The 133,855-nt window shown below is 42.3% G+C and overlaps 2 protein-coding genes across 2 annotated transcripts; one reads left to right on the top strand and one right to left on the bottom strand.

Annotated features, from left to right (window-relative positions):
• Window positions 1–13,344: 13,344 nt before the first annotated feature.
• Window positions 13,345–47,003, top strand: TERF1 (telomeric repeat binding factor 1). The gene is made up of 12 exons (XM_063451327.1): window positions 13,345–13,565; window positions 24,683–24,778; window positions 32,563–32,693; window positions 33,723–33,809; window positions 34,911–35,060; window positions 35,347–35,432; window positions 36,726–36,806; window positions 38,225–38,479; window positions 40,020–40,082; window positions 40,211–40,305; window positions 41,251–41,321; window positions 46,278–47,003. The coding sequence occupies exons 1-12, from the start codon at window positions 13,424–13,426 to the stop codon at window positions 46,452–46,454; spliced, it is 1,434 nt and encodes a 477-aa protein (XP_063307397.1). The 5' UTR covers window positions 13,345–13,423; the 3' UTR covers window positions 46,455–47,003.
• A 4,557-nt stretch (window positions 47,004–51,560) lies between these two features.
• SBSPON (somatomedin B and thrombospondin type 1 domain containing) lies at window positions 51,561–88,463 on the bottom strand. The gene is made up of 5 exons (XM_063450382.1): window positions 87,842–88,463; window positions 64,673–64,867; window positions 64,073–64,163; window positions 56,421–56,597; window positions 51,561–52,073 (listed from the first exon to the last, which is right to left on the bottom strand). The coding sequence occupies exons 1-5, from the start codon at window positions 88,080–88,082 to the stop codon at window positions 51,956–51,958; spliced, it is 822 nt and encodes a 273-aa protein (XP_063306452.1). The 5' UTR covers window positions 88,083–88,463; the 3' UTR covers window positions 51,561–51,955.
• Between the last annotated feature and the right edge of the window lie 45,392 nt (window positions 88,464–133,855).

The following is a 133,855-nucleotide window of genomic DNA, read 5'->3' as shown; positions in this document are numbered from 1 at the left end:
TAGCATTCGGTTTAAGTTTTTCAGTTATGCCATTGCCTCCTTTTTTAGAAACCACAATGTTCCAAAAAAAACAAACTGTAACAGGAGTGGTTAGTCCGCCGGTTGGGATCCTGATATCTCCTATCTCGTCCATCTCCTGTCTTCTGCTATCAGGAACAGTCTGGAATCTCTGCTTCGAGTCATCATAGTCTACCCACAGGACTGACAGGTATGACCCCCTCTGCTGCCTTCTTCTTACTAGCAGGTAACATCCCCCACTGTATCTTACACTTCAGACACCCTCTGATACCTTGTGACCCACAAAATTGAATATAAAATATGTACTTATTTCTCACTTTTGAACATAATCAAAAATACTAAAAATGAAATAGGACATAACTTAACTCCACAAATATTAAATATACGCCTATATGGTTCAGTCCACACGTACCAGAGCCTTAAAAGCTCGGCTCTGGACTTGCACCTCCAAGGTAAGATTCTCCAAAAATGAGAAAGGGGAAAAAAATGAAGAAAATCAAGTAGCATTATAATGTTTTAACAACTTTATTTAAATATAGCTTATAAAACTCTTACTTCAAAGATAGGTCTTTAAAGGGCTTATATTTAAGAATTAATTTTGAATACCAATATTATTAATAGGAATCAACATGGTTTTATGAAAGACCGGTGGCGTCAGACTAATTTAATTGTGTTCTATGAAGAACTTAGCAGAAATATAGATCAGGGTGATCCAGTAGATGTGATCTACTTGGACTTGGCTAAGGCATTTGATACAATTTAAACAACTATTAAAAATGAAATCAGTTGGTTCAGATGATAAATCACATTCTTGGATTGAACACTGGCTGAAAGATAGAGTGCAATGAGTAGTTCTAAATGGAAAAGTTTCAAATTGCACAAAAGTGGTATGTGGAGTATCTCAGGGTTCTGTCCTGGGTCCACTTCCCTTTCATCTGTTTTTAAATGATCTTGAAATGGGCACTGAAAGTCATGTGTCGGTATTTGCAGATGATACAAAACTAGGTAGGATAATACAGTCTGAACATGATATAACTTCACTACAGAAGAATTTGGATAAATTGGGAGACTCGGCAGGCGAGTGGCAGATGTAATTCAATACAGATAAATGCAAAGTCATGCATTTTGGAATAAGGAACCCACATGCCACTTATACATTAAATGGGGTTGAGTTAGGGATGTCATCAAATGAACAGGATTTGGGAACAATTAAAGAAAACAAACTAGGCAACAGTATGCAATGCCAGTCTGCCATTGCAAAAGTTAATACGGTGCTGTAAAAAAGGGGTATTGATTCATGTGATCATAATATAACTTTGCCTATTTATAAATCAATGATAACACCCCACCTTGAATGTGTGGTGCAACTTTGAGCAACAGTTTTAAAGAAGGATAGTGCAGAACTACAAAAAGTGCAGAGGTGAGCTACAAAATTTATAAGGGTGATGGAAAATATTAGTTATGAATAAAGGCTAAAACAAATGCATTTGTATTCTTTAGAAAATAAGCATTTCAGGGGGGCAGGGCCTGGCAGCTGATCGACCATGGCTGAGCTCTTGAACTGAAGCTTATAATTAAGCTGATACACTGAGATTTCTGGGGACAAGCAGTGCAACCTTTCTGCCCTCTCATGTTAGAACATTCGGTTTCTCCAATGTTTGACTGGCTTGTCTTCCTGCATTCTACTAGCCTAAACGAGGCAGCGATAGTGGCCAATTTTACCTTATTGACCCCCAATTCTCTGGACCTGTTGGGGTTAGCCTGGGTTCCAATGGCGTAGTGAGCCATTATAAGTTTTGGCGGTTTCCCCGACAACGTATTGGCCTGTTCCTAAAATGGTGGCTGCTCCTGAACTGTGGCAATTATCCACAACACCAGCTTAGATGATGGCTACTTTTATGTAGGCTTTTAATGACTTGTGTGCCATTTCTGGGTGCACCTGGAACAGAGCTACCAGCATGAGGCCAAGAGGTTGTGAGCCTCTGAGGGAGATCCCCTTCCACACAGCCAACATCCCACGGAGGTTCTTCAATGCTATGTGTGTCTGGAGGGACTTTCCTTGGGAACTGATGGTGGCACCTGGGGTGACCAGATACGTGGGCAGCACGTGGTGGCTTGCATACAGGCCTGAGGCTGGTTGTGCGATTCCTCTGCGACTGCCTCTTGTTCAGCAAACAGCCTTGGGACTTTGAATTCCCTTAGGAGACCCATACCTATGCAAATCATTTTTAATCAGTTAAAACAGTTTAACAGATGAAACAGCTGAAAGACATAAACAATAGCAAGGATTTACAGGCTACTTTATGGAGTGCGCCAATGATGGAAAAACCGAAAGACCCATACTGTAATTGTAAAATATTTAGAAACTAGATAATTATTCAGATGATTATGTTCCCCTTAAAGGCACACTATGTCATTTTGAGACTATGTTTAAAGCGACATTATAAGCACCCAGATCACTTAACTTCATTTTAACCTCATTTTAAAGAAACTGCAATGTTTACGTTGCAGCACTAATACTGCCTTTAGTGGCTGTCTACCAGACAGCAATTAGAGGTGCTTCCTGGAGTTTCACAGAGTTCAACTCTGTTTGAGGACATCAAGCATCAGAGAAAACCCCATAGGAAAGCATTGAGGCAATGCTTTCCAATGCGGCTTGCTTAATGCGTGTTCGATGCTCACCGCGCATGTGCATTAGGTTCCCTTCATCAGCTGATGACTGAGGAGGTGGAGGCACCTTGCCGTTGGAATTATGCAAATTAATAAAGAGTTATTTACCCCTTTACAACACAGGGAGATTGCGGGAGCAGAGGTACACATTAGTGTTGGGAATATATTTTCGCATTCCCAACACTAAAGTGTTCCTTTAAGGCAGCGGAAGTGAGCATATTGTTTAGATAGTGGGGACAGTGATTATATAAGTCACTTGTAGATTTGAGAGTTAGTTTGTTGCTTCATCATATCACAATGATGAGTACTGTTGTTACTTTCTAGAACAAAGAGGCATAATGAATTATACAGAATGTTGTGTTTAGAAAGATGTCTTTGCAGACCAGATACATAAATGTAACTCTTCTCATTTCAGTAATTCCAGTGACATCAATGGGAAAAGTGCTCTTCAATAGCCAGACGTAAGCCTATATTTCATAATAAAATCTAACCCTAAGTAGAGAATATTAATGTACATCGAAAGCCTATGACCTGAAATGGAATCAGTTTAAACTGGCTTAGAAAGCCATTAGTCCCAGATTTGTGCTTTCTCGGAAGCTATAAACACATCCAATGCTGATAGAACTGGTATATGAATTTTCTGCTGGGAATTGAGCATTTTTCAGTTTTCTCATCCAGCGTGAATAAATGTGTACATTATCTTTTCTACATACATTGTGAATTTCTCTACTATTTGCTAATGAATAATTCACATCATTTTATTTGGTAAAACGTATGCTAACTTTAATAGTGTTCTGTATGTTGCAAGATTCAAAATTCTTACAATATTGACTTTGAAGAATTAAAGAACTTACACGTAACATAAAATTATCTATTTAAAAAAAATACTGTATATTTTATATAATAATTCATTTATATTTAAATAGAGGAGAGCAGTTCTCGTTATTTTAAGATCAGCATTCCTGCTGCTGTGTGACAGTCCGCAGCCACCCACACACAGTGTGCAATAAGTTAAAATGCACACAGTCAGATAAGGGTGGCTCAATTTCTATTTCCCAGTCTTCCCCATTTTCTTCACATCATTGGAGATTATCTGCTGCGGAGTAGAGGGAAAGCAGAGGATCTGAACAGGTACAAGGTGCAGCAGACAGGGCTGTGAAGATAGAACATGCACCCCTCAGCAGCAGAGGAACCTGATTTTTATATAAAGTAATACTTTTAAGCCAACATATATAGTTGAAGAACACTATGGGACAGGGAAGGGGGATGGTAAGGAACACTATGGGACAGGGGAGGGGGATGGCAAGGAACACAATGAGATAGGGGGTGGAAGAACACTATGGGGGGTGGTAATGAACACACTATGGGACAAGGGGGGGAGAACACTATGGGACAGGGGAGGGGGGTGAAGAAAACTATGGGACAGGGGAGGGAGGGAATAACACTATGGGACAGGGGAGGGGGGAAGAACACTATAGGACAGGGGAGGGGGAAGAACACTATGGGATAGGGGAGGGGGGGAAGAACACTATAGGACAGGGGAGGGGGAAGAACACTATGGGACAGAGGAGGGGGGCAGAACACTATGGGATGGGGAGGGGGAGAAGAACACTATGGGACGGTGAGGGGGTAGAACACTATCGGGGAGGGGGAAAAGAAAACTATAGGGGAGGGGGAAAGAACACTATAGAGAAGGGGGGAAGAACACTATGGGGGAGAACACAAAAAAAGAGGGAGGGGAGAGGAATATTACGGAGGGGCACTTAGGTACAGGGGAGGGAAGGGAAAAGGAACACTGGGGTAGGGGGGACCACTGAAAAGAGAAGTGAGAGGAACATTAAGGGGAATGGAGTGTATGGCTTAGAGGAAAGACGAGACAGGTGGGATATGATAGAAACATTTAAATAAAGGGAATCGACACAGTAAAGAAGAAGACTATATTTAAAAGAAGAACTACCACAACAAGAGGACATATTAGAGGGGCAAAGGTTTAAAAATAATATCAGTAAGTATTACTTTACTGAGAGGGTAGTGGATGCATGGAATAGCCTTCCAGCTGAAGTGGTAGAGGTTAACACAGTAAAGGAGTTTAAGCATGCGTGGGGTAGGCATAAGGCTATCCTAACTATAAGATAAGGCCAGGGACTAATGAAAGCATTTAGAAAACTGGGCAGACTAGATGGGCCGAATGGTTCTTATCTGCCGTCACATTCTATGTTTCTAACGGAGGGCACTAAGCAATAGGTAAGGGGGTGGAGAGGAACACTAATGGACATGGATGGGAAGAGAGAGGAACATTAAGGGACATGGAGAGGAGAGTGGCACACAGGGGGGCCTGAGTGGGGAGAAAGATACACAGAGGGACATGAGGAGGGAGAAAGACACACAGATTGGCCTGGGGGTGAGAAAGTTCACAGAGGGGAAGGGGATGAAAGTGACACACAGAAGGGCCCAGGGTTGGAAATACAAAGGGGTTGGGGGTGAAAGAGACAAAGAGGGGATCAAGAAGAGAAAAAAGACTCAGAGGGTCTGGGAGGGAGATAGACAGGCTGGTGGTAAAAGATAAACACACAAAGGAGCTGGTAAGAGTAAAATACACAAAATGCTTTTGGGTGGGGGGTGGATCTTGGGTGAGTTCCCACACTTCTTTCCCCAGGACGTGACCCCTGCACATTCATATGCCCACACACTCACATACACATTTGATTTTTACTTAGACCCCTATCCCCGGTGTCCAGTGACTTGCTGCTGGCATCGATTCGTGCCTCATGCAGCTCTGTGCTGATGTTGCTGTGGTGGTGTTACGTTTTGGCTCCCGGCATTAGTACTAGGTAGCAAGTGAGCTGTGCAGTTGAGCACAGTCTGATTATACCAGCTGCCTGATCACCTGCAATCTCTGCTTAGCCCTGCCGCCGTTAGGCAGATGCCTGCTCTGGTGAGAGGAGGGTGCTCTGTGCATCCCCCTATTGCCTGTCACCAAGGGCAGATCACAACCAAGACCCCTTTGTTTGAACAATATAAGGCACATGAGTTAGAAGCACTAACTCCAGTGCTTCTCTGTGAGAAGTATTAAGAACATTTGATGTCATCATGCAGTGTGTGATGATGCTGAACATCAAGACCTTTTAAAGAGGAAGTGTTTATAGTAGCTTCTGATCTGAAACAGCAATGTTTACATTTTATTTTCCATAAAATGTTCCTTAAATTGGTATATATAGGGCAATATTAACCATTGCCGTCTACACACAGAACTCTTTGTATGCACAGCACCCTCAAATTTACAGGCACCTACTATAACACCCGGAGTATTGGCACGTAACATATATCAAATGTAATGTTCACCACTCCTTTTTAGATCCGTGAATTCCCTTTTCCCGCTCTCCTGCTAGACTTTATTTAAGGGACTCAGGTATTCACTGGCTTCTTCAAAGCTCCCACTGAAATGCCACAGCAGGGAATCGCTGAACACTGGACACTTTCGGGTACGGATCACCTCCACTAAGTTGTCTCAGATACACCACAAAGCCAACACGTTTTGTCTAATCATTCAGACTTCTTCAGGTCAACTGTATTACATTTTCTGCATATTGTGTATTTTAAAGGATATTATCTAGTAGAGCTAATACGGGAGAAGATTACGTAGCATGTATTTTAATGAAACACTTATTAATTCTACTGTAGACTGGATGTAAGGTCAGTTATGACACATTTTATAAAATACTCAGTGTAGTCCACCATAATTCAACTTTCTCCTTTTGAAGTCAAGCATTTAGATAAGAGGAGGAAAAAAGTTAAATTATTTTTGCTATCTCTCATCAACATCTGAAATGTCTTCTCATATTTAATGGCGCTTTACTTGCTGTTACCATTGTTGATGCAGAAAGAGGTTATGTTACTGTAATAATGATAATTATCTCCGCACCAGTCATTCTATTAATACTTGCACAAATCTGTTGAACATTTATATCAAATGTCTATATAATGACAGCATCTCCTTCATTTCCGTCTGAATGCATATGCAGGGTAGCAAATAAATGTGTAAATGAATCATTTCTGTCTTATTTCAGTGCTCGGTCCTTTGCAGTAGCATTACATTAATCTCGTCATTGCCATGGGCATTTACGATGAATTATGAAGGAGATAACATGGTCATGGGTGCTCAACCTCATCTTTACTCTCTTAAAGAAAAAAAAAATGGAATATTTATGTCCAACCATTGTTATGATCATTAAAAAGGCTGTGCGTGAAGAGCATACGTTTACTAAGATAACGTCTATTTAAGGATATGATGTTAATTAAAAATAACAAATATAAGCTCATAGATCCATAATTTGTCTTCGTACTGGATCGTACATACTAAAAGATCTAAACCTCCCACCAACCTCCCACCACTGTGAAGTGGTGGAGGTCTTGATACAATATGGTGTGATCCTGTATTGCAAATAGCACGGTCCTCTAGGGTATAAACATGCGCAGTCTTTCGAATTAACATAAATTCAGGTACTTTTTTGTTGAAATCCGCTCAGGAGACAGCAGCAATACAAAAGAAACAATATAACAGAAATCCCTGCAAACAAAATCCTAGCTCGTCTGTGCTCTTACTAACATTAAATTCCCTATCAATCAAGGATTAAACTTAACCCTCTAAGGACGCAGCTTCAAAAACTGGACTTACCCTTAATGACACAAGCCATTTTTGCATTTTCTGCTGTTTGTGTTCAAATGCAATTTGCATCTCTGTCATTTATTGCACCAGTACATATTATATACCGTTCTTTAGAGGGCAAAAAGGGCATTCAGATGTCATATATACATAGATAAATTCTCATTAATTATAAAACAAATGCCAAAAAATGGGGTGGAAAACAACTTTTTTTTAACACTTTTGGCAATAATAGTGTTTGCATAATATGTCCAGCTTAGAAAAAGTAATTAAAAATAAATTCATTTATGTGTCTTGATTTATAGAGTACATAATATGCATAGGATTTCAGCTTATTTTGAAAGTTACAGGTCACAAAATAAAAAGACTAAAATAAAATTTCAATGTGAAACAATTTTAGAAGTTGGTATGTTTGTCTTGTAGGTTTAGTAGCCACCACAGAAAAAAAAAATTGCCACACACAAGTATATATTTATATAAAGTAGACATCACAGGCTATTTATCTAAGGTTATTTAGACACTTTTTACGTGGCCATTTCATCGCCAATTCCTGCTTAATATTGGAGTAAAGTTGTGTTTTTCCTCTATTTTGGCATATACACATATAACAAGATTTTTGTAATGTGTATTTCGTAAAGCTGGTGTGTGCTATTCCTGCACAGAACCCCATATTGTGTTCAACTACATCTGCTGATTATGACGATACCCCCATTGTATGTCTTCGGCACTATTCTGTGAAGCTACAATGCCATATAAGAGACAAGGCTATTTCAGTTTAAATAGTTAGAATGTTCATAGCTGGATATGATGGGCCTATGATCCACTTTGTGGTATTATAATTGTTTGACTGTTCAAATAACCCCACAAATGGCTTCCATTTGATAAAGCAGACACCCCAGGGTATCTTATTTGGTGTATATTGTGCCTTGACCTGTCTCATTTTTTCACCAATTTATGTGAAGGTTTGTGGTGAGGTGGGGGATTGGATTTTTACATGCATGATGCATTTTTGCAGAGTATTTCTTACACTTGGCATGTACCATTGTCATAAAATCCCCCTAATTACGCTCAGTTACATCGTCTGAGTAAAACAATATGCCCAATGTATAACCTAGACACTATTTTGTTAAGTTACAGTGCTGTAAAAGAGACGTGACAAGTTCAGGTTTTTAAGTGTGAATTTTCAGGGAGGGTTTTAATGCGTCCGTGTCACACTTTGGAGCACGTGAGCAGGCTACATATTCCAGCTACACCATAAAGGCATACCATTTATTAAAGAAGACATCCCAGGGTATTTAAAAAAAGGCATATTTTGAACCTTAGCGTGGGATCATTTTTCCGTTTGTTTCCAGCTTGTACCAAGTGTAGTGGTAATAAGTATTTTTGACACACAAAGTGAGTTTGCACAGTATATTTTGCAAATTTTATGTGTACTACGACTGTATATAATACTTCATATGTTGCTCAGCTGTTATCTGAGTACAGCAATACCCCCGTATGTACCTTTGCTAGGTATATGTGGACATTGAAGGGGCACATTTAAGACCCACCAATAATGGGGTACTTTGAAAGTAGTGGTGGGCTTAACAACATATGGCCATATGGTGGAACCAAAACCCCATATTTATACTTAGATAGGCATTTTAGTAGCCTTCTTTGTTTTTTGTAGTCTGAGTGCGCTGCAACTATTTATTCTCTCATTCATGACGTTTTGGTCACAGCGGCAGCACCTTTCATACAAAAGTAGGTCTCGGGAGTGCCCCCTATCCTCTCTCTGTTCATATTATATTTGGAATCCAGACCAGATTCCTTAGGGGTTAAGCACCCCGCCCAAGCCCCCCCAGCTTCAGAGTCGCCTTTAGAGGTGGCCACAGGTGTGTATATATAGGAGGAGTTTATCAATAGTCAGTTCACTTTTATTATTTTTTCCAGCTAGCACAGTCATTTGCAATAGTGAGTATACCCATTTTAGCACAAACACATTAACTATTTAGTTTTAACACTGTTTTTAATTGCTTTCCTCACTTATGTTTGTATACTCACTATGCTCTTACCAGTATTTAATTTAACACTTTTATTTTTAACACTATTCTATTTATTTGCCCCCCACATTTTAGTGTAGGACCCACCAATAATGGGGTACTTTGAAAGTAGTGGTGGGCTTAACAACATATGGCCATATGGTGGAACCAAATCCCCATATTTATACTTAGATAGGCATTTTAGTAGCCTTCTTTGTTCTTTTTGTAGTCTGAGTGCGCCGCAACTATTTATTCTCTCAACTATCCCATAAAGGCATACCATTTCTTAAAGAAGACATCATAGGATATTTTAAAAGGCATACTTTGAACCTTAGCATGGGGTCATTTTTCTGCTAGCTTGTACCAAGTGTAGTGGTAGAAAGCATTCTATTGATTCATCATCATCAATGACGGTAGGATATCCCTGACACGTGATCTAATGACGCGGAGGGACCTTACATCTGATTGGTGACAGGGGGTTTAAAAGTCCCGGCTTTTCTGCGAGACATTTCTTAGCCCGTGACGAAGGTGTTGTTATACACCGAAACACGCGTCGGGCGTTAGCTCGTCACTTTCTTTTCAGCACTTGTTTGTTCACTCCAGGGATACTTTCTCACTATGGGTATTTAGACCCTTGTAGGTTAATAATTTTTCACTTTATACAGTGCCGTTCCCACAGTGAATGCGAAGGCACACTAGGCAGTATTTGTCTTTTGTAGATTGAGTTACAGATTAGAAAACCCTCGAAGGTGTTTGGAGGATACTAGGGACTAGCGCATAGCTTTTCTTTTTTAAAGATATTAAAGGAGCTTTTTTGCAGTCCTCTAATCCATACCTCCCTCTGGACATAACTCACACTAAGGGGTTACTTTACTTGCGCAATTGATTGCAACATTGTAGCTATAACCCCCTCCCTTCTTTCATTTTTACTGCCTAAGTGTATTTATGGGAATTTCTTTGTCTGCCCATGACGGGAGACTCAATTGGTGATATCTTTTTATATTAATTAGGATCTAATAAAGACAGTTGTCAGTTGATTACTTTGCAGGAGCACCGGTATATAAGACATTAGGGAGCCTTCTTTTCTGCTACCCTTCTCTCTTCCCATATATATACACATCGCATTACTGAAGGGTTTTGTAGGTATAGACCTCCAAGTTGTCCAACATATCACTTTGCCAGCAAAAAATACTTCTAAGTCAAAAAAAATTTAAAAACCTATTGTTCCTGTAAGTCTTTTTGCAATTGTACTATTTGTAGTTAAATCCCCCCTCTCATAATATTGTAAAGCGCTACGGAATCTGTGGCGCCATATAAATGTCGATAATAATAATATTTAAATTAAGTGATCAAATAAATTTAGCCCCTGAGGGATAAAATAAAAGTTAACCCTCACGGGGTTAAAACAATTTTTTAACCCCTTAAGGACACATGACATGTCTAACATGTCATGATTCCCTTTTATTCCAGAAGTTTGGTCCTTAAGGGGTTAAATCAGATCACAATAAAATGTAGTCCCTGCCAATTGATCACTGAAGTCAGTGATCAACTGGCAGGGAAGGGGTTAATTTTTATTTTAACTGGGTAAAGGGGGGGGGGGGGGTTGAAATTTTAAACTAACTTTTTTTACACAGCAAGAAGATCACTGCTAATCCGTCTCCCTGCACTTCATACTGAACGCGGAAGCACAGGGAGGCGGATCAGAAGTCCCTGCAGCACATGTGCTAGCTCTGGCAGGCTGTCAGAGCAATCACAGCTGCAGGGACAGCGCGATCAGGTGCTCCCGGTCTTCCTCAAATACGGAGGTGCATTAACCCCGCGATCTGGGGTTAACTTTAGTAATTGACAGAAATTTTTCGTCATGCGTCCTTAACGGACAATTTCCGTCAAGCGTTGTTAAGGGGTTAAAGGAACACTATAGGGTCAGAAATATAAACATGTATTCCTGATCCTATACTGTTAAACCCACCATGTAGGTGGCTTGTCGTCCCCCCCCCCCCCCCAAAAGTTAATAAAACTCACCTTATTTCCAGCGCCGCACAAGTCCGCCAAATTGGCTCAAATCGGCAAAAGGAGAAGGGCAAATCACCGTTTTGGCCAATCAGCACTTCCTCATAGAGATGCATTGAATCAATGCATCTTGATGAGGAAAATTCAGCACGGCACAGCTGCCTACTGTGCAGCACTGAGCCAGGAATCACCTCCAGTGGCCATCTGAGGAATGGCCACTTGGAGGTGTCCCTAAGGGCAATGTAAACACTGCCTTTTCTCTGAAAATGCCTGCATATAATGATTATACTCAACAGAACAACTACATTAAGCTGTAGTTGTTCTGGTGACTATAGTGTCCCTTTAACCCCTTAAGGACCAAACTTCTGGAATAAAAGGGAATCATGACATGTTACACATGTCATGTGTCCTTAAGGGGTTAAACAAAATACAGGTTTCACCAACCGTGGTTATTTGCAAATGCATGTCTACTTTGAATAAATTTGCTCTTTTGATTATTTGAAGCCCTAGGAGCGCGAGGACGTCCAGTGTCAGTTAGGCGACTTTTTTAATACTGTACTTTTCAGAATAAACCTACATTTCTATTAAAATTGACTTTTTTATTTTTATTTTTTATTTGGCCCATGTTGTCCTATGAGTTTGACATGCTTGCTGTACATGGAGGGGTACTCTTGTATTCGTGAGACATTGCTGAGCACAGATATATGTGTATTTTATTGTAGTAAACTCTAACAGTATTATAACATTCACAATTAAAATGCCATGCAGAATTTAGAAAATATTTTTTTTTTTTTAGATTTCATATTAAAATTATTTTTCATATATAAATATGTGATTGAAATGAAAGCCCTGTTTCTCCTGACAATAATGATATATATAATAAGTGTGGGCGTACTTAATATAAATAAAGAGGTAAATTATGGTTGAACAGACATGTAGTGCAAATTCCAGGTTATGATCAGAACTTGCACAATTGCCTGTCATTAAGGTGTTAGTCTGTATATTGACTATATTTTAAGGATCAGTGCACACCGCAGGGTCCTAGTTTCCTGAATATAGCGTATGTGGAATATATGATGTATTTACACTATTCTTATTGGTGACAGTTCCCTGGTGTCCCCAAAAGCGGGACACTGGGTACTCAGTCAGGATGGCGGGACAGGACACCTGAAAATCCAAAATCTTACACCTTCAGTTTGCAATTAACTTTGATGTTCGTTAATAAACCAGTTTGTTTGTTTTTTAATTCAGAGGGCTGAAATGCAAAGGGGGTTGTTTACATACTGAATTCTAAATGGTACTGAATTGGGGAGAAAAATTGAAAACGGCAGCAGATTTGCAAAAAAATCTCTAACTCGACTATGGTCACAGCTGGATAATTGTAACCAGAACTCTGCCATTTGGTTTCAATTTACTCCAATTTAAATGATGGAACAGAACAACAGGAAGTAAAAGAATATACAGACAACACATATTTTAGGGAACTTATAAGCAGTGAACTTGTATAAAAGGTATACAAATTAATAAATGAAGTATGTGTGCGGCTTTTTCTTTTCCTTAATTTTAGGTTCAAAATGCACAAAAAACATATGTAACTGCACAAAGGTGCTATTACAAAACAAAACAGCCCAGGGAATGGTGATAAACAGCCCTAAGCCTGGACACTGCACTAAATATACAAAGACTGACACCTAGTGGTGGAACAGCTACATTACACTAGATGGGATGCGTCAATTAGTGCTAGAGACCAAGGAAGACAAACTGGCTCGCCATTGGCCAGTCCGGCTGCAGGGGCAAGAAAAGCTTGACGTTACTATTGGCTGTTGAAAACAGAGTAAGGTAACCGCTGTCGCGCCATTGGCTGGCTCCCACAGCCGCGAGCACGGGAAGCCACACCCTCTCCAAGTAAATTTGAAATGGAGTGCGCGAAGACCAGGCGGCCGGCAGTGCGCATGCGCCCAATACTGTTCTCCTGAACGGAAACCCTACGACGCGTTGAATTAAAACGGACCCCTCAGATACCGACGTCACGGACGACAAGATGGCGACCGGGGCCGTCGATTTCGATAAGGTGGTTAAAGTGGCCAACGACTGGGTGTTCGATTTCATGTTTGCCAGCCTGTGCCATTACTTCAAAGAGGAGCGGGCGCTGGACTTCCAGAAAACGTGCAGGGCCATGGAAGGTAATGACGTCACGAGGGGGAGGGGGGAGTCTCGCGCTGTGTGTTGCTAGGTGACGGCTAACCGTGAATGACAGGAGCAATTTAGACCGCTCGCGGGATGTGGTATAGGCAGCGTTTGTAGGCTTTGCGCATGCGCAGTATGGCTGCACGTTAAATTAAGGAAGCGGACCCCTTGCTGGTCAAATGTAAAACTACACATTGTAGTAACACTTCTGCCTTTTATTTTTTGCATATCAATATAAAGTTTGTTTTTATTTTATTAAAATATGGGCCGCCCCTTATCCGTCTGTACTTTAACATTGTATATACCCGGATGTTTCTTTCAAATATTTAATGGGACACTATAGTCACCAGAAAAACTACAGCGTAATGTCCTTGCTATAGACCGTCCGTGCAGAATTTGTGCTGTAAATGCAGTCTTTTCAGAGAAAAGGCAGCGTTTACTTCAAAACCTAGGGACACCTCCAGTGGCCACTCCTCAGACGGCCACTAGAGGTGCTTCCTGGGTCAGTGACACACAGTGTGCAGCACTGACGTTCAGAGTCTCCATCCTCTGCAGTGGAGACACTGAACTTTCCCCATAGAGATGCATTGATTCAATGCGTCTCTATAAGGAGATGCTGATTGGCAGAGATCTATATAGGTCCCCCAACTTTCAAGTTCAATCACACACTGTATCCAGGCTTTTTCATCAGGAGAAAAGCAAGACTGTAGTCATTGGTTAAATAGGAAAATATTCTCAGCCTGTGATATTGGTCCTGTTTTGCTCTAATCTAAAGTGACATCCAACTACTAGAGGAAACTGATACCGGAGAAACTGACGGAAGCCAAGCACAGAGAGATGGACACAGGTTTCTTCAGGAAGGAAGAGATTCTTTATTGGATCACCGATCGGGACTCAGAGGGACTAGCGTCACCAAAATACAGCAAAGTCTGAGTACTGAATACATAGAGTACATTCCTTATATAGCACTGTAGCTCCTCCCACAATTAACTACACCCACACATACCCTTAACCTATTTAATGAATAGAGTCTAAACTCATCCATCCGGTCTAACCACGTGGCTCATCTGATACAAAGGAGAGGGACGCGTAATTCCAGTTCTTACATTCCTGCACCTGGTCAGTACAGTGATGACAGTATCTTAGCTACGTGTAATTAACCAACTGATACTACAAACACATATACATACATATGCCTTGTGGCAATCTTAGCCTGCTAAACTTGTATTTTACTGGAATTACATCACATTCCCCCCTTTGATGCCTCTGATATTTCACAATTACTTGAGGCATCACTTAACCTTGGTTTGCTTACACCGCAAGTTACCTTGAACCAGACCAGACTTATCTTATGATGTGAATCTTTTAACACTCATCTTCCTGCATTGGTTCTCCCTGATCTAAAGCCTTATACTTATATATGGCCATTATCTGTGCAGCAGCCTTCCTCTCTGCTATACTTCCTATCAGGCTTTGCACAGACCTAACTACTAAGGGTATAAGACACGGTAGGAGTAGACACAACAGTAAAATCAGTAGGACTCCACCTACCACTGCCTTAAGCCCTCCAAACCACTCATACCAGCTACCAAACCAACTACTTGGATTGTACCCTTTCCATACCTGAGTAGGCACATGCGCTAGTTTAACCATATGGCTAGTAAGCTCAGCTATTGCTTGCCCTTCGTCATCTATTTGAAGACAGCAATTACTTAGGTTAAACTTCCCACATACACCTCCCTCTACTGCCAAAAGGTAATCCAAGGCTAATCTATTTTGGTACACTGCTGTCCTCATCCTGGTGTTATGCTTCGCTAGAAGATTGAGCGCTTGTGATGTCTCATTTGTGATAATCTCAACCACCGCCTGTAATCTTATAATACGGTTGAGCATATAAATAGGGGTTCTATAACCAAAGGTACCATCCTCTGCCCACGTGGCTGGCCCATAGTAATCTATAATACGCTGGGGAGGCCATTCATTATCTTCCCAGGCGCCTATCTCTATGGGTCCCCTTTTCTTCCTATGATTCACATCATACACTTTAACACCTAAAGTCTCACCTGTTTCAATCGGTAACAAGAAGAAGGATGGTTTGAGCATACCCAACACACATGCCCCTTCCCAGTCCTGTGGCAGCTCCGAATAGGCTTTCTTACCACAGATCCAGTACAAATTTGCTGGGGCTCTCCAAATAGATGTGATGGATAGATCAAACCACACATCCTTTAAATTGGCATATCTAGCAAACGGGTTAGATGGTTCTGAGACATTTGAAGCCGACCACCAAGTTGTATTCTTTGTATCATCATCATAAGCTTTTTGCCCTAGACAAGTTAATTCTCCTACAGAAGTATTATACATTATTCCTTTCCTTGCTATGCAAACATAACCTATGATGGAGGTCTTTAATCTCCACTCAGATTTACCTCTAACACTCATATGATAATCGGCTTGTGTAGATATTAATTGGTCAACTGCCTCAGAACCGGACATTACCTCCTTTGCTTCCCAAGGCCATTGGTCTCCCATGTTAGTACCTCCACACACATAGCAGTTGGTAACATTAAGACTACCGGCAATACTTTCAGCTAAATCGATGAACAGGTTTTTAGCATTATGGGGGATCTTATTATCTATACTCATCTCTTCGTAAAAGGAATGGTATACTTGATGAGTCTGGGAGGATACCGTATCAGTCTCTATTCCTATAAACAATAATGTCCCAGGATCTAAACCCGTCCCGTATATTTGAAACCCAAATAAATTTCCATACTTATCTAAGAACTTGTCGGGGTTATTAATGAGTATATGGACTGGGTTGCATTCCATAGACTTACAATAAGGGCTAGTCGGCAACTTAGTCACTATCATGTCTTTGTCTACTGTCTGTCCCCAAGTCGCCCACCCCACACAAGACCAATATGGGCAAAAGTTATAGTCTTTATTTGGGCATCTAGGACTTACATATTTATTTTTACTACTGGGACAAATATATTTATCGTTAGACCCATACGTCCTCTCCCATCTAAGATCCCCACATACATTCCACGGCTTTCTACCACTTGATATCGCCTTACATGCATCAAATAGCAGAACACCCGAAGAATGTACGGATTCTAACACCGTCTTATTAATTAGGGTCCCCTGAGGATCTCCATTCCTGAGAGTCAACCAAATTGTACGAGGCTGATACTCCGGACTGAAGCACTTAGGTTCTCCTACTCCTAAATGGCACACACTATAGTCTATATTTAAGTATCTACATCTCGATACATCTCCTTTACACTCGTATTGTGAATGCCAAATTAGGGTTTGGGATATATGGTTACCTGTTCTCGTAGTCTTAATGCATACCTCACAGCTAGGAGTGTCGGTACCTCTACCTTCCTGAATATAAAAACACATATAAATAAACACTATCAAAAGCACATCTTTCGCCGTCATCCTCAGTCTTCGTCCGTGCGATGGCGCCTCAGCTTCCAGGATGTGAGGGGCTGCAGGGAATGGAGTTCTGCTCATCTTCACAGGTGTCCCTTCGAGACTTTCCTGGCTTATACACTATGTGATGGTAAGCGGACAGGCTTTATTATGGCCTTCTCACTCACACCTGTAACAATAAAATTTGTAATCCACAATAATTCCTCGTTACTCCGACTGAGTAGTGCGTTTTAACCGGATCTTGCAGGGATTCTCTGGATCTGCTGTAACTTGCCAAGAATCGACTGCTGCTGGTTTAACCCTGGAGTGATGTATCCACGGAGTCACTTCTGCTACTTTTATTGCTGTAGGGGTAGACAAAAGAACAACATAAGGACCTCTCCACTTGGGCCCTAACGGTACATTATTCCACTCTTTAATCCACACTTGATCTCCTGGATGATAACTATGAACAGGGGGATAAATATTCACAGGTAATCTATCTTGTACCCATTTCTGTACCTCCTCCATAGTCTTACCCAACTCTACAACCTGCTGCCGGGTAATTCCTTCTCCCAACTGACTCAAGTCCCCCCTTAAGTTACCAAGTACGGGAGGTGGTCGCCCATACATGATTTCAAAAGGAGAGAGGCCCATCCTTCTGGTAGGGGTACTGCGGATTCGCAATAAGGCTATAGGTAAGAGAACGTTCCACTTAAGTTGGGTTTCCTGACACATTTTAGCCAACTGGTTCTTTATAGTTCTATTCATTCTCTCTACCTTACCAGAACTCTGGGGTCTATATGCAGTATGAAGCCTCCACTTTATACCAAGCATATGAGTCAGTTGTTGTAGGCACTGGTGAACAAAAGCTGGACCATTGTCCGATCCTATAGAACAGGGTAGTCCATATCGGGGTATTATTTCTCGTAGCAGGAATCTCACAACTTCTCCTGCTTTCTCTGTACGAGTAGGACATGCTTCTACCCAGCCTGAATAGGTGCACACAATTACCAACAGGTAATGATGTCCACCCGATTTAGGCATCACTGTAAAGTCTATTTGTAGATCGGACATGGGGAGTCCCCCCATAAACTGAACTCCTGGTGGCTTTGCTGGTCCTTGTCTTGCATTATTCTTAGCACACGTTACACATCTGCGTACAATGGCCTGAGTCAAGTTGGACAATCTTGGTATGTAGAAATGTTTCCTGAGAGATTCTTCAGTACTGTCTCTCCCAGAATGTGTCCCGTTGTGATAATTTTGGACAATTTCTACCGCTAGTGATGCTGGTATGACTATTCTTCCATCTTCTAGCTGATACCACTTGTTCTCCAAATACTTTCCCGGTTCAGTCTTTAACCACTCCTCTTCTTGAGCTGTATAAACTGGAGTCCATTGGGACAGTGGAGTTGGTATAAGAGCAGCTATATGCCCCACATACTCCTGTCTTCCTGATTCAGCAGCACGCTTAGCTGCACTATCTGCCATCCGATTTCCCTTGGTTACATCACCATCTCCTCTCAGATGCGCTCGACAATGTATGATACCGACTTCTTTCGGCTCCCACACTGCTTCCAATAGTTGTAGGATTTCAGCTGCGTACTTGATTTCTTTGCCTTCTGAATTCAGTAGTCCTCTTTCTTTATACAAAGCTCCGTGGGCATGAGTGGTTAAAAACGCATACTTAGAGTCCGTATAGATATTTACTCTTAAACCTTCAGCCAATTGTAACGCTCGTGTTAGTGCTATTAATTCTGCCTTTTGTGCTGATGTTCCTTTCGCCAGTGGCCGAGCTTCTATCACCTTGTCTATTGTTGTCACTGCATATCCTGCATAGCGGATCCCTTCTTTCACATAACTACTGCCGTCGGTGTAATATTGAACATCGGGGTTCTGGATGGGAAAATCACGAAGATCTGGTCTACTTGAGAATACTTCATCCATTACTTCCAAACAATCATGTTGACTTTCAGTAGGTTGTGGCAAAAGGGTAGCTGGATTTAAGGTGTTTACAGTCTCTAAATGCACTCTTGGGTTTTCACACAACATTGCTTGATACTTGGTCATACGGCTATTACTAAACCAATGATTTCCTTTGTAATCCAACAACGTCTGTACTGCATGTGGGACTCGTACATAAAGTTCTTGACCCAGAGTGAGTTTATCGGCTTCAGCTACTAGCAGGGCGGCTGCAGCTACGGCTCTTAGACAAGGTGGAAGTCCGCTGGCCACTGCATCCAGTTGCTTAGACATGTAGGCAACAGGTCTTTGCCATGATCCCAAGTACTGTGTCAATACTCCCACAGCCATTCTTCTTTGCTCGTGTACATATAAGTAGAATGGTCGTGTGTGATCAGGTAGACCTAATGCTGGGGCACTCATCAAAGCCTTCTTCACATCTTCAAATGCCGTTTGCTGTTCTTGGGTCCATAGGAAGGGGTCGTGCTCTGTACCTTTGATAGCTGCGTACAGAGGTTTTGCCAGTATCGCATAGCTGGGAATCCATATCCTACAGAAGCCTGCTGCCCCCAAGAATTCTCGCACTTGTCTTCTATTCTTGGGTATTGGTATTTGGCAGACAGCTTCTTTTCTCTCTGGCCCCATAATTCTTTGACCTTCAGAGATATGGAATCCTAGATACTTGACAGTTGGCAAACACAACTGAGCCTTCTTTCTAGACACCTTGTATCCTGCCTTCCAGAGAATGTGTAGTAGATCGTGCGTTGCTTGCTGACAGATTTCTTTTGTAACTGCTGCTATCAACAAGTCATCTACATATTGTAACAATACACACTCTCCTGGGATGGACTCGAAATCCAATAGATCTTGACTTAGGGCTGAACCAAATAGGGTAGGTGAATTTTTAAACCCTTGGGGCAGTCTTGTCCAAGTCATTTGGCGTTTTGAGCCCGTTACAGCGTTCTCCCATTGGAAAGCGAAAATACATTGACTTTCTGCGGCAATTCGGAGGCAAAAGAAGGCATCTTTGAGATCTAAGACTGTGAAGTAAGTAGCCCCGCCCGGAATTAAAGCAAGCAGGTTATATGGATTGGGTACAACTGGATGTATGCTAACAACCGCATCATTGACTGCTCTTAAGTCCTGCACAGGTCGATACTCATCTGTGCCGGGCTTTTGAACAGGCAGCAATGGGGTGTTCCAGGGGGAAGTACAGAATTTTAGGATACCATACCGTATGAACTTATCCAGATAGGATTGGATGTTCTTCTTAGCCTTCTGCGGAATGTGATATTGTCTTAGGCTCACTGGATAAACCCCATGTTTCAGTTCAATTTTTATTGGTGGAATATTGCGGGCCAGTCCTGGTGGGTTGTTCTCTGCCCAAACTCCTGGTATGTTAAACAATGTCTCATCACTCCTAGGGTTTTGGCTAGTCAACACTGTATAAAGTCGCCACTCTTCTTCCTTTGGTACGGATAAAGTCATAATACCTGAAGGTCCATTAAACTTTAAAGATGTTGTTCCATCTGGTAGGAACGTAATCTGCGCTTGTAATTTGGATAGCATATCACGTCCCAGCAATTGGACTGGACATTCAGGCATATAAAGGAATTGGTGTTTTACTACGTGGCCTCCCAATGTACAGAGTCGACTTTTAAGAACCGGTTTTTCAGCACTTCTTCCAGTTGCTCCTATCACAGTAATAGTCCTTCCGGATGGAGGAGCAACTAGATTAGTCACCACTGAATGTTCAGCACCAGTGTCGATCATGAACGCACTCCTTTTCCCCCCTATTGATACATCGACCATAGGCTCCGCTCGACCAAGGGGGATGGAGCCCGGTCGGTATCAATAGTCCTCCATGACCGTGTCAGCCAATCCTACAAAGTCCCTACCTTCTCTATCGCGAGACCTTTGCGCTGCTGGAATATACCTGTCTTCCCTAACACTTCCTCTGTTCCCATTACTCCCTCTATAACCATTACTCCCTCCGGGACCTCCTCTACCTCTCGCTCTGCCTCTAAAGTTTCCGTAGCCTGCCCTGGGTTGGTCTCTCTCGTACTGCTCTCTTTGCGGACATTCGTTCCTCCAATGCCCTTCTTCCTTGCAATACGCACACTGATCCCTACTCAAAGGCTCCCTACTCCATCTATTATTGCCTCTATCTGGGCCCCGTTTATCTACGCCTGCGATCGCTACCGCTAGCATATCAGCCTTTTTACGCATCTTGCGCTCCTCCTCTTTCTTGCTTTCTGTTTCCCTATTCATATAGACCTTATTAGCTACCTCCATTAGTTGGGAGATTGACATACCTGCAAACCCTTCTAACTTTTGTAGCTTGCGCTTAATATCTCCGTAAGCTTGGCTGACAAAGGCGGAGTTAACCATTCGGGAATTGTCTGCGTCTTCCGGATTAAAGGGGGTGTACAAGCGGTACGCCTCCAATAATCGGTCATAAAAGACACTGGGCGCTTCATCGCTTTTCTGGATCACCTCAACTGTCTTCGACATGTTAATGGCTTTCTTTCCTCCGGCTTTCATGCCAGCAATTATAGCGTCTCTATAGGCTCTGAGTTGAACCATATCAGCACCATTTACGTTCCAATCGGGATCAGTGTTGGGATAATGTGTTGCGGCCCATGCTGCTGGATTAGCTTGGTTCAAAGCACGGGCTCTATCCTCTAATGCTTTAATGGCTGCTTGATTTATTCTTGTCCTTTCCTCATTGTTAAATAAAGTCATTAATAACTGCTGGCAATCAGCCCATGTCGGATTATGTGTCTGTACTATTGAGGTGAACAGATCAGTCATGGCTTGTGGTTTCTCAGTATACGAGGAATTATGGGTCTTCCAGTTTAAAAGATCGGTTGTGGTAAATGGGACATATACGAAGACTGGGTCAGCGTGTGCCATTTGACCTGCGGCATCGATATAAGCTGACCCGGGATTTAAGCGAAGAGGCATCTGATAGTGCTTTAATTGTTGGGCACCAGTCAACTGTCGGGTTTGGATGGGGCTACGTAGAGAGGCGTCAGTCATGGGTTCCGGTCGGGGAGAGATAGGGTATGGGGATGTGGGAGGTTGGTTTTGGGAAAAGGTCGTAAATAAAACACTTCGAGCCGAGCTAGATGAAGCTTGACCGGAAGTCTGAAGTGGCGCCAAATCAGGATATTCGTTTCTAATGGGGGTGGATTCTGGTTCCGGAAGGGGAGATTTAGTACGAGGGGGGGTGGATCCTGTACTGGAGGAGGAAGCGGAAGTGGATGAGGGTAATGAGGGGAGGGGTGCAGGACTTCCTGCGTTTGCGTCACTTCTTCTTAACGGAAAGTAAGGGGGCGGCAAAGGGATCTCGGACTCAGGGGGCGTGTCCAAAATGGGCCTAACACCAGCCCTAGTGGACGAACAAGTCCTAGCTACCATGAGGCGACACTGTTCCTCGTGGCATGTCCGGAGCCATTTTGGCGAGTCATTTACGGCCTGTCTCCAACAATCAATATAAGGAAACTGGCCGTAAAGTTCAGGCCTACCTGATACAGCCACGTGTAAGCGCTGTACCAGAGTTGGATCCAAACTGCCACGTGGCGGCCATGCCGCAACCAAAGTAGGCCACTCCCTAGTGCACAAAGTGACCAAACGTACAGGGGACATCTTAACCCCAAAATCACAAACTTTGAATCCCTTTTTAAAATTCTTAACCATACATCCTAAGGGATCCGGAATCGTTGACTGCGACGCACCCATATTTAACAGTGGAACGTCGTCGACAACGATTACTATACACGCGTACTATTCAACAGTCACACCCGTTTCCTCTGGCAACAGCACCACGTGGTACGGTTACCAAGTGAAACGTACACAATAACAATAAACACTCAGGGAATTCCCATACACACACAGCTGCTACACCAGTCACTATATAATCAATATTATGCCCTTTGGCGTAACTACACAGTCACCCACGCTATAATTCTCTATATACGAATTACCCGTCTATAACACACCCCAGTAACATCGTCTTTTACAAATAGCGGTTACAGTACGGTTAGCATAGGTCAAAGCACAAGTTAAGGTCACAATACAATTATTAGTGGTTATGGTGTTAAACATGCAATGGACGACAATGATTAGTACTTATTATACAGTGTCAGTAAATATACAGGGTTATGGTACCGTGCACTATAATACAGCAACACACTATTAACACTCTCGCTAGACGGCTGAGCTCGCGCTATCTAACAAGATATACACTTTACTAAAACAATCGTTAACACATTTACAATTCCCAACTAAACTATTGGCCAGTACCTTGAATGGACTACCTAAAACTATATACACCCGTTTTGGTTAGCCACACTGCCCAATCACCACATATATAGCGAGCTAGAGAACCGAATTTACACAGGCGCCTCTTAGTCGCACTATACAACGAGCTAGAGATCCGAATTTACACAGGCGCCTCTTAGTCGTACTATCAAAAGTCTAGTGGGTTCCAAATTTACACGCCTTCCCACTTAGCCCAGATAGGATGAGAACTAGCGAACCGAATTTACACAGGCGCCGCTTAGTCTCCCGGTCCCTCCGACCTAGCGAACGTAATATACACCCTAGAACGCTAGTCTAGACAAGACACCGGTGTCCGGCTAGGGCTATTTACACCAGGACCCCGCCTGACTAACCAAATCAAACGGTCTGACTAAAGAGCGTTCGATCGAGCGGTGCGCCTTCGCTCCTTCCCTCCGACAGAGGGGGCAGATACAGATTCAAAAACCCCTTTGGGCCTACCGCACAATCGGTATACCCCTAGCGGGTCCTGCCGTCTAAAACAGCAGTTATCTTACCTCCTCGTTCCTGAACCTGAGTTCACACTCATCGACGGGGACACCCCAGCACTTCTCACGTAGAGGCCGATGATCTCCTGGACAACAGACCAGTGGCGCCGAGACGAAGGGAGGTCCACGCAGAAGTTCAGGGGTGCAGCCGTAGAGAACGTGGGCAAAGATAGACCGTCTCACGCCTCTGCCTCTCAGCTACCGTTGAACGATGAGCTTCCCGGCCAATGCACCAAATGATACCGGAGAAACTGACGGAAGCCAAGCACAGAGAGATGGACACAGGTTTCTTCAGGAAGGAAGAGATTCTTTATTGGATCACCGATCGGGACTCAGAGGGACTAGCGTCACCAAAATACAGCAAAGTCTGAGTACTGAATACATAGAGTACATTCCTTATATAGCACTGTAGCTCCTCCCACAATTAACTACACCCACACATACCCTTAACCTATTTAATGAATAGAGTCTAAACTCATCCATCCGGTCTAACCACGTGGCTCATCTGATACAAAGGAGAGGGACGCGTAATTCCAGTTCTTACATTCCTGCACCTGGTCAGTACAGTGATGACAGTATCTTAGCTACGTGTAATTAACCAACTGATACTACAAACACATATACATACATATGCCTTGTGGCAATCTTAGCCTGCTAAACTTGTATTTTACTGGAATTACATCACAAAACTGGATGTGGTTCATGCACCCTGGAGTACACAGGTAAGTTGTCCATTTGTTTTAGCAAGATTTGACATCTTGCCACAGTACAGCAGGCTGTAGTAGTTATTATGCTTGGAGTAACTCTTTAAATACTTGTCCTTGGGGAACAGCAATCTAAATGGCTGTCCCTTTGACATTAACAAAACAACATTTTCTATCTTGTTTTTCTTTTTTTAGTCCTTCTTGAAGGAATGACTGATTTGGACAATGACAGAAAAAAAGCTGTTTTGATTGCACAGTTCATAACACGTGTTGCAGAAGGAAAGCAACTTGGTAAGCCACCCCATGTCTCCATTATAAATTTTAAGTTAATTTGCACTTTACCTGGAAGCTGGAATCATACTAGTGCCCATCTTCAGAAATGTACTATAATGCGGCACTTTCACCGTCTGGGGACTTTGCCGAATTTGCAAAGACAGTGACATCGCTGCTGGGAGTCCAGTGAGTGGGGGCAGATAAAGTTGAGATTTACTTTTCTGAACCTGTCTTGAGTGGCCATGTGGGTCCTCTTCAGAGTCGACATCACTTCTCTACACTCGTGCATGTGCAAAAGTACAGCATTGAGGTCTATGGAGGATCCCGTAAGACCATGGCATCCTTTATAGACACTGCCAATTCCCTGCAGCTGTCACTGGTGACGGCTGCCGGGACTGACACTTAGACTCTGCCCTGAGTTTAAGAGAATCAGGCGGAGGAGAAGCACAGAGACAAAGTGGTCCCAAGTTTGTCTCTGTATATCTCTTGACCGTCAAATTGAGTATATCTTTATTAAATACTCATTATATCTTTATGAAATACTCATTGTAACAGTGCCGCTTTAATCTACACCCCATCACACCAGTGGGCTTGAACCCTCAAAAAGTAAAATCTTTATGGCACTTTGACTGTTAGAATTTCACTGATATACCAGCGCAGTCAAAAGCTATCATATGACAGAATAGGGATAACTTTGTTCTATGCATTTTCCTATGCTTGACAAAAGGCAGAGCTATTGACAGCAAGTTTTGCATATTTTCTCATCCGTCACTGGCTGATTGCAAGAGTAAAGCACTGATGTGTGCTCCTTGAAGTGAAGCACCAGTAGCTGAATAAAAAGATGGGGTTCTTCCTGGAGAAAGCATCAAGTATGTATATCTCACCTGCCCTGGACCTCTGCACACCAAGCGGCAATGTCACCTTTAGGGTATTTTCTAAATATGCATAGACCCCAGTGTCAGTTGCTTTACATAATGACCAGAAAGGAAGTGTAAAAAAGTGGCAAAAATAACTTTCCTGATCCTTTTTACAGCTTCTTGCTGCCTTTAAACATACAAATCCCCAAAGGGCAAAGAAAAAAGCAGATTAACCAAAAAGTTTAGTCCTAGCACTCAGCAATTCTGAAGTGTACTGACTAGAATCGAGAGTATAAGGCGGTCAGCTGAATAGTCAGTAATTGAGTGGTAAAATAATCTATGCCCACTTACTTAACAGTTTTGAAGAGCAACAAATACAAAATATTAGTTTCAATTTTAAAAGGAGAACTATAGAGTCAGGAACAAAAACATGTATTCCTGACCCTGTAGTGTTAAAACCACAATCTAGCCCCCTGGCCCTCTCTTGCCTCCGTAAGTATAGTAAAATCTTACGTATTCAAGTCTGCAGCTCCTGGCTCTGCTCCTGTCTGCCTTAGACCTGCCCCTGCCTGCTGACGCCATCAGAAGTGTTATTCTGAGCCAATCACAATGCCTCCCCATAGGATTGGCTGAGACTGTCAAGGAGGCAGATCAGGGGCAGAGCCAGTACAATTCAAACACAGCCCTGGCCAATCAACATCTCCTCCTAGAGATGAATTCAATCAATGCATCTCTATGATGAAAGTTCAGTGTCTGCATGCAGAGGGTGGAGACACTGAATGCTGTGATGCACACTAGGCAGGACTGCCCAAGGAAGCACCTCTAGCAGCCATACGAGGAGTGGCCAGTGAAGTTATCACTAGACTGTAATGTACACACTGCATTTTCTCTAAAAAGGCAGTGTTTACAGCAAAAAGCCTGCATGGAATGATTCTACTCACCAGAACAAATGCAATAAGCTGTAGTTGTTCTGGTGACTATAGTGTCCCTGTAACAGGTCTCAATTACAGTAGGGTAGTTCCCACAGAGTTCTCTTGTTTAGTCAGTATTTACTTGCATAAACTTTAGCAACTTAACTTCTGTAATGATGCTTTATTCGGGTTCGCTCGCCTAACTTTAGAGAAACTAAATGCTTCAATCACACACGTAATCTACCATACCTGTGAAGAGACTAAATACCTTAATTGCACAAGTGATCTACTATATCAATCTTGTAAAGAGACTGAAACTCAATTGTACAGATGATCTACCATAACTTTTAACTTAGGATCCTGGTAGTATCTCTGCAGTGTACCTCATTCACTGCAAGTGATTTACTTTACCACTATATTCCTGACTATCCAACACATTAAACAAAACATTCAATTGTGACAAAATATTTAAAAAAACAAAACACTGAATGCATGGTCTGATGCAAATTTTAAGGACTACCTCACACCCTTGTCAGATACCCATAGCTTCACCTTCAGGTGTTAAACCATAAATGAACAGTTTAACCCCAAAGCCTTCTGTCCAACGCCGGCCAGCTGTGCCCTCAAGCTTCCATTGCAGTCCGATGCTTCAAGCAGGAACCCTCAGACATGGGCGCTGCTGAAAGCACCAGCTGACGCTCTCAATCTACCGTAGCTTCCCATTTCCAAAATGGAGTGAGAAAAGTACGTGGTATTCTTTTTATTTATAGGTACATTTGCAAAAGAATCCTCCAAACATTGCCAATGCACTGTTTTAGAAGGGGAGAGATAAGTAACCTAAAGAAGTGTTGTGCACAGGGTGACTGGCTGTAGCCTGTGGTCATTTTGGACAATAATCTAATTTTAAATACTTGTGTTCTTTGCACTGATGCAAGCAGCCTGATACCCAATGTCACCCTCTTAGCACACATTGATAGTCATCACCATCTTGTCACTGTCCTCCTTCTCATCCTATCTGTCTCCCACCTTCGGCCATGTTTACTCCCCCCACTCTGTATTTACCAAGTTAAAGTGGTATCACGTGTAATGACTTTTTTTTTTTTTTTTTTTTTTTTTTTTTCATTTAGTGTCAGCTGTTCATTGGATGGAGCAGTGACCGGTAATCAAGTAGGTTGATTAAGTGAGGGACATGGGTAGGCAGAGTCTTGAGGGAGACTATTAAGGATTAGGGCTATGTACATACACACATCTTTGCAATTACTGATGTGCCCAGAACTGGAAGTGGCAAGATGTATAGAAGAAACTACAATAATCCTTGCCTAGACATTCCTTAGTTGTTTAGCTAGTACAATATAGAGTCAAAATAGATCATTTCAATGTAAATCTCTCTTGTTTTGTACATGAGAAAGCAAAAGTCTGCTTGGCTTTCAAAATGGAGCTATAGAGCAGTTAATATATGCATTAACCTATGGATGTATTGTATACTGAGATGTGGATTTAATAACCTATATTATCCTGTAGCAACAGATATCTGGACAAGCATCCCTTGATGGCTCCTTTGGTGAGAAATGGCGAGGAAATTGAGGTGAAGAGTTAAAGAACCACTATAGGCACCCAGACCACTTCAGCTCAATGAAGTGGTCTGGGTGCCAGGTCCATCTAGGATTAACCCTGCCTGCTGTAAACATAGCTGTTTCAGAGAAACTGCTATGTTTACCTATGAGTTAATTCAGCCTCTAGTGGCTGTCTCATTGTAGTTAAAGGATCACTAATAGTTAAAGGATCACTATAGGGTCAGGAACACAAACATGTATAATAGTTAAAGGATCACTATAGGGTCAGGAACACAAACATGTATTCCTGACCCTATAGTGTTAACCCCACCATCTAGCCCACCTTGGCCCCTCATGCCTCCATAAATATAGTAACAATCTTACTGTATTCAAGCCCAAAGCTGTAACTGTGCATGCTGTTTGCCTGGAAAAAAAAACAAGCAGTCTGACCTCATCAGAATTGGTATCCTGATCCAATCACAGTGCTTCCCTATAGGATTGTCTGAGACTGACAAGGAGGCAGATCAGGGGCAGAGCCAGCATGATTTAAACACAGCCCTGGCCAATCAGCATCTCCTCATAGAGATGAATTGAATCAATGAATCTCTATGAGGAAAGTCCAGTGTCTGCATGCAGAGGGAGGAGATACTGAATGTTTGGATGCATTTTAGGCAGCCATGACCCAGGAAGGATCTCTAACATCCATCTAAGGAATGACCAGTGAAGTTATCACTAGGCTGTAATGTAAACACTGCATTTTCTCTGAAAAGACAGTGTTTACAACAAAAAGCCTGAAGGTAATGATTCTACTCACCAGAACAAATTCAATAAGCTGTAGTTGTTCTGGTGACTATAGTGTCCATTTAAATTGCTTTGGAAGCTTTTTGCCCTTGTAGCACCTTTTGTAAGTATGTCTAACACCATGGCGCATCCTAGTTACCTGTGCTAACTTTGCAAGATCCAGAAATCCATCTGTTCTGGTACGTCTTCCTGAATGTGCGGCTGTCTGACTGTCCTAAACCTAAGAGCGCTGCTACCATGCATTCTAGATCTGCATTTCTTGCATGTAGATGTAAACATATAGGGAAACTTTCTCCAATCGGATAGTGATATGATGAAATAGAAGCGTTATATACTACTTCTATTTCATCTTACCACTTCCTGCTTGATTCTGCTATTCCCTTGAATGTGACCTACTTGGTTTTCTGGAATGCTTTTGTATTGTTCTCCATACACTATCTGCCTTGCCATCCATTTGTAGTTTTCTACTATATATGGCTCAGAATCTACTATGCCATGCCTTCTGCATGATCCTTATCTGTCCGCTGTAGCCTTTTAGTATGCATGTCCAGGACCATATACTTCACCTAGTCCCGCCATATTTAGTTATTTATAAAATATTTTACTAAGATGGATACATTGAGATTTCTCTCTTTTTGAAGTATGTCCTGGGTCCACCAAGCATTGCATTGTTACAATAGGATACAATATATATACATACACACATTTATAAAATGAACACAAAACAGGTAATAAATATATTCAACCATGACAGGTGCATTCTGTGCTGAGGTATATTGCCGTAGATCTCTTAAGATTTTAGATTTAATTAAGATTTGGCTGTGTTGCTTAACTGTACTTACTACACTCCTAACTGACCATCCGGTATTCCAGTTAGGTAATTTAAGCCTTGATTAGCCCATGTCAACACCTGTTTTATAGCTGTCTTCCAGTCATGCCATTTATTTGAACAAACAATGGATGGGTGGGTGGAGAAAGTGATAATCAACTCAGTGCAGGCAAACCACTGTCAGGAGGTCACTCCCAACCTCTATTAAAAATAAACAAATACTGAACCCAATGTCAGAAAAACAGGGCGCCACAGTCACTTGAAGGATCTTAAAATTAAATCTGGAGATTCCCATAAAAAAGAAACTGTCAGTGGAGATAAAAAAAAAAATCCACTTTATTGTAGATAAAATCACAAGCAAATAGTACAAAACTTGTGCCAATTTGCAAAACATACAGAAATATATAAAAAGCCAAAGTGGCCAAGAGCCCTTAGGAACAGCAGCTTTAAACCAACATGATACTCAAATGGTAATAATAGTGCATGTGCTAAAGTGCAAGAGTGCAAAGTGCTTACACCACTCTTCTACAAGCTGCAGACCCACAATACACAAAAAGTATTAAAGATGGTAAAAAAAAAAATAAACAGTATACATGTAAAAAAAGACTGCTATACAAAAGTGCAGAGTTCTTGCTGATGCTCAACGCGTTTCGTCAATCCGACTTCCTCAGGAGCTTATGCCATTTACTTGGACTTCATTTTCAGATCCTTTACTTCACCCATATTTCAAGTCGCTAGCTTTGATTGATCTAATTTTGCATGACGAGTATATGTCATGGTCACTGGCTAGAATTGAGTTAACCAGTTACAAACCACATCTCTCACATTGGTTTGGAGTGCCAACCTCTCTTGATGCTATTCTTATGGGTCCCATTGGAATAATTGTTTGATTCACAGAGGGTTGGAACATCTCCACGAATCTCCCGGCAAGACTTGTTTTCATTGCCTTCCAGGCATGTAGAACTTCTATAGTTCCATTCCTCAGTGAAGTTATTGCTTGAATATTCCCTAACTCATGACAATCTTCTCAGCATGGCATGTATCAGTGCTGCCTTGTGTTTCTCTTTTTAAAATATTTAATCATGATAAGGCTGTAGTTAATACTTCTTAAGAACCAGGGAATCACTTATTACCTCTTTTTGTGTTCTAAGTTAAGGTGAAAGATTGTAAGCAGTTGTCTCTGTGACCATTGCTGATGCTGTCAGTTAACACTCCCTGGATGATGACCTATCAGGTCTGCACTCAGCCTGCACTTGAACATAATAATCCAAAATAAAAATGCTGGAAAAAAAATTTAGCAGCTGGAGAATATTTCCAATTTACCGTATTTGTTATGGTCTAATATTTAATTTCTCATGACAATACTTCATAATTCAATGAATAAAGTCCAATATAACTTTTGTTTTAAAATATTTTTATTGTAGTCTCAGTTTAAACGCGGTTATCAAACATATTACTGTTAAAGCAATTAGTCGCCTACGCAGAGGCTTGTTGATCAGGACATGTAAATGAGAGCAGATAGTCGCCTGCGCAGAGGCGTGTATGTCGGATCATGTGTTAGTGCATTGTTGCCTTCGCAGAGGCATAATAGGTCAGATAACAAACATATAATGTGTGCGGTCGCCCGCGTAGAGGCATATATGGCTAATGATATAGGCATCTCTAAATCAGTTGTATTTAACCATTGTTGGTATTGCTTACTGCACAGATTTGATTCGGTCTGGTTTAATTGCCAACAATTTTCTAACACATAACTGTAACACTAACAATAACCTGTATGTCCTTAGGGCTATATTGTAGAGAGAAGTGGTTAGTGCACATCAAGCTGTATTGTGTGCTACACTGCGTCCGCCTATTATAGGTATCTGTCCGGGACTCATTTAGACTGAGCTGTACTCCGTCATTAAACGTTAGCTGTCAGCTTATGTCGTAGGCTGCCTCCTTATGGCTACATGGCAAGGCAATATGGTAGTATGCAAGTTAGTAGGGTCTGTAGTAACAATGTTTAACCAGGTTTTAAGTCAATACTGTAGAGTACTCGTGCCCGTCTCCTGCACCTCCCCAGTTCCAGTGGAGCCCCCCCCCAGAGCTCCAGCTCTGTCATGCCTCACCCGCTTCCGGTCTCACGCTTGGTGTCGGCGCGTCCCCCCGGCCGCCGGGAAGCCCGCGCATCTCAGCTCCACAGGGCTCGCAGAATCGGGGGCATCTTCTCCAGGACCACCACCAAATCCGGATGTCCAGGCTGGCTCCGTGCCGACCGGTCTGCTGCCTGGGGAAGTCCAGCCGCAGGATCCGCCACCCCGGGGGCCAAGGCGTCCCAGCATGGGTTCTCACCGTAGGGATGCAGTGTTCACTGTGGAGTAGTGTGGGCGTGAGGTGCCTGTCGGCCATCTTGGTCCCAAGTGCGCCGGTGCCCCCACCGGATGGGCCTCCTCCCCCAGCTTCCGAAGTCTGCACTCTTAGGCCGGGATCACCCCCGCCGGCCAGAAGGATGGGGGAGCGGGGCCGGGCCCCCGTCTCCCTCTCTGTTGTTGCATGTTGGAGGCCTCGCGTGCTCATCAGGCCGAGGGCCTCGTGGGGCCACCTTGCCCCTTTCCCGTGGTCAGCGGGTCAAAAGTCCCTGAACTCCGCTCCTGGGTGTGTCTCCCCCTCGGCGTCCGGCCCGGTCCCGGTTGCCGGCATATTTTCAGGCTGTTTAATCGGGGTTTTGAGCGGTGTATAGCCGGAGCTGGCTTGGTGTGCTGTCGTTCCGCTTGGCGGCCCGGCCCTGCCCCCCCCCCCCAATATAACCTTTGTCTAATTTGTCCACTTTCTTGTATTAAGTTGTGTTTTTTTTGTTTTTTTTAAATAGATTCGCAGTTTGAATCAGATGAAAGGATTACACCCTTGGAATCTGCTGTATTCATGCTGGAAAAAATTGAAGAAAAGGAAAAACATTTAATAAATCTTCAAACAGACATCAAACTTTCTGTGAAAGTTCAGGTGGGCAGCCAACTTCAATTTTTGTGTTCAATTAAGTTAATTCTATTATTTATAAAAAAAAAAATGGAATGTGTGTGTTTATTATCCATTTAATCATTGTGAATGATAAAAAAATAATTTTATTCAAATTTCTTTGAAATGCCTTTCCAAAGTTTTAAGGAAAAGTAGATTTAGTATCTTCTGTCCAGGCCTTATCCCATTGTATAACGGTGTGACTCGGTCTGGATAGAACTATAAGGTAATGGAAGTCAATTCTGGTGATCACCAAGGACAGGATAGGAGTTACATTTCTAACATTCATTTAAAAAAAAAAAAAAAAATCATTCTTTATATACTAGTAGTCTATATGTCTCACTGTACGTCATAGTAACTGTGTTTTAGTCACTTGAGGCCCCGTGCTCTGTTCTTCTTGTTGTAGTAGTTATTATGCAAGTAGTCTTTAAGTGCAGTTTCTTCGGTTTTTGTTAAATGGCTTTTGGGTGGTTTCACAGCACCCAAAGTGCAGCCCTTCTGGTACCCCTAAATATATATTATAACTATATATATATATATATATATATATATATATATATATATATATATATATATATATATTATAACATTGGGACTGCAGCACCGCATCAATTAAATGGTCTACATGTGAATCTTTGAATAGCTGTGTTTAACTCTGATATTGTGGCTGATGCACCTCTACTGGCTGTCAGGAAGACAGCCACTAGTAGCATGTTAAACCTGCAATTGCTGTATCTATCTAATGGCAGTGTTTTCTCGTGCAGGGTTAAAAAGACAGGCCATGATAACCAGGTCCCTTCATTGAGATGAAGTAGTCTAGGTGCCTATAGTGATTTTTTATTTTATTTTTATTTATTTTTTTAATCTTGGTGGACACACAGGAACATGGGTTTTGGTGTCAGGTGCCCTCTTCATTTATTTTCTTCATCCAAAGGCTCTTGCATCACAACATTGAATGTCTGTTTAATTGTATTGTTACTTGTCTTGATATACAAAATGTTTTTATTCTGTTCTTAGGCAGTGGCAGTTTGCATGGAAAAGGGAAGATTTAACACGTCCTCTGAGGTTCTTGACCGTCAGTTTTCAGAAACTGGATCATATAAGGTGACATTATACTAACCGTGTAACTATCCTGCAATAGATCTTTAGTACGTGACTGTATAAGAGTTTTTATTTCCTGGTAGAGCTTAAGGATGTGTAGTAAAATACAGTTCCACTTCTTCCCAGCCATAGCCTGTAGATAACTGTGCTTCTTGCAAACAATGCAGAGTAAATTGCTCTTGATTTATGTATGTTATGTATGAAGGACTTTAGTCATAAGAACTGTAGCTTTTTCAAGCTCCTTTTAGATGTACCCCCGACAACTATATGCAAAAATAAATGCATACATGCATTAATTGGTGGGGTGTGTGTATACATACTAAACTGTGATTTACTTATTATATTATTATATTTTAGGAAATTAATGACTCTGAACATTTATTAGCTGAACTTTTGCTTAATCCTCTCTGGGGTAAATGGAGGAATACCCAGCGCCCTTTCCCTGATGTAATGGTGGTAGAGGTGCCTCCTCTTTTCCTATGAATTGCAGAAATAATCTTCTCTAAGATTTTAGTCTAAACTCCACCCACGCCTACTTGGGAAAATTAGGGTCATACTGCCCCAGAGAGAGTGCTAAAATGGTGGTGGCATTACTGTTGCCACAGCTTGTTTGTGTCCCCTTGTTTGTTTCTGAAGTGCTCACATTTGTTAATATTATTATTTTTATTTACTTTTTTTTTTTTTAATATTACTTTGTGTTTTTTCCACTTTTTCTATTGTGCCTGGCTCTTGAGCAATTTATTACTTCATAATATAGGGAAGATATTAGATGTTTCACTAGACTAAAGTTAGCAATTGCTAGTAGCACCTTATAATTAACATAAAAAGTATTTTTCTTAAATAATGATTATGTTCAAGATGTTTTCTATACATAATACACACCTGAATGCTGCTGTTATTATTGTTGTTGTTATTATTATATCCTTACAGTATAGGTGTACCAGCTGGTCCATATTATCTAATCTTGCTCATTGAGTAGGACATTTTAAACTATATACAGAAATCCGATTTTTGTACATTTGTAAACCAAGATCTCCGTCTTAAATCCTCAACATACACTTTTTTTTTTTATTTTTTTGTAATCCCCCTTTTTATTTCTTTCAGTATTTGAAAATGAAGTTGGCTATGATTGTTCGTAAGAAAGATCCATATCATGGCTTGCTGCAGAATATGAGCTATAAAACCATGATGAAGAAAATAAACACTTACCTTGACCTTACATTGAAAGGAAGACAATCTCCTTTTTTATTAAAGGTGTGTAAATCTAAAACATCCAGGAAAGTAAAATCTTAATGTTGCATTGGGAAAACAAAACGGACAGCCAGTTTAGCCAAGGCTTGCATACGGTGTCTTAGAACATCAATAATTCCTACTTATGCAGCCTTTGTCATTAAAAATGAATGCACTTATTATTTAACTATCTATTTTAAACACTTTTACAGAACATTTTCTGTTAATTATTTATTCAGGACATCATAATATCAGTTTGTAAAGTGATGACCAAGATGAAAACTTTTAATGTTAATTAAATGTTTTCCAGGTGGCCTCAAAGGTTGTAGAAGCTAAAGACAAAATTACTACAGGAATGCAGTCTGGGAAAGATGGCAGTTTAAGTACTAATGAAAGGTTGGTGTTTGTTTTTAATCTTCTTTAAAGTGGCTCTATCACCACCGGTCATTATTTAAGAAGATAAAATCTTTATGAAATACTCTTGTTGACTGCATTGGAATTTCAGTAAAATTTCAGAGGTAATCAAGCATTATAATTAGACAAGGCAAAGACTAATTTTCTCTTAAGGACAATGTCCATGTTGACAAATGATAGAACTCCACCGTCAACGTTTGTTAATTCTCACAGCTGTAGCTAGCGATGGCTGTGGGAAAGTGGCATCTTCTGCACTTTCTGCAAGTTGATCAATGCTGGGATTATCGTTGGATGTCAGTGTTGTACTTTCAAAAGCTCCTGAGAGATGGAGTAAACTGAAAAATAAAAGGTGTTGGCAAGGAAGATCTTCAAGCTTGCTGTAGTGGTTGTGGTGCTAGGATTGCCTGAGCTCCCTACCAGAGTAAACTTGTCAAATAATTTTAAGACTCGTTGAGCAACTTACCTGGGTCCTACTGGGCACCTACTAATTCTCCAGTGAGCTTTGTAGGGCCATGCTCATTGGCTGGGGCCATCCAGGAGACTATGGTAAGTTTTCAAACCATTCTAAAAAAGATTTGACAGATAACTATGGAAGGGTACAATATCCTGTAGCAATTAGGGTGATTTTAGTGTTCCTTTAACTTTATTTTTCAGACCTCACAAGCACATTTGTTAAAGTTAAGGGATACATGTATTAATATAAATATGATGGTTCTCCTTGACAAAATCCCAATTTATTTTAAGAGTGACAGCCAATATATATATAAAATTACAAAAAGACGTTTCCAAAACTTTTGAAATATCATAATGTCAACATTGTAATGGTGCTGTGTTCATTAGGGATAAGAGGTATGACAGTGCAGTTCGATGAGTTTTTATGTACCTTGAGGTGAGATCCACTGCTTTGAACGTGGCTCTGTCACCATAATAAAATTTAAGATCTGATCTGTTTGAAGTACTCACAAGTATAACTCTCCTCAGCTTCACTCCCCAGCCATTACATACTTTGCCTATATTGACCCTTGATGGTAACATACTTGCAAAGACCCTTCAAGGTTAACGGTATGGTGCCCCTACCTCTAAGCCAACAATCTTATATCATCTTAAAAATGGTGCTGTAATTCTGTGCATATTAATCATGCTTTTAATCAATCTCTATTACAAATGTAATATTTCAAATGCAAAATATTAAGAAGGGCGTAATCAAAGTCAAAATTGTTGAGGTGTGTGTGGAAATATATTAATTTGTTTTTTGTTTTCTTGTGTTCTGTTTAGAATAGTGGAAGACGGGGTTTCATTTTTATCTGAAGACACTGTAGCATACCATACAAATAATCCTTGTACAGAAAGCTCACTGTAAGTGTAAAGTTGTTTAAACGATGAGAGTTGTTAGAATGTTGCAAATTAAATCAAATTAATCTAAATTCTACAACAGCATTAAATGTCCTATGAGTAATGTAATGAGGCAGTTTGTATTCCAATATTGTATGTTTTACTAACGCATTGGGGATGTGCTCAATAACTTTTTATTTCTATAAAAGTGTGTTCATGTTTAATTTAAAGGGACATGCCGAGCACAAAAACCATTTCATCTTAATGAAATGGTTTTGGTACAAAGACCCTCTCCCTTGTTTAAATAAGTAATTGTCACGGTAAGTAATTAGTCCAACGAGAGACAAGATAAAAAGATACGTCTTACCGGGCCTTAGAATGGCCGGACTCGATGTAGACAGGGAAAAGACAGTCAAGAACGAGCCGAGGTCAAGGGAACATTGAGACAGCGAAAACAAGAACTAGCCAAGGACTGGTACACAGGAGTCAGGAAACCGGCGATCAAGACAAAGCAGGGATAAAGAGAAAAACTGAGTCAGGTACAAAGCCAAGGTCAAGCACAAAAAAACCGCTGCTACACGAAGCAAGCACTAAAGGGAACTGAATCAGAAACCACGATAGGGCAGGGAGCTAAGGGAAAGGTGAGTATAAATACCTTAGAGTTTAATTTGATTGGCTCCTGTCATATCCACGCCCCCAAAACGTGAGTGTATGGGGAATGTGGAATGACATGGGCCAATGGGAGACCGTTTTGAATTTCGGCTCCCACTGTCCCTTTAAAAGCGCGCCCGATACGCGCGGCACGCTCCTAGTGTCAGGCGAGTCACGTGGCCGCGTCTCGCGGTCAGTGCACGCCTTCCGGATCTCCCCATCGACCAGCCGCATGCGGCTCGTGCAGTTGCAGGACCGCACGCGGTGGAGAAAGTGGACCTCGCCCGGCCCCTGGAGAGGGTAAGTACCGCTACAGTAATAGAGGGGTGGACAAATCACTATTTGATTAAATAAACTGGAGACATGCTTATATCCCCCACCTGTATCCCTAATAAATTGAATCATATGTAATGATTTGACTGTTTAAAGCCACTGTAACTTATGTAACCATCCAATCCCACAATTATAATGTTTAGATTGTAAGCTCATTTGGGCAGAGCCCTCTTCACCTACTATTCCAGTATGTCAATCACATTTACTGAGAATTTAGTGTTTGTCTTGTTTACCTATTGTACAGCGCTGCAGAATATGTTGGTGCTATGTAAATAATTGTAATTACAAACCATTTAGGAATGGATTGCTATAAACCTAGGCTTCAAATATAAATATTTGTATTTCTTCATTACAAAAAAGAACAGACTGTAAATCACAGGTGGTGGGGAAGATCAACATAGTATGGACTTAACACTACCATTACCATGTAAGTTTAAATGTACTTTGTTTTTGTGTAGTGAGGATATTGAAGTGGGCAGTCCTTTAATAGAGAATGAAAGCCAAATTGAGCAAGAGAATGAAAGCCAAATTGAGCAAGAGAATGAAAGCCAAATTGAGCAAGAGAATGAAAGCCAAATTGAGCAAGAGAATGAAAGCCAAATTGAGCAAGAGAATGAAAGCCAAACTGAGCAAGAGAATGAAAGCCAAACTGAGCAAGAGAATGAAAGCCAAACTGAGCAAGAGAATATCAATGACAATACTGACCAGAATCTGTAAGTATACATTTTGTTTCTACATATTTGTACATATTTAATTACATGAAGTATTTACAGTCATGTATTTTTTTTTTTTTTATTATTCATTGTGTGTTTATAGTTTTTATAATTAAAGAAGTACACTTTTAAATTATAATTTTATTGCAAGCATGGTTTAGTAAACATGAACAATTCAAACACATATGGCATCAGAGGAGTAGAAACCATTATTTCTGCCTCTCTGCCCTTTACTGAATATAGTGTAGAGTTCATATAGGGGATAAGTAAAATCCCCTATAGTTCATATCGAGGATACGTGAGCATAATTTTAGAAACCCAGAACATGTCTGTACCTCAATCCAACCCTATGTGTTTACATAGAAGTAGATGTGTTCATTTCTACCCTACATGTGTATTACTGCTCCCTTGTGACTGTGACTGCACCCAGCCACAGATGTAAATCTAGATGCCCGACTGGGCCATAAAGACCCAAAAGGACACTGGTTCCCATCCATAACTGTACTCCAGAGAGAAGCCAATAAGGAATATAACTCTGCAAAGAGTTAGGAAGAGGTAAGGCTGACACACAGGGTTATTTGCTAAACTTTTAGCCAAATAATTTTGAACCTCTATTTGAGGCTAAAACAGCCAGATTGACTATAACTAGAATGTAAACTTGTCCAAATAACCTATTGTAACCTCTGTTCTGTAATGCTGATTTAATTAGCAAAAAATCTTGTAGTTTAATAAGAGTTAAAGGAACACTATAGTCACCTAAATTACTTTAGCTAAATAAAGCAGTTTTAGTGTATAGATCATTCCCCTGCAATTTCACTGCTCAATTCACTGTCATTTAGGAGTTAAATCACTTTGTTTCTGTTTATGCAGCCCTAGGCACACCTCCCCTGACTATGATTGACAGAGCCTGCGTGAAAAAAAAAACTGGTTTCACTTTCAAACAGATGTAATGTACCTTAAATAATTGTTTCTCAATCTCTAAATTGAACTTTAATCACATACAGGAGGCTCTTGCAGGGTCTAGCAAGCTATTAACATAGCAGGGGATAAGAAAATCGTAATTAAACAGAACTTGCAATAAGGAAAGCCTAAATAGGGCTCTCTTTACAGGAAGTGTTTATAGAAGGCTGTGCAAGTCACATGCAGGGAGGTGTGACTAGGGTTCATAAACAAAGGGATTTAACTCCTAAATGGCAGACGATTGAGCAGTGAGGCTGCAGGGGCATGTTCTATAAACCAAAACTGCTTCATTAAGCTAAAGTTGTCAGGTGACTATAGTGTCCCTTTAAGTTTTGTTGGGAGTTTAGAATAAAGTTACAGCTGCTCTGTTGTACCTTACAGAATACACTGTACAGTTGTGTTATCACATTTGCCACCAAATGAGTACCATTGTAACCAATATCTTTTATTCAACTACCAGCGCAGTTAAAGTATGTGCGCATGAATAGCTAAATAAGCAGATGATTAAATGTTTAAACAGTTCAGCACTGCTTGTTAATTTTATTTATCTATTTATTGTATTTTGTTATTTCTGATCAAGAAATACAGTCATCCCAAGTATTGACAGAAAAGAAGTTACCGACACAGATAAACACACTAAAAGGTACAAAAAAAAAGATATACATATTTATATGTTTCAGATTTACATTCTTCAACACGAGTTGTTACTTTTACGTACTGGCTGAATATATCTTTTTTTTTTTTTTTTTTTTTTTTTTTTTTAATTTGCAGGCACCAGAAGCGGTTGTTTTCACTAGAACAACGTACCCCTTGGAATCCTTACAAACCCTCTGTCTCTAAAAAATTAATGAGCAACATAAAGCTAAGTATGTAAAGAGAGCCAATGCATTGTACATCCTTCTTATGTGCCAGTTGCTACATAGGGCCTTTTTAACATTTCAGTTAAAGGGATACTGTAGGCATCCAGACCGCTTCAGCTCATTGAAGTGGTCTGGGTGCTATGTCCCTTTTGCATTTATTGCTGCAATGTTAAACATTTCAGTTTCAAGGAAACTGCAATGTTTATATTGCAGCACTAAGTTTGCCCACAGTGGCTGTCTGCGTGGGAGGGGGGAGGCAGGGGAGCGTTGGTGCCAGGAATACAGCTTTGTATTCCTAGCACTATAGTATCCCTATAAGGACTGATACAATAACATGTGTATATAATATGGTCAGCTCCAATTTCTTAGTACAAAAACAAAGGGCAAAGCCCTCACCCGGTATATTTAACATGGGAGATTGTTTGTTTGTTTGTTTGTTTAGACCATTAACTTCATAAAGATTTTATTAAGCTTCTGCCATCCTGTGCAGTTTAAATTGTGGCCGGACGCTGTGGCTGCTCGAATGATGTCTTTTAGCTACTGTTATTTCTATTAAATTGTCTCATATGTTTGCTGGCAAATGTGTTTGTTAACCTGTATTTGTGCATACGTACCTAGATACATATATTAAGTCTGGAATATTTCACTTGTCCACTATCCTATGGCAAGTTTCAAAACTTCCAAGTGAACACATCTGCTTTCCCTTTACACATCATTAGGAAGAGCAGTAACTTTCCCAGCCTGAATAATCCCTCCATCTCCTGGAAACCTAGTGATAAATAGCCAAGTGTGTATGTGTGTTTGAAATACTGATTATCTACATATCATATGCAGCATCACGTCTGGCTGTCTTTAAAATGTATTCGTGAAAAATTGAGTTTCATGTTCAATCTAGTTTTAAAATGGACATGACTACATATTTGTGTAGGATTTATTTCTTTATTTATTTAGGAAAGCGAAGCCAAAAAGTTGCTACGTCTTCGCAAAACAAGTTACCTTCTAAGTCTGCTTCTAAAAGGAAGGTAAGCTTGACATGTTTAACATTAATGCAAATTTGTCATGCTATGTTTGCATTTTATTTGTATTTCACTGTTTATTTGATGGAAAATGATCTTGAAAAATATCATGTAATTGAATTTTATGGTATAACTCACTAATCAAATCACTATATACACAACTGGTTGATGTATTTTTCAAATTATCATTTCTGAATGGCATGTAAAGCTAAGATTTAGTTGTGCAGGCAATATGCAAGAGTTTCAGAGTTATTGAGATGCTTAACAGAGGTATGTCTAAAGTAAAGACAAAAAGTTGATGGGGCCTGAGGGGATACACCCAAAGTTATTAAAGGAACTTAGTGGTGTACTAGCAAAACTGTTAACTGATTTATTTAACCAATCATTGCTAACGTACCGTATATACTCGAGTATAAGCCGAGTTTTTCAGCACATTTTTTGTGCTGAAAAACCCCAACTCGGCTTATACTCGAGTCAGAGTCTGTATTATGGCAATTTGCATTGCCATAATACAGACTGGGGGAGAGAGGGGCTGGCAGAGCTGTACTTACCTGTCCTGCAGCTCCTGTCAGCTCTCTCCTCCTCCGCGCCATCCGGACAGGAGCTGCAGGAAAGGTAAGTACAGCTCTGCCAGCCCCCCTCTCCCCCCACTGAACTGCCAATGCCACTGGACCACCAGGGAAGGAGCCCCCCTCCTTGGCCAGCTAGCAAGCAGGGAGGGGGGACGAAAAAAAAAAGATAATAAAAAAAAATTAATAATAATTAAATAATTAATAATAATAATAATAATAAAAGAAAAAATATAAAAAAAAATAATAATTAATAATATATCAAATGCCCACCCTCACCAACACATACACAAACACACACTGCATCACACACTGCATCACACACTCACACTTCATTCATATACACACACACTGCACTCACACACTGCACTCACACACTGCACTCACACACTGCACTCACACACTGCACTCACACACTGCACTCACACACACTGCACTCACACACACACTGCACTCACACACACACTGCACTCATACACACACACACTGCATTCATTATATACACACACTGGAAATAAATATTCAATTAATATATACGCACACACACTGCACTCACACACACACACTGCACTCACACTGCACTCATACACACACACACACACTGCACTCATACACGCACTACACTCATACACACTGCACTCATACACACACACTGCATTCATTATATACACACACTGAAAATAAATATTCAATTAATATATACGCACACACACTGCACTCATACACACGCACTGCACTCATACACGCACTGCACTCATACACGCACTGCACTCATACACGCAATGCACTCATACACGCACTGCACACACACTGCACTCATACACACGCACTGCACTCATACACACGCACTGCACTCATACGCGCACTGCACTCATACGCGCAATGCACTCATACGCGCAATGCACTCATACGCGCAATGCACTCATACGCGCACACTGCATTCATAAGCACACACTGCATTCATAAGCACACACTGCATTCATACGCACACACTGCATTCATATGCACACACTGCATTCATTATATACACACACTGTAAATAAATATTCAATTAATATAATTTTTTTAGGATCTAATTTTATTTAGAAATTTACCAGTAGCTGCTGCATTTCCCACCCTAGTCTTATACTCTAGTCAATACGTTTTCCCAGTTTTTTGGGGTAAAATTAGGGGCCTCGGCTTATATTCGGGTCGGCTTATACTCGAGTATATACGGTAAGTAGTTCCAGAAGATTGGAAATTAGCAAATGTTGTGCCAATTCACAAGAAGGTAGTAGGGAGGAGTCGGGCAAGTGTAGGTCAGTGAGCCTTACTTCAGTAGTGGGGAAAGTAATGGAAACCATGTTAAAGGATAGGATTGCTGAACATCTAAAATCACATAGATTTCAAGATCAGAGACAACATGGGTTTACTTCAGGGAGATCATGCCAAACTCATCTTATTGAGTTTTTTTGCTTGGTTAACTAAAATAGTAGATCCGGGTGGTGCAGTAGACATTGCTTACCTAGATTTCAGTAAGGCTTTTGATACGGTCATTGAAAGCTCATCAATAAAGTACAATCTTTAAGTTTGGATTCCAGTATTGTTGAATGAGTTAGGAAGTGGCTGAGTGAAAGGCAACAGGTTGTAGTCAATGGAGTATATTACCAGTGGGGTACCTCAGGGATATGTACTTGGACCCATGCTCTTCAATATATTTATTAGTGATATTGCAGAAGGTCTTGATGGTACGGTGTGTGTTTTTGCTGATGATACCAAGATTTCCAACAGGGCTGATGTTCCAGGAGGGATAAGCCAAATAGCAAATGATTTAGGTGAACTAGAGAAATGGTCAGAGCTGTGGAAACTGACATCTGGCTAAGTGCAAGATAATGCATATTGGGCATAAAAAACTCAAGGATGGAGTATATAATATTTTATACAGTCCTAACCTGAACATCTGAGGAAAGGGATTTAAGGGTGATTATTTCTGATGACTTAAAGGTAGGCAGACAATGTAATAGAGCAGCAGGAAATGCTAGCAGAATGCTTGGTTGTATAGGGAGAGGTATTAGCAGTAGAAAGAGGGAAGTGCTCATACCATTGTACAGAACACTGGTGAGACCTCACTTGGAGTACTGTACACAGTACTGGAGACCCTATCTTCAGAAGGATATTGATACCTTAGAGAGAGTTCAAAGAAGGGCTACTAAACTGGTTCATGGATTGCAGGATAAAACTTACCAGGAAAGGTTAAAGGATCTTAACAAGTATAGCTTGGAGGAAAGATGAGACAGGGGGGATATAATAGAAACATTTAAATACAAAAAGTGAATCAACACAGCAGAGGAGAAGACTATATATTTAAAAGCAGCAAATCTACGAAAAGACAGTCTTAAATTAGAGGGGCAAAAGTTTAAAAATAATATCATGGCCCCCCACAGGCCTCCCGGTTCTGTGTTTTTGTCTTTTATGTGCTTATTACGTTCAGGTCTTCTTTGAGTTATACATGATGACACTAAGTTGTAAATCATATCATATACCTCAGTCTTGGTTATAAGTAGATTAGCAAAGGTTATACTGATACCTAAACAGCAATTTGAAAGTGTTACTATGTACGCAATATAAGATCTGATCTAGTGAGATAGTAATGGAACAGGGTATCTATAGATAGTGGAACAACTTGAGATTCACATTATGTAACGATTATGGAGATCTTGTGTTTGTTTTTTCCTTTTATTCTTTCCTTATTGTGATAATGTCTTTTGTATGTTTAAGTGATAAGCCTAACCTAATAAAAATATATATGTAAAAAAAAAAAAATATATCCTGAAGTATCACTTTTCTGAGAGGGCAGTGGATGCATTGAATAGCCTTGTAGTTGAAGTGGTAGAGGTTAGCACAGTAAGGGAGTTGAAGCATGCGTGGGATAGGCATAAGGCTATCCATTCCTAACTATAAGATAAGGCCAGGGACTAATGAAAGTATTTAGAAAATTGGGCAGACTAGATGGGCCGAATGGTTCTTATCTGCCGTCACATTCTATGTTTCTAGGTACTATGAATCCATTTAGGAAGGAACCTAAAAGTCTCATGTTTCCCCAAAGAAAATGCAGAGCATGATGAGCTGACTCAGCAGAGGAAAAGACCTTGAGCTGCCACTAAACTTACATCTAACTTAACAAAAGTAAAAATAGTTTTTGCTGTCTGTATGCAGAAAAAAATAGGAACCTGCAATTTTCCTCAAAACAAGTCATGTTCGCAAGAAAGAGCTGTTGAAAAATCAACCCCTCTGCTTTTCCTGAAGATCATTTCAGTTCCTTTGTTATTTGAAACTGAGTGAAGTTGGCAATACCTCAAAGAGGTCACAACTTTAGTTTTCTAAAAAAAATATATAAAAAAACACAAAACAAATATCAACTACTAAATAAATACGCTTAATATTACAATAAATAAATATTTAGTATTAAGCTGATAAACCAGTAAAGGCACTAAAAAAGAATCTGGTAGCGCTTAAAGTATTCACCACTACAACACTGATAAATTAGCCACATACAACTATAATATAAATGACTTTTAGAAGAAATTATATAGGTTTCAAATAAAGAATCTGAAAGACAAAATACAATTTAATGACCGCAGTAAAATCCAAAAGATCAGTGTTCCATTTGAGTTATAGTTAAAACCAAGAGACCATTACAGGTAGGAGTCCAAATAATTTATAAAAGGACACAGTAATCTTGAAATGAAATATTTACAGAACATAATTTGGAGTAATTTGTCAATCTGTGAAAGTGTCAGGAACTCTCTGTAGCTGTCCAGTAGCTCCAACATGACTTATCTTGTGGTTTTCAGGGCAGACCTATGATCTACATGGGTAGCAGTGCAGCATCTCCTCTTTAGCCAGCGCCTCCCACATGTGGCACCAGAGTATTCCATCATCACAGTTTACCTGACCATATTCTTTCAGGTCCCTCTAGATATGGGCGCTGCGTTCACAGCAAGCATTATGGTGAAAGGGAGTGGAGCAGCAATGTGGGCCGTGTCTGTGCTCTGAAAAAAATGATGTCCCCTCTTATATTTAAAGCCCCAGGCATCTTCATTCCTTGTTCAGACTTTTGTGTAAGCTGTGTTCAGTTCAGTCCAGTGCCAGTACCTGTGCCTACTGACTGTATGCTGACTGTGCCTGCAGTATATTCTCTACCTGTGTCTACAGCCTGTGTCATTTGTACCTGTGGTCTCAAAGCCCCCAAATGTCTTGCTTTGGACTATCCTTGCTCATTCCAATACTGCATCCTGAGCTCCTCCCGCAAGTATGACAGGAATCTGTAGAATAAGGTGAAAACTGTGCGTGGACCATAAGCACACATTTAACATTCCTGATTTGTTCTTTTTAATATTCCGCCCCCCTACAGCATTGGACCTGGGAAGAAGATGAACTGCTGAAAAAAGGTGTAAACACATATGGAGTTGGAAATTGGAGCAAAATTCTTGTGCATTATGAATTTAATAATCGGACAGGTGTCATGTTAAAAGACCGTTGGAGAACCATGAAGAAATTAAATATTGTTGGCAGTGGCGATGAATCATAAGTGTAACATTTACTTTCGAGTGTAAAAGTTTCCTTTGCCTTATCCTGGAAAAAGCCTAGATACAATATTTATGGTATACAGGCATTAACTAGAACCATGTCTGTAACAATGTAGCATACACAGCCCACACCTTAGTGCAGGGGTAGACGCATTTTGGAACTTGAGATGTTATGGACTACATCTCCCATAATGCTCTTACACATGTAATGCTGACAAAGTACCAGGGGATATGTAGTCCACAACATCTGGTGGAGTGTTAGAGAGAGCGGAGTTCTACATACATATTTCATAAAATGATATCTTTCACTAATTTCTAACAATTGTGTATTAGAGTTCTGGTACGTAAACAATTCAAGCTGTCTGGTAAAGAAGAAGTTATTTCCTGTGGTCACAAGACTGAGTAGCATCAACGAAACCATAACAATTTTTTCCCTTGATCCTATATTATTTCTTATTATATAACGCTTTGATAGCTATGTGTTTTGCTTTTATTTTTTTATATATATTTTATTTTTGTATAGCCCACTGTTCATTTGTGCATATATGTGTGTAAATATATCAGATGTTTTTTTTTGTTTTGTTTTTTCATTTCTATATTTTTTATGTATTTTTATGTACAGTTAATTGTAATTGAACAGTATTTTGTTTAAAATAAAACAAAATAAAAAAACTAGAAAACATTTAAATGAAATTTTGGGCTGTTGTCTTCAGTGATGAAGTTACTGATTGTTGTCCGAGAATTTGCCAGATTCATAAGCATGGTACTGATTTAACTTTTCATACTACAAAATGTATTTGTTTATTATTTTCTTTGATTTAGCAAGTCACCCAACAGTGTGCGTACCTTGAATGTGTTCCCTCGTAACATGTTCCTAGTGCAGAAGAATTGCATAATTCTCATTATAGTATCACTATGTTATGCAGGGGCGTACCTAGAGCATTTGGCACCCGGGACAGGTCCTATGTTTGGCACCCCCCCTCAACTTTAAATGTAAAAAACAACCAAAAATGTTAATGTATTTAGCACTGAGCAGTGTTTGTGTGTGAATGTATGCACGTTTTTGTATGGAGTATGTGTGAGTGAATGTAGGGGTGTGTTTGTATGTAGTGTTGGTGTTTGAATGCAAGCATGCATTTGTGTGTTGTGTGGTATTTGAATGCAGTGATGTGGTTATATATAATGGTGGGGTTTGTATGTAGTGTTGACGTTGAAATTAATGAGTGAATTTGTGCGTATTGTTGGAGAGATTTTGAGATGTCTGCAGATATACACATACACGGACATACACACACGCAGAAACACTGTGCTTTGCATGCTGGCATCTGACAACACATTTGCATATAATTCACATTAGCCACCCAGATTTCTTGTTGTGGGCTGGCTGACACCTCTTAACTTCGATCTTTGTTTAGCAGATAACTTCCCTATTTGCTATCCTTATGTGAGCTTGCCATATTTAAGGACACCAAATAAGGGAACTATCTGCTAAACAGCACCCTCATTTGGTATCTTTAAATATGGAAATCCCGCATACGGCACCAATTCAGGGAATTATCTACTAAACAGCTAAAGGATCAAAATTTAAAAAGCCCTTTTCTTATTTTCAGTTGTTTAGTAGATACATCCCTTATTTGTTATCCTTATATTAGATTGTAATATTTAAGGACACCAAATAAGGGAGCCATCTACTAAACACATACACAGAGATACATACAATCACATACACACACACAAACATTACATACATACACAAATTTAATAAATAAGAGGTCCACCCAGCCTCCCTACCTTGCTCTAGAAGGGCTGGAGTGGATCCTCAGTCCCTGGTGGTCAGTGGTTGCTGCTGGGATCTCTGTGCTCTTTCTGCACAGGCCCCTCGCACGCCCTGTAATGACGCCGAGGCCGCGATGACACCATATCCCGGCTGCCGTCTCACTGCAGGGCGAAGACCGTCAGACACAGTCAGATGCACACAGTCCCACACACTCACTCACAGTTACAGGCAGAGAGTCAAACACGCAGTCACAGGCAGACAGTCACACACACGCACACACGCAATCACAGGCAGATAGTCACACAGTCACAGAAAGTCACACACAGGCAGACAGTCACACACCATCACAGGCAGATGGTCTCACACACATGCAGACAATCACACATACACAGACAGTCACACACACACACCATCACAGGCAGATGGTCTCTCACACACACACACACACACACACACACACAGGCAGGCAGACAGTCACCAAATAAGGGAGCTATCTACTAAACACATACACTGAGATATACACAAACACAATCATAGGCAGGCACTGGCAGTCACACACACAAATGCAGAGTCACTCAGACAATCACAAGCAGACAGTCACACATACATACACACAGTCACACACACACGCAGAGTCACTCAGACAATCACAGATAGTCACACACTCTCTCTCTCTCTCTCTCTCTCTCTCTCTCTCTCTCTCTCTCTCTCTCTCTCTCACTGTAAGCTTGGGCTGGAGTAGGAGTGGATTCAGTCCCTCCTGTGCTGTAGTTGGGGAAGCAGGGACTCCTTCCTGCTTCCCCTCTGTGTGATCAGTAAGGGGCTGCATGTAGCTCCGCCCCGGCTTGGCTCTGCCCCCACGGCCGTTCTAGCTCCGCCCCCAACTCTCCGTGCAGGTCTCCTGCTCCCAGCCCCTGCGTGTGTGAGCTGTGTCGGCTGCCCGGCGCCCCTGCTGCTATGGCACCCGGTGCAGCCACACAGCTCACCGAATAGCAAGCCTGGTCAGCCCTGATGGCACCCGGGGCGGACCTCCACCCCCTAAGTACGCCACTGATGTTATGCATTTCCTTGTGCCAGCATTCATAGATCAATTGCGTAACTGATTTGTGACTTTCCAGTTACCAGGCTTGCTATGGTACATTGTACCAGCAGGGGGCTGCTGAGTGACTGTTTTGAGAGACCATAATTAATTATAATATAGAGTTTAAATAACCTTTTACACGCTTGCCTTATTTCAGCTCTGGCTTAGTCTCTGCCTCCTACCACCTTATTGCAAGGGGAAACCTAATGTGCATGCAGGCAAACTCCCTGCACACATTAGGCCATCCCCATAGGAAAGTATTGAATCAGTGCTTTCCTACAACAATTTAGAAGATGCTGTTTGTACTCCTGCATAGCGTGAGAGCGTCCAACGTCATCTTACAGAGTTGAACTTCTTAAGGACCAAACATGTTTTGTTATCAAAATCTGATCCATGAATAAGTTATGCTAATACCCTGCTCATCTAGCTTGGGTTCCCTACTATCCTTAGCTGAGTGGGATATTTCATTTTAGAATAGAATCCTTACAGAAGAGATTATGATGTTTAGACTTTTACCCTCTGTGCATCTATTGGGTGTAAGGATGGAGGTAGCTATGATGGGGCCTGAGGGTTTGGGGACCATCTAACACTTGTGTTATTGGGATTGGGCATCCCCTACTTTTCTAGTTATTGGCCTATGGGAACTTAAAAATCCCCTATCATATTTTATCCTTCACTAAGGGAGGGGACATTAACATTGATTGGATATCTACTTTATAATTTTTTTTATTTTTTTTTACCTCCCCATATACTTTTAAGTTAAAGGAGTGGAATATTCATTCAGTTATGTTTGCAAATATTTAAGAAAACTTTACACACAGTATCTCGTTCAATACATAATATACTTTATTTCATAAAATAATATTTTATATTTTTAAGTAAATCTTTGGGTGAAAACAAAAATTGATCACCACCATTCTGTCGATTACCCAGTAGTCCTATAGATTGGAATACACTATACGAATCGACCCAACTCACAGGTCAATATAATTCTTGAAATAAGGAGATATAACTATATGTAATTTCTTTGTATGTCTGTTTAGTAATACACTTAACTGTCTTTCACCATAGGTGTTGTTTTATCACACTGATTGTAAATTTGCACTGTATTTGAGACCATGGGTTGCTATATTTTAGATTAAGAGGGTATACAATATCAATTGGTTATTATACATACAGTGAGTACATACATGACTTGCACTTAAACCTGTATTTATTCAGGCATAAAGGAATGTAAGTGCATTATTTTAAACTATGTGATCAGTGTGAGGTAAATTGCCCAAAGGACCACTATAGGCACCCGGACCACTTCAGCTTAATGAAGTGGTCTGGGTGCCAGGTCCATCTAGGTTTAACCCTGCCTGCTGTAAACATAGCAGCTTCAGCAACACTGCTGTGTTTACATTAGGGTTAATCCAGCCTCTAGTAGCTGTCTCACTGACAGCTGCTAGAGGCGCTTCTGCGCTTCTCACTGTGATTTTCACAGTGAGAAGACGCCAGCATCCATAGGAAGGCTTTCCTATGGACTGACTGCGCGCGCGGCTCTTCCCGCGCATTCAGCGGAAGAGGGTGGAGAATCCCCAGTGCCGAGGGAGCCCGGCGCTGGAGAAAGGTAAGCCTTTAACCCCTTCCTCCCCCTAGAGCCCAGCGGGAGGTGGGCCATGAGGGTGGGGGGGACCTATTTAATACTATAGTGCCAGGAAAACAAGTTTGTTTTCCTGGCACTATAGTGGTCCTTTAAAACCACAGGAGCACATAATGGGCCTTAAATGTGAACAACGGGGTACCTGTTACAGGTGTGTATGTAAGCGCATTTTCTAATGCAATTCGTTCAGGGTTTAGTTTCAGAAACTATCTGATGGGGAGCTATGGCATGGTTTAAAGGGACACTATAGTGTCAGGAAAACCACTTTGTTTTCCTGACACTATAGTACCCTGAGGGTGCCCACACCCTCAGGGTCCCCCTCCTGCTGCGCTGAAGGGGTTAAAAGCTACTCACCCTTTTCCCCCGCCGGGCTCCCTTACCTCTCCTCCCCCGCCGACGTCAGCATCCTTGTCTGACGTCACCGGTGCCGAATGTGCATGTGCGCGCATTCAAAGTGTCCGTAGGAAAGCATTTTTTCAATGCTTTCCTATGGACGCCCTGCGTGATTGAGGCATAATGGGCCTCAATCATTGCCTATGCGCCTCTTGGCTGTCCGGAAGACAGCCACTAGTGGCTGGTTTAACCCCAGATGTAAAAATGGTTTCTCAGAAACTGCTATGTTTATATCAGGCAGGGTTAACCCTAGAGGGACCTGACACCCAGACCACTTAATTAAGCTGAAGTGGTCTGGGTGACTATAGTGTCCCTTTAAAAAAAAAAAAAGCCAGGGGCCTGTGTCATAGAGATGGGCTGGTGCCAGGGATTATATGGTGTCTGTTACTTGATTATACACACGCAAATCCAGAATCCACATGCATATGGTCTGTAATTGTTAATTTCCTTGCTGTCATAATGGAAAAGAAAGTGCATCATAATCTAGAAATTCTGCTTAATGTGGTGCTAGTTAAGTTTTGATGTCCACGAATGTAAGGATGATTTGCATATAATTCATCACGAGGTGTTATGTAATGCAAAGGTTTACAGTGGTGCATCTCCAACATCAAGTGAATATAAAGCTGTGGACATCTGGACAGGAGCACTTTTCGACTTCTTTCACCTTCTTCCATGAGCCTTGACATCTGTGGTTTCCTACCGCTTGCCAGTGGAGAAGTTTGTTCCTGTGAATACACCAAAAAGGATACAGAATATTACTAGGAGAAAATGTGCACCTAGTCATATAAGAATTATGGTGTACATTCTATACTAACTGCTCTTTGCCTCTTTGTTTGTAAACCACCTAAATATACACAAATCATGTGGAATGCATCTAGCAGTATTTTGTAACAAACTTTGAAGAGCTGCTCCCTTTATCAAGTTTAAAAAATTTCTGGCAAAAATTAAGTTGCAAAAAAAAACCTGATCTTTGATACAAAATGTAGAACCAAAAAAGTGTAGTTAAAGGATCACTATAGTGTCAGGAAAACAAACTCTTTTTCCTGACACTATTACATCCTTAGGACCGTCACTCTCCCCCCCACCCTCAGGGTCCCCCTCCCTTGCTGCGGAAGGGGTTAAAACCCCTTCAGCCACTTACCTTTATCCAGCGCCGGGCTCCCTCGGCACTGGTGACCTCTCCTCCCCCGCCGACGTCAGCTACCGAGTGGAGCGGCATGCGCGGCAAGAGCCTTGTGCATTCAAACAGTCCATAGGAAAGCATTTCTCAAAGCTTTCCTATGGACGTTCTGCACACTGGATGCAAATTTCGCAGAAGCGCCTCTAGCGGCTGTCAGGAAGACAGCCATTAGAGGCTGGATTAATCCTGCTATGTCAACATAGAAGTTTCTCTGAAACTGCTATGTTTATATCTGAAGGGTTAGAACCTGGGGAACCTGGCACCCAGACCACTTCATTGAGCGGAAGTGGTCTAGGTGACTACAGTGTCCCTTTAATAAAAAGATTAACTTTAAAAAAATAAAAAGCGTAATTATTAAAGTTTACTTAAGGGCACACCACAGACCGCTAACACTTGCTGAAGTGCAGTCATGAGAAATCATCACTGAGACAAACTCCCCTTTCCAAGTGAGTTTGCCACAAGCTCCTGGAGGAGCCTGCTTGCCAGCCTCCTGCCCACAGACTATGTACCCTGTAAAATGTAATGTGAAAGTCTCTGTTCGTGTATTTAGACTATATGGTTCAAGAACCGGAGACCACCCTGGAGCTTGTTAAGCCTAATTGATACTTTGTAGCAATTTCCACCACAGTGTTCTAAGTGTTCGTCTAGGTGGCCGCAATTCCTATGGACAACCATGAGGTGGCGGCCATCTTGTTCGCGTGAATACAGGCAGCGGTGTTTTGTCGCCGAGTTCATGGAACTATTTTCGGACACTGAAACTCCTGAGCACCGCTGGACTTCCATGATCGCCTGTGTTCTGTTTTATAACACTTAGAAAGACACTGTTCGGTGGAAATGTTCCTACGAATAAGGGAAACAAGCTCCAGGGTAAGAACATTGACTATGTTCGTTTTTTAAACTACCGAACTAGACCAACCGCAAGCCCTGATTCTCTTGAACTGTTTTGGGAGTGGGACCATGCGTTCGGTCTGCCAAATTATGACTTCCAGGAAATTCCTGAACCCCTGAACTGATCTGGGTGATTTTTTGGATATGTTGGTCACCCAGATTGGGGCTATCAAGGGGTTTCATGTGTTTTTAAGGTACTTTTGGGGTGTTTGGGAAATGTGTGTTTTTTGTGCCTGGAGGTAATTGAATTTAATAAAGTGCTTGACTCAATTATCTCCCAGGCACAGGGGAGGGATTATCTTGTTTTGTATGGGAGTGTCCCGGACCTGAGAGCCAATGTAATCGTGTGTATGTTTTTACTGTAGTCTACTCTCAGGTCCAGGGGGGGGATGCCCCTTGCATGGGGACCTGCATATAAGGCCAGTTGTGGCTGCCAATAAACGTATTCCAGCTTCTACTCCCAGAACTATGTGTCGTCTGGTTACTGGGAGGGAAAGGGCTACTCTTAAATCACTGTTCCAGTGTGGAGTATTCAACAGGGAAAGTCCTTGTAAGGACTAAAGCTCCCAGGACTGAGTGTTGTCCATTGCCTGGGGGTGTCTAGAGCGAATTCCCCATTCGGCTCCAGGAGGGAGCGGTTCCAGGACCACAGTCAAGCCACGGCGACTGCGGGCAGAAGTGCTGTGGTTTGTCCCTTGTTCCAGCTAGGAAGCGGTCCTTGGAGGAGGTACCCAGCCAGGGGTACAGGGAGCTCCGTTACAGGCACTTTTATGAATTTGGGAACACCACCTGGAAATCAAGCTAACTGGCATGAGGCTGATTGACTCCACATTCTATTAAGTGATTTGCTCATTCATGGTAATGGCTACTTATGCGCCAGTTTCTTCCAGGGCAAAGCAACAGCAAGGAGGGGCTTGCCACTGGATTAAAAAGGTACGTAATCTCTAATCTTGTTTTTTTTTTTTATCTAAGGGGGGACACCTGGCATTTGTATGGCTAAAGGAACACTCCAAACCGTAAAACCAAATCTCATTGGAGTGTTAGTTTAATAAACGTATGAAAAAAAAACAGACATTTCGTACCCTCTTATGTAACAATGGATATATCAAACTAATTTTCTTTCATACAAAGAAAGTTATTGTCCATGCAATGTCTCCATACATTTATGCAGGTACATTCAAGTATGCTTCTGAAACCTGTCTTTTAGCAAATACAGATCTAATCTTTCTCATAATGTTGTTACCTATAAAAGCTTTTACATTAAATAGCAAATCATAAAAACTGTCCCAGTGTTTACGTTTTTCAGTTTATGTTTCATAATAAATTGAAAACAGATAACTGGGGAACTTAAATTATTCTAGAAGCTAACGCTAACCATAAATTGCTTTTGGAACTCCTGTTTAAAAAAAACGTATAAGTAAAATAAGAACAAGATGTCAGATATGTCCCAAAAAACTATGAAAAAAAATCACATGTGGTGCACTCAAACTGGAAAAGGTATCAAGGTGATTTAAAAAAAGTTTCTTTCTTTTGTATTTTTGCAAATCTTTATTTTAATGAAAAGAGTGGTTTTCAGGATACACGTCAGACAGGAAAAGAAACCTGAAACAAGATGTATATCATAAGTTTACCGTGTCCTCGTAGCAAATTACTCATGAGAACGAGCCTAGGACAAAACAAGGAGGAAGAAGAAAAAGGAAAGGGTAGGAAGGAGAGAGCAAAAAAGGGGGGAGGTACTCCCCAAAAACCCTCCACCTTTCTGTAAGTCCAACCCAGACCCCTTTAGCAACTCCACTATGGAGTATGTGTGTAGTCACCGTAGGCCTCCCCAGAGCCAATCACCACAATGCCAAGAGCATCAAACTGGGTCCAGAGTGGCGATTTTCTAAATTTTATTTACAAACTTCCATTAAAAAAAATAAAACACCACACACAAAAAATAGTGGCAGGCAGTAAAACTAAAATAAGCATAATTACTGACTGGGGGTGGCATGCAGGACAGACACATACCCATGAGACAGGGTGTGTTGCTTGTGGGTACTTCCTCAGCAGCTCAAATGACCCATATTCACCCCGGGATAAAAAAAACACATCCCTCACTAATTAGGTGCACTATGAAGAAAGTAGGCACATGCTTCCTGGACTGACACCACATTTAGAAGATCTGCACAGAGTTTCACCCGACAAGGCATGATGTCATGCAGCTCGGTGGCCGTCAGCTCTGTGCATAAGGCGAGCGGAGAGATTGGTTTTGGTGGCTTTTCGCATTTCCCTTTACCAGCAAGTATTATCCATCCTGCAGGTGCACATTGTCTTTTTGTCTATCGATGGCTGGCTCAGGGCTACAGTGGCCCAGTGGATATCTCCCAGTTTCCCCGTGGGCCATTCCGGTGCTGCATACCTACAGTGGGGACCAATCTGGAAACTGCCAGTGATGACCATTCAGTGTTCTGTAACTTGAAAATGGTTTGACACAGAATAGAGGGACTGTGCCAGGAGACTCCAGACACTATAACCAATTCAATGAGATGAAGAGGTTGTAGTACTTAGAGTGTCCTTATAACTAGGTTTTAAACTGTGTCTGCTCTGCAACAACTGTAAGGAACTGCATAGATTAAATTTTATTTACAAATATCTTTTTTAATATTTAATCTACAAATATGGCATCTGCAATGTTTCTGTACATGTGTTCCTTTTTTTAAATGGAGTGTGAGATGCCCCAGTATGCTTCATCTGGCTCTCTGGCTCAGCATTGTGCGATGCCATTATTAGCATGTCTGATCAGGAGTTCAGCTACCCAGAGTAGTTGTATTAATACATAAATGCAACCTGTCGTGATGTAAGCACTTATTATTATTAATATTATTATTATTGGTATTTAAATAACACCAACTTATTCCGCAGTGCTTACAAGGAACTGGGTGATCTAGATTATTTAAAAAAAATAATTGTGTAATTTAATTTTTTTATTTTTTTTTGTGGGAACACAATTTTTTTGCCTCACCCGTCATCATCGCTACCATCTCCGTAGCAACGGTTGCTCCTGATGTTCACAGCTGGGTGTTGACATGTTACGCAGACCGTGTATCCTTCACGTAAATACTGCATCCACCGTGCATGTGGCCTGTGCTCTACCATACAAGCATGAGATAAATATTCTATCTGAAACTCAACGCAATATCTAGAAAAAAAAAACAACAACATATATTTTTTTAAAATGATATTTCTCAGTGTGAAATTTATGGCCAGATCTTAAAAAAGTATATGTTTCCAGTAAATTAAAACTGAAAGTATTAATAATCAGTTGGTTGTCTGGTTCATAATGCCTCTCCCCCTATGGTCCACTTACCCCCTAGCCTCCCCACGTAATTAGCAGTCAGTGTATGTTTCTGGCTATGCATAGTATACTGTAATAGGAGCCTTGCATTTGTCTGTAACTGTTATTTCTGTGATTGTTTAAATCCCCTTTAGTACAGGTTCTGAACCAAAACAAAACCTAGAATTTGTGCTGTTTATTCTGCTGTAATTTAAGGGTTTTTCTTTAAAAGCTCTGATACATGTTATATGTTGAATTTACACCACCTAGAGGGTATAAATTGTTAAAAATGGGAATAAATTGAGAAAAAAAACGAATTGTTTTCACATGTTTGCTCATAATAATTTTTACTCATCCAGTGCAACTAAATAAAAATAACTTAAAATAGATTTACATATCAGTCCCGATTGTTAAATGCTTAATATGTCTCGAACTAAATACATATTTGGTAGTTAACGTTAACCCCACATAAGCCCCACCCCCCCCAAGCTATAACATCTTACTTCTTACTCTATGCTTACACTAACCCAGAAGTCCTGGGGAATAAAGTGTGGGAACTCTCCCAAGATTCTCCCCCACCCCGCACCCTCCCCCCCAAACATAAATAAATATATACACACCTTAACTTTAACCTTACACTATCCCTAACTGTAAAACAGCATTAGACATTAGCTTACTTTCAAGGGAGACTATAGGCTTTAAAACCTTTTTTGAAGGGCTTTTGGTGTGTAGATCATGCCCCTGTGGACTCACTGCTCAATTCTCTGCCATTTAGGAGTTAAATCACTTTGTTTATGCAGCCCTAATCACACCTCCCTGCATGTGACTTACACAGCCTTCCATAAACACTTCCTGTAAAGAGTCACCTAATGTGTACACTTCATTTATTGCATTATTCTGTTTAATTTAGAATGTCTTATCTCATGCTCTGTTAATAGCTTGCTAGGCCTTGCAGAAGCCTCCTGTGTGTTATGAAAGTTCAAGTTACAGAGCAGGAGATAAAAAATGTTTAATCTAATTTACATCTAATTTAAAATTAAACCATTTTGTTTTCATGCAGCCTGTGTAAGTCACAGCCAGGGGAGGTGTGGCTAGGGCTGCATAAATAGAAACAAAAGTGATTTAACTCCTAAAGGGCTGTGAATTGAACAATGAAATTTCAGAGGCATAATCTATACACCAAAACTGCTTTATTAAGATGAATTTGCTTTGGTGACTAAAGTGTCCCTTTAACACTAACCCAACAGCTGACCCTACCATGACTTTTAACCCTACCACTTACAATAACCCTAAGGAAACCTTTTGCTAAAATCAGTACTGATGTCAGCAAATCGGTTTCCCAGATAAAACAGTTGAGAATGGTATGTTGCTGCCATCTACTGGCTTTGTTTTGTATAACAGGAACATATTCTTGTAATAGTGAATGAAGCATGCTTTCCAAGTTGCTTACATTATCATTGGTCCTGGGAAGCTGGAAAACTCAGCTTAAATCAAGCCTTTCGGACATGCAGGGAGACCCTGTCGGAGTCTCTTCAGACCTTGGGGTCTCCCTTAACCCCTTAAGGACCAGTGGCGGATCCAGGGGGGATGCAACGGGGCAATTGCCCCCCCGAGATTCTCCCCTGCCGGCTAGTGCAGGGCTGGCATTGCCCAAGTGCCAGCCCTGCATTGTGCCTGCAGACCGGGAGGGAGATCAGTGATCTCCCTCCCCGGTCCGCAGGCACATTACTGACAGCCGACCGGCAGGGGAGGGAGAGAGGACCCGGGAGCTGTTACCAGCAGCTCCTCCGGGTCCTCCTCTCGCGAGATTTGGAGCGTTGCCGCGGTTACCACGGCAACGCTCCAAATCTCGCGAGAGTGAACTCTAGCCCTGGAGCGCGGGCTAGAGTTCACTCCTACCACTGGGACCACCAGGGAAAGAAAGATGTCCCCCCTCCTCCCAGTAAAGGTAAGAAGGGAGGGGGGACATAAATTATATATTAATTTTAATTAAATGTTAAAAAAAAAAACACACACACACATTAAAAAAAGAAAAAGCCCCCCCCCCCCTATCCTTCTTCTACACACACATTGCCCCTGCCCCCCATACACACACACACACATTGCCCCTGCCCCCCATACACACACACACACATTGCCCCTGCCCCCCATACACACACACATAGCCCCTGCCCCCCATACACACACACACACATTGCCCCTGCCCCCCACACACACACACATTGCCCCTGCCCCCCATACACACACACATTGCCCCTGCCCCCCCCACACACACACACATTGCCCCTGCCCCCCATACACACACACATTGCCCCTGCCCCCCCATACACACACACATTGCCCCTGCCCCCCATACACACACACATTGCCCCTGCCCCCCATACACACACACATTGCCCCTGCCCCCCATACACACACACACACACACATTGCCCCTGCCCCCCATACACACACACACACACATTGCCCCTGCCCCCCATACACACACACATTGCCCCTGCCCCCCATACACACACACATTGCCCCTGCCCCCCATACACACACACACATTGCCCCTGCCCCCATACACACACACACATTGCCTCTGCCCCCATACACACACACACACATTGCCCCTGCCCCCCATACACACACACATTGCCCCTGCCCCCCATACACACACACACATTGCCCCTGCCCCCATACACACACACATTGCCCCTGCCCCCCATACACACACACACACATTGCCCCTGCCCCCCATACACACACACATTGCCCCTGCCCCCCACACACACACATTGCCCCTGCCCCCCCCACACACACACATTACCCCTGCCCCCCATACACACACACACATTGCCCCTGCCCCCCATACACACACACATTGCCCCTGCCCCCCATACACACACACATTGCCCCTGCCCCCCATACACACACACATTGCCGCTGCCCCCATACACACACACATTGCCCCTGCCCCCATACACACACATTGCCCCTGCCCCCCATACACACACACACACATTGCCCCTGCCCCCCATACACACACACACACATTGCCCCTGCCCCCCATACACACACACACACATTGCCCCTGCCCCCCATACACACACACACACATTGCCGCTGCCCCCATACACACACATTGCCCCTGCCCCCATACACACACACATTGCCCCTGCCCCCCATACACACACACACACATTGCCCCTGCCCCCCATACACACACACACACATTGCCCCTGCCCCCCATACACACACACACACATTGCCCCTGCCCCCCATACACACACACACACATTGCCCCTGCCCCCCATACACACACACACACATTGCCCCTGCCCCCCATACACACACACATTGCCCCTGCCCCCCACACACACACACATTACCCCTGCCCCCCATACACACACACGCATTGCCCCTGCCCCCCATACACACACACATTGCCCCTGCCCCCCATACACACACACATTGCCCCTGCCCCCGATATACACACACATTGCCCCTGCCCCCCATACACACACATTGCCCCTGCCCCCATACACACATTGCCCCTGCCCTCCATACACACACACACACACACACATTGCCCCTGCCCCCCATACACACACACATTGCCCCTGCCCCCCATATACACACACATTGCCCCTGCCCCCCATATACACTCACATTGCCCCTGCCCCCCATACACACACACATTGCCCCTGCCCCCCATACACACACATGCACACACATTGCCCCTGCCCCCCATACACACACACACACACACATTGCCCCTGCCCCCATACACACACACACATTGCCTCTGCCCCCCATACACACACACACACACATTGCCCCTGCCCCCATACACACACACACATTGCCCCTGCCCCCCATACACACACATTACCCCTGCCCCCCATACACACACACACATAGCCCCTGCCCCCCATACACACACACATAGCCCCTGCCCCCCATACACACACACACATTGCCCCTGCCCCCATACACACACACATTGCCCCTGCCCCCCATACACACACACATTGCCCCTGCCCCCATATACACACACATTTCCCCTGCCCCCCATACACACACACACACATTGCCCCTGCCCCCCATATACACACACATTGCCCCTGCCCCCCATATACACACACATTGCCCCTGCCCCCCATACACACACACATTGCCCCTGCCCCATACACACACACACACACATTGCCCCTGCCCCATACACACACACACACATTGCCCCTGCCCCCATACACACACACACACACATTGCCCCTGCCCCCATACACACACACACACATTGCCCCTGCCCCCCATATACACACACATTGCCCCTGCCCCCCATATACACACACATTGCCCCTGCCCCCCATATACACACATTGCCCCTGCCCCCCATACACACACACACATTGCCCCTGCCCCCATACACACACACACATTGCCTCTGCCCCCCATACACACACACACACATTGCCCCTGCCCCCCATACACACACACATTGCCCCTGCCCCCCATACACACACACACATTGCCCCTGCCCCCATACACACACACATTGCCCCTGCCCCCCATACACACACACACACATTGCCCCTGCCCCCCATACACACACACATTGCCCCTGCCCCCCACACACACACATTGCCCCTGCCCCCCCCACACACACACATTACCCCTGCCCCCATACACACACACACATTGCCCCTGCCCCCCATACACACACACATTGCCCCTGCCCCCCATACACACACACATTGCCCCTGCCCCCCATACACACACACATTGCCGCTGCCCCCATACACACACACATTGCCCCTGCCCCCATACACACACATTGCCCCTGCCCCCCATACACACACACACACACACATTGCCCCTGCCCCCCATACACACACACACACATTGCCCCTGCCCCCCATACACACACACACACATTGCCCCTGCCCCCCATACACACACACACACATTGCCGCTGCCCCCATACACACACATTGCCCCTGCCCCCATACACACACACATTGCCCCTGCCCCCCATACACACACACACACATTGCCCCTGCCCCCCATACACACACACACACATTGCCCCTGCCCCCCATACACACACACACACATTGCCCCTGCCCCCCATACACACACACACACATTGCCCCTGCCCCCCATACACACACACACACACACATTGCCCCTGCCCCCCATACACACACACATTGCCCCTGCCCCCCACACACACACACATTACCCCTGCCCCCCATACACACACACGCATTGCCCCTGCCCCCCATACACACACACATTGCCCCTGCCCCCCATACACACACACATTGCCCCTGCCCCCGATATACACACACATTGCCCCTGCCCCCCATACACACACATTGCCCCTGCCCCCATACACACATTGCCCCTGCCCTCCATACACACACACACACACATTGCCCCTGCCCCCCATATACACACACATTGCCCCTGCCCCCCATATACACTCACATTGCCCCTGCCCCCCATACACACACACATTGCCCCTGCCCCCCATACACACACATGCACACACATTGCCCCTGCCCCCCATACACACACACACACATTGCCCCTGCCCCCATACACACACACACATTGCCTCTGCCCCCCATACACACACACACACACACATTGCCCCTGCCCCCATACACACACACACATTGCCCCTGCCCCCCATACACACACACATTACCCCTGCCCCCCATACACACACACACATAGCCCCTGCCCCCCATACACACACACATAGCCCCTGCCCCCCATACACACACACATAGCCCCTGCCCCCCATACACACACACACATTGCCCCTGCCCCCATACACACACACATTGCCCCTGCCCCCCATACACACACACATTGCCCCTGCCCCCCATATACACACACATTTCCCCTGCCCCCCATACACACACACACACATTGCCCCTGCCCCCCATATACACACACATTGCCCCTGCCCCCCATATACACACACATTGCCCCTGCCCCCCATACACACACACATTGCCCCTGCCCCATACACACACACACACACATTGCCCCTGCCCCATACACGCACACACACATTGCCCCTGCCCCCATACACACACACACACACATTGCCCCTGCCCCCATACACACACACACACATTGCCCCTGCCCCCCATATACACACATATTGCCCCTGCCCCCCATATACACACACATTGCCCCTGCCCCCATATACACACACATTGCCCCTGCCCCCCATATACACACATTGCCCCTGCCCCCCATACACACACATTGCCCCTGCCCCCCATAAACACATTGCCCCCACATACACACACTGCCCCCCATAAACACACTGCCCCCACACACATACATTGCCCCACACACACACTGTAACTGTCACACACACATACTGACCCACACACACACTGCACCCCTGACATATACTGCCGCCCTCACGTACACACTGCAACCTTCACACACACACTGCTAATACACTGTCCCCCTCACACACACACACACACACACTGCACCCCTCACACATTGCACCACTCACACATACCACTGCTCCTCTGCCCTACTACAGCCCCATTCCCCAGAGGACCTCAGGTAAGTTGTCAAACAGTTCTTAAACAGTTTGACTACTTACTCTGGGAGGGGGTCTTGGCATTATTGGCACTATAACCACTACACTGAGCTGTAGTGGTTATTGTGTCTGGATTATTTATTTAAATAATCTACAAGTGCCCCTCCCGAGATCAGGCTCTGGATCCGCCACTGTTAAGGACCAAACTTCTGGAATAAAAGGGAATCATGACATGTCACACATGCCATGTGTCCTCAAGGGGTTAAGCAGCCTGCAGGCCTAGAATCACTGCTCAGCTACAGTGTTCTCAAAGGATTTTAAAGGCTATATGCAGTGTTGACTGCTAGTATTGCACACAGCTAATAGGTCCGTCTTGTGCCACTAATGGCCCAAGCTGACAGTAGAAAGTCACAGATATCGATATCTGGGACTCCCTCCTCAAACGTTAGGCCATGTAAATACACCCTAACATCATTAAAGTCCAGTATAGTTAGGATGTAATCACATCAACAAAAGTGTTCATCTACTGTTAAAAACTAATATTTTTTTTTTAAACTACCTTTGCAAAGTGTTTTAATAGCTAAATAGTCATTTTAAATTACCATTTATTGGAGGTGTGAGGGTTCTTTTATAATAACTTTGAAATCACAGCCATAACTGGCAACGTAATTAATGTCTCTGTATCTTCAATAGTTATTGAGTGATATCAATTTTATAAAAAATATTTTGGCCAATATAAAAATGAACAATTTTTAAAAGTATGCACTTTTATTACCCAGAGTCCTTTGTAGTCGATGACCAATCAGCTGATAAGGCACGTTTTTTTCTTGCTTTGTTGTACTCAAAGGAAGTTATAAAAGCAGACACTGTATGGAAGACAAGACATAATACTATAATAAGTCCTTATACTGTTAGATGTAGCATCAAGGGATAGCGTTTGTCTTAAATAATGTTTCCTTCTTTATCTAGATACAAAGTATTTTTTAATGATCTTAGCATTTGTTAAAACGTTGTGTACTGTTTAAGATACAAATGGTTCCTTCTACTTTTTGACTCCTGTTTGGTGATATCGCTATACACATCCTACAACTGGCGTACTTGAGCTTTTTGGTCAAACACCCAATTACTGACATTATGTATGTCACCCATTCTTCTAATGGAAAATCAGTTCAGTGACACATTTGGAGTTTGTTTTTTTAACATTAAAATGTATTTGGATTCATGACCCCTTAGATGCTTCCCGTGAACCGAAACATCTCCAATGTGGTGTGGAAAGCAATGCCACCACCACAGTAAGCGAATTATTGTGATAGTGTCTACAGCTTCTGGAATGAGATTACTATCCATGTTACCATCCAGACGGTTTGTTCCATACCATACGAATGTCCGCAGTCCTTGCCATGTTGTGTAAGATATTCAAGGCAGCCAGCTTTTTCTTCCAGTGGTGGGCAAGGTTCTCCCCCATTCTCAGGCTCTTGCTGCACCTCTCGTCTACGCACCCTCATTGTTGGTGTACACTGGTTAGCACAGCCACTCCACTGACCCCATTCACCCACAACGCAGTCACGAGCTGATGAAACAAAAAGTTTTCAAAATGGTGACATAGAGTGATTGCTTCTATAGCATGAATGATGTAGCAAAGGAATAGTTCACAATGCATTTCAGTATTTCTTTTTTTAAGCTGTTCTTAATATTTTTACACATTTCTTTACAAAAGTAGTAGTTTTCATGGAAATCAGATTATTTTCTTTCACTTTGCTTTACTAATTTCTTTGAAATATATCTAATCTTACGTCACTCTGCTGTAAAAACAGTACTTACAGTGGCTGAAGGGTCACATCTGGGCGCATTTTTAAAATGTTAGTGAGTTTATGTTCTAAATCCAATTAATGCACTGTGGTCCAAAGTATGTTTATACTGAATATGCCTAAATAAAAAGAAATTTAGCCAAGCACTTGAACAGAACGGTCGCATATCCCTCGAGCTCTGACCACAGGCCCCCCTAAAATCACAAAAAGAACGAGTAAATACCCCCCAAATTTACAGGCACTACTGGACCCACAAGCAGCCATGGGCCGAAAGAGCAAAAAACAAAAAGCAGACAAACCAAGAGCTGGAGCAACCATAGGAGACCTATGGCGGCAAGCACATGGCGCCCCTCAATCCCAGCTATCACACTACATGAGAGCTCCGACTTCTCCGATGACCAGACCATGGGGTCGGAGGACTTCCACATACCTGCACCAAGGGCACAGACATGGCCCCCTGCGCCCGCCGGACCCCAACCGGCTGCAGCACCGGTCACTAAGGCAGATATGCAAGAGCTCCTGGCGGGCCTACGGCGTGATATTCAGGCGGATGTTGCCGGGCTCAGAAAAGACCTGCTGGGCCTCACAGGCCGCATGGGCGAACTCGAGGAGAACGCCCGCGCCGCCACTACACAACTCACCCAAATGCAACAGGAGCTACACACGCTCCAAAAGCAACAAACCACGTTGGAGCAGAGATATGCGGCTATGGAGGACTCCAGATGCCGCAACAACGTTAAAATCAGAGGGGTGTCAGAGAGTGTGCCGGACGCTGAGTTACCACACTTCCTCAGACGGCTCCTGTGTACACTCCTGACCCCCAGACAAGCCAAATCGGTAGCAATTGAGGACACGTTCCGGATCCCCAAGCCGCCCCGGGCCCCAGCCACAGCCCCAAGGGAACTGATCGTCTGTTTCCAGGCCGGACAGGACAATGCTGCGATGCTGAGCTCCCTCAGAGGACAAACCCCATACCAATTTGAGACCTCTCAGCTCACTTTTTATGCGGACCTCTCAGGGGGTACCCTAGCATGGAGGAAAACACTGCAGCCCTTCTCACACGCTAATGGTCACACAGGACAGTGCTTCCTATCCGGTCCACGACGTCGGAGAGGTAGAGGTGACCCTAGAGAAGTTGGGCTTTCCAAAGGACTCACTCACGACAGGGAAAGCGCAAGTGGCGGCTCAGCCCCACACCTGGAACCCAGCTGGCACGGCACCATTCGTACCCAGGAAACCCACAGGAGACACAGGCGCAGCGACCAACGCAGGACTACCCACAGGAGATCCACATCGCTAGACCTCCAGCAGGGCACCCGGTACTGCCTGGTGCGGGCTGAAGGCTCACTGGACTTAGAAATGGACTCCCTACTGTAGCTACCAATATTAAGCAGTCTTAATGTGAGTGACCCAAGGTGCCTACCAAAGTTAGTTTAAATGTTGATAGCATCTAGTATAATTACCCCCCTAGACTACCATGCATGGGCCACAGGGTTCATACTACTCAAAACTCCAGTTCAGCCTGATTTAATAACACTTGAATGTACTCGCACAAGATATAACTCATTGGCAACCAAATATTAGTTTTTAATCTATTTGATTGCATTCACTTTCATTGTTATTTTTATTTTTATTTCCTCTGTTGACACCATTACTCCTACACCCTCAGGCAACTCCCCACCATGTCTTACTGTTAGCAGCGAGAGGGGGCCCGGGGGAAGATGCATGTCAGTTTTTGACAGTACTTAACCGTTTATTGTGTTATTTTATTTTGTTTAATTTTAATCTGCAGTGTATGATAGCGCCTAAACGAAGCGTAACATACCCTCATGCACCACGTATTTCCTGCGGCATTTACCCAGCTAGTTCATTTATCTTTTTTGAAAACTCTAGATAGCGGGATGTACGTATCTCTTCATTGGTTATTGCTATAGCTAGGCTTGAAACAAATCTAAAGAAAAGTGAGTGACTGAATATAATAGCCTATAATGGGAATAACGTGAATAATATTGTATTCCTGCAACAAAAGCATGCAACAGTCTATTTTTCATTGTAACGTTAAGCTTGATTGAGTAGGTTGGATATTTAACCTATAGACTCATTACGTTAAACTCTATTATAATCATTAAAACTGTAAAGAAAAGTGAGTGACTGAATATAATAGCCTATACTGGGAATAGCATGAATAACATTATATTCCTGCAACAAACGCATCCAACAGTCTATTTTTCATCGTAAAGTTCAGCCTGATTGAATATGTTTAATTTTAACCTATAGACTCATAACGTTAAACTTTATTATATTCGTTGAAAATGTAAAGAAAAGCGAGTGACTGAATATAAAAGCCTATACTGGGAATAACATGAATAACATTATATTCCTGCAACAAAAGCATGCAACAATCTATTTTCCACCGTAATGTTAAGCTTGATTGAATATGTTTAACATTTCACCTATAGACTCATAATGTTTGAACTTTATTATATTCATTAAAAATGTGCAAGGAACTCATGCCACTACCTAATCTGTATAGCTATGCATATATGTACGCTGTTGTGGCGTCCAGACAAAGATTTTGTACTCACCTGCACAAAAAAAACCAAAGAATTAAAAAAAAAAAAAAGAAAGAAATTGACAAAAAATAAAATCCTACAACACACTATATTCATTTTCAGAATTATTATTTTGTGTGTGTGTTTTGTTTTTTTGTTGTTGTTGTTTAAATGTCAGGGTTATGATTTCACATACACTTTAGATCTGTGTTTTGACTTTCTCTGATTTTTCTCCGTCTCCAGTGGCCTATACCTTTAGCCTAGTTATTATGACATTTTACTTGCTTTCATAGAAGTAAATGAAAATATTTTTTACACCAAACTTTCTCTGTTGCAAAACTCTAGGATAATATAAACTACCTGCTCTCAGCACCTTTAAAGGAACAGTGTCATGTCCCTTGACATTCCCTTCCGGCACATTGCCATTTAAAGGAAACACAAGCTTGCTCAACCAACGTTTGCATTGCTTTTCCCAGCACTCTGCGGGTGAAATCAGAGGGCAAAGCACTGTGATCCTGGGTCATGTAAGCACATGTTCCCAAATGAAGATCACTTATATGGCAGAGTGCAGGGAAGTTGTTCTGGGGGACCTAACTTTGGTCTTTTAAATCTATCAGTTTAATGGAATAAGATAACAAACAGGCAGTCTTCAAGCAACTTCTTTTAAAGTCAGCCACTGTGGCTCACATTGATTCAAATTACTTGCTTGATCCAGGGTAATTGGAGCCATCATTTTGTAGTAATTACTCCTTAGTAAATCACTATAAAGTTTTAACATCTTATAAGCAGAATGCGGACAGAAGACGCTCAGTTGCCCTCTGTGCCTTAACACGTGCCAGATAATAAGTTAATATAACATTTAATGGACGTGGTCTTCAGACAGTGACTCCATCATGTTGTTATTCAAGGTTCCTATTAAGTTTCTGGCTACAAATCTTGATTCGCTTCTTAATTAAGCTAGGTGCTTGTGGTTTGGCATCTTATCCTAAGCCATCTTACTCTGTCTGCTTTGCATTTTGTGAATTTAGCACACAGTAAATTGTTCTCATCACATCAGGCTGAAATTTCTCTCACAGCTTCCAAAGACACTTCATCTTATCCTTTGCCAAGTTTCCTCTGTTTGCTGTTTTCTTGCACTGTCAAAAGCAAACAGTAGCCAGTTGTGTTATTTTGTAGCGATGTTACATACGTGGGAGGTAAACACAGATTTCACAGTGAAGATTATATAAAGAATACCCCCAAACGATGCCAACAGCCTTTCTTTAATTTAGGGTCAAAAGTATATGATTAACCCCTTAAGGACCAAACTTCTGGAATAAAAGGGAATCATGACATGTCACACATGTCACGTGTCCTTAAGGGGTTAAAGGGATACTCAACCGCTAAATTTGAAAGAAATTCAATTTACGGTTTAGTAGATATATCCCCAATGGATACAAGCATACATTATTCGTACATTATTCATTGGGGTACATCTTAAAAAAATAGCAGCCTTTGCAAGTTCTCCCCTTTTCCCCGGAGACTAACAGAGGCTGTGAAGCTTCTCACTTATATATTTCACGTAGCAGAATGTGGGTATCACTGTGGTCCATGAGCTCCCAGTGACTACTTGCAGGGATCGATTTGGCCCATTTCACCTGTATTCCTGTTGGAAGCCTAATTCCTATCAAGGCATAATTGTTATTTCTTAAGTTTCGTTAACTTTTTCTTTTCTTCATGTTTTATGACATGATGCGCTTAGCATAGTCTCAATATAACATTGCTTCAGTTTGGGGTAACTCACACTTGCTTATTGTAGCTATATCTGGACCCAATAGTTGCACCATACTTATAGAATGACAATGTTATCTCCCCACCCCATCCCCCCACTACCCCGTCAGTTAGGGGTAATCGTAATCAATGCATAGAGTACTACCACTAGCTCAATTAGCTGCACTATCGGCCGGCTATAACCACTCTGTCTAGACTCATTAAACATTATGCCTATTGGATTAATCACTTTTATGCAGTCACTAAATATTCACCTAAAACTAGCATGTATGCATACGCTCCTATATGTTGAGATGTCAGCTACACAACCATGTTATGACCCAATAAGCATATAATGCTACCGGTCCGTAGGACCAATGTATGCGTGTGCACTACTCACCTAAAGACCCACATCGAGTTATGCATTTTACATTTGTAGAAAAATAGCAAATTGGATTTAGGGAGGTGCAGTCAAAGATGGATAATAAACGGATTATACTTATACTTATGTTAGGTATGTGTTGATTTCAACCTAAAATAAAGAGAAATCCATAGCATAATACTGTAACATTTAAAAATAAATAAAATCGGAGGTAATGGGTCACTCACGATCTGCAGAGCCTTGGAAAGCAGGCTCTAGCTATAAAAGCATGTGAATAATAAGCTTATTCCAGCTATCTCCACCGGTTCCTGGTGATAGGGCACTTTTCCACACCAAACAGACACCACAGCGGAATATATTAAAGTAGAAAAACTTTACTTGATAAAAAGTGATATGAACAAGGCACAACGCGTTTCGACCGTAGCAGGTCTTCCTCAGGTGCATAAACAATATACTGCATTGGATTCTAATTTATACATACTTGTTAATTATATGATTACAAACATATGTTGATTGGAGGACCATATAAGGTCCTTCCGATCAGCCTCCGCCATATTGGGAAGGTCAAAATTTACTAAGCTTAGAAAACTTATACAATCTCCTACAAAACATTTCAAAATAACGTTAAAAAAACACATTCCACATCATACACATTAACATTACACAGAGTACATGTACTTAGCAGGGCTCCAAAACTCCTCGAATTTTTTCTGTATCTTCCATCCGGGATTCCAAGATGGCGGACGGATGTCTTCCGGTCTTTCTGACGTCATGACGTCAGCGTGATTGGTCCGGCGTGTCATGTGATCGAGAGTTTCCTCTTTTCACATTGTAGTATGGGCAAAAAGTCCTCTTTGCAAAAAAATTGCCATAATGGGAGCTGGCATAAAGTCCACTTTGCAAATATATTTGAAGAAAGCATACTATTAGATAAAATAAATATAATAGATGTTACAGTGTTATTAATCCTCTCCCAACATACATATTAAAAAGCCTATCACAAAGAGAGGTTAAAAATAGAAATAAAAATAAAATTAATTATTGGTGTATTTGGACCTTTATAAATATTTCTGATCTTAGAGAAAAAGAGATTTCCAATACCTTTAATGGAATAAGACTAAATTAAAGCTGCCATTTCAAAATCCAAGTTGAGCCCACCCGGAGATAGGGTTTCTAAATTGAAGATCCATCTCATTTCACTACGATTAAGGGTGGACTCAACTTGGCCCCCTCTCCAATGGCAATTAATTTGTTGGATGGCAAAAAAGATAAGCCCGGAGGGGTCTCCGCCATGTACCTCAAGAAAGTGGGAGGACACATTGTGTTTTAGAAAACCTCTCTTTATATTGTATATGTGCTCACGTATCCTTGTCTTAAGACCTCTAGAAGTCCTCCCTACATACTGCAACCCACAAGGACACGTGAGCACATACACCACATTTTTGGTATGACAAGTAATGAACGACTCAATTCTAAAATTCTTGACACCCCTTTTAGACTTAAATTCTTTTACTTGTTTGGGTTTGTTTTTAAAGTTGTTACAACCCATACAAGCTCCACAATAGTAGAATCCCTTCTTCAATGTTTTAAAATTACTCAAAAAATTGTCTTTTTGTTTGGGCACATCTAAATAGCTAGAGGTTAATTTTTGCTTTAAGTTTTTAGCTCCCCTAAAAATTAATTTTGGTCTTTCTTCCAAATAGGGTAGGATTTCACCATCTTGCTGGAGGATGTGCCAATTTTTTGTTAGGACTCTTTTTAATGATTTATGTTCCTGATTATAGTTGAAAATAAAAGGTATTTTATCCTTATTTTCTGTGGGATTTTTTTGTTGGTACTTCAATAGGGGATCTCTATCCATTGACCTAACCTTTTGAATTTCTTGATCTAAATCTTCAGTACGATAGCCTCGATTGACAAATTGACCTTTAAGGAATTCCGCCTGAGAATCAAAAGTCTCCAGTTCAGTGCAGTTCCTTCTCATACGGAGAAACTGCCCTCTAGGTACATTGTTGAGCCAGGGATGAAAATGGCAGCTCTCTTTATGAATGTAACCATTTACATCCACTGGCTTAAAATAATGATTAATAACACTGTAACATCTATTATATTTATTTTATCTAATAGTATGCTTTCTTCAAATATATTTGCAAAGTGGACTTTATGCCAGCTCCCATAAAGCTCTACATAAAAGGGGTGTCAAGAATTTTAGAATTGAGTCGTTCATTACTTGTCATACCTTTAATTTAGTCTTATTCCATTAAAGGTATTGGAAATCTCTTTTTCTCTAAGATCAGAAATATTTATAAAGGTCCAAATACACCAATAATTAATTTTATTTTTATTTCTATTTTTAACCTCTCTTTGTGATAGGCTTTTTAATATGTATGTTGGGAGAGGATTAATAACACTGTAACATCTATTATATTTATTTTATCTAATAGTATGCTTTCTTCAAATATATTTGCAAAGTGGACTTTATGCCAGCTCCCATTATGGCAATTTTTTTGCAAAGAGGACTTTTTGCCCATACTACAATGTGAAAAGAGGAAACTCTCGATCACATGACACGCCGGACCAATCACACTGACGTCATGACGTCAGAAAGACCGGAAGACATCCGTCCGCCATCTTGGAATCCCGGATGGAAGATACAGAAAAAATTCGAGGAGTTTTGGAGCCCTGCTAAGTACATGTACTCTGTGTAATGTTAATGTGTATGATGTGGAATGTGTTTTTTTAACGTTATTTTGAAATGTTTTGTAGGAGATTGTATAAGTTTTCTAAGCTTAGTAAATTTTGACCTTCCCAATATGGCGGAGGCTGATCGGAAGGACCTTATATGGTCCTCCAATCAACATATGTTTGTAATCATATAATTAACAAGTATGTATAAATTAGAATCCAATGCAGTATATTGTTTATGCACCTGAGGAAGACCTGCTACGGTCGAAACGCGTTGTGCCTTGTTCATATCACTTTTTATCAAGTAAAGTTTTTCTACTTTAATATATTCCGCTGTGGTGTCTGTTTGGTGTGGAAAAGTGCCCTATCACCAGGAACCGGTGGAGATAGCAGGAATAAGCTTATTATTCACATGCTTTTATAGCCAGAGCCTGCTTTCCAAGGCTCTGCAGATCGTGAGTGACCCATTACCTCCGATTTTATTTATTTTTAAATGTTACAGTATTATGCTATGGATTTCTCTTTATTTTAGGTTGAAATCAAGACATACCTAACATAAGTATAAGTATAATCCGTTTATTATCCATCTTTGACTGCACCTCCCTAAATCCAATTTGCTATTTTTCTATGTATGCTTGTTGTGCTTTTCTGGTGATTATATAGCACTTGGGAGTTGTTGCTTCTTTCAGTAATAGCGCCAATCCACCCACCTATATTTTCTGGTCCTCCAGGAAATAATTGTTTTTTCACGTATTTTACATTTGTACCTAGACTAGAGTTATCCTGTTATATAGATATATAAAGTGCAATTTATTTGTCATGTACAACTTACACTCCTCCATCTATCTACCAAACTCTTATTTCTCAATGTATGGTGTATGCACTGCACTGTACTAAAATAATGAAGAAAAAAGAAATGCACTCATGAACATCTGTACAGGTGTGTCTTAAAATAAGACAATGCTCCCAGTAGTGGTTATAGTCGGCCCTTCATGTCCAAATGGTCAGAACCTTAAATAAACTTACAGTAATACTGCAAAAAGAATAAAAGCTAAATTTACTTATTCCTATTAATGTCAAAGTCAGTAAACAGTAATAATATCCTTACCAATACCCACCTCCCCCTTCAGAAACTCAACAAAGTCCTCTCATGGGAGTTTTTTTTTTTTTTTAATTCTTTATTTTTGCAGTGCGACTACCGTATTTTTCGCTCCATAAGACGCACTTTTTTTCCCCTCAAAAGTGAGGGGAAATGTCTGTGCGTCTTATGGAGCGAATATGAAGCTTTACTTACCTGTCTTGCAGCGTTGGCCGGCAGCACAGGGCGCACCGCGGTAGTGGAACTTGAATTTCATGTTCCGGTTTCCGGCGGGACTGAAAGGAAGTGTGCACAAGCTGAGTGCGCACTTCCTTTCAGTCCCGCCGGAAACCGGAACATGAAATTCAAGTTCCACTACCGCGGTGCGCCCTGTGCTGCTGGCCAACGCTACAAGACAGGTAAGTAATTATGGGACAAGGGGAGGGGGACAGTATGGGAGAGAAGAATATGGGGAGGGGGATGAAGTCTATGGGGGGGAGGGGGATGAAGTCTATGGGGGGGAGGGGGATGAAGTCTATGGGGGGGGAGGGGGATGAAGTCTATGGGGGGGAGGGGGATGAAGTCTATGGGGGGGAGGGGGATGAAGTCTATGGGGGGGAGGGGGATGAAGTCTATGGGGGGAGGGGGATGAAGTCTATGGGGAGGGGGGGAGATGAAGTCTATGGGGAGGGGGGGAGATGAAGTCTATGGGGGGGGAGATGAAGTCTATGGGGGGGGGAGATGAAGTCTATGGGGAGGGGGGGGAGATGAAGTCTATGGGGAGGGGGGGGGAGATGAAGTCTATGGGGGGGGGAGATGAAGACTATGGGAGGGGGGGACACTATGGGACAGGGGAGAAAAAAAATATTCTGTACAAACTGTCCCATAGTAAGAAACACTATGGGACAGTTTGTTCAGAATATTTTTTTTCTGGGTTTCTTCCTCTAAAAACTAGGTGCGTCTTATGGTGAGGTGCGTCTTATGGAGCGAAAAATACGGTAAATACAAACAGATTTCTGGTGCCACAACAGCAAAACAAGCACAATATTGACAGACAGTATAATATAAAGCATGGCATCTAGGGCACTGGTGTATTTAGCCCAAGGCAAACTAGGCATTTGCCTTGGGCGGCACTAACCAGGGGGCAGCAAAAAATGCCACCCCCAAATGCCCACTCGGGCTTCCCTGGTGTTCCCCCTGTCCCTTGGGTCCAGTGGGGCTGCTGGGAGGTGGGTGGCTGTGTTCAAATAAGAGGCAGCGTTTTTGCACGATGTTTCCCCTGGCATCAGTAGACCGTCTGCGAGGCGCCTCTGATTCGAACACTGCCGCATGCCTCCCAGCAGCCCCACTGGACCCCAGGGACAGATCCACGCCAGCTCTCCAGGTAGGGAGGCTGGATGGAAATTTTAATTCATAATAATTGTAATAATTTGTGAGTGTATGTGTGTGTGTGTGTGTGTGTATGTATGAGTGTATGTGTGTGTGTATGAGTGTATGTGTGTGTGTGTGTGTGTATGTGAGTGTTTGTCAAATCAGTGAGAGTCTATTTGTCATTGGGTGTGTGTGTGACTATCAGTGTGTGTCTGTTAGTGAATGTGTGTGCTTAGAAGGGATTCTATCGGTATCCAGAACACTTCAGCTCATTGAAGTGGTCTGGGTGCAGTGTCCCAGTCCCTTTAACCCTTTCTCAGAAACTGCAATAATTACCTTGAGGGGTTAACTCCACCTCTAGTCTACCAGATGGACTTCCGGGTGGTTAGGTGACCAAAAGTCGCCTAGCTGATGCTGGACGTCCTCACGCTGTGCTTGAGGACATCCTGCGTCTGCTAAATTGCCATAGGAAAGAATTGATACAATGCTTTCCTATGGGTAAGCCTAATGCAAGCGAAGAGGAGGAGCCTGACCCAGCGCTGAGGGACACCAGCCCTGGATTCAGTTAAATGACTAAGGGGTTTTAAACCCTTCAGTGACGAGAAAACAGCTTTGTTTTCCTGGCACTATACTATCCCTTTAGTATAGTAGTAGGAAAAGGTGGAGTCTGAAGATGAAGGGGTGGGTTCTTAATCAGGAAGATGTGTGGCCTTGATGGGAAGGGGTGGGGCAAATTTAGATTAGGGGGTGCCCAGGTTTAGTCATGCCTAGGGCAGCATGAAACCGAAATACACCATTGATTCAGAGTAAACGCACAATTTTTGTAATAATATCAAGTTAATTCAGCTAGTGAAATCTAGAATGTTATAAACCACTGGGTACTAACAGGAGAAGTGAACACATAAACATGCATCTCTGCAGTACAGAAGAGTATTCCTCTGAATTGGTGAAGATTCTGTCTAGGTCAGTCTGCCTATGCCACTCACAGTTCTGCTTAGGTAGGACAGTTCGGAACCTGCTTTTTCTTCCCTCACCTCCATCACTCGATGTTGATATGGGCTGGCTTGCAGCATAAAGAGCAGGAACAGTCCCTCGTGCCAGGTCTGCTCACTACTTCTAGCCAATGCCTGAGGTCCAGGTTTCTCTTCTTTCCCATTGGAAGGATTGCAAACCCGCAGGGGTTTCAGCCTTCGGGTTGTCCCTTGGGAGTGAGAGCGGCTCTGTGGGATCAGTTCCACTTGGGCTCCCGGCTAAGCGGTGGGACAATGAGCCAAAGCGGTTTCAGGAGTCTTCGGAGGGGCAGGCAAGTTAGGTAAATTCAATCGGCATTCTATACAGTTTCAAAATTATCGTCATATCTTATCAAATTTTGCCTCAAAGACTTCTCTCCAGTCCTGGACTCCTTGGCCTGTTTGTCTCAAAATATGTTGCCGCGTGGTGGCCATCTTGGACTCGCTGCGTAGTTGTAAGGCAGGTCTGAGTTGAAACTTGGATGTGTCAGATAACTTTCCCCAGCAGGGACTGGGATGTCCGGGGCTATGAAGGATTAGCCTTGAGCTGTGCATCCACTGTCAGGAGATGGATGCCTCTCCAAACTGATAGATCAGCAAATTTGTTGGGCCCTAGGTCCAGAAGGCGCCAAATCTGTGCTAACCAGAGCCACCAGTGAACTCTCCAATCGATAATCCATCTGCTGAGTGTTCCGATCAGCTTATAGTGTAGGTTTAGTGCTTGTAGCTGCTATTAATGCTTTGAATAGCCGGAGTTGTTGTCACACACGTCTGGCCATCTTGGGTGTCAGGCCCCGCCCCTCTCCCATGGGAGTTTTAAAAGGAGGAAGAGGGTGAAAGTGTTATTGCGGTTTGCTATTTTTATCAAAGACTTCCCAAACAGCCCCTGACGAAATGCGTAGTGTAGAGACTACTGATATCTGGATTGGTGATGTTGATTTACATGTCTATTCTGTCTTTTTTAAGTTAAGTGGAATAAATTAAGCTTTGCTTTTAATATATTGGTGTATCATACTATTACTCTAATTTTATTTAAAGGGACATTATAGTCACCAAAACAACTTTAGTTAGATACACAAGGCTCCTGCAAGGGCTAGCAAGCTATTAGCAATGCCAGAGATAAGAAATTCTAAATAAAACAGAATTTGCAATAAGGGAAGTATAAACATTAGATGTCTCTTTACAGGAAGGAATTAGGAAGGCTGTGCAAGTCACATGCAAGTAGGTGTTGCTATGACTGTATAAACAAAGTGATTTAACTTTTAAATGGTAGAGAATGGAGCAATGAGACTGCAGAGGCATGATCTATACACCAAAACGGCTTCATTAAGCTAAAGTTGTTTTGGTGTCTGTAGTTTCCCTTTAAATACTTATTGCGTATCACTAGGCCAACAACTTAACCTCTTAAGGACACATGACATGTGTGACGTGTCATGATTCCCTTTTATTCCAGAAGTTTGGTCCATAAGGGGTTAAAGGAACACTGTAGGCACCATAACCACTACAATAGATTGAAGCGGTTATGAAGCCTGAAGTCCAGGGCTATAGGTCCTGTTTCGTAGCTAATTCACCTTTAGTAACGAATCTCAGTCCCCAGCAGCATGAAGTCCAGTCTCCAATGTTGATATGGCAGAAGAAGGGGAGCTATGGTATTTTGCATAGCGCCTCCTCAGCCATTTTGTTGTTGGCCGGGTTTCCTGCTGCTCTGGACCAAGACTCTCTACTAAATGGTCAGTAATGATGCAGGACATGGCATCTGCAGACTCCAGAACTCATAACCACTTCAATCCTTTAAAGTGGCTATGGTGTCTACTCTGTCTCTTTAAATGGACTGTCATCCAGTTAGTTACTATTTCCTACTTGCAATCACTGACCACAAGCTGTGTAATGTCACTGAGTCAGACTTACTCTGATGGTCACACATGACACCAGGGAACACGCTCTCAATTTACGAGGTGGCCCAGGTACGCAGCTTCAATACAGAAGCTTCCAGATCTGAGGATTACAAGGGAAGGGGCGGGGAACAGGTGTCGACAGACCCTGATAAGAAGTCAGACCGTTAGCAGATTGTTTGACTACTTACACTGGGAGGGCGCCAGGGAACTCCTTGCACCATAACCACTACAGCACACTTGGTGTATTTCTTTAACTGCTACCCAATATCATCTTTATCCATAAAAGGAACCAGGTCATTGAGTGGGTGTGAGCATCATGAAACCATAACCTTCATTTATACGTTTTCTATATTTCCTTGCCAAGTCTGCTCCTTCAACTTATTCTAACACCACAAAATCAGTACACAACTCCGAGCCGCGCCTTGCATACACTCTCAGATTAATTCCACTTGTCTCCCACTGCTGTCAAGCTGAGTTTAGGAATGTGGAGAAAAATATTTCAATATAGCTTTTACAAAGTTAACTCTATTGTCATCTGTTGCAGGCTCCCCTGTTCAAAGAATTGATAAACTTTTTTTTTCTTTTTCTCTCATTTCTGTCAAATTAAAACTGAAAATGTGAACATCAACACCCTGCAACAAACATATGATTTTTCTCATATTTACTCTACTTTGAGCTCATAGTAAATAGCAACACAATATATGTCTAGTGTGCTTGGGTTTTAATTTAAAATAATGACAATGCAACAGTTATTTATCACGCCAATTACAAATGTATTTTAATGAGCTCAAGATGAAATATAAATCCTAATCTTTTGGAAAATATTTTTAATGCACTTAAAGTGAATAAATGTTCTTTAAAATACAGATACACTATCATATTCAATAACAGGATTACAATATTTTATTTAATGTGTTTTCCATTGTAAATTAGCTGTTATCATTGTCTATAAACTGTAAGGCTATGAAATATATTATAACAGCTGATTTGAAGGAAGTACAGATAACTTTTACTCATCTATTTCCCTTATTCATACAAGAAATACAGTTATACCTCACTTTACTGCGCTTTGCTAAAACAGTTATAAATATTAGTGTTGTCGCGAACCCGGAATTTTCGGTTCGCGAACGGCGAACGCGAACTTCCGCAAATGTTCGCGAACCGGCGAACCGCGCGAACCGCCATTGACTTCAATGGGCAGGCGAATTTTAAAAACAACAGGGACTCTTTCTGGCCACAAAAGTGATGGAAAAGTTGTTTCAAGGGGACTAACACCTGGACTGTGGCATGCCGGAGGGGGATCCATGGCAAAACTCCCATGGAAAATTGCACAGTTGATGCAGAGTCTGCTTTTAATCCATAAAGGGCAGAAATCACCTAACATTGACACCTGTCCTCAAAGCCCATCCCTGATACACACTGACACAGAGCAGAATAGAGACTGTTCCCCCTACATAGGGTCACTTGGCAGATATGGATTGACACCTATCCTAATGATCCCTGATACACACTGACACAGAGCAGAATAGAGACTGTTCCCCCTACATAGGGTCACTTGGCAGATATGGATTGACACCTATCCTAAGGATCCCTGATACACACTGACACAGAGCAGAATAGGGACTGTTCCTCCTACATAGGGTCACTTGGCAGATATGGATTGACACCTGTCCTAATGATCCCTGATACACACTGACACAGAGCAGAATAGGGACTGTTCCTCCTACATAGGGTCACTTGGCAGATATGGATTGACACCTATCCTAATGATCCCTGATACACACTGACACAGAGCAGAATAGAGACTGTTCCTCCTACATAGGGTCACTTGGCAGATATGGATTGACACCTGTCCTAATGATCCCTGATACACACTGACACGGAGCAGAATAGGGACTGTTCCTCCTACATAGGGTCACTTGGCAGATATGGATTGACACCTATCCTAATGATCCCTGATACACACTGACACAGAGCAGAATAGAGACTGTTCCTCCTACATAGGGTCACTTGGCAGATATGGATTGACACCTGTCCTAATGATCCCTGATACACACTGACACAGAGCAGAATAGAGACTGTTCCCCCTACATAGGGTCACTTGGCAGATATGGATTGACACCTATCCTCATGATCCCTGATACACACTGACACAGAGCAGAATAGAGACTGTTCCCCCTACATAGGGTCACTTGGCAGATATGGATTGACACCTGTCCTCAAAGCCTCTGATACACACTGACACAGAGCAGAATAGGGACTGTTCCCCCTACATAGGGTCACTTGGCAGATATGGATTGACACCTGTCCTAATGATCCCTGATACACACTGACACAGAGCAGAATAGAGACTGTTCCCCCTACATAGGGTCACTTGGCAGATATGGATTGACACCTATCCTAATGATCCCTGATACACACTGACACAGAGCAGAATAGCGACTGTTCCCCCTACATAGGGTCACTTGGCAGATATGGATTGACACCTATCCTAATGATCCCTGATACACACTGACACAGAGCAGAATAGGGACTGTTCCTCCTACATAGGGTCACTTGGCAGATATGGATTGACACCTGTCCTAATGATCCCTGATACACACTGACACAGAGCAGAATAGGGACTGTTCCTCCTACATAGGGTCACTTGGCAGATATGGATTGACACCTATCCTAATGATCCCTGATACACACTGACACAGAGCAGAATAGAGACTGTTCCTCCTACATAGGGTCACTTGGCAGATATGGATTGACACCTGTCCTAATGATCCCTGATACACACTGACACAGAGCAGAATAGAGACTGTTCCCCCTACATAGGGTCACTTGGCAGATATGGATTGACACCTATCCTAATGATCCCTGATACACACTGACACAGAGCATAATAGTGACTGTTCCCCCTACATAGGGTCACTTGGCAGATATGGATTGACACCTATCCTAATGATCCCTGATACACACTGACACAGAGCAGAATAGGGACTGTTCCCCCTACATAGGGTCACTTGGCAGATATGGATTGACAAATCCCTGACAAACAGCTACCACATGCAAGGAAGGCAGCAGGGGCGCAAATGATCCACTCCCGACGCTGGAAGGTAGTGACGACAAATAACAATACAGGACTCTTTAGAGGCCCTGTGATTGTAATCAGTCCACTTGAAATCCTTTAACTTTGATCAATTGGAGGGAAGTCTGGTGCAGAGCCACTGACCCATGCGCAGGGCCAGCCTTAGGCCTTTGTGGGCGCCCTGTGCAAGAAATCTTCCCGACGCGGGAAGGTAGTGACGACAAATAACAATACAGGACTCTTTAGATTTTCCAGACCCTGGGGTTGACATTAGTCCAGATTTACATCTTGTGACCCATGAGGATGTTCCAGGCACTACTTGTGAAATAAAGACAGATAATAAAGTGAATGATCCTTCTCCTTGGGACTTGCACCCTGTCGTTGAAGGTGGAGTAGGCAATGGCAAGAGCATGCTGTGGGTAGTCAGTGCAAACACTCTCTTCCCGGTGAATAATGAGGAGACTAACTATGATGACGTTATTTGCGTTGAAAGTAATGATGCCAGAGATCTTTTGAAACCATATGGAAGGAACGAATTGGTTAAAAGAAAGGCAAGAGACCACCTGCATATAGACAAGAATACGCATAAGAGAAAGAAGAGAACAGGTGAAAAAGAGAAGCTGCAGACTGCCTATCTGCAAATAGTTGAGTTATGTCCTGAAGATGTCCGTGTTACCACAGTGCAGACTCTGTTTGATACACTACTGAGGAGAGTCAGAGAAACCCCAGATCTTCACGTATTGGATGAGTCGGTGCGTGGAGTTGCAGAGAACGTAGAACAAGAAATATTTAAACTTTTCCTGTGTACTGACAGCAGATTTACATAGGGTCACTTGGCAGATATGGATTGACACCTGTCCTCAAAACCCCTGATACACACTGACACAGAGCAGAATAGAGACTGTTCCTTGTCCACAGAGACCATGATACACACTGACACAGAGCAGAATAGGGACTGTTACCCCTACATAGGGTCACTTGGTAGATATGGATTGACAAATCCCTGACAAACAGCTACCACATGCAAGGAAGGCAGCAGGGGCGCAAATGACCCACTCCCGACGCGGGAAGGTAGTGACGACAAATAACAATACAGGACTCTTTAGAGGCCCTGTAATTGTAATCAGTCCACTTGCACCAGTGGGCCTAAAAATTAGGCATGTACACATGCCTGAAAAATTTGGTATTGTAGCAGCGTCCAGAAAAATTGATGTTTGTTTCACAGGCAGAAAGTGCCCTAAAACATGGCGGCTTGAACCCTAGTTGGTGGCGGATAAGTCACGCAAGTCAAACGTCATTCAGAGCTAAAATACAGCAGCGTGTGGACCATTTTTAGCCCAAGGCAGCTCATCTCATCAGGCCTTTTTTAATCGAATGTATCGCCCAGTGTCAGTCCCTTCGGGATCCATCCCTCATTCATCTTAATAAAGGTGAGGTAATCTAGACTTTTTTGACCTAGGCGACTTCTCTTCTCAGTGACAATACCTCCTGCTGCACTGAAGGTCCTTTCTGACAGGACACTTGAAGCGGGGCAGGCCAGAAGTTCTATCGCAAATTGGGATAGCTCAGGCCACAGGTCAAGCCTGCACACCCAGTAGTCAAGGGGTTCATCGCTCCTCAGAGTGTCGATATCTGCAGTTAAGGCGAGGTAGTCTGCTACCTGTCGGTCGAGTCGCTCTCTGAGGGTGGATCCCGAAGGGCTGTGGCGATGCATAGGACTTAAAAAGGTCCGCATGTCCTCCATCAACAACACGTCTTTAAAGCGTCCTGTCCTTGCCGGCGTGGTCGTGGGAGGAGGAGGATGACTTCCACCTCTCCCCCTGTTAGATTCCCGTTGTGCTGTGACATCACCCTTATACGCTGTGTAAAGCATACTTTTTAATTTATTTAGCAAATGCTGCATCCTTTCCGACTTGTTGTAATTGGGTAACATTTCCGCCACTTTCTGCTTATACCGGGGGTCTAGTAGCGTGGACACCCAGTACAGGTCGTTCTCCTTCAGCCTTTTTATACGAGGGTCCCTCAACAGGCAGGACAGCATGAAAGACCCAATTTGCACAAGGTTGGATGCCGAGCTACTCATTTCCCGTTCCTCCTCCTCACTGATGTCATTGAAGGTATGTTCTTCCCCCCAGCCACGTACAACACCACGGGTACCAGATAGGTGACAACGAGCACCCTGGGATGCCTGTTGTGTTTGGTCTTGCTCCTCCTCCTCCTCAAAGCTACAATCCTCCTCTGACTCCTCTTCCTCACAATCCTCTTCCAGCATTGCCGCAGGTCCAGCAAGCGATGCTGATAAGGCTGTTTCTGGTGGTGATGGTGACCACAACTCTTCCTCTTCCTCTTCACGCTCATCTACAGCCTGATCCAGCACTCTTCGCAGGGCACGCTCCATGAAGAAAACAAATGGTATGATGTCGCTGATGGTGCCTTCGTTGCGACTGACTAGGTTTGTCACCTCCTCAAAAGGACGCATGAGCCTACAGGCATTGCGCATGAGCGTCCAGTAACGTGGCAAAAAAATTCCAAGCTCCCCAGAGGCTGTCCTAGCACCCCGGTCATACAAATATTCATTAACAGCTTTTTCTTGTTGGAGCAGGCGGTCGAACATTAGGAGTGTTGAATTCCAACGTGTAGGGCTGTCGCAAATCAAGCGCCTCACTGGCACGTTGTTTCGCCGCTGGATATCGGCAAAGTGAGCCATGGCCGTGTAGGAACGCCTGAAATGGCCACACACCTTCCTGGCCTGCTTCAGGACGTCCTGTAAGCCTGTGTACTTATGCACAAAGCGTTGTACGATCAGATTACACACATGTGCCATGCACGGCACATGTGTCAACTTGCCCAACTTCAATGCCGCTATCAAATTTTTTCCGTTGTCACACACCACTTTGCCGATATCCAGTTGCTGCGGAGTCAGCCACTTTTCCACCTGTGCGTTCAGGGCGGACAGGAGTGCTTGTCCGGTGTGACTCTCTGCTTTCAAGCAAGTCAAACCCAAGACGGCGTGACACTGCCGTATCCGGGATGTGGAATAGTACCTGGGGAGCTGGGGGGGTGCCGTTGATGTGGAGCAAGACGCAGCGGCACAAGAGGACTCAGCCGAGGAGGTTATGGAAGAGGATGGAGTAGGAGGAGTAGAGGAGGTGGCAGCAGGACTGCCTGCAATTCGTGGCGGTGTCACCAACTCCTCTGCAATGCCACGCATTCCTTGCTTGTCAGCCGTCAGCAGGTTTACCCAATGCGCAGTGTAGGTGATATACCTGCCATGACCATGCTTTGCAGACCAGGTATCAGTGGTCAGATGGACCCTTGCCCCAACACTGTGTGCCAGACATGCCATGACTTCCTTTTGCACAATCGAGTACAAGTTGGGGATTGCCTTTTGTGAAAAGAAATTCCGTCCGGGTACCTTCCACTGCGGTGTCCCAATAGCTACAAATTTTTGGAACGCCTCAGACTCAACCAGATTGTATGGTAAAAGCTGGCGGGCTAATAGTTCGGACAAGCCAGCTGTCAGACGCTGGGCAAGGGGGTGACTTGGTGACATTGGCTTCTTACGCTCAAACATGTCCTTGACAGACACATGACTGTGGGCAGATGAGCGGGAACTGCTCAAGGCGGGAGACGGAGTGGCGGATGGTTGAGAGGGGGCAAGAAGGACAGCAGTGGTTGACGTGGCTGAAGATGCTGGACCAGGAGGAGGATGGCGGCTTAGAGTAGGCATGCTGCTTGTACTCATGTGTTGATCCCATAGGCGTTTGTGATGTGAGATCATGTGCCTACGCAAAGCAGTTGTACCTAGGTGGGTGTTGGACCTCCCACGACTCAGTTTCCTTTGGCACAGGTTGCAAATGGCATCGCTGTTGTCAGAGGCAGACACACAAAAAAAATGCCACACTGCTGAGCTCTGCAATGACGGCATTCTGGTGGTGGACACAGCATGCGTTGATTGGCGTGCTGTCGGGCTGACCCCGGGTGCCGATGCATGCTGTCTGACTGTGCCACTAGCTCCTTGCGACGACCCCCCCCTGCTTCCAACTGGTCTCCTCCTCCTCCTCTCTGTCTCCCCATCTGAACTTTCGCCCTGTTCTTCTTCTCTTCTAGCGGGCACCCACGTGACATCCATGGACGCATCGTCATCATCAACCGCTTCGCTTGTATCTGACAACTCAGAAAAGGAAGCAGCAGCGGGTACAACATCATCATCATCACACCGTACCTCCATGTGTTTAATGCTGCCTGCCTGAGACATATCCCTGTTATCTACATCCTCTAGCAATAATGGTTGCGCATCACTCATTTCTTCAAACGGGTGTGTGAATAACTCCTCTGACATACCAAGTAAAGCGGCTGTGGTGCTAGTTTTGGTGGTGGCGGCAGGCGGGTGAGTGCTATCTTGAGAGGTGCCTGAAGCTAAGCTGGAGGAGGATGGTGCGTCAAGGTTCCGAGCGGAGGCTGTACAAGATTGGGTGTCCTGTGTTAGCCAGTCAACTAAGTCCTCAGAACTTTTCAAGTTCAGGGTACGTGGCTTCTGAAAACTGGGCATTATTCTAGGGCAAAAGGGAATCACAGCACCACGACCACGACGGCCCCTGTGGGGTGGCCTGCCTCTGCCTGTCATTTTTTTGGGGATTTGTGGTACTATGCGTGCAAGCTACTGTGAGACCAGATATGATTGGCAATGTGCACTGGAACAGTGCTGCAGAGCACACACTGTAGGCCTGAGACACCCGCTTGAAGACAAGTAACTGCTATTCAATCTATAACAGTGAAAAACAAATTTTGGTTGTAAAAGCACGCTATAGAGACACAAGATATGAGTGGCAACTGTCAAAGCACACTGGCACAGGTCTGCAGAGCACACGCTGAAGTAGGCCTGAGACACCCGCTTGAAGACAAGTAACTGCTATTCAATCTGTAACAGTGAAAAACAAATTTTGTTTTTAAAAGCACGCTATAGAGACACCAGATATGATTGGCAATGTGCACTGGAACAGTGCTGCAGAGCACACGCTGAAGTAGGCCTGAGACACCCGCTTGAAGACAAGTAACTGCTATTCAATCTATAACAGTGAAAAACAAATTTTGGTTGTAAAAGCACGCTATAGAGATACAAGATATGAGTGGCAACTGTCAAAGCACACTGGCACAGGTCTGCAGAGCACACGCTGAAGTAGGCCTGAAACACAGATGCTTGCAGACAACTAACTGCTCTTCTATTACAGTGAAAAAAAATTATTTCTTTTAAATTGAAAGCTTAACCAATTGTTAAAACAGATATGAGTGGTGGCACTGGGCTAATAGGCACAGTATCCAATGTGAACCTCACACAGAAGCTGGCAGGCAGGCAACTGCTCTTCTATTACAGTGGAAACAAAATTTTGGTTGTAAAAGCACGCTAAAGAGACACCAGATATGATTGGCAACTGTCAAAGCACGCTGGCACAGGTCTGCAGAGCACACGCTGAAGTAGGCCTGAAACACAGACGCTTGCAGACAACTAACTGCTCTTCTATTACAGTGAAAAAAAAATATTTATTTTAAATCGAAAGCTTAACCAATTGTTAAAACAGATATGAGTGGTGGCACTGGGCTAATAGGCACAGTATCCAATGTGAACCTCACACAGAAGCTGGCAGGCAGGCAACTGCTCTTCTATTACAGTGAAAAAAAATTATTTCTTTTAAATCGAAAGCTTAACCAATTGTTAAAACAGATATGAGTGGTGGCACTGACTGTGCAAATGGGCAAGGCATCCAACCTCACACAGAAGCTGGCAGGCAGGCAACTGCTCTTCTATTACAGTGAAAAAAAATTATTTATTTTAAATCGAAAGCTTAACCAATTGTTAAAACAGATATGAGTGGTGGCACTGACTGTGCAAATGGGCAAGGCATCCAACCTCACACAGAAGCTGGCAGGCAGGCAACTGCTCTTCTATTACAGTGAAAAAAAATTATTTATTTTAAATCTAAAGCTTAACCGATTGTTAAAACAGATATGAGTGGTGGCACTGACTGTGCAAATGGGCAAGGCATCCAACCTCACACAGAAGCTGGCAGGCAGGCAACTGCTCTTCTATGCATGCAAGGATTAATCTACTTGAATTAGCTATTTGATTGTACAAAACTCTCACATGTAACAGGTCCCCCTTTAACACATACTTGCTACACAGAGAGAGTATAGTTAGCATACCTTTCACTGCGCCGTTCTTAATCCATATAAAAATGCATGTGTGGTATATTGCTTCATGATTTTTTTTTTCTTTTATTAATAAGCCACTATGTCACCTTACAATATGATGCAATATTAGATTTGTGACTGCACCCTATATTTCTATTTACACAGTTCCTCAAAAAAGCATTCTGAAAAAAATTAAGAACCAGAATGTGTATGATAACCCAGTGGGTACCACAGTAAAATTGCCCTTTAACTCATTTTATTGTCATACTATCCAGGTGTTCAGGAGAATCTAACATGCCTTACGCTATCCTCTTCCCTCCTCTTTCCCTTTAAGTGACCCTTCCTGTACACTATGGTTCTCATTATGCTGCAATTTTTTATTTCAAGAGCACAATGATTAAATAATGAATCAACTTTGATCCCTATTGCCACCATTCCCCATCCTAGATTTAATATTATCAGGTACAAGAAGGACAGTCAGTTCTTTTCATACCTAGAAATTCTAGATCACCCTGATGAGGACATTTAAAAGAAATGTATAATTTGTTTGAATAGTTCCAGAATTAATTTAACATTGTATGTTAATTTAACATTGTATGTCTTAATGCATTATTAAATCAGTATATATGATGGCATAAATGTTGGCAGAGCACCATGACAGTTGTAGTACTGCATCCCTCTGGCCATCCTTGTTCTGTATGTTGGACATGCACCTTTCACATCAGAATTTACCTTGATGGTCTCCTTACCTGGGCATGCCTGATTGTAGTCATAGCAGCAATCTCCAGTTAATCTGCATGTCTGGTCACAGAAGCATGTTCCATAAACTCGATCAGTCCTCCAGCCCTGGCTGGTACATGCAATATCTCTTCCTTTACAGCATTTCCCAGACTCCAAGCATCCAGCCTCCACCCATCCCTGAAGCCCCACCAGTCCCACCAAAACTACCACCAAAATCCAGCTGCCTGTAATGGTCCTTAGAATACTCATTTTTGCATCAAATATTAGAAATTGGAGAATGACAACTTAAAAATAAATAAATCATAGAATCCACTTTTGTGCCATGATTGACCTCACTGGCCACCAGATCTTCTGAGAACCATAGGTCCAATCCTACTCTTGTTTCATCCCTTCCCTGCAATTTGCCCACAGATCTCTTAGATGATGAGAAATATCAATTCTTCAGCACATGGTCCTAGCTAGTCCTTCCAAGTTACTCACTGATACACTGTATCAATGGAAAGTGCATGAAGCAGTCAGCAGGTGGAGTAAGACAAGTCCAGGTGGAGTGGAGCAAGTGAGTGATGTGCTGGCTCTCGGTCAGTAGGGCTGTGTGGAAGGCAGGGGAGCTGATCACTACTCTCCAGCCAGTTAGAGGCAGGGTGCACAGGGAATCAGCTCCCTCCCTTATCCTCTGTGCAGTGGGTGGAATGTGAGCCCTTGGCTCCCACCCAGTATAAAGAGTCCCAGTCAGTGGAAAGTAGACGATGCAGCAATTATGTGCATTGATGTGCTAAGCAAATACTCAGGAAATGTATCTGTTCATGAGAACCTCGATTCAGATTCACGTGTTTCTGTGCATTTTGACCATGTATTCTGTATCCAGTTGCTAATGTTTAAATTCACATTCTAATGTAATTATAGAATTAGGAATATATCATTATATGTAAAACTGTTAATAGTATAATACTTGAAAACATTTATAATTAATATATTTACATTATTATACTATTCAAAAAAATCTAGGCTGTAATCAGTAAGAAAAAACATGCAATCTTGATTTTTCAATGTAATTGTGTAATTCCACTCTGTTTGTCTTGTTGATTTGTTTGTCCTTAAAACAAAATAGAGTTATTTAATGGGTGTTCAGGTACACAATGCCTGAGTCACAGACACACTCAATAAAAAAATGCGCACACACCACTGAGCCACTACACATGCTCTCACACACCACTCACTGAAACAGAGCCCAGGGTGTCCAGATTTGGGGAGTTTCATGGATCCCTGGGCTCTGTTTCAGTGAGTGGTGTGTGAGAGCATGTGTAGGGGGCTCAGTGGTGTGTGCACATTTTTTTATTGAGTGTGTCTGTGACTCAGGCATTGTGTACCTGAGCATCCTTGTATGTGAATGTGTGAGACAGGAACCTGGGCTCTGTTTCGGTGAGGTGTGTGTGTGTGTGTGTGTGTGTGTGTATGTTTGTGTGTGTGTGTGTGTGTGTGTGTGTGTGTGAGAGCATGTGTAGTGGATGAGTGTGGTGTGTGTGTGTGTGCATTTCTGATTGAGTGTGTCTTCGACTCAGGTGTTGTGTACCTGAGCATCTTTGTGTGTGAATGTGTATGTGTGTGTGTGTGTGTGTGCCTGTGTATGTGGGAGTAAGTGTGACAGAATCAGGATGGCAGGGTAAGGGGTGCGTGTTACAGGGTTAGTGTGGCAGGGGTGGTGAGTGTGACAAGGTTGGGGATCTAAGTGTGATAGAAGGGCAGTGATTGTGATTTGATGAGGGGGTGAGTGTAACCACGTATATGGCTGTAGGATGAGGAATGGTGAGTGTGACAAGGTTGTGGAAGGGAGAGCATGTGGGGGAAAGTGTATGAGGGCTCAGTGTTTGCATTCCCTATGGTATGAGCAGACTCAGAACAGGAATAACCATAGTGCTATGCTAAGTGGCCATCAATGGCCCAGGAGAAGACAGGGGGCCTCAGAACCATAAATTAGCTTGACACATTAGCCATCACTATGTGAAGAATGAAGGCGGGTCTGGTATACTGGCTATTGCCCTGTGAAATCTTAATCATTCTCTGAACACACTGTATAGAGAAAATAGCAAATCATAATAACAAAGCAAAATTAAATCACAAGGGCACAGAGAATGCATTCATGATTTGATTGGCCGCCTATTGTTATTAAGTTGTAATCCGTGTTTACCCCTGCAGGTTCAATGCATTGACAACTTCCTCGAATTGCAATACTTGGGGAAACTTGCCAGAGGTTTACAATCACTTTCCCTGAACTACAGAGGAAAGGTAACGTGCAAAATAAGAGTATTTTTAATAATCACATAAAAGTATTTATACTTGTTTTTGATTTTTGTTTTTATGCAATGGCTGAAACGATCGTCTGGGGTTACTGTATCTCTCGTGCAGAGAGAGACGGCCTGCATTTTCGGATCTGGATTGCCCTTTTGGGTGGAATCAGTCTGATATGTAAATGGCCTGTTTCTTTTTGTAATGGCACAAGTTGAGCTAAACCCAGCTTGAGTCCTGTTGTAACTATTTGAGCTCAGTACTGTCTTGCACCTTGTATTTTGCTTCCGTAACTATACAATTACCTACTGCATCAATAATTCATACATGCAACAACCAAAAACAAAAAAAACCCCGGTAAACATATTTGCAATAAACAACACATAAATTGGTGCACAATATAAATTAACGTAATCACACTTTTGAGAAAGCCCCAGGAGGCCGAACCCAGAAGTGCAGAGTGGGAGTGTGCCGGAGCTGATGAAACCAACAGGGGTAAGGGACTGACTCCTAGATTGCACCCCAGACTGTTTCCTGTGAAAGCAGGTAGCTGGACTTTGCATCTTGGAACCTGCCGTCAGTGCTGCACAACTTTTCAAACTTTTTTTTTTTTAGTATAATAAAGATTTTAAATGGAGAGTTCGGCTTTGCCAAGTTTACTAAGGGCTGATCATCCCTGATCCCTTTAGTCTGGAGTGGTACTACAACCACTCCATGTTTGTGAATTCCATTTATTTTTTTATATATAACAGTGTTGCACTAGGACTGTTTTTGTTTCTGTTTTTAGATCCTTGAGATCATCGAATGGATAATGTGCAAATATATCAGTTTCTTACCATAAGATTGATTTTATTGAATAACTAGTGGTCACTTATGCACCTTAATTAGTTTTTATTTCCATTAAATATATTGTAAGATAATTGGGCACTGTTTTAATTGATATTGTGCACCACTTTATGGGTTGTTTTTATTCAATGCGCATATTTTTTGTTTGTATATTGATTCCTAAAACAATACTTTGACATTAAAACTGCCCTATGAAAAGGCACCGACAGGAACTTCTGTACTAATGACCATTTCCTTTAACCCCTTAAGGACCACGGTCGTACTAGGTACATCCGACAAATACGGTTCTTAAGGATCACGGACGTACTATTACTTAACCGATCGCCGCTGTTCCCCCGCCGGCGATCGGTATTGCTCCCGGTCTGGGGGGACTGCCAGATAGCCCAGACCCTCTGCAAACTAGGCCACCGCGGGCCATGCGATCACTCTGAAAAAGCAGTCACATGGCCGCAATAGGCGTCCATAGTGCTGCCTACGGGGAACTGCCTGAATTGACAGGCAATCTCTCTGCATCTGTAAAATAAATAAAAACAATTAATTAAATCAAAAATAATAATAATATATGTATATATATATATATATATATCAGATATATATACATATATTAATATAAAAATACACTTAGAGTAAAATTACACACGTGTATATATATATAATAACTATATATTGTATATATATTATTATAATAAATAAATACGAAATTTTAAAAATAATTTTACAAAAAATGAATTTTTTTTATATATATATATATATATTTTTAGTAGCCACTTAGTCAAAAACACTGGCCAAAGTTAGCGTTCAGAATTGTTTTTTGCATATTTAACACACAAACAAATATAAATGCTAACTTTGGCCAGTGACTAAGTGGCTACTAAAACAACACTGTACATATCCCATATTGAATACCCTGGGTTGTCTACTTTAAAAATAAAAGTGAGGTGTGATCCAGAGATTTATGACAGATAACAGTGTTACAATGTCACTATTGATACATTTTAAAAATATATATATTTTGAAACAGTAATGTCCTACTTGTACTTATAGCCCTATAAAAGCATGCATTTTGCAGGAATGGTGCTGCCGTAAAGACCAAAATCCATACATAATACAGATTAAGAAACAGTGCACACATAAAAATAATCAAATCTAGGACTGCCAGCGGTCAGGACTATAGAGGAAGACAAATGTGCCATAACTAGCAGCATCAGGATACCGGAGGTCAAAAAGTAGAAAAGAAAAGCCAAACTCAAGAACTTGAAAACACTATGACTATGACAAATAGATAAATATGATTACGGATGCAAGAACCATGGACTATTAGAGAGACTAACGATTGGACCAGAGAGTCATCTCAAAGGTGTGTGTGTACAGGAAGGTGTGTGTAGACTGATGCACATTCAAGTGTGGAGACGGAGGACATAAGGTCAGGTAAGGTCTGTGCATCAATAAGGTGTAGGGGTAATTATTGGGGTTTGGCAGGGTTTTATTGTTACTAGTGGCCATGATTGCTAAAGTAACTGACATCACCATGCCTTACAGGGAAGAGAGGGAACAGGTAATGAGCTGTGTTATTATGCCAGGAACTGGGCAACTATGACAATATTATTATTATTTTTTTTATTTATTTTTTTTATTCTTTATTTTATTGAGGCATGTGATTATAGGGGTGCAGGAAAAAGAGAGGGAGACTTTCAAGAGTTGTACAGGTTAGGGTCGTCATAACATATTGTCAAAGTCTTCTATGATTATCAACCTCATTTTATATGTAATAAAGTTTAGACAGTACGCTTTGTCTAGGCGCTCTACATTCATGCAAGCTATGGCTAATAAAAGTGTATACATGCTTAGTTAAACATTCTTTACGTTACAACAGGTTAATAGCAGGCATAATGTAATACTAGTGAGAGTAGCTAGTTCCAAACCATGCTTTGTATAATATTGCTGCTTATCTCAGAGTACTTCTATATTGCTCAACAGGAGAACTAGGTTGTGGGCAGCACAGATCATGCTTATTTATAACGGGAGCTGTACAGACAATTTAGACACAGGTATGCATTAAGTTGCAGGCTAGTTATCGCAGAACAGGAGAGAGAATTGAACGAGTATGATAACAGTGACCTAAAGACTCATTCAGGCTTATGTGGTATCATTGTCTGTGTGCTACTTCTGTGTGTAACTAGGAGAAACATGCCTAGCTAGCTGGTTTAAGTACTGGTCGCTTTAAATCAAGTAGAGAGATAACTGCCCCCCTGAACATTACTAAGTCTAAGGAGAAGGTTGAGCAAATAAGCACAGAAGCTGATATAATTATCTGGTTGTCGTCTGTATGGTCTCTTCTTCTGTGGGTGGTCTGGGTCAGAACCGGTCCCCAACACAGTCCTCTTTGTTCAGCCTATGCCGCCCCTGGAGGTTGGACAGGTGTGCTGGGAGTGAGGTAGGCCGCATCTCCATGGTGCCGAGAGTTCTCCCTTGTGACCCCGGAATTCGCAGGCTCTGTCTCGTGGGACCGCCATTATGGCGCACATTGGAGTGTGCCGCCGTACGGTCATTGGTATGGTGAGTAAGTCCAGCAGCATAACTAGGGGGGGAGTGGAGACTGTGTGGGGTAATCAGAGGAGGTTTGGGGTGCGTCGCTTGAGTGCCTTTGGATCCACCAATTCCCGTCTCTGGGCTGGATAAATCGTCTGGGGGGTCCCCTTTGTTTGCCACGGTTGTGGGTTGGAGTGTGCAGGGTTGTTGGTCCGGCGGTTCCCGGTTGGTGACAGGGTCGGTCGTTTGAGCTTACCGGCCCGTCTGGGACCCCGTCCATGTCGGCGCCAGTTCCTTGCTCTGGCTAGGGGAGGGAGTGTACGTCTGCTTAGGATTTTCGTCGGCAGTACCTTAGGTGAGCTTGTGGCCTTTCTGAGTGCCATCACTTGTTGCTCCTTGGCCGCCAGTTTCTCCCAGAACGCGGACAGTATAGCTTCGAGTTTGGTCGCAAGGTCGGGCCTGTCCTCGTCCTGACCGCATGCGGCGGCGGCCATTTTGCGGGGCCGTGTCTCATATCTCTGCCCTCTTGCTTCTCTCTTGGCGTTCAGTGCCTGGGTGATTTCTCCTTAAGTGTGACCGGGATAACCCCCTCCGGTCCGGAGGGGGGAACGGGGTGCTCGAGTGTCAGAGTCTCTGGTTTGTTGGTTGGGAGAGCGTCCGTCTCTCCCCTCCCTCGTCGCTTGCAGGCCCCAGCTAGCCATCTTGGGTTCCCGTTCACCGAAACGCTCGGGAAAAGTGTCAGCTGTATCACCAGGTTTCCCTTTATGTGGGCAACAGCTCCCGGTTCAATATGTGGCCCGGTTCTAGTGAATTATCGGTGATTAGCGGTGATTCCCTCAGGAGCTCAGCTTTCAGGCGTCTGCTCGCTGGCTTGGCCCCGCCCCCTATTATTATTTTTTATGATTTATATAACACCATCAGATTCCGTTGCTCTGGTCCTTCCTGGTAAATGGGAGTTGGGTCTTGACAATAAAGCATTTAAATAGCATTAACTTTATTTTGTTACTATAACAAATTTTCCTAAAGTCTTTGAACTGGAGATGAACTAAATTTATACAAACCATGTGTGGGGGGAAAAAGTCACTGGTCACCATAACCACAGTGGCAGCCAGTGAATGACTCTGCATGACTGTAATACTTATTGCTTTCATTGCGTGACTTGTACATAGTGTTTTTGCCAATCTGTGTGACGTACTCTGTAAAATGGAACTATATATAAAAAAAATTCAAGATAAATAAATTGAAATATTTAAATGAAGACACAGAACGGAATGTCAAACAAAGTGCAGAATGACAATGGGAACTGTGTCCATTTCTCAGACTCCAGTCAATCTCTTAGATGTTATGAATCCATCTGGTATGCACTAGTTAAAACCGCTTTTTACGTATTAGCTGTCATGCTCTCATAATCCCATCAAAGCAAAGGAAATGTGTAGATTTTTTTTTTGTAGCATGTGTGAAGAAAGGCATTCTTATATATTTTATCTTTAGTGCTTTTACCACGTTGCAAAGAAGGTTTGTTGTCATTTGTTATCAAGTTTAATGTAACTAATTTTATCCCTCACAGTAGAATGTTACATAATGAAAATAATAAACAAGTCATTTAAGAGGTACATTGAAGAACGTATACCAAACCTTGGACAGAGGGTGTGACAAGTGTGTGGAGGTGTGTTGCAGAGAGATAGGTGATGGGAAGTTAAACGTGGAGGATGGGAAGACATGAAGTGAAAGAAAAATCAACAGAGAGACATTCATGGAAACACACACCTACATTCACACACACAGTGACAACCACAAACTGCGGTTTCATACATGTGCTTTTACACACATCTACATACATGTTCCTGCTTAACAGTAACAATGGCAAAAAAGTTTTTGCTTCCTGACACACAAATACAACCCTGCATTCACAACCCTGACAATATACAAAAAAACACCACTGTGTTCAGACAAAAACATGCAATACTTACACAAATATTCTGTTATTAATTTCACACATGCTCTCTGTTACTCAAACAAATTACGCGTACATTCATACTGACACTATGTGCAAATACACACATGCATTCCCAGTGGCACTAGGCACACAAGTAAACACCGACAATCACTCTGACAATACACACACTCAATCAGGCATTCAAATACATTCTTTCACACACACTATATGCACACATACAAGTGCAAATTGAAGGTTTTTCATTGAAATTAATAGTGGAGAATTGCACATTTTGGGCCCAAAATAACCAAATTAGAAAAACATTATGCAGTTCAGCTTATTTTCCAACTCTGCTATTGCAGCTTAAAACATAACTTGCTTGTCAATTCTTCAATATTTATTGCTAAACTACTGTAGGTTTTTTTGTTTTGTTTTTTACATAAAACAATTACTTACTGTCTATTGAAATACAAAACATGATATTCAGGTTACGGATTCACTATTTTGGTCTAAATTTTGCAATTTGGTTTTCAATTCACTACAAGTAAATGTTTAGAGAGTAAAGGCTTGTGTTATCAGGTATATTGAATTGGCAAAGTGCCCAATGACTAATTTTGCAAGAAGGCAGTGACTGCGGTCAGTTGACCCCTGCCCATACCATTACATCATCACAGCCAGAACCGATGACACAAGGAATGATGGATGCACATATTCATGTTATGTATGCCAAATTCTGAACTAACCATCTATGATCCAGTGTACCATCGGCTAGTTTTGCGGTGCCTTTGTCATTATCACCCTAATTTCGTGTTCTAAGCTCACAGAAGTGGATCCTGGTGGACCCAATTCAAGGGGTGACATAATGTGCTTTTATAAATAAATGCTCTTCTGCTTAGCTCTGCTGTAGTTATTTCAATTACAGTCAAATTCCTGCCAACTTGAACCAGTCTGGATTTTCTCCACTGACCTCTTTAACAAGTAGTTTTTACCCTTTCTGCACCACTTACTGTAAACTCTAGAGCGTGGTTCCCAATAATTTTTTTCTGTGGAACCCTTTGACATAGTGAATCAACATCGTGGAACCCTCTCAAGTCAAATTCACATATTATTATTATTTTATTATTTATATAGCGCCAGCAAATTCTGTAGGGCAGTACAATGGGTGGACTAACAAACACGTAATTGTAAATAGACAAATGGACGCACAAGAACAGAGGGGTTGAGGGCCCTACTCAATGAGCTTACATGCTAGAGGGAGTGGGGTACAGTGACAGAAAGGGTATAAGTAGGGGTAATGAAATAGGTTGCTAGAAACGTAATCACTGAGAACTTAGTAGGTTATTTTTGACAGTTGCAGGAGAGGAGTCATGAGGTAGGAGTTGAGGGGGTAAAAACCCACTAACAGTTTAAATGATATGCTTTCCTGAAGAAGTGTGCTCAGATCACATTCCTTCCCCATTCCGATTCTTGGTTTGAAAAACTACTGAACTTCTTGACCATGGCTGCATGCTTTACCCTTCGAGTGGCGGTCACAATATTGGCTGATTCCATCAATGAATTAACGAGCAGGTGTACAGACATACCTGATAAAGTGACCACTGAGTTTAAATCATAGAGTTTAAAATGGTTGCTCTACAAATAAACAGTTTTCTGTCTGTTTCTAAGTGTTTAAGTGAATGACTCTTACTCTTTATTCTGTTATGTTTCTCAAATAAAGTATGTTTAAAGAGCTGTTTGTCGTGGGGCTTTTGGCATTAATGAAGGATTTGCCATTTTGTCCTACTTCCTGAAATCACTTGTTTTCACTAAGACTGTGATCAGAATGTTCTGTTTTACGTGACTTTGTTTTGTAGCTTGTGCTCCATTGTCCCATAAAACAAAGGTTCTTAGTGAAGTCTGTACATGTTTTGGAACGCGGAGTGTAAGTACTTGGCAATGCTCTGTGTAAGAGGAGTTCTATTTATGGTAATTGGCAGAACTACTGGAATTCACTATTATGCCTTATAGTAAAAAGCATTCTTTACCACAATTATGAAAGTCCTTCTGCAGGTTAGGCATTAAATGCAACTTAACTCCCATAGCCTATTGAATGGGCTAATTTTTATATGTATGGTGGGCAATATTCATATTAATAAAATGAGACCACACAATAACCACAGTTTAATTACTTTTCAATACTTTTCAAAACGTTTAACTTTATTAACCACCAAATAGCCAGTAAGTCATAACTAACCTGACTGCGTTTTACTTAAATCTTTTAACTTTATTAACCACCATATTGCCAGTCAGTCATAACTAATCTGACCGCCTATTATTTAAAACCGTTTACCACCATATCCTTCCTCAGAACTTGACCCTGAGGATGACTTTTGCCTTCATAACACCACGACAATACAATGAAATAAAAGTAAAGGGAAGGGTGGGGGAGGGGGGGCTGTATTAAACTAGATAGCCAGTGTCAAACCTCGAATTTATATCTAGATTGACATTTTTTATTTGTAAGAATTACAAATACCTTCAACTGCAAATTCCATGTATCCAACACTCACTTAATACAGTATGCTGAAGGTATGTGGCAGGGAATAAATAAAGCTGTGGAAACACAGTATATTCCAGTATAGTCAGGTAGGGTACTGATGTGGAATTATTAAAAATTATTATTGTACTTGTATTGAATTATTGTACTAACTCCATTTTAACCTTATATTGTGACAATCCTCCATTTTGTCCTCCTAACCTGACTTCTTCAAATCCTCCATTTTGTCCTCATGACTTAACTTGTTCATTTTAAAACTACCTTACGTGACTGAATTTCCCAACCCAATTAATACAGTAGACAAAGACCGTGTTTCCTACAAGGACAAGTACCAGGAGGTGCTGGCTACTCCTTAAGACTTGCCGGCTACTCCTTAGGACTTGTAAGATAGTATAGTTTGAAGGCCACGAGAACACAGTAGTAATGAAATGTTCTATTCATAAGAGACCTTGCACCTGGACATGAGGCCTGATATCACTGACTGTGTAAAATGACGCTCAAGCCCCCCTTTCCACCGAGTAAACCTCATGCTGGGAAAGATGGCGCCTGAGCCTTCTGTCCACACCCTTGCCCAGAACAATACCACCTCCCGGTGGGAGGACACCTAGCTGGTCACTCAAACCCCTGAGCCAATTAATAATATTGGTGGGTGGACACGAAGTTAGTCACATAATGTTTAATCCAATCAATGATGTTTATTAGTTATTATCTGATATTCAATGATGATGTCATTTTGCTTTTAAAAAGATCTGCACAACTGTTTTCCAACCAGATTGTATTAAATTTTCTGAAGTGCTTTTAACCTGAACTCCATGTGTCAGTGTGAGCTTACTTCTGCGTATACGCAATTTAATCATCTCAGATTTGGACAGGAACAGATAGACTTTGAACATTTTGGTTTACTTTCAAAAAGTACCATAACAACTTGGCTCCCAACGTGGGGCATCGGGCTATGGCCTCTGGCCGGTGAGCCGTCCTAAGGAAGATGCTGTTGGACGGGGGAATCCTGGGGGTAGGAAGGGAGACTGATCACCTCCAAGTACACGGTAGAGACTTCTGCAGAGCCACCGGTATGTTCCGGCCCCTTTGATTGACCCGTCCACGTGTCTGTGACTGCTTCCCGGGAGGACATCAAAGACAGGTAATATCTTGCCCGGTGTCTCGTTACTCATTTGTTTACCTGCATTTTAGTCTATCTGTTGCCTGGGTGTGTTTGAATTGTGTTTGAATTGTTTGCCTGTTTCCCCATTTTGAGATAAAGGGGGGGTGGACCTGCAGGGGATTTGCCTGGGGTTCTGTCTTGCTTGTTTTCCCCTTTTTGGGATAAAGGGGGGTGGACCTGAGGGGACTTGCCTGGGTCTTCAGTGTGTCTGTCTGTTTGTATTTTACCCCTTTTGGGATAAAGGGGGGTTGACCCGTGGATGTGTTCCTGGGGGGTCTTCTGTTGCCTGTTTTACCTCTTTTAGGAACCACGGTGCTGTGGTTGTAAGGAAAAAGAGGGGTTGACCCGTGGATGTGTTCCTGGGGGGTCTTCTTTGCCTGTTTACTTCTTTTAGGAGCCTCGTGGCTGTGGCTGTAAGGAAAAAGAAGTTTGTGGAACTGTGGGATCTGTGTAGAATCACAGTTTCCCTGTGATCCCGTTTTGTGTCACTTTGATAGCCTAGCTAGCTTCACTGTGCGCGTTCGGACTATCCAGCTCTGGTTGAGTTGGGGACGTCCTGACCCGGACCATCCAGCTCTAGTTGAGTTGGGGACGTCCTGACCCGGACCCTTCGGCTCTAGTTGAGCTGAGGGCCCACTGATTATTTAATTGTGGTAGGAGACTTAGCCTTGTGGCAGGGGACTTTGTTTCCTGGGGGAATTCAGGCAGGTATTGCTTGTTTTTCGCATCACGTGGTAGTGAGACCTATAAAGTGGGTTTTATAGGGGCACTACGGGAATGAGGATAGACGTGGCCACATTCTTGTGGACTGCAGAGTAGAGGGAGGCTGGAAAGGATTTCGGACCGGTGTTAGCTGTTATCCTTGGCCGCTGGTAGTGAGACTTATGAAAGTCGTTCTCCGAGCGGGGACACTACGAGGTTGAGAAAGGTGACTTTGGAGTAAGCACATGTAGAAGGAAAGGGATTACTGTTGATTTCATTTGAACTGTGATGCATGCACTGTATTTCAACTGTACTGTTGTTTGTTTAATGTGGAGTCATTTAAACTCCTGTGTCTGTCCCTAAGGATTTTTTCCTTACTCTTTACCTTTTCTATACTTCCTATATTATTATTCTATCCTCTTCTATTTCTATTGTGAGAGAAGTGATTGGTCACACACTTCTCACCTCCAATTAGTGACTAGTCTACGTTTTGGAAAGACGCACTGGGGGGGGACCCACCCCTCTCGAGTGTCAGTCCACCATTGTAGACACTGTTTAAAACCTTTTCCCCCTATATCTGGGACGCCTGTATAGGAGGGGAATGGAACAGGGTTAGAAAAGCCCAATAAGGGCTGGCTAGCGCGTGTGATCTAGTTGAAAAGATTGCTAAAGTGTGTAAAGTTGCTGTGCCTTCATGTGGTAGATTACTGACAGAGAAGAAAGCAAGCTTACTGGTACAGAGTAGCAATGCTATTCAGCAGGAAGGTAGGGTTGAGGAAGAACTAGATCACAAAGGGTTAAGAATGTATGTATATTATAATAATTGTTTTTGTATTTTGTGTTAGCCATTACCCTGGTAGAGGGTGGGGGTTTTGTATTGAGTTTCACTGAAGAGTATTATTAAATGTTGTGTTTTTGTGTCCCTTTGCTTTTGCAATAATTGTAACGTAACTGTCTTTCCAGCGCTGACATGGTTAAAAAACTTCATGCTGGCTCTCTCCTTGCCTTCTGTGAGACGCGAGGGGGGAGAGGGAGGGGTGACATTCCTGGTTTTTCAGTTCTGCGTTCAGTAAAATTATTCAGAAACTAATAAGATTTAGCAATGGAACAAAGTATTTTCTCCAAGACTGTTGTATAAGATAAGGTGGGAGGGATGTAGCTCAGTGTTTTACGAAGGTTAGGAAAGTGAATCTGATGCAGGAATAGAGAATTATTTGGACGAGTTAAAAATGTAAAGGCAAGTGTGATTTGTTGCATTGCTATGCAATGTGGATAGAGGGAATATGCAAAGTTGTTAAGCTAGATTGTGAAGAGGAAAAGTGATTAATGGCTGTAGGTATATTGTTTGCATTCCGTGAGTTTATTTATTTATTTTATTTATTTATTTATTTTCCGCCCGTGTATTGTGTCATGCTCATCCTATCTTAAAGACATGCTGTCTTCCTTAATTCCCATATATTATGAACAAAAAGGTTACGGTTACTAGGATTATCCTGCTATTAGTTTCCCTGTGTCAGGAAGGTGTCTGTGACAAGTATTGGTTAATATGTAGATAGAATATATATGTCTATCATTTCACGTATAAGTAACAAGTGTGTTTTAGCTTTGTGTACAAAGATTGATAACATGCTGAAAGAAGGGTTATCTTAAAGAACATTTACTAAAAGAAAGTTCTAATAAACCAAGATTTCTTGAACAAATGGTAATACAATTAGGGATTGGTTTCAAAATGTTTTTACTGGATAATGTTTGCCTCCAGATTAAAAGACTGACTAACATAATTTTTGTTGTAAGCCCAGATATTTTATTATTGCATATGCATAGGAATTGAGACTTTGGGCATTATAGTATATTAATTCTAGATCTGTTACTAGCAGCAAGTGCCTATCCCACGCATGCTTAAAACACTTCTACTGAGTTAACCTCTACCACTCCAGTTGGAAGGCTATTCCATGCATCCACTACCCTCTCAGTAATGTAATACTTCCTGATATTATTTTTAAACCTTGGTCCCTCTATTTTTGAGACTATGTCCTCTTGTTATGGTAGTTTTCCTTCTTTTAAATATAGTCTCCACTTTTACTGTGTTGTTTCCCTTTATGTATTTAAAATGCTTTTATCATCTTTTCACCAAGCTATACCTGTCAAGATCCTTTCACCTTTCCTGGTGAATTTTACCCTGCAATCCATGAACCAGTTTAATAGCCCTTCTTTGAACTCTCTCTAAGGTATCCATATCCTTCTGAAGATATGGTCTCCAGTACTGTATCCAGTACTCTGCACTTCCCTCTTCCTACTGCTAATACCTCTCCCTATGCAACCAAGCATTCTGCTAGCATTCCCTGCTGCTCTATTACATTGTACATTGTCATTAACAGCCAGAAACTGGAGAACAAGAAATGTGAATTAATGTATAGCCATTTATAAGCTTAACAAAATCTCCATTATCTTTTCCATTTATTTTCCAGAAGACAATGTTATTTGTCTATTTCGTATGTTTTAAAGATACATTATCAGTGAAGAGTAGAATAAATTTTATCCCATTTACGAGACATAAAATTGTGATAATGTATATTTGTGATATAAGTAGAAATTACATTTTGAGATGTTAGATATAAATTATTAAATTAAGAACTAGAGTCAGGGATAGCGTCTGTCTCCGCGGGCACAAGACCCCGTGTGGAGAAGTGGTGGGCAAGCCATCATGGGCCACCCATGGGAGTGAAACGTTCGAGGCTTGTGGAGACAAGATGAGCATGTTAGCCTTTTATTATTTTTCTCTAGGGAAAGCATAGGGCCAGTTAATAGTTGTTGTACATGGGCTATTTGCAGCCTCCATTGCATTTCTACCTAGTCTTGATTTCTGATGTCTCCTCCATTGCTACATCACCTGTCTGCTCCCTTACCTGCCCACCCCCGCTTATTCCTCCCACCGATCCCTCCCCTTCATCTGCAGTCCCCCACTTTCCCCTACTACTCCTCCCTCTACTCCACCTTCTCCTCCTCTTACTCCTCCTTCCTGCTCTTACTCCTCCCCCTCTTCCTACTCCTCCCTCTACTCCACTTTCTCCTCCTACCCCTTCCTCTACTCCACCTTCTCCTCGCTCCTCCTACTTCTCCTCTTCTCCTCCTCCTACTCCTCCCTCTACTCCACCTTCTCCTCTCTCCTCCTACTTCTCCTCTACTCCTCCTCCTACTCCTCCCTCTACTCCACCTTCTCCTTTCTCCTCTACTCCTCCTCCTACTCCTCCCTCTACTCCACCTTCTCCTCCTCCTACTCCTTCTTCCTGCTCTTACTCCTCCTTCTTCTTCCTACTCCTCCCTCTACTCCACCTACTCCTCCTCCTACTCCTCCCTCTACTCCACTTTCTCCTTCCACTCCACCTTCTCCTCTCTCCTCCTACTTCTCCTCTACTCCTCCTTCTCCTCCTCCTACTCCACCTTCTTCCCTCTCACTCTATCCGCTACTCATTCTTCCATCTCCCCACCACCATATCTGTATCCTTTATATGCTTCCTCCCTTCTTATTCCTTACCAATTTCCTCCACTCATAGACGACTCTGCCTCTACCTGACAACATTATATTTTGAAGAAAAGTTGCTCTGGCCACTCTTCCGCCACTTCCCAGGGGGGAATACCACACTAACGAAAAATTAAAATTATTCAGACATGAAAGAACTGTTTTGGGCACTCTCAAAGAAATAGTGCGGTCCTGACCCAGATTCCCATGGAAGTAAGACACCTGTAAGGGAGGTGGCTGTCCCTCATGTTTTTTCTACACTAAGTCCCCAGAAATCTCATGAAAGGAACCTGACTCATTAGAACAAAACATGAACATTCAATTTACAGATCTCTACAGAGGGGGGTCAGCAAGAGAACTGTGAATAGAAAGACAAATACCCCCCAATCTCACACAGAAATAGGTGAGGAAACCTCTTCTACTGCTCCTCATGGTTGCTTTGAACAGATGAAAGAAGAAACAAGACACCTTTCAACAGAGCATGCAGTAGCTTTACCAGATCCTGACTCCACTCTGTTTGCGGATAAAGAGGAAAGGTACCATACTGGATTTGCTGTTGCTACAGAAGATCAGGTACGTCAAGCACCTTCACTTTCCTCACTCACATCTGCTCAAGACGCTGAATTGACAGCCTTCTCAGTGGCATACAAAATGCCTGAAGGAAGACATGCCAATATCTACACTGACTCAAGACATGCCCTGGGTGCAGCACATTATTTTGGATCAATCTGGAAGATAAGAAGCACCACTCAGCTGACTAAAAGCTGCCAACCAAGCCACAAGTGCACCAAGGGAAGTGGACGGAAGGGTGTCCGCTAAAGAAACTTCTATACTCACCATGTAGATCCTACCCACAGATTTCAAGCTTCTGAAAGAATGACAAGCAGCTGCTGACCCTGAAGAAATACAAAGCTGGAAAAACAGAAAGGGGCAATCCTTGAAGACGGGCTGTACTCCAACGCTCTTAAGCTCTGTTTACCCAAAAACATGTACTGGGCAGTGAGCCCATGGAACTTTATACCTATCCAAGACCCTCATGAACTCTTTGATCTCTAAAATACCCCTAAGCACCTAGCTAACTCTCAATATCCCTTTCAAGAATCCAGATGACAAAGAGCTACTGGGTCAAATATGCACTAGTTATCATAGACATTTTGTCAGGATGGCCAGAAGTCTAGCCGGTCATCAATGTGACATCCAAGACCATATACCCAGTAGTGCATTGTGAAAGTTGCAGAGATCACTCAGTGGATTCATTGTTCCAGATTCAAGACTCTCTCTGCAACATGAGAAGTGACATTTGTTGATTTTGACACACTTTTGACTCTAAAGAAAAAATGACTTGTTAAATAAAAAGATACCAGCAAGTAGGTGTTTGATGGCCATAATAATGCCTGACCACCTGCCATCGATGGAAAGCCGAGGACCCCAAAAGGAGACCTCGTGAAGCTAAAGAGATCCAAATGCCAAGCTTCCTCAGGATTATTTGCCCATCCTGAGTTTGTGGTGGTATTAATATTGACTAAATGATCCGAGTCCACCTACGCTGATGTAGCGTGGGACAGGTTTAATACTACAATGCATAAGCAAATGCGCCCTAGCCAAGGTTATTATGTCCATACACATAATACATGACAAGGTACTCTTGACACACCACATTCATGCTTCAGAACATAAAGAGGAGCACCCCTCTAAAGGGAAAGTTTGATTGATATATATATATATTGATGCCATAGGTGTGCCAAGGGGGGTACCAGATGATTTTGCAGTAAAAGGAAAGTTTGAGTCCATTTTCCCAACCGTCACTGCTAATAATAATAATAATATTTTGATTTGCATGTATTATATCTATTGCAACCAACAACGTTTACCTGTCACCATGACTACTTGTGCCTATATTCCAGATAACACAAGTCCATATGGTAATGTAAGCTTGTCTATTTATGATGTCCCTCTGAAGAACTAAGAAGACTTTGAGAACCGTTACTCCAGTCATTTTTGTGCCTTTGGGTTAACACGTCTTCTGATACTAACATAATAAAGTTTTATCTCTTAGAATCTAACATTTCATAGGGGGGACTGATGTGGAATTATTAAAAATTATTATTGTACTTGTATTGAATTATTGTACTAACTCCATTTTAACCTTATATTGTGACAATCCTCCATTTTGTCCTCCTAACCTGACTTCTTCAAATCCTCCATTTTGTCCTCATGACTTAACTTGTTCATTTTAAAACTACCTTACGTGACTGAATTTCCCAACCCAATTAATACAGTAGACAAAGACCGTGTTTCCTACAAGGACAAGTACCAGGAGGTGCTGGCTACTCCTTAAGACTTGCCGGCTACTCCTTAGGACTTGTAAGATAGTATAGTTTGAAGGCCACGAGAACACAGTAGTAATGAAATGTTCTATTCATAAGAGACCTTGCACCTGGACATGAGGCCTGATATCACTGACTGTGTAAAATGACGCTCAAGCCCCCCTTTCCACCGAGTAAACCTCATGCTGGGAAAGATGGCGCCTGAGCCTTCTGTCCACACCCTTGCCCAGAACAATACCACCTCCCGGTGGGAGGACACCTAGCTGGTCACTCAAACCCCTGAGCCAATTAATAATATTGGTGGGTGGACACGAAGTTAGTCACATAATGTTTAATCCAATCAATGATGTTTATTAGTTATTATCTGATATTCAATGATGATGTCATTTTGCTTTTAAAAAGATCTGCACAACTGTTTTCCAACCAGATTGTATTAAATTTTCTGAAGTGCTTTTAACCTGAACTCCATGTGTCAGTGTGAGCTTACTTCTGCGTATACGCAATTTAATCATCTCAGATTTGGACAGGAACAGATAGACTTTGAACATTTTGGTTTACTTTCAAAAAGTACCATAACAGTACCAAAAAGGTTATCACCTAAACTCCCATTCTCCTCCGAGGATTCGAGTGCCAAGGTTGTGTATTCACTTGGTGAATGTGTCACCAACTTAAGGAGCCCAAAGAGAAATCTGTAAGTCATTGGCAATCAGAATGTGGGCAATTATAACTAACACTTCAGGGTATGGCAGAGGAGAACATTCACACACTAAGAACAAGCAAAGGATGCTGGATCACAGAATCGCAACGTCATAAGTCATCCTCAGTAATCTGGCACTGAGAACATTAAAGGACTTGATTACATATCTCATGAATTAATTTATTAGAACTGTGTGCCTAATTGTTAATAGGCTTCTTATGGAAAAGCATGCAGCAAGAGACTTGGAAAGAGAAATGGTATAGGTCCCTTGACTTTTGAGCTTGGGTCTTGAAAATCCTACTACAGGCAGATATCGGAGAAGAAACATGTATTCTAAAAAGACATACATTCAGACAACCAACTCAGTAGTAGACATGGTAACACGATTGTTAGAATCCCCAAAAAAACCACAGTATTATTGTCCTTTAAAATGAGAGGACTCTGCCTTCATGTGACATTATTCTTCAATGATATAAATATGTATTCAGAAATAAAGTGGTAATTCTACGAAGTCAAAAAAACACATGAAAAGAAATACATACAGATACGATCATAGTTGCATTTCAGAAAAAGTAATTGTGGCGGAACCAACCTCACCACTGGCCACTGGAGGAGCCTGGTCGCCCGCCTCCTGCCGCTGGACTATGGCCCCATGTTTAACACTTTTTCCCTGCAGAAAGGCTGGTTCGTGCCTCTCTGCGGACTGTTAAAGTCACGAACACCGCTGAGCCGCCGACCTCCCTTCTCCTACCACAGTCAATCATCCGAACACCGGTCCATTCGGTACTTTACTGTTTAAACCATGCTACCCCAGATAGCTATGCCATGGAGCCCAGCCGTATACTGAAAGACTGTATGAAAGACTTTGGGTCCATGGCAATTGAACTGTATGTATGTGATCTGAGCACCATCCAGTAATAATGTTAGCTCAGATCTAAGCTATCTGTGGTAGAATGTGTATGTTCTATGTGATAAATGTATTTTTATGTCTTTTATTGTCCTTTGTCTGCCATGTGGTTAATGGAGTTTTGACTCTGTCCTTGGAGATAATTGGATTACTTCCCAATTATCTCCAGGACAGAGAGGAGGGATTGTGATGCAGTGTGGGATTGTAAGCTTGTGATTGGTCAATGTCCAATATGTTTCCCAGTCTTCCATCTGGTACCCTAGGGGAGTGTACACCAGGTGGGAGACCTGCATAAAAGCTGGGCAGGTAGCCCCAGTAAATCAGTTCTGCTTAACCCTCAAACGAAGTGTCGTCTCGTTCTTGAGTGGGAATTGGATTGTATGCTGATTGCCAGGAGTGTATGCTTTTCCTGTTTGGCTGTTTCCAGTGTTCGTGTGTTTCCTGTTCGGGAGTTGGAGGATTCGTGTAGTTTGCAGTTTGGGAGATTGGTGCTTACAGTAGCTGCCTGTGCATCTGAAAGGGGAATATCGCCTAAACGGTTTTTAACCTCTTGTGTGCAAAACGGTCCGTTACAGTAATATTCTTATAATTGATTGTGAAACATAAAGTCCTTTAGCATGGTTGATTTAGAGGAAGAACAGCCTGTTCTCACTGCTCCATTCAACATAGACACAGACATAGTAACTAGATGCATACTGCAAGAACAGAATATTCAATTATCTTTCAACTGTAGGGTAATAGCTACTCGATCCAAGGGTAAATCTGACTGCCATTCTGGGGTCAAGATGGAATTTTTATTCCTAGTTTGTTGCAAAATTGGAAGTGCTTCCAACTGGGTGTTTGATCAGGTCACATAAGAGACTTATACCGGGGTTAGCTTTAGGTTCTTTATTGGTGATCTTTGACATGGTTTTTCTAGGAACAATAAGTACAGCAGGACTTAAAGGGAAGTGGAAATAATACAGAGGAATAAGAGTAGAAAGGAGAATATAAAATAGAGGTTTAGGGAATATGCCCAAAACAGGTAACTCAGAAAATAAAGCCCATAAAGGAAAATATAGGACAAAGGGTGAAAGCAGAACCAATAAGCGAGAGGTAAGTATATTGAGGGATGTAGAATAGAAAGTAAGGCAATATGCCCCAGACAGGTTACTAGGTAGCAGGAAAATCTATAAGTGAGGTTATAGGCAAAAGTTAGAAGGAGAACCTATAAGCAAGATTATAGGCAGTACATAGGTGGAGAACCTATAAGCGAGATTATAGGGAGTAGGTAGGTGGAGAACCTATAAGCGAGATTATAGGCAGTAGGTAGGTGGAGAACCTATACGCGAGATTATAGGCAGTAGGTAGGTGGAGAACCTATAAGCGAGATTATAGGCAGTAGGTAGGTGGAGAACCTATAAGCGAGATCATAGGCAGTAGGTAGGTGGAGAACCTATAAGCGAGATTATAGGCAGTAGGTAGGTGGAGAACCTATAAGCGAGATTGTAGGCAGTAGGTAGGTGGAGAACCTATAAGCGAGATTATAGGCGGAAGGTAGGTGGAGAACCTATATGCGAGATTATAGGCAGTAGGTAGATGGAGAACCTATAAGCGAGATTGTAGGCAGTAGGTAGGTGGAGAACCTATAAGCGAGCTTGTAGGCAGTAGGTACGTGGAGAACCTATAAGCGAGATTGTAGGCAGTAGGTAGGTGGAGAACCTATAAGCGAGATTATAGGCGGTAGGTAGGTGGAGAACCTATAAGCGAGATTATAGGCAGTAGGTAGGTGGAGAACCTATAAGCGAGATTGTAGGCAGTAGGTAGGTGGAGAACCTATAAGCGAGATTATAGGCGTTAGGTAGGTGGAGAACCTATAAGCGAGATTATAGGCAGTAGGTAGGTGGAGAACCTATAAGCGAGATTGTAGGCAGTAGGTAGGTGGAGATCCTATAAGCGAGATTATAGGTAAGTATAAGGAGATAACAATAATAGAGAGTTTAGGCAATAAGTCCCAGACAGGTTATTTGGTAGTAGGAAAACCTATAAGTGAGATTATAGGTAATTAAAGTGAATGAAAACCTATAAAATGAGAATATAGGTTACAGTAAAACAAATATAACAAGACAGAACTAAACAGGATATAGAGGTTTAAGAAATACAGGTTATTCAGACTAGGGTATGAACCTCTTTAGTTTTGGATAAAGTGTTGTAGATTTCAGATAGTTGTAACAGGGTCATTCAGGATAGTTGCAAATAACAGGAATGTTTGCATTATCCAGGTTGGTTTTGTAGATTTAGATAGGTGTAAAGTAGGTTTGAAATAAAGCAAGAAGGTATTAAGGTCCAGTGTGGAATTAAGCAGGTAAGTATTGTAAATCAGGTTTGTCCCCAAACTTATTGGTAAAAAGCAGATCGGAAATGAAACAGGTTAATAGGATAAATCAGGTTGGCTTCAAGTCTATTCAGAAAATAGTAGGTTTTATCTGTAGGAGCCAAGATTAGAAGATCAGTCAGGTTGAACATCAAGTTCAGTCATTCATTCAATGTAAAGGCAATTTTTTCAGCAGGGTGTGGCCTCCTTTAGCAGATTTAGTAATCATGCTAGGCAGGTGAGAGAAACTGTGGTTAGACTAGTGTAGCGAGGGCGAACCCATGACACGCATGCCACAGCTGTCACAACTGGGCAATGACCCCACCCCTGAAAATATATGCCGCCAAACAATTTTACTTGTAAGGGGCCCAACGAGCTCGGGCCCCTTACATACACATAGACCCGGTGAGGGTCTTTGCAGAACAGTGCAGTCGAAAGGGGGGTTGAAGGCTCTCAGCCTTCTCTGCTATGTGTGCCGCCAATTCCATGTGGTGCTGGGACTCACAGGAAGTGCATTCACCCGGCCGAGTCCCAGAGGTGAAGATTGAGACCTCCTACCTAGAGCGCCACAGGACCACCAGGTAATACAGTGCCACCGCACCACCAGGGATAAAAAAGCTGACCCCTTCCCTGGAAGCAGGTAAGAAGGGGTCAGCAGGTAAAAAATTATTAAATTAAAATATATATATACACAGATACAGATATATATATATATATAACAATAAAATTACAAAGATGCTCCCCTCTCAGACCCTGCAACACTCAGCCCAATCCTAAACTTAAAAGTCTCTCTCACACTACACACTGCACACTGCACCCCCTCACAACCACACACACATTACACCCCTCACAAACACACACCCTCACACACTGCACCCCCTCACAACCACACACTGCACCCCCTCACAACCACACACACTGCACCCCTCACAATCACTGTGCCGTGCTGGCACTTTGAGGGAGAAAAGTTGGTTTGTATTGCGTTTTGGGCACTCTGGCTCAAAAATGTTTCTTAATCACTGGACTAGTGGTGGAAACTGGAATTTGTAGGAATAAAATAGAAACAATGAAACGTAACTTTGGTTGTCAGGATAGGATTCTGACACTGGTTTTTTTTTTTGCCTTCTTTTGGATCAACAGCAAAAAACAAATGTGAGGAAGGCTGAACTTGATGGATACATATCTCTTTTCAGCCCATGTAACATTCACAGATATTGCCAAAATTTGGGATTTTTTCTTTATTCTTAAATGTAATTCTCATATCTCTTGTTCAAACAGGCGTTCTATAATTAAAATATATCAAATCTAAAGATGAATGGCAGTGATTACTAAAATAATGTTAAAAATTTTAATTTAGTATTGTCTAAGTTGTACGTCAGAGACTAAATGTATGTGTCTTGTGTCTATTTTACTTTACTTGGAGCTGGCTAACAAATCTTTCCTTGTGGCATCAATATATCTGAGTAATATTTATGATTTAATGTGCAGTTTTGGTTTTCTGCAAATATGGTTGCCAATAAGTACTAGTTAGATCTTCTGCAACCCATCATGTACTCATTTTGCAGCTAATACACACACACACACACACACACACACACACACACCTGTTTTGTGATTTACTCCCACACCAATGTGATCAAGGAAGAGAGAAGCAGCGATTCTCTGCCAAGTCACTATTCCAAAATTATTTCTTAATAGCTTTCTTTGAAACAGTAATTGAGTGATCATCTAACAAGTGTTCGGCTACAATTCAGGACAAAAAAAAAAGTTAAAATAAGGGATTTTATAAGAAACAAACTAATGTGTATGTGATGATGGAGTGTGTAGTATCCTTTGTCCTGCTTGATGTTACATTGCTACCTTAGATAATATGTACAAGTGGGTTAGCTCAACCTTTTCTCACTGTCCACCCCCTTGTACGCCGTCCACCAGTGTCCTGTTTCACTGTCTGCAATGATGTTGACCAGTATGAGAAAACCACATGAGACATATCCTTCTAATATTGCAATTATAAAGCAACTACTACAATAATATAGCAGTACATATAGCTTAAAAGTCAACTCTGCTATATCTGAGAGCTCTTAATTTTTCTCAACTATAGCATGTCTGGAGAATCCACTGAAATTGCTGGAATAGTGAACTCCTAATAGAGCAATGGTATAAGCAAACACCGATCAGCCACAACCACCTGCCTAATACCGTGTAAGTTCCCCAGGTGCTGCCGACACAGCTCTGATGTGTTGAGCATGGCCATCTTTAATAATGATTGGATCCTGGGAAAACATTTGCTGGTGCCCCCATAGACTGTGCCCCCCCCCCCCCCCCCACCCCCACTCCCTTACATGCAATCACACCTTCCACCCCAACGCAGTGGCAGAACTAAAGTATAAAGATCCATGGTGCAAGAATTTTGTTTGGCCCCCCAATTGCAAGGTTGGACAAAAGGTAGAACCCTATCTGTCGTGCAACTCCAACAATGCATTGACAGGTGGAGTTCTACCAATTTCCCATGCTTACAGGGTTTTATTTTGACTGTTTGGTTGTACGCATGTTTTTGTATGAAGTATGTTTGTCTGAATGTGTTTGAATGTGGTGTTGGAGTTTGGATGCAAGCGTGCATTTATGTCTAGTGTTGTTTTTTGAATGTGTGTTTATATATAATTTTGGTGCTCAGACACACTGACACACATGCAAATACACAGATACACACACTGACTACTTATAGATACACAGACACATACAGATACACAGACATATAAACTGACTGACATACTGACACACACAAATACATACATTGACAGGCATACTGACACACACACCGACTACATACAGATACACAGTCACATAAACTGACTGACATACTGACACACACAGGCACATAAACTGAGAGACATAGATACAAATACTGACAGACATACTGACACCTACAGACAGGCATACTGACACCCACAGACAGGTATACTGACACACACACACAGGCACATACACTGACAGACACTGACATACAAACACAGACATACTGACACACACACAGGCACATACACTGACAGACATACTGACACACACACACACACACACACATATACATACACTGATACATACACAGACATACTGACACACACACACACATACTGACACACACGGAGACATACTGAAACACACACACAGACATACTAATAAACACACACACCGACATACTGACACACATGAAAAAACATTTTTAAACCCACCCTCCAGTTTCCTACCTTTTGCTGGAGGGTGGCTTCCCTGGGGTCCAGTGTGGTGCCTGAGGCTGACGGGAGTGAGGAGCCCCCATCCTCACTGCCTTCGACTCACTCCCGCTCTGCTCCCCCTGCTCCCTCCCGCACAGCTGCTCTCTTTATGGGAGGAAGTGACTTGCGGCAGTCACTTCGTCCCATGTTGTCGAAAAGTAAGGGCCCGGTCGTGCTGTTAAAGGGCCACAGCACCCGACCTTGGGCCCCCCAGGAGTAACTGGGCCCAGGGCAGCTTCCCCGTTTGCCCCACGTCGCTGCTTCTTCCTCTGCCGCCGCTCCTCCTCTGCATTACGTCGGCTGGTGGGCGAGACTGATCCCGCCCGCCCACCGGCCGGGGAGACCTAATACCGCGCATGCGCATTAGAGCTCCCCATAGGAAAGCATTGAAAATGCTTTTCAATGCTTTCCTATGGGGAATTGAGCAACGCTAGAGGTCCTCACACAGCGTGTGAAAAATCTGTGCTAGAGACACGGAAGTGCCCTCTAGTGGCTGTCTAGGTGGAGTTAACCCTGCAAGGTAATTATTGCAGTGTATAAAAAACTGCAATAATTACACTTGCAGGGTTAAGGGTAGTGGGAGTTGGCACCCAGACCACTCCGATGGGCAGAAGTGGTCTGGGTGCCTGGAGTGTCCCTTTAAGCAGGGCCGGCGCTACCATAAGGCGGCCCAGGCGGCTGCCTTAGGGCGCACCGGCCGTGGGGGCGCAAAATCAGGCTGACCGGAAGGAGGGAAGCGCACTGCGCTCCCCTCCAACCGACGACCTGTTGTAGCGTGGCCGAGCGCCCGGTTCTGCGGGCGTGCGAGGGAGCACTCTCCCATGTGTGCTTCCTCTTCAGCTCCCTCGCGCGCCGCATACTGATACCGGAGCCGGAAGATGACGTCATCTTCCGGCGCCGGCATCCCTACGCGGTGCGCGAGGGAGCTGAAGAGGAAGCACACATGGGAGAGTGCTCCCTCGCGCCCGCCCGGGAGCCAGCCAGCCAGCCAGCCAGCCAGGGAGGGAGCCAGCCAGCCAGCCAGTAAGGGAAAAAGCCAGCCAGCCAGCCAGGGAGGGAGCCAGCCAGCCAAGGAGCCCAGCAGCACCACTGGACCCCAGGGAATCCCTTCAGCACTCCAAAAAGGTAAGGAGGCTGAGGGATTAAATAAAATAAAAAACATGTGTTAGTGTGAGTGTTAGTGTGTGTGTCTGCTAGTGAGTGTCAGTGAGTGACAGTGTGTGTGTCTGCTAGTGAGTGTCAGTGTGTGTGTCTGCTAGTGAGTGTCAGTGTGTGTCTGCTAGTGAGTGTCAGTGTGTGTGTTTGCTAGTGTCAGTGAGTGTGTCTGCTAGTGTCAGTGAGTGTGTCTGCTAGTGTCAGTGAGTGTGTCTGCTAGTGTCAGTGTGTGTGTTTGCTAGTGTCAGTGTGTGTGTTTGCTAGTGTCAGTGTGTGTGTTTGCTAGTGTCAGTGTGTGTGTTTGCTAGTGAGTGTCAGTGAGTGTGTCTGCTAGTGAGTGTCAGTGAGTGTGTCTGCTAGTGAGTGTCAGTGTGTTACTGTGTGTCTCTTACTGAGTGTGTTTGTATGTGTATTAGTGAGTCTGTTTGATGTCTGTTAGTGAGTGTTTGTCAGTGAGAGTGTATGTTTTGTGAGTGTGTATGTATGTCTGTCGCTGAGTGTGTCTGTCAGTAAATGTGTGTGTCTGTTAGCTGGTGTGTATGCATCTGTTCGTGAGAGTGTGTGTGTCTTCAGCACTTACCTTTCTCTAGCGCCGGACTCCCTTGGCGCTGGGGATCCCTCCGCCTCTCAGCTCCGAATGCTCTTGCCGCGCATGCATTCAAACCGCCCATAGGAAAGCATTACTCAATGCTTTCCTATGGACGTTCAGTGTTTTCGAATAGCGGAAGCTCCTCTAGCGGCTGTCAGTGAGACATCCACTAGAGGCTGGATTAACCCTCGGTGAAACATAGCAGTTTCTCTGAAACTGCTATGTTTTCAGCTGCAGGGTTAAAACTAGAGGGACCTGACACCCAGACCACTTCATTGAGCTGATGTGATCTGGGTGTCTGTAGTGGTCCTTTAATTGTGTGTGCATCTGCATGCACTGGCGTAAATACCGCGGTCGCAGGGGTCACAGCCCTGCAACCCCTGCGACCAGGTGCCCGCCGCCATGTGTTGGAGGGGGCGAGGATATGAATGACATCATATCCCTGCTCCCTGTGTACCACACAGCGCGGCTGGCGCCCTGTGATGGGGCTGGGCTGCAGGACAGGACTCCAAGGAGCCAGACAGCATGCATCCAGGGGACAAGATTGAACTAGTATGTAATTGTGTATGTCTCTGTATGTGTGTATGTCTCTGTATGTATGTATGTAGGTCTCTGTATGCCTGTATGTCTTTGTATGTATGTTTCTGTATGCATGTATGTGTCTGTATGTTTCTGTATGCCTGTATGTCTCTGTATATACAAATGTATGTGTCCGTATGCCTGTATGTCTCTGTATGTACAAATGTATGTGTCTGTATGCCTGTATGTCTTTGTACGTATGTGTCTGTATGCCTGTATGTCTCTGTATACCTGTATATATGTATGTGTCTGTATGTCTCTGTATGCGTGTATGTCTTTGTATGCCTGTATGTATGTATGTGTCTGTATGCCTGGATGTCTCTGTATGTATGTTTCTGTATGTCTGTCTATGTATGTATGTATGTGTCTGTAGGGCGGTATGCCTCTGTATGTATGTCTATATGCCTGCATGTATGTCTCTGTCTGTGTCTGTATGTCTCTGTATGATTATTTCTGTGTTTGTATGAACCTTATTTTAAACGAGGGTGGGGGGCACCAAAATGCATCTTCGCCTGTGTAACTAAAAATCCTAGCACCGGTCCTGCCTTTAAGTCTTGCAAGTTGTGATGTGGGAACCCTATTGTATTGGATTTGTTGTTCCAGCACATCCCACAGATGCTCAGTCAGATTGAGATCTGGGGAATTTGGAGGCCAAGGCAAAAAAATAGATAATTGATAGGTGGCAGCCATTAGATACAATTTAAAAAGAAAGAAATCACATAAAGAAATAATCCAGGAATCAGCCACACCAATCACTTAAAATATGCAAACAAATGCTCAAAAGTAACTGAGCACTCAAAATGTGAGGTATCGACGGAATTTGGGCTAAATTCAAATGGGAAAATACTGCCATGAGCAAGTCTAGAAATAAGATAATCTATTTTTAAGATTTTTTATTTAGTTGTTAAGGAATTACTTTAAAACTGTGAACGTGTGTTAAAAAAGTTAAATTGCGGTGGAACAAACTCCTTGCAAAAGTGCCAAAAAGACCTTAATCACAAATGCGCAGAATTTCAGAAAAGACTCGGTACTCAAGGGGTTAAATAAATATTGCAGAGGAATGTTGGAAAATGTGCTACACAGCATTCTAGAATCTCCATCTCCTGAGCTTCAGGTCTATGTTTAGCTAAAACGTTGGCCATCTGTGTGTAGTTGGTATGATTGTGTTTAAAATTCATTAATAATAAATGATGGGTTTCCAGGAATGTGTTTAAACAGTTAATTAGGTTGTATGTGTCATGGCAGGATTATTTAAACTAGAAGTGACAGGACCACTAGAGTCTGCTTGCTACTCAAGACTTTCTATAACATTTGCTACATTAGATTAATCAATTTGCTTATCTCTTATTTTTTCTGCCTTTTATGGCAATGTAGTAAGCCATTTGTTATTAATAATGCAAGTTTTTTAAATACATGTGACTATGTGATAGACCGACCGGTTCTGCTTTTCTGCTTTATCAGAAATATTTTGTCACACTGTGTTAAAGGTTTACTTAAATGACCAGGGCCGCCATCAGGAATTTTGGGGCCCCTGACAAAGCACAATGCAGAGTGTGTGTTAGTGTGTAGCAGATGCAGAGTGTGTTTCAGTGTAGTGGATGCAGTGAGTGTCTTAGTGTGTAGTGAATGCAGAGTGTGTGTCAGTGTATTGGATGCAGTGAGTGTGTTAGTGTGTAGTGAATGCAGAGTGTGTGTTAGTGTGTAGTGAATGCAGAGTGTGTGTCAGTGTATTGGATGCAGTGAGTGTGTTAGTGTGTAGTGAATGCAGAGTGTGTGTTAGTGTAGTGAATGCAGAGAGTGTGTTAGTGTGTAGTGAATGCAGAGTGTGTGTTAGTGTGTAGTGAATGCAGAGTGTGTGTTGTACTAGTGTATGCAGAGTGTGTGTTGTATTAGTGTATGCAGAGTGTGTGTTGTATTAGTGTATGCAGAGTGTGTGTTGTATTAGTTAATGCAGAGTGTGTGTTAAATTAGTGTATGCAGTGTGTGTGTTGTATTGTTGTATGCAGAGTGTGTGTTGTATTAGTGTATGCAGTAGGTGTGTGTGTGTTAGTGTATGCAGTGTGTGTGTTGTATTAGTGTATGCAGTGTGTGTGTTGTATTAGTGTATGCTGTATTGGTGTATGCAGTGTATGTTGTATTGGTGTATGCAGTGTATGCTGTATTGGTGTATGCAGTGTGTTTTGTATTAGTGTATGCAGTGTGTGTTGTATTAGTGTATGCAGTGTGTGTGTTGTATTAGCGTATGCAGTGTGTGTAAATGTGCAATCTGGGGGGAGGGAGGAAGGGGCATTTTCACATTAATTTTATATTAAATTAATTAAATGTTTCTCCCCCCTCCCTGCTTCTTACCTGTGTCCAGGGAGGTGGGAGATTCTATCCCTGGTGGTCCGGTGGCATGGGGGGCCCCGCGCGGAGCGTTGCCATGGTAACCCGTGGCAACGCTCAGAAGGCCGCGGGTCTCGCGAGAGTTATTAGAAGAGAGGAGAAGAGAAGAGTAGAGGCAGTGTGTGGGCCCCCTCTGCGGTAACAGGGAGCCCGGGGCCCGCGGCTGCACACATAGATAGCGATATTCGCTATCTATGTGTGCAGAGAGGGAAAGTGGGGCCCGGGACTGCCAGAGCAGTCCGTGCCCCCCAGGACCGCCGGGCCCGTGACAACCATCATGGTTATCACCCCCTAATGGCGGCCCTGTAAATGACCACTATAGTGTCAGGAAAACAAACCCGTTTTCCTGACACAATATAATCCTTAGGGTCCCCCCCTGCCAATATGTTATACCATGTACAAGACAATTGTTTATCCTATGTGACCTGTATGGGCTTTGTTATGGCTTCATTTATAAATAAACATAAATGGAAGTTTTAGCAAGCTAATAAAATTGTATCTATTCTCCTACAGAATTACATTGTTCTTGACTTTCCATGAAAGAAATGACTGTGTGTTGAACAGCACATCTCATAAATTCACAATGTATATCACCTTGCAAAATTTGTGAGACGTAGCCGTACACCTCTCTCATTTTAAACAAGGGTTTAAAAAGAAACTGATTTTATATATATATATATATACATATATATATATATATAAATAAGCTTAAAAGAGAGCATTCAGGAGACTCACTTGTAATCAAAAGAAATGCTGCTTTATTTAAACTGCTAGCATTATAGCACAATACAGAAAAATATCAACATTTTAGTCCTCACTGGGACTTTTTCAAGACATTGCCAAAGCAGGATCCATGTCTTGAAAAAAAGTCCCAGTGAGGATTAAAACGTTGATATTTTTCTGTATCAGTTTATTATATATAGTAGTGCTTCTAAAGGTGGGGGCATAGTGGTCCAGGATTATACTCTATATAGGGAAGGAGTCCTAAGACAGTTAAGTGACTATGCAACCAGAGGCAAAACTAGAAACCATGGGGCCCCGATGTAAAAATTGCCCTGGGCCCACCCTATATGTCTCACCTCTTAGCCCCTCCATGTGTCACATTACCGCCCCCCAGACCCTCCATGTGTTTCACTCACGCCCACAGGGTGAGTGTGGCATGGTTTGGGGGGATGAGTTTGACAGAATTGGAGGAGTTCATGCAGGGCGGTGCAACGATTTTTGGCCACACAGGAAAATATGCACTTTACCTCCCCGAAAAAAAGTTTCTACACCTGTGTGCCTCGTAACCCCTCTTTTGAATTTATTACCCCCTTTAGTGTTACATATCCTCTCTTGAATGTGTTACCCCTTTGTGTATTTGTTACATCCCCTTTAGTGTATTATATCCCCATTTAGTGTCTTACACCCTGCTGTGTCTCTTACTTGCCCACCAGCCCCCTTCTGTGCCTTAGTGTGGGATATAGGGGCAGAATTGTGTGAGATATGGACATTATTATTATTGTTATTATTATTATTATTATTTATATAGCACCAACAAAATCTGTAGAGCTGTACAATAGGGCTTAAGTAGGGGGATAGGGGCAGTAGTGTGTGTGCAATACAAGGGTTTTAGTCAAGGGAAGATGGGGTAGTATTGGGAAAGAGAGACAGTATTGTGGGGGGATAGGGACTTTAGCATGGGGGAATAGGGTCAGTATTGTGGGGGATTGTGGCTTTATTGTGATGGGGACAGGGGCGGTATTGTGAAGTTAATTGACAACATCTTCATGGTATTTATCACAGCTTATAGAGACTGCGTAATGGACCTACCTGTATCGAAACATTTCTTGGAATTTAGGCATTCTCTCCCTATGCTCAAATTCACGGCTATAGACCATAAATTTCCGAGGGGGTTTATTAATGATATTAAATAATGGATTTATGTTGTGAACTTGTATCTAATTTGATAGCAGGTATTTAATATTCATCAATAGTTTGTAAAGGAGAACAATGTTGTTCTTGACTTAGATCTACAAAGAGTAACAGTAAAACTTTTTTCACATGTCCACAATTATATACACCATTTGTCTGCCCACCATGTTATTTCAATAAAGCAGGGCCAGATTGACATAGGGGCTATAGGAGCAGCAGCTCCAGGCCCATGCTGTGAAATAGACTTAAACAGTCACAATACATATGTTAATTTTTATTTTATTTTAACTGATTTGCACTGATTTGGCATGTCTTGGGTCAAATGGGATTTAAATTATATGAACGAGTCGTGTACAGATTTAACTAATATTCACATTGAAAGTCCAAACATATGAGTATAATATCTTCCTTACAATCTATATTTTTTGGGGGGGGGGGGAGGATTGAAGTATCCCTATCTCTTTTTGTAATTTTAACAAAGCTTGTAAAATAAATTGTACATAATGCTAAAGCGTGTAATAAAATATTAAAATAATTCAATGTCAGAGTTCTGGAAACATTTGTAATCCACTTGACCCTCAGTCTCATGTTTCATTATTATGTATTCAGTACCCATTGATAATATCATTTTCCCATAATAAATTAATCTAAAGCTAGAACAAAAACATTTTTTTAAAGTCACCATCAGATTATATGTGGATAAGCATGATATTCTATATTTATTTTATTTTCAGTGCGTTTTCCAAGCTGTATAAATATTGTAAAAAGATTTAATCTATCTCTTGTTTATTGGAATTAAATAAAAGACGACCATATTTTTTTTTAACATCCTGTGACTATTTCCTAATAATATTTGGCAAGTGCTTCTTTGTGTAGGATTCCTTTTGTAAAATTCGAGAAGGAAATTCCCAGTGTAAGAAATCAGCCAGATAGTTCATGGTTGCGACTAGACCACCCTGGAAGCATAGAAAACAGACTAAAACTCTTTGTTTTGAATGGCATTATGAATAAATCTTGAAATTAAGTTAATAGAGCACTCCAAGTACAATAGCCACCAGGAGTGTCTTGGTGTCCTCTGAATGTACGTAATCAAACTGTTTGGCTAATACAGTAGTTTCCAGCTCTCCATGAAGGAAGCGACTGGCAACTAACACAACCCAGGTAAGAAATTGTGCAGAAATGGTTTGACTACTTAATTTAGAGGTGCACCAGGGAACCTCTTTCAGCGTAATCACTACAGCGCACTGTGGTTGTTATGGTGCTTGATTCCGTTTGGAGTCTTCCATTAATGTTCAAACTATATTCCAATTAATATTGTTATCAATATTATTATTATTATGATATGCAATGGAACACACACACATCTGCTTCATTTTCTGGCTAACACACTATCCCGTTTCTGCAACACTTTGCCTACAAGAGAATATTATATTATTTTTTTATAAAAAAAATTAAAGATGTTTGTATGTGCCCAGCATTATGATTGTTTTTTTTTTTTTAAATTACCTTTTCTGTACTCCTCTCTCCAAACTCCACCAATTTCCACAGCATTCCTTCTTTCTCCAGATCCAGACCTGCACTCATTATCCCCCCCAGCAAAATCAAACAAACGTTTTAAAACAATTGCTACCACTAATCCACCCTCGGTCCTCCTTTCCTAATTCCTAATGTTCCCTCAGCTGCCTCTAATCTTAAATATTTAACTACCTCACAAGCTTCAAACCTTGTCTCAAATCCCCATTATTACCTTTAGATTGTCAGAGCATGAGCTATCTTGATAAGCATTTTGTATAAAAGTATGGCAATTGCTAGATGGTAAGCTCACATGAAGGCTTTTCTGTTCATTTTGTGTTGGTACATGGTAGATCCTATCCATAAATCTCATTTATGTTCCTTGCTGGGGCTTTTTCCAAAATTCTTTATTTGTGGTCTGGTGGGTACTATGTCCAGATGGTTGATCACTGGCTCTCACTGTTACAGCTCCCGGCCCGCCGCATGGCGCATCTGTGCCCGACCGGCACGACCGCGCCTATAAAGCGAGCTTACCTGCTCGTCGGCGAGCCGGGAACCGCTCCTCCGCGTTTTCTGGGCAGTGTGCCCAAAATAAAGATGGCGCCGACCATGCGGTTGCATTCATCAAAAGCTCCGCCCCTGACAGTTATACAGACGTCCGCATGACGTCACCATGTCAACGCATGCGCACGTTCTGGGGTCAGAGGATATTTAAATCCCTGATTTGCCCAAGTACAGAGGATATTTAAATCCCTGATTTGCCCAAGTACCTTGCCCTGTCGTGTATTCCCGTTCCTGGTTCCCGAGAGTGCGTTTATCCTTGTGATTCTAATATTCTGGTATTTTGACCTTGGCTATTCCTTGTTATTCCGATTTCTGGTTTCCCTGACTTGGCTTGTTTAAACGGTATTTGTGTATTTCTGGCTTCCTTAACCTCGGCTTTCCCTTTGACCATTCTCTGTCTCTAACGTATTAGTCCGGCCATTTTAAGGACCGGTTTACGTTCTATCCTTTTATTTCCTTTTCATGTTCTATGTATATCTTTACATAGTTTCTGCGTGTTGGACCACACTAGCAGTCGTGACATTACGACAGGGCCAATCCAACCACAGTATTTGGACTTAAAGAAAGTATTCAACAAGGTTCAGTCTGAGGTATTACCTCCACACAGACCTTATGATTGTGCCATACATTTGACGTTGGCAGGCGGGCATCCCTCCAATGGCCATTGGAGCAACTAAATGACCTCCATTTGTCTAAATATACATAGGGATTAAGGAAAAAGCGCAAGTAACATTTTCTTTTCTTTGGTTTTTACTACATATTGGGGCTGATGTGTGTTGTAGTCCTTGCTGCTTTAGCGCAGGACTTCTCTTTTTGTATTTGTATTTACTTTGTATCACACAGCCTGGTTACAATGCTGCTGCCCATCCCATGTGTTCCCTATTAAGGGTTAATAAGTAAAGGGGTGTATATAAAAAATACCCCTTTCTGTCTCATTAGAGATATCTTTGCCAGAAGCTCAAGGAAGCAGGCTGAAGGGTCAGTGTTAGGACCCGCTTAGGGGGGGTCTGCCTTGACGTTGGCAGGCGGGCATCCCTCCAATGGCCATTGGAGCAACTAAATGACCTCCATTTGTCTAAATATACATAGGGATTAAGGAAAAAGCGCAAGTAACATTTTCTTTTCTTTGGTTTTTACTACATATTGGGGCTGATGTGTGTTGTAGTCCTTGCTGCTTTAGCGCAGGACTTCTCTTTTTGTATTTGTATTTACTTTGTATCACACAGCCTGGTTACAATGCTGCTGCCCATCCCATGTGTTCCCTATTAAGGGTTAATAAGTAAAGGGGTGTATATAAAAAATACCCCTTTCTGTCTCATTAGAGATATCTTTGCCAGAAGCTCAAGGAAGCAGGCTGAAGGGTCAGTGTTAGGACCCGCTTAGGGGGGGTCTGCCTTGACGTTGGCAGGCGGGCATCCCTCCAATGGCCATTGGAGCAACTAAATGACCTCCATTTGTCTAAATATACATAGGGATTAAGGAAAAAGCGCAAGTAACATTTTCTTTTCTTTGGTTTTTACTACATATTGGGGCTGATGTGTGTTGTAGTCCTTGCTGCTTTAGCGCAGGACTTCTCTTTTTGTATTTGTATTTACTTTGTATCACACAGCCTGGTTACAATGCTGCTGCCCATCCCATGTGTTCCCTATTAAGGGTTAATAAGTAAAGGGGTGTATATAAAAAATACCCCTTTCTGTCTCATTAGAGATATCTTTGCCAGAAGCTCAAGGAAGCAGGCTGAAGGGTCAGTGTTAGGACCCGCTTAGGGGGGGTCTGCCTTGACGTTGGCAGGCGGGCATCCCTCCAATGGCCATTGGAGCAACTAAATGACCTCCATTTGTCTAAATATACATAGGGATTAAGGAAAAAGCGCAAGTAACATTTTCTTTTCTTTGGTTTTTACTACATATTGGGGCTGATGTGTGTTGTAGTCCTTGCTGCTTTAGCGCAGGACTTCTCTTTTTGTATTTGTATTTACTTTGTATCACACAGCCTGGTTACAATGCTGCTGCCCATCCCATGTGTTCCCTATTAAGGGTTAATAAGTAAAGGGGTGTATATAAAAAATACCCCTTTCTGTCTCATTAGAGATATCTTTGCCAGAAGCTCAAGGAAGCAGGCTGAAGGGTCAGTGTTAGGACCCGCTTAGGGGGGGTCTGCCTTGACGTTGGCAGGCGGGCATCCCTCCAATGGCCATTGGAGCAACTAAATGACCTCCATTTGTCTAAATATACATAGGGATTAAGGAAAAAGCGCAAGTAACATTTTCTTTTCTTTGGTTTTTACTACATATTGGGGCTGATGTGTGTTGTAGTCCTTGCTGCTTTAGCGCAGGACTTCTCTTTTTGTATTTGTGCCATACATTTGTTACCAGGCACTATGCCTCCTAAAGGAAGAATTTATGCACTGTCTCCTTAAGATACCCTTTGCTTAGAAGAATACATTAAAGACGCTCTAAGAAAGGGCCACATACGAAGGTCCTCTTCACCTGCTGGGGCTGGGTTCTTCTTCGTATCCAAAAAAGAAGGAGACCTACACCCTTGCATCGACTATAGAGGTCTAAATAAAATAACGATAAAAAACGCCTTTCTCATTCCCCTTATTTCTGAGTTATTAGACAGGTTGAAAGGTGCCTGAGTATTCACTAAACTCGACTTAAGGAGTGCATACAACCTAGTCAGAATTAAGGAGGGACATGAGTGGATGACAGCGTTTAATACGAGAATGGGACATTATGAATATCTGGTTATGCCATTTGGCTTATGCAATGCCCCAGCGGTATTTCAGGATTTTATAAACGATGTCCTTAGAGAATATCTCCACATGTTCGTACTGGTGTATCTAGTTGACATTCTCGTCTATTCCCCAGATCTAGAAACACATCACGAACATGTGAGAATCGTGCTTAAAACCTTGGTAAAGAACGGCTTATATTGTAAGCGTGGAAAATGCCAGTTTGACCAGACCGAGATACAGTTCCTTGGATATGTTAAATCCCCATCTGCTTTTAAAATGGACCCACGCAAACTGGAGGCAGTATTGCGATGGCCGTTACCTAAAGGTCTGAAAGCTACACAGCGCTTTATAGGTTTTGCTATTTATTATCATAAATTCATTAAGGGGTTTTCATCAGTAATCGCTCCTATTACCAACCTAACCAAGAAAGGAGCAAATTGCAATTCATGGCCCAAGGAAGCAAAGGAGGCATTTGAAAAATGTAAATCTTTATTTGCCTCAGCACCTGTCCTGACACACCCCAATCCGACCAAACCTTTTATTTTAGCGGTAGATGCGTCAGAAACAGGTGTAGGAGCCATTCTGTCTCAAAGAGAGAGTCTTGATGCCCCTTTACGTCCCTGTGGGTTTTTCTCTCGAAAACTAACTCCTGCAGAGAAAAAATATGATATTGGGAATAGGGAATTACTGGCCATTGTACTTCCCCTTAAGGACTGCCTGCCTCTGTGTGTGTGTGTGTGTGTGTGTGACTGTGTCTGTGTGTGTGTGTGTGTGTGTGTGTGTGTGTGTGACTGTCTGCCTGTGTGTGTGTGTGTGACTGTCTGCCTGTGTGTGTGACTGTCTGCCTGTGTGTGACTCCAATTGTGCGTGTCGCTGTAACTGTGCTTTTGTGTGTGCCTATGCCTGTATGTGTGACTATCTGCCTTTAGCTGAGTGTGTGTGTGCCTATTATAGTGCGTGAGTGTCTGCATGCCTGTAACGGAGTGTGTATGACTGTCTGCTTGTAATGGAGTATGTGTGACTGTCTGCCTGTGACTGTGTGCCTGTGTGCCTGTCTGCCTTTAACTGTGTGTTTGGCTCTGTGACTGTCTGCCTGTAACTGAGCATGTGTGACTGTCTGCCTGTAACTGTGTGTGTTGACTGTCTGCCTGTAACTGAGCGTGTCTGACTGTCTGCTTGTAACTGTTTGTGTGACTGTCTGTTTGTGCCTGTGTGTGTGACTGTTTACAGGCAACTTGGTGGGGGGAGAGGGGTGCCATGCAGACTTTTCGCACAGGGCGCCTAATGGCCTAAGGCCGGCCCTGCCTGTAGAGAAACCTCCGAACAAACTGTACGTCTCTCCATCATTGAGGAAAAAAGTACTTGGGTTATTTCATAATCTGACAGCAGGTCATCCTGGAATACATAAAACTCTCTCTGCTATCTCCAGGAAGTTTTGGTGGCCTACCCTTAGAAACGACATTAAAGACTATGTAGAGGCATGTCAAATATGTGCTGTTTCCAAAACATCCCACAAATCTCCTCATGGGTTGCTACAACCACTCCCAATACCTAATGCTCCATGGACCCATTTAGCCATGGATTTCATTGTGAAACTCCCCAGTTCTAATGGGTATAATACCATCCGTATGGTTGTAGATAGATTCTCCAAGATGGCACATTTTATACCTCTTAAAAAATTGCCATCTGCCCAAGATCTTGTCCAAACATTCATGAGGAGATCTTTCGATTACATGGAGTACCAAAAAACATTGTTTCTGACATAGGTACCCAATTTATCTCCAGGTTCTGGCGTGCCTTCTGTAAACAATTGGGTATAGAACTTTTATTTCCCTCTTCGTACCACCCTCAGACTAATGGCGCAGCAGAGAGAGCCAATCAATCTTTAGAATCCTATTTGCGTTGCTTTAGCGATGCCAATCAGTCCAACTGTACGAACTCTTATCCATGGCTGAATTCATCAGAAATAATGCGAATTATGAATCTTCCAATCATAGTCCATTTTTTGTAAATCAAGGTTATCCCCCACTGTTTGCCTTTTGAATTTTTAGATACTGATATCCCGGCTTTGAATGCCCGTTTAACTTCTCTCCATGGCACTTGGAATTCTGTTCATTTGGCACTACAGGATTCCCTTTAAAACGTGCTAAAATCCAGGCTGACAAGAGACGGGGTGCCAATCCTGTTTATCATGTAGGGGACAGAGTTTGGTTATCCACACGTCATGTCAAACTCAAGGTTCCTTCCATGAAACTTGCTCCTCGATACATAGGTCCCTTTCGTGTCCTACGTCGTATAAACCCTGTGACTTATTCCTTGGCACTCCTTGCGCATATGAGGATTGCTAATTCTTTCCATGTGTCATTGCTTAAACCCCTCACTTGCAATCGATACACAAAAATGGGTGTTCCTCCTCCGCCCTTGGTCATAGGTGATCAAGAGTGTCAGCAGTCATTACACTAACTGAAGGAGAATTTGGATTTTCTCATTGTTTAGTAAAACACTTGGGCATAAGAGTTGCTTTCTATAGTGTTCAAGGCTACTGTTCAGCTACACAGACATCAATTGGCCATCAAATGATAGGTCAAGCAGGCTCTTTATTCCACTTACAACAAGCAAGAACAGATGCCATAGCCACTGGTACAAAGTAAGGGATCTCATAAAACTGAACATTCCATCCACCTCTGTAGAAGAAACACAAAATTACAGAATATGTCAACTGTGGCGTACCTAGTAACATTCCCTGAGGTTGCCCGAACCTATGTTTAATTTTCTCTAATTGATGTGTCCCCTTGCGGACTGAACAGAACTTGAGTGGTCCCCCTCTTAATTGACTCAGAACACCGACCACCCCTGGGTGTTAACCTCAATTAAGAGATTAACTCGAGTGCTTGCATTGGGTGGCCGCCATTCATATAACCATGTGCATGGTGGCCATTTTGTCTCCCGAACACAGGCAGCGGTACTTGGTCGTCGAGCGCGTACCCCGGCAAAGACGGTACTGCTGCCCGCTGTACACTTTTCCAACTAGCTACATGAACCACGTTCGGGAGATAGGAACTAACGACTGTGGGGAGCATTCACTATCTAAGAGCCAGAGGGAGCATTCGTTGGTGTTCATACAGGAACCCCCGAACGGAGACCCGCTGCTGCCCTGGATTCTCTGGAACTCTTTTGGGGCATCACCTCGTGGCCGGCCAGTCAAAACCTCACCCAAATGGCAAATTTGTTTTATTGAACAGATCTCAGCGCTTTTTGGATATGGTGGGGGCTCAGACACAGGCTATTCGAGGATTTAAGACGTGTGGGGTTCCTGTAATATTTTCCTATGTTTTTTGCCATGATTTATAATATTTTGTGTTACTTCATGTACCTGAGAGATAATTGAGTTAGCCTTCCAAGGACTCAATTATCTCCCAGACACAGAAATGCAGGGGAGGGGTTTGTACTGTATTCTATGGAGACCCCTCTGTGCATAAAAAGCCAAGTGTGGCACAGTAAACCTCAGTTGACTCCCAGAACCGTGTGTCGTCCAGTTACTGGGTGTAGCGGAGAGGTAGTATAATCCACAGTATCTCCGCTGGGTAACAGGAACAGCATAAAATAATCCAGGCAAAATAAGTACAGCATACAGTAATCCTGGTAGTGTTGTATAAATCCTTCCTTCCCAAGAACTAGACGACACATAGGCTGGGAGTCAACTGAGCTTATAATCACAGGTCACAGTATTTATGGGATTCCCCATGCAAGGGGTTTCCCTACTGACATTACAGGGGTTGTACAGTAGGGGACTACATGGAAAACTACAACCTGGACATTTCTCTCATCATGCACTGCTGTACGAGAGGGATACCCCCACTAGAATATCCAGTTAAGTGGATTATCCCTCCGTACAGCAGAACTGACATTTCACATAGAAATATATAACTTTCATATTATTCATCTTATTTAAACGAATGAACATTCGGTAGATAGCTGGGGTCTGAGCACACAATTCGTGAAAGTACCGCTCAGATCCCAGCATAACTAACCGAACGCCGCACGAAACACACATTATTTTCCATTTACATTCAAAGTACCGACTGATAATAGGGAAACAAACTACCGAAGGACCGGTGCTCCCGAACGACCTGGAAGTCCAGCGGTATTTGTGCCGTTGAGTAGCCGATTTTAGTTCCAGGCGCTCGACGACCAAATACCGCTGGGCTAACAAAGGATCCAAGATGGCCAACCGCCGCGTGGTCTATAGCCGAACGGCGGCCACCCTGAATCTCGATAATTACAGAAGGAAACATTGTTGCAATATTTAATGGGAGCCACACGACCTCCTGTGTGTGGTCTCCCATTCGGCAGTTAGTTCGTTTCACGAACAGTGTTGAAATTCACTGTTCGTGAAACTACTGTATGAATCCTGGTGGCTTTCTTGCCGCCAGCATACAAATGCTCTTGTTCGCGCAATACACATATACAGTTATTAGCTTGGTTCTCACAGTCTTTAAAGGGATAGTAACACATACATAAAAATACAGTCTTAAGTGGCTAGTTTTGCCACACTGGGGTAATGGGCCATAATCACTAAACAGTGCTTCTTTCCAGCTCCAGAGGATTCCAGCTGAGATATTCGGTCTTCGGATTGCCGCCCTGCTACACCAATATTTTAATAATAGTCAACACTGAGATTACAAGCAACAAGTGCAATACAAACATGTACAACATTTTGGACCATTTTCTGTAAATTTCTGAAAATAGTATGTTAACGTCAGATCTGCTCCAATGAATATTAGAATATTTCTGAAAATGTCTTCATAATTTTGTCGTTACCATCAATTGCCTCTGTAAAAGACAAATATTTCAGTCTTGCTTTTTACATCTTCTCCCTGTAAATGCAAAATACGTAATTACATAAGCTTTTAGTGACATTTTCCATAGTGAACAAAGGTTATTCCTTGTGTATAATTTTCACCACCGTGTACTCTGTATGACACATAGCTCCCTCAGGAACAAAATGGTGCTTGTGTTTAATGCCCTTTACAAACTATTAAATTCCTATAAAACACATTGGTGTATGCGACTTGCATCTACTCTGTACTCATTGATGGCATTTAACTCTATTCACATTAATTAAAAGTCTCTGAATATTTTCCAGTGTACAAATCTTGAAAAAAAAAAGACTTCAAAAGAAAGGGTCACAAATAGTGAGATATTGCTTAATCTTATACTTGTTCTATTTCCTATACTTGCATAAGTCTGCCTCTGTTTCAGTGAGGGTTGAGTAATTGCTTCTATTCATATTTGATACGGTGCCATCAAGTCATTATGTCATTGTCGAATTCTTTAACGGTTACATTATATCTCTGTATGCTAATAATGTATTGTGTGGCACTATTCAGTTTGTAAGACTTTTTTTTATAAATGAGCTTTAATATGATTTTATGAATTTACACGCGCTTTTGGCATTAGGTGGTTCTTATTTTTCCATGGATATCACACGGTTTTTGAAGCCAGGTAAAAAAACAAACAATTATGTATATAGATCATGCCTCTGCAGTCTCACTGCTCATCTGCCACTTAGAAGTTAAATCACTTTTGTTTCTATCCATGCCACCCTAGCCACATCTCTCCTGGCTTTGACTCACACAGCCAGCATATAAAAAACGGTTTCATTTTCAATCAGATGTTAACTTGCTTTGCAAGTTTTTATCTCCAGCTCTGTAAATTTAACTTTACTTACACACAGGACATCTACATAGAAAATAGAAAGGAAATAGAAAGGATAGAACGTCCTTAGAATGGCCGGACTAATACGTTAGAGACAGAGAATGGTCAAGGGATAGCCGAGGTAAAGAAAGCCAGAAATACACAAATACCGTTTAACAAGCCAAGAAAGGGGAACCAGAAATCAGCGTAGTCAGGAATAGCCAAGGTCAAAATACCAGAAATCACAATAACAGCAAGGAGAAACGCACTCTCTGGAACATGGACAGGAAAGCACGACAGGGCAAGGTATTGGGGTGGTTCAGGGATTTAAATATCCCTCTCTAGGCTGTAATTGGTCAGAGGGTGACCTCTGACCCCAGAACGTGCGTGTGCGTTGGCGTCGTGATGTCACGCGCACGTTCATATAACCCTGGGGGCAGAGCTATTGATGGCCGCAACCGCATGGTCAGCGCCATCTTTATTTTGGGCAAACTGCCCAGAGGATGCGGAGGAGCGGTTCCCGGCTCGCCGCCGAGCAGGTAAGCTCAGCTTGTCGGTGCGGTCGTGCCGGTTGGGCACAAACGCGCCATGCGGCGAACCGGGAGCCGTGACACTAGGGCTGAATAAACAAAATAAATGTAATTGCTAAATGGCATATAATTGAGCAGTGAGATTGCAGCAGCACAATATATGCACTGATACTGCTTTATGAAACTAACATTGTTTTGGTGTCTACAGTGTCCCTTAAATATGTTCCTTTAGTTCCTTTATATTTGGTGATAATTGTGTTTTTTAACTTACTTTCTATGGAGCTTTACTGAGTTTTCAGGTATACTCACCTTCTCACACCTTTGTGGAAGTGATCCATGGCCTTTGTACGGCATCCATCTTGGAAGCCTGCCATGGCTTCCCCACGCATTTTAAAACCCCTACTTGATAATATTGAGTGGAGTGACATCAGTTGGCACTCCATTATTCCTTCCTTATTCCTTCCTTGTGCAGACAAGTTGCTCACTACTCTGATGAACAGTGCGGAACGCAGATTAAGCTGGCCTTAAGCACAACCTACACACTGCCTGTAGGTATGTACTTGGGCAGATATAAATTAGCATAGAGTATATGCAGACAGTTTGTGCCAGGAGGGAGGTGGTGGGCAACTTTTGCTAGTACAATGCGTAGATGAAATTTGAAGAGGAATGAATTAATGGTAAGTGAAAAGTGTCATGATATGTACCCTTTAAAATAGAGAATTGACCCTTACTCTTTTTTTTTTTTTAAATGCCAAGAAAACAAAAATAGCGGTAGATGCGAAAGTTAATTCCCCATTATCTGAGAAAGCTGCTTAACTTCCTTATCCTCGTAACAGCAAATAAAGAGTTAAGTGCTATATATAAAGTGCCAGGTGATTAAATAGAATGTGTTTCTTGACAAATTCTGGTACATGTTGGATGATATTTGATCATATTATGTCAAAATATGGCACATTCCAACATATTTACAGACTTTAACTGGAGCTAACTACTGGCACCAAGTTGTAATTTGACTTTGTTTTGATGAATTACCGGGATTGTTTAGTTTATGTAACTTGGGATTTGTTTCACACACAATAGAGATAGTTGTGTTGCTATGTTTTTGAGAATTTTATTAACAATTTAGTAGGTTACAACAGAGAATCGGTACATGGTGTAAATAATTACAGCTAAATTTAGACGGCTATCAGATACAACTATTAGTCCTAATTTGACATCTAGTAATGTTTATCTATGTGCTAATTCTTTTATATAACAAAAATGAGGTGTTTTCTTGTGTTCACGTTCAGCTTATAACATACATCATGTAAGATCTATCCTGTTATGCAGTTCTATGCTGGTGATATTAATTGTCTGTAACATGTCTTCATCTCAATAAAAACACAATAATAAAGAAAAAAAATTAAAATGACAAAAACCATGTATATGTTTTCTACACATTTTCTGTAATTATTTAATGTCCCGATTCTCTGTTCTAACCTACTAAACTGTTAATAAAACGCTTAAAAATGCTTTAAATAATCACAGAAAATATGTATAGCACAAGCTTATGATCCCTGTATTCCTGACACTAGCAATATTAAAAATACATGGAATATTGTACTTCTGGAATGTATCAGTTAAGAACGGTTTCATTTTGTAACAGAGCATTATGTTATGCTGAGTTTAATGTATTTTATTTGTTAGTATATTTGGTACCATCTCCTTCTAGACTTTATTGCCCTCCAACCCTATAGTTGGTTGAGCTTCATGTAAAACTTTCATATGTGCACTCTGTATAATAAACTGCTATTATTAACTCGACTTATTTGCATTTTCGAGAGATTTAGTCCAAAGCAAATGGAAATATATATTTTTTTGTCAATAATGTGCTGGTATTATTTTCACTCAGAGATATAGCTATGTTTTGTATATGTATTGTGTGACAATTTGTTCAAAGTATTCTGTCAGAAATAAACAGTTTAGTACTCCACGTGCCAGATTACTGTGAACTTGAGAAATATTACCAAACCTTCAAAATTTAACATAAAGCACATTGTGAGGTTTGTGAATATTGGCACTTGGTTTGGACGGATACACACAGAGTGATTCACAGAAAGCCAGCTGTATTTAGAGAGGAATTTCACAGGACGGCCTGAAGTCGTGATCTCCCACACATTAAATGTTACATCAGTACAAAGACAATCAACAAATATAAAATGAGAACGTAATTCAGTGCTGCTCGCTATTGAGTTCATACACTTGTTATTTATTGATTTATATATTTATTATTGGCATTTATAAAGCGCTGACATATTTTACAACGCTGTACAATTGGGACAAAGACAGTACAATATAAACAGAACAATAAAAAAGGTAAAGAGGGCCCAGCCCGTGAGCGGAGATCTAGCGGAGATCTAGCCAATGAAGAGCTTTTTTTTTTTTTTTTATTCTTTATTTTTGTTGTGCACAAAAGTAACAAAAAGCCTTGGTGCGCCACAACAGCGACATCAAGAAAAATTGATAGACATTTGCAGTACAAGTCGTGGCATTCGTTTGTCAAGGCACATTTTTAGATTAATGAGATCACTATTTCGACAGCTTAGGTTCTCGTTTAGTTTAAATGATTTAACAAGATGCACACGTCAGGTAGGAGTATTCAGAGGAGTGACAAAGAAGGAAAGTGCAGGGTAAGTTATAGGCATAAACAAAGACTCGTTCAACAGATTAGGTCGTCATAAACATTTGGTATGGGTAGTCAAGATATGCTGCACTATTTCTTTTTTGTGTGATATCAAGATAGGAACACATTTAAAACAGGGCATGGTATAGTAATGGTTTACAGTACATTCAGGCTAATCACGCATAGCTATATGAGTCAGCATAGACAGGTTTTTGATATGGTCACAGATTATACAGTTTCATGACATTTGCTAAGGTACTACACAGTATATTTGTTAACGTATAGGTAACCATAGATAAGCTATGCTAATGCAGGTACCAGGTCTTCACTAACTATACCCTAAGAACAAGATATGGCAGTATGCCGTGTCACATTCTGCATTTTTATGGTAGTTGAACCAACAAATAATAATCAGACGTGTAGGAGTATAACAAGTTGCAGTTAACTAGAGACATGCTGGTCTAACTAACAGAGTGCGCGCTCAGGTTTGTATAAAGATATTTATGCATGCTTAGTGGTAGTGTATACCACCAGGGAGCAAATCTTCTGATCGGCAATGGCACAGGGTCATGGAGGTAGGACAGTGTCAATGGTGAAAAGTCCTTCTGCAGGTTAGTGTAAGATAGTCC

The sequence above is a fragment of the Pelobates fuscus genome, chromosome 4 (genome assembly GCF_036172605.1).
Source record: "Pelobates fuscus isolate aPelFus1 chromosome 4, aPelFus1.pri, whole genome shotgun sequence".
NCBI classification, from domain to species: Eukaryota; Metazoa; Chordata; class Amphibia; order Anura; family Pelobatidae; genus Pelobates; species Pelobates fuscus.
Note: the sequence above shows the minus strand (reverse complement) of the source record. Positions and strands in the feature narration are given on the sequence as shown.

Bases quoted from the DNA above. Each gene is read 5' to 3' on its own strand.
- TERF1 (XM_063451327.1), top strand. From the start codon at position 13,424: ATGGCGACCGGGGCCGTCGATTTCGATAAGGTGGTTAAAGTGGCCAAC. The intron at 13,566-24,682 runs GTAATGACGTCA...TTCTTTTTTTAG, and splicing joins AACGTGCAGGGCCATGGAAG to TCCTTCTTGAAGGAATGACT. The intron at 40,306-41,250 runs GTATGTAAAGAG...TTATTTATTTAG, and splicing joins AATGAGCAACATAAAGCTAA to GAAAGCGAAGCCAAAAAGTT.
- SBSPON (XM_063450382.1), bottom strand. From the start codon at position 88,082: ATGAGTATTCTAAGGACCATTACAGGCAGCTGGATTTTGGTGGTAGTT. The intron at 64,868-87,841 runs GTAAGGAGACCA...TTGTTTCATCAG, and splicing joins CTACAATCAGGCATGCCCAG to CTCGTGACTGCGTTGTGGGT. The intron at 64,164-64,672 runs GTATGGAACAAA...TCTTCCATACAG, and splicing joins GGACTGCGGACATTCGTATG to TGTCTGCTTTTATAACTTCC.